Source organism: Corvus hawaiiensis, chromosome 1 (assembly GCF_020740725.1).
Source record: "Corvus hawaiiensis isolate bCorHaw1 chromosome 1, bCorHaw1.pri.cur, whole genome shotgun sequence".
NCBI classification, from domain to species: Eukaryota; Metazoa; Chordata; class Aves; order Passeriformes; family Corvidae; genus Corvus; species Corvus hawaiiensis.
Genome location: NC_063213.1, coordinates 15157476 through 15301654, shown reverse-complemented (window position 1 = coordinate 15301654; position 144179 = coordinate 15157476). Strand labels below are relative to the sequence as shown.

The 144179-nt window shown below is 40.5% G+C and overlaps 1 protein-coding gene and 3 long non-coding RNA genes across 19 annotated transcripts in view; 2 read left to right on the top strand and 2 right to left on the bottom strand.

Moving 5' to 3' along the window:
• LOC125335020 overlaps positions 1-587 on the bottom strand; it is a 3929-nt gene extending 3342 nt beyond the window's left edge. Inside the window, exons 1-2 of the long non-coding RNA XR_007207299.1 lie at positions 361-587; positions 1-248 (exon numbers count right to left, since the gene is read on the bottom strand). The exon at positions 1-248 is cut by the window's left edge and continues 3342 nt beyond it. This is a non-coding gene — a long non-coding RNA (uncharacterized LOC125335020). The remainder of the gene's footprint in view (positions 249-360) is intronic.
• Positions 588-34309: 33722 nt separating this feature from the next.
• Positions 34310-135095, top strand: SVIL (supervillin). 16 transcript variants are annotated; one of them, XM_048293912.1, is made up of 41 exons: positions 34310-34399; positions 70930-70996; positions 76071-76162; positions 80333-80390; positions 80514-80665; positions 81080-81749; positions 86812-86892; positions 88888-89775; positions 90108-90278; positions 90906-90940; positions 92005-92066; positions 92438-92577; positions 93336-93431; positions 94678-94930; positions 96418-96441; positions 97453-97924; positions 99493-99712; positions 104995-105124; positions 109137-109214; positions 109803-109871; positions 115525-115675; positions 118373-118456; positions 118539-118625; positions 119678-119855; positions 120075-120247; positions 121511-121666; positions 122429-122565; positions 123065-123212; positions 123337-123482; positions 124306-124481; positions 124581-124725; positions 125181-125457; positions 127110-127261; positions 128402-128507; positions 129326-129533; positions 130349-130482; positions 131149-131304; positions 131708-131851; positions 132579-132700; positions 133525-133680; positions 133808-135095. In XM_048293912.1, the coding sequence occupies exons 1-41, from the start codon at positions 34336-34338 to the stop codon at positions 133892-133894; spliced, it is 6945 nt and encodes a 2314-aa protein (XP_048149869.1). In that variant the 5' UTR covers positions 34310-34335; the 3' UTR covers positions 133895-135095. The 16 variants fall into 16 exon arrangements, with proteins under 16 accessions (XP_048149869.1, XP_048149859.1, XP_048149851.1 ...); XM_048293902.1 differs by having other exon boundaries at positions 86809-86892; XM_048293894.1 differs by having other exon boundaries at positions 86809-86892; positions 97453-98008.
• Positions 37004-49508, top strand: LOC125321340. Its single transcript, XR_007201518.1, has 3 exons — positions 37004-37608; positions 47436-47439; positions 49497-49508. It is a non-coding gene; the product is annotated as an uncharacterized LOC125321340 (long non-coding RNA).
• On the bottom strand, positions 56115-60197 carry LOC125321335. The gene is made up of 3 exons (XR_007201516.1): positions 60037-60197; positions 56359-56457; positions 56115-56199 (listed from the first exon to the last, which is right to left on the bottom strand). It is a non-coding gene; the product is annotated as an uncharacterized LOC125321335 (long non-coding RNA).
• Positions 135096-144179: the final 9084 nt, after the last annotated feature.

The window sequence follows — 144179 nt, the reverse complement described above, 5'->3', positions numbered from 1 at the left end:
TATTTCCTCCACCTTCCTAACGGTGTCTTGATTTTAAATAAGTACATCCGAGGGGGGGGAAAAATAATAGTTTCACCCTTTAAATAAAATGTTGTGATGACTTTCCAGCTTCTTCCTCATGTGGCCTCAGCAGTAGGGAAAGAGCAGGACATTCATCGAATTGCTCCTTTAGATAGCCTTCTCCCCAAGGTCTTCCAGGATCTGCTGCAGCCCAGCAGGAGCAAACTCTTCCATCAGGTTGAGACAGCCTGGAAAGGTTGTGCAAGTTAACAAAGAGAATAGTTGTGTGTCTCTAAGTGTACACTACAGAGAAACACAGTCCAGAAACGCTGCTAATGCAGGAGCTACCCATAAACGTACGCACGAGTGACGCTGCCGAGCCCTCCCAGCCCTTTGCTGCACTGGAGCTCCCTCGTTGGGCCTGGTCTGCTTTAAATAATTAAAGATTCTATTGGCCAGGCTCAGTGAAAGGGACCCAAACATTTCGTTCCCCGCCGCGCCCCGGCGGCTCCTTTAAAGCGCGGAGCGGCCCCCGCGGGAGCGCGTCGGGCCTCGTCCCGCCCGGCCCGGTCCGGTCCGGTCCGGTCCGGTCCGGTCCGGTCCGGTCCGGTCCGTGCCGCGGGAGCCGCGAGCGCCGCACGGCCCCGCCGCTCCCGCCCGCTCCTGGGGCCGCTGAGCCCGGCCCGGCCCGCCCCGCCCGGCCCCGCCCCGCCGACAGGAGGTGGCCGCCCCCCGCCCCCCGCGGCCGCGCCGCTCCCCCGCCCCGCTCCGCCCCGCCGACCGGCCGGAGGCGCGGACGGACGGAAGGACGGACGGACTGACGAGGCCGCCGGAGGCAGCGGCTGCCCCCGAGCCGCCGGGTGCGAGGTGAGTGGCGGCGGCCGCGCTCTCGCCCCGCTCCCCGCGGGAGGGGAACCGCGCGGGCGCTGCCCCCGGGCACGGCCGCTGCCGCCGTGGCGGAGGCGCCGCGGGCTCCCCGCGCACCCGGGCAGCGCCTTGGGTCGCGGAGGTGCCGCGCGAAACTTGCCCGCTGTTCCCGCCGGGGCCGCGCTGTCACTCCGGGTCGGGGCTCTCCCGGCGCGGCAGCCTGGGAGGATGCGGGGCTCGCCCCGCACTCCCCGCACGCCGCGGAGCACCTGCTCCGGGGCCGGGCTGCAGCCGGGGCCGCCGGCGGCGCGGGGCTCTGCGGGGACGGCTGGGCGCCCGCGGGAGCAGCGAGCGGGGGGCGCGGCGCAGGGTCCGCTCCCGGTGCCGCCCGCGGCGCAGGGGCCGCATCGCAGCGGGGCTGAGAAATGTTTGAAGGAGTTTTGTCTCTCCTTTCAGCTGGAAAAGGAAAGGCATCGGCGGCGGCGGCGGCAGCGTGCACGTGTGATGTAAAGAAAGAGGGACTTTATGATGCTGGCTGGTTGGAGCTCAGTAGGATACCGGGAAAGGCTGAGAGGATCAACAGGGCGCTTGTGGAGTGGTGCACAGAACCGCTTCGGCCCAGAGCCCCCTAGCTGGTTAGGAGACACTGAGTACTCACCTTGGCTTAAATGGGTCAGCAGTGGAGTTCCAGCTTGCCCCGACTCGTCCAAACTCCAGAAAGCAATACGACGTTTAGAAAGGGGGGAAACAATGAGGTATTGTGATTAATAGGAGAAAATTGAGTAGGGTATGCTGATAGTTATCAGCGCAGTGCTTGTAGGGTTTTTACATAGAGCATGGATACCCAGTGCTGTAGAGCTGACTACCTTTGCATCCATTCTACTAATAAGACTTCTTGAAGTCTGATGGATCATGATCATGGACTATGACTCTTTGTTAAGAGAGACTTAAGAGGTCTTTCAAAGACTGAGTGTACTCGAGTTTATTACTTGGCAGGGGGCAGCAGCATGAAGCCTGGGAATGAAAGTAGGAAGTGAATGTTACTCACTTAGTTTTGATATTGTGTCTTCGATGGTTATAAGTGTCATCATAGACTGATCCTAGCTCAGATAGCAATCTCATGTGCTGAAAGACATTACTCTTGTCCTGGTTGGTACCTGGTTCTTCTGGCTGTGCAAGCACTCCCCCTGGTATGGAATATGTTCTGAACAAGTCTCATTATTTTTGTAACAGGTAATTGTGTTTCTGGAAGAGTAAACCAAACTGTATCATACTGAAGAATGTTCTAAGCTTTAATTAATTAAGGCTTAATTAATTAAGATTAATACCTTAATCTCTTGCATTCAGAATTAAAGCAACAGCCACCAGAAAACTGATACCACTCTTGACTGATTCACGTGGCTAATGAGGTTTATGACAACAGACCTGTGTGCAGTGTTACTACACTGAGGTGTCATTACCTCAGACCTGAAAGTGCAGTTCGAGATGAGGATGTCCTGTCCACTGGCTCTCTCGGCTGCCCTGTGTAACCAGCAGTGGCAGAGGTCCAGCCTGAGTTTTCAGAGAAACAGTCCTGGTTTCTTTATGGTCTTTTTGGAGCCTTCATGAGATAGAAGTGCTTGTTCTGGAAACTAGGAAGGAATAGTGGTGATGTGCTCAGCTCCTGAAATACAGGCCTGACATCTGTTCCTGCCAAGAGATGTTCTTCCCTGGTAGGGCATTGAGAGGCTTGAGATGTCATCCTGTTTTCCTCTGCCCCCTGAGGCTGCAATAAAAGGGTGTTGGCCTGGTCCTTAAATGCATCTGGCCGTACATAATGGCATGGTGAGATGAACTAGAGTAGAGTGCTCTGTTTCAGTTCTGCTTTGTTTACCTGTCTGAAGGCTTTGTTAGATGTTACGGTATTTAGTGAGATGCAGTTAAAATTCTTATTTGCTATCCTGATAGGAAATATGCTTCAGCTTTCACTTGAAAGTAGTTGAGCATTAACTGTAATGCTTAAAGAGCTGTATCCTAGAATGGCTGTGCATGCATGGCCTGTAAGTTTATCTGGACATATCATTATAAACCTCCCTGATACAGGCAGGACCAAAGCGTCTGTCCTGTGTAGAAACTTCTGCAGTCACCAGAGGAAAGTCATGGGCTTTTTCACAGTAAAGCTCTGAACAAAATTCCTGTCTTCAGGTGAGTGTTAGCTCCTGCTAGGTGCAGCCTGCCTGTATTCCCCCAGGGAAATCATTTCACGCCCTTTGTTTCCCTAGAAAATTTATAGTTCCCAACTGCACTGCTCAGTTCTGAGTGGATGCAAACCATGCTGACTCATATGCTGAACTGCAGCCTTGCTCCACGTAAACACAAGCACACTTCTAAAATATTTAATTTGTAATGTCCTCTGTGGAGAGCTATCCCACAGCTCCTGGCATAATTCCCAGAAGCAGCAGATTCTGGGGTTCTGGGAGTTTCAAAGGCCATTGGTGCCCAGCGGGATAATCATCTGAACTAGTTCAGTGTAGTTTATCCTGGCACTGGGACAGTTCAAACTGAACAGGTATTTAATCTTGCTTAAAGCAAGTCTGCTTTGAACAATACATGGTATGTGTATGAACGATCTGGAGCCTGTCGGGACATGGCTGTCAGATCTACATGGAGGGAAATCTTTGTTATGGCAAGTACACTTTGGTGTAGATATACCTCATAACAATTTCTAAAACAACCTCTGTGGGCAGTTACAGTAAAATCAGGAATAAGCTATTAGAAGATTTGTTTTCTTAGTACTTCTGTGGCAAATAATGGTGGTAATTGTTTTGTGAAATACTCAAGTTTATATCCACAGGTAAAATGCACGTTAAAAAAACTTCTCAGAAATACAGAAACTCACTCCCATTCATGCACACACAAATCCTTATTCTTTTAATTGAATAGAAATTACAGTATGTGATTTGGCTACAAAGGAAGAGAGTGGAACCAAAGAATGATTTCTAAGTACGCTTATTTTGTCTGTACCTGCTAAGTACAGTATTGGAGTTTTAAGATAAATATCTTCTCATTTAAAGCAGTAATTAATTCAGTGGCGACTAGTTGATAAGAAACTAGAGTTCTTTGGTTCTTTTGTGGGTTTTAAAATATGGGCTTGTTTTTTGGTTATTTTTGTGAGCTTGGTTGAAAGAGTGATCCATTACGATAAGTACAGAGAATAATTTGGGAGAGGTTCAGTGCATCTCATGGATGGTCTAGATCATTCCCATATCATTTGCTTGGGTGGGTTGACTGTCAGTGCATTACCTGTAATTGTTAAGCATCATCTGTTTGCTGAGCTGTGCTAAGCTTCACTGAGGTAATAACTCATCCCACCATCCTGCAACGTTTTAAGCTTCCATTCTTAATTTTTTATTTTGAGAACAAGATTTTAGAGGCACTAGAGTAGTGGGATGTGCTCAAAACTGGATAAGTCTGGGTAGCAGAAGTGGTTCCAAACCCTGGAGAAAAAGCTCCTGGTGCAAATGGGGCTCTGGAGCTCACTGAGGTCCCTTGGGGATACAAACCATTGCTCCCACTGCCACAACATGGCAGCACTTGCGTCCGTGTAGTGTCAGTGCAGCAGGAAAAGCAAATCTCTGCTCTTACCTTTACAGATGGTAGGATTTGAAGGTAGTGTGCCTGTCACTTCTTCTACTGCAGGAAGGGTACTTGACATAGTATTGTTTTTGGTACAAGAAGCATCTTTTCTGTGAGTATGATTCAAGGCTCAACTTAATGTCCGTCTTTATTGGAATGGGGAATTTCCTTAGAAATGTGGCTTAATTCACAAATTAATTTCACTAGAAAGACTTCTTTATCTGAAGTCTGAAATTGAAGTGTACAGATGTGTCATTTTGTTGCTTAAGTGTGCTCAGAGACATGCTTGCCATTAGCAGAGTCCCCTTAGTTACAAGGTAGACTTATACCCCATATTTCAAGATCCTGCTTTCTATGATGGCTGTTAGTGGCATTTTTCTTTGAAAAGCAAAGGAAGTTAAAAATTGTGTCTGCATCTGTTATTGTTGCTATGACAGCTGTCTTTGTCCAGTTTTAACCATCCTATTCTGAGTAGCTCCTGACTGGGATTGTAACATTATTGGCTACAGGCAGAGGAAGCAGAAGTGGAGGTCTTTCAATGCTGTCGGCTTCACTCAGTCAAAAAATATTTCTTGTGAGTTACACTAGCTTTAATCAAGATACAATGAGTCGAAACATTCCATTACTAACTCTGTTTTGTTGCCTGGCATAATTAGGACTGGTATGGTTATGATATAAATTAATAGCCAGTTCCTTAGCACTAATTAATCGTGGTTTGTCTTGGGCAGGACAGATGCTACTGCTGATACTGTGCTTCTGAGACTTGAAAACTGGGAAGATCTCTTGAAATAAGGTGATGCAATTTTTGTACAAGGTCACGTACAAAGTTATGTTGTCTTCAGATGGCAATTGTGAAACAAGCGAGTGCTCCTTGCAACATGCTATCAGTTATTGCATAAGCAGGCACGAAATAAGGTCCACCCCTCTGTCTAGGTGATGTGCTAGTTGGATGTGCTGTCTTCAGCTGCCAACTTACTTTTACACTGATGTGCAACACCAGTGTAAAAAAGATGTAAAATAGTCCATGTTTATTCAAACCCTCCTTTCTAGCATACTGAATGTCTTCCTCTGAAGTGGATAGCTAACTTCTGTGTAGTCAGAGTCTATATTAAGAGTTTGTAAATGTCTGTCTTCCTAATGCTAGCTGGAAAATACTGTCACGAGAGAAGGTTTGTTGTGAGTTAGATGGCAACCTGTTAGTCTGAGTAACACATTGTTGGAAACTGTTGGTGGTAAAGTAGCAGCAGCTTGGAAAGCTCTGTGACCCTAATCCAGACTTGTTTCGGAGGGTTGCTTCTAAAACAGAATCTTGGACGGTTTAGTCCAGTTGGAGGGTCAGCTGTCTGTTTTGGAGATCAGACTGCTGCCTTTTAAGATGAAAGCCGTATTTCATGAATATGAGCTCCTTTTTATCTGCTTACTGTGCCTTGTGTGAGGGAAGGAGCAGCTGTAGTCCATTCACCAGACCTGCATTTGGCTGTTGCTGCCATTGTGTTGTGTGTAAACATGTACCATTATTTTGGATCATATAGCAGCCTGTTCAAAAGGGTCTCACATTCCCCAGCTGTTCTGCAACTTTTCCATCTCTGAGCTTGCCAGCTGCTTAATACAGGCAACTGTAGCTGCATTTGTTTCTCTGGTGTTAAGTATTAGTGGAGATAAAATTGACTTCTTGTTAAATGTTAGGTGCTGCAAGCCCCTCTCCTGCTTCAAATAGACTTAAAACAAAAGTAGACTATTCTTACTATATCGAAGTTGTTAGAAGTTTTCTTTGTCACTAGCTGAAGAGATTGCATAAAAATCGTTGTTTAGTAGATTTGAAACAAATATGAAATACAACTGTGTTTACATATATCTATATACACCCACAGATTGTAGCAGTAACTAATCTGAAAGAACTGGGTTACAAAAAGGTGTGCCTTAAAGCCATGTCAACAGCTCATTTGTTTAACCATTTCTCTGAACAATGTTCAGTTTAACAAGGCATCCTGTGCTCTCTTGTCAGCCACCCCTTTTGTTTGTTGAATCTGGGAACTTTTGTTTCAGTGGCAGCACTGCTCAGACTGGATGTCAAGGAAAGAACAGGGGCTCTTCAGTGTCTTGTATCCGCAGAGAGTGGTGAGTCCAGGTGAGGAACCACAGGCTGAGACCTGCCTTTTCCAGCCTGCTGTCCCTTCTGAGAAAGTGATAGGAAGTGTCTGGAAAATGTTTTGTGCGACTGAACTCTTACCTGCAGCTTTGAATCCATAGCTATCTGCCTGGAGATACAGAAGTTAAAAGAGTAAATTCAAGCACCTTTGGAAAAAGGAGGTAATTCTCTTAATGACTAAAGTTACTATTCTAACCATTTAACCTATTCTACAATGTCAGTTTGAAACTTTGGGTGAGGAGGAGTGTATCCTTGGTTGCTGCAAGAGATTGCTAAAGAGAGTGATAAAGCAAAGTTTTCAGAGGCTTGAGCTGGTGCCATTAATTAGTATTCCATACTCCCATACAAGGGGATAAATCAGGTATTTGCTTCAAATCATATTTAATGCACTTTGTATTTGAAGAATTTAAATTAGATTTTTTTATGGTTTTGCTATTCATTTCATGGTGAAGGAGACTGGAAGGGAATGACTTGTGCATTCTTGCTCCTGATAGCAGAAAAGGCTGCCTCTGCCCCAGGGTCCAAGTTACCCATTTTAACTGGCCTGGATACCCTATTATTCAGAGAGGAAATGTCCAGGTGACTGTAAATATATTTCTATTTTCCCCACCCTTTCACCAGGCCTGCTCTATCCTTGCTCATTGTGGCTTTCATGTTCATGTTAAACATCAACACTACCTAAAGTATGCTAGGATGACTCTGGCTTCATAATAGAGCCTTGACCTGTAAAAACAAAAGCAAAACTGTAAAAAAAGTCTCTTGATTTAAGGAAGCATGTTTCAGGATCTGTTTTTCATATCTCCAAATAGCTGAGAGTTTGAAGTTTTCCATTCTAATGCTGGTGTCTTAAAAGAAGTTGGAACACTGTCTTTGGATAGATGCTTGCACTTGTTTTCTGGAAAGTTAATTTTTCAAAGTCAGTGTTGGAGCACTAAATCATTATTTGTCTGAAATACATAGCAGAAATACAGGGTTATAGTGTGAAGTGATCATACTAGATACATAGTTCTGTTAGCTCAGCAGAGTCATAGATATTAGATTAAAATGTCTAGTTAACCCAGAAAATGTAGAAATGAATGTGTGTTCTGGATTTAATAACTACATGTATGAACAGTTCTTTAGAAAACAGGAAATAGGAGCTCTCTTTCAGAACAGCAGATTGACCACACTTCAAAAACAGAGGAAGACAACTGAGTGTGATACTGAGGGCATGGAGAGAGAGGTAGGGAATGGAGGAGAAACTTGTGTCACAGGGAAGGTTAGGGAGAGCATCTTAACTTTTTTTTTTTTTTTTTTAAGTGCTGCTGATTAATTCATAACCCCTTTGGAATGAGTTTAGGGAATGGACATAGAGGAGTTGGGAGAAGTGGATTTTGAGAAGTAAGAAAGTAAGGAAGTGTTGGTTTTTCCTCAGTTGAACAGAGGAGGAAGACAGTATCTGATTAATAAGCAGTGCTCAATTATTGAAGGCTTTAGGAGAAATAAATATTTCTTTCACATAGAAGGTGGTGGGAAGTGAAGTGAAAAGACTTTAAATGGCCTTAAATTGCTTAAACATGTTTAAAATAATAGAGGGGAAAAAAGAAGGGATTACCCTCTCACCCACCTCCAAAGACTGTTTTTAATGAAGGTGGTGGGAGTTTTGGGAAGGTGTAAAAATAGAGCATTTGAGAAAGCTTTTCGTCAGGTGTCTCTTTCTTTCTTTCTTTCTTTCTTTCTTTCTTTCTTTCTTTCTTTCTTTCTTTCTTTCTTTCGAAACATTCTGCCAGTGTTTTTAACTTGGCTTAAATTTGCTCCATCCTGTACAGGGGAAAATACTTATTTTAAAGTTTCTTCTAAACTTAAATTGGCTTCCCAGCCAATTTAAAGACATGTCTGTCTATGTAATACCTTCCAACTCCAGGACAGCTGAAAATTGTAAGGCTCAGTGGAGGAGGAGACCCTGTTGATTGCACAGGAGAGCAGCATTTCCAGCAGCAGAAAAATTGCTGTTCTGAAAATATAGCTTGAATTAATCCCTTCCCCCTTTGTTTCCTTTTGCTGTTGTTAATGATTCCCTTTGCTCAGCTAGTGGTAAGTGCTGTTGTGCCTGCCTTACTCCACTGATTCTTCCTCTGCTCTCTATGACTAAAAATTACAGTATGTATCAATTTAAAGACAGAAATAGAGCAGTGGCAGATAGAGCTTCTTCACTGAGCTGCAAGTTTATAAGAGTTATGATCTTTAACTTTGGCACTTAGTTATTTCTCTCCAGAGTGGTCATTGCAGCTCTTAGTGTAGGTTGTCCTACACACTGATGAGTGTGGGTGCCTGTTATCTCACAGGTTGTGTGGCTCAAGTCTCTGCCCTATGTTTAGTGTATCAGCCATGTGCACGGCTTCCCAGAGACCACTTAGACAAAATCGTCGCTATCACTGGAAAGATTCAAGGCTTTGAAAGAAGTTTGCTTAAGCAAAAGTTGCAACAATGAACAAACTTACAAAAAGAAAACAATGTATTTAGTGAGGTAATATGTGTCAGTAAGGATCTGGCTTAGTTAGGCTCTGTCATTAGGGTTGCCTGTTAGAGCTCCTTGTGTTCTGGATGCTTTGCCTTGTTTGTGTGCTGCAGCGAGGCTGTGCTCTCATCTGTAATCAGCATTTAGGTGTTAACTGCTGAAAAGTACCAGTACTGCTTCTTCTTCTCCCACCTTACTCCACAAAACTACTTAGCTGAGGTATTCCTGTTTAGATCACGCTGTTGGCTTTAGGCTTAAACTACTTTAGTCAGAGTATTCTGTCATTTGTGGTTTGAAGTATATGCTGTGACAAATATTACTTCAAAGGAGTTTGTACAAAACTTGACCCTTGCAAAGCTCAGAGAGTAAAGACTCTCCAGAACTCTGTAAACACCCTGACCGTGGGATTGCACCAAGCCTTTTCTGGATGCTCTCCCTTGTGCCTGTCCTCTTCCTTCCTGTTGCATTGCAGAGTGCCAATAGTTGACAGACAAAGGATTTGTTTTTCCTGAAATACACTTGTTTGTCTTGTCTCATAATATTTGTTGCATGCCTGACTTGACAACTTGCATGCAAATACCTATTTTTATACTGTTTTTGTGGGTTGGCAACAAAGTAATTGTGGCTTCCTACTGCAAGAAAAAGCCTGGTGTATGGAACTGAGTTGTTTATATGGATTCCTGGTATGGAATGGAAGTTTAATTCTTTTAGCTTGCAATTAAATTGCATAGAATAAAATGAACTTTGAATTTAAGTGGCACTGAACCCAGCTAAACAATTTTCTAGGGCTTACATTAATAAAAGCAAACTATAGCATAGCTAACTACTGCTAGGGATGCATTTCAGGCTCTTAAAACTTGTGGTTTAAGAGGGGAATGCTCAGCTTATGCTTCTGTAATAAACTTCATATCTGAAATGCACTGTGTGGTGTACCCTGCTGGGATAGTACAGCCACAGATAACTTGAAGGGATTTGTGTGAGCAGGGAGAAGGCAGATGAAGCATTCCAGGTGAGATATAAATTTCCATGGCCTGGTTTGGGAACCTAACCTGCCTTACAGTAAGAGATAGCTGCAAAAAAGAAGTTACCAGTGATTTTGTTTCATCTGACCTACTGTTAGGGGACCTAGTAGCCTTTTAAAAGAAATCTTTAAAGCAGTATTTGGTTGAACATGCTTTTTCTAGACTTCCAGGAGGTGCTTGCCAGCAAGGAGCTGCTGACATCAAAAGCAAAACCCCAAAAGGCCCATATATGTGTGTGAAGTAAGGAAGCTGGGAATGAGAGTGGTTTTGTGCTGCACTTCAGCTGAAAGATCTTTCCAAATGCAATGAAGAAAAGGAGCACCTTCATTACTGCCTTCAAAAATTATGATGACTTGAGAGATTCTTAGAGTAACATACAAATGAAGACAGTGTCCTTCCAACAAGACAAATGTTACTTCATTAAATGTTCCTTATGCAAAGACCTATATGAGAACTTAGAGTCATGCCAGTCACCTCTGAAACAAAGCAAGTAATCTTCGTGTTACAGAGGTTTGTTTCTTAAGGAAGCCCTGAAAATCTTTTTCCATGAGCACGTTGGTATGAATTGGCATTCTTCCTTGCACAGGAAACCACAAATTCTTATTGCGGAAAACTTCTAACTCTTGTAAAACAGTCATTAGTTTTGTGTATTAAATGTGCAGAATGTTCTAGTTTTTTTTCGTGTGGCCTCTGGAGAGCTGCTCTAAGAAATGCTTTTCTTTTGATAAACAGAAGATCACTTGCTCAAATGTTTCCAGTCACTTGTAGTCGCTGTGCATGCTGCTGGGGCTTGGATACTTCTCAAATGCCTACAAGCCTGAGACCATCTTTATTGCTCAATTATTTTTACCCCCTCAAGTCTGACAGTTGCAGCAACTGAACATGATCCCTGTGTTAAATACAGCAATGTGTTTGATGAGTTGCTTTGTTAGGGTTTCTGCAACCTTTGGTGCAGAAATTGCCTTTGGTGGTGGGGCAGCTCCGGGAGCAGTGTCACTCAGTGAACACACAAACACACGGACATGCTGTGCTTGTGTGAGCTCCTTGGAACACCTGTGTGCAATGTCAGTGTGACTTGTACACCTCTAGCATGTCATGTGTACTACAGGCTGGGAGCTTCAGGTTCAGGTGACTGGAAAAATTGCTTCTATGACTTCACTGAGCATCCCTCCTTTTCTTTACGCTAGTCTTTTTCAGTCTTTGCCTTTATGATATGGTCTTATCAACCTCTTTTTTTTTTCTTTTCTTTTTTAAAATCCCTGTTCTGGATTTGATATGCAAGATATGATCAAACTGCATGTGAAGTAAAACCCTTTCTTAACTAAGAACTGCATCTTTAGTGTTTGTTCCTTTCAAATACACTATCAAGAGTAGAACTCAAATTACACAGCACATTCTTTTTATTTTATTAATGACAGAAGAAAGGACAATGGGTGGGGATGTAGCAAATCACATAAGCTAGCAGTGATAAAAGTGTTTTTGTTTTGGGTTGGTTTTTTTTTTTGCAGTGCAGGCTACTTGTTTGAAACATTTGTCATATCTTCATCAATGTTTTGTAGTTTCTACTATTTTGGAGTGTTAGCTAGGTTCTCAAGTACTGGAACGTTACTGCTGCTATTTAAGGCAGGACATCTGTCATGGTGTGTCTAGAGTCTGATTTCCCCAAGCCTGAACAATTCTTGCCTTTATGCTCTACCTATGTAGCCATCGCTCTTTCTACAAGCTAAAAATAACAGAGAGGTTAAACAACTTGTTGAAAGTCTGTAATTTCTGAGAGCAGCAACTTGCCAGTAGCTATGTCTTGTGTCATCTGGACAATGCTTTGGCAGAGTTTTAAGAATTTGCTAAACTAGGCCAAATTAACTTTCCTTTCTGGTCAGGCATAACTTTCTGTGCTGGAAGGATGTGCACAAAATAAATGCATGCTTCTCATAAACAGTGTTAACACTGTCTCATGCTGCATACACCAAGGCTTCTGGGACCCAGCCCTAGCAGCATCCTCCTGGTGTCCCACCCTCGACTTCCTCCCTTGCTTCTGCAAGTCATGGTTTGCATATCTGCTTCCTTGGGATTTGGGACTTTTCCCTTGCAGTAGCCTCAGTATTAGCTGCCCTCTCAACTGTGGTTTATGTTCCAACGGCTGTTTAGTTTGCAGACTTTTACTGTAAATACTATTTACAATATTATTACAGTATTATCAAGTATTCTGTGCACAGGATATTGAAGCTGCTCTGTGGAGCCTCAGAACCCTTCTGCAGAAGGGGCAGACTCTTTTAACCTAAAGAAATTATTCCTCTTCTCCCACTGAAACCCTACTCTGAAAACTTTGTTCTAGAGACAGTTTTAATGAGCTTTGAAACCTGTATCACGGTTTGCAGAACAACCCTTAATGTCTGTGGCCTTGCAATAATGCCATTTTTGGGGATGAAATTTTATGACTCTAACAGCTCTTTACTCCTCCCATTTCCCTCTTTCCTTCCTGCTCCCAGCTGTATGCATGTACTGATTATTCTGGGGTGGCTCTAGTCCACTCCTTCAACTTTGTAAGCTGCTTTATCTCAGGTTCTGGTTGCTGGGTCAGCACATCAGTGTCTGCTGTTAGTGAACCAAGGAAGGTATCAGACCTCCAATGCATGTGGGAGCTGGCACAGAGGGGACAGTGTCAGACTGGACAGAAAGTATGTTCTCTGCACAGTTCACTTTGCCTAAGATGGATCCGTGGATGAACATGAGTTTTCTGATGGCACCTCTCAGTTCTGATTTGACAAATTAAAAGCTTTCAAATGGAACACTGAAATAGTGTTTATTTGAAGCTTAAAATGCTGGAATTGGATTTTTTTTTCCTTTGTGTTAGTAGCTCATGCCACACTATGTTTTTACATGTTGTTTGTGTAAAGGAAGCTTTAGACTTCCCAGGGAAGGTTGCAGCTGGGAGAGGCCTGAAATGATTGCAATTGCTTGGCTCTGTTGGATTGTAACTGTGTATGACTCTTACTAATCTAAAATTGCAGATGCTTTACTGTTCATCAGATTGTAAAAATGCTGTGAGACCGTCCAGCATCTTTTAAAGATTGCCTGAGTTACAGAATTCTGGGGTTAGAATAGTCATGGTGACAGCATGTCTCTTTGTACTGGTGGAGAAAATTAAAGAGAATCGGGAAGAAATGCTAAGGAGTAAGGAGATTTGAAATAACTATACATGGGTCAATGCAAACAACATAGGAAGTTCTGGGAAGCTTTGTTAAACCTGGGCTGGGTACTTAAAGGTTTACTAGAGAGTAATACATGCTATTGAACTTGATGGCTTTGGCTTGTGATCACCAGTGAAAGCCTGCTTTTTCACCTAGTTTTGCAACTGGGAATTTACTTTGGCACAAGGAAGATAAGTTTCTTATTTGAGTTAGCAGGATACAAGTGTCTGGTTGGAAACATTCCCAGCAATGATCTGATTCCTAGCCTTTTCTGTAACTGCTCAATAGTGCCACCAGTGCATATTCGGCCACAAAATAGTTATGACAACTTGCATAAACTCCAGGATTTTTTAATGTCTCAAAACCACTTTAATATAGGGTACAAGCTGGTCATTTATAAACACTGGCTTGAAACAAAGTAATTGGATTTAACAGAACAGCTTGGTGGATGGTCAGTTCCAAGTGCCCTGGCTTCCTAGGAAGTGCCAGCTGAATTTGTCAAAACTAATGCTTCTGCCTGCTGACTTTGTGGCATCCCAGGTGCAGCTTGGTAAACTGGCTGCTGGCCACTGGCCCTGCACACCTTCCTCACAGTACGGGAGTCTTGTGTCCGAAGACATCATCTCCCAGACCAAGATCTCCAGATTATTGCTGGGCTTCGTTTAGAAAGGACACCTGAGCTGGCTCCATTGCTTGCTGCAGGTGTTGAATTGCTCCAGTGTTTTAGAGGAGGCTGTGCTGTAGTATCAGTATATTCTCCAGGCTAATTCATATATCTTATCCTCTTTTACATCTTAACAAAACTTTTTCTCATTATAAATTATTGAAGTATTTGAGTTAAAGAAAAAAAGAAAAACCAAACAACAAACCACCAAAACAAAATTATTTGATTTCACACTTCATTCTGGCAGTAGATGCACATCCAGTGTGTGGAGAGACTCATGACTGTGTTAAGCTCCAGATGTGAGAGGGTGTACTGCATTAGAGGTAGATGAAATAAATTTCAGAGCCATCTGGCAATGAGCAGAGTGCAACTGCTTGATTGGCTTGAACTTTACTTGTGTAAATGAACCTCTTCACAGGTTTTGAAGAGGACACTCTTTTGAGGATTGTCCTTGAAAATATTCTCATTAGATTTTTTTTTTTTTAACATTATTGTCTGGTGATCTTATTATCCAAAATACTGCATAGTTCAGATCTGAGATTTAGATTCAAAGTTAATGTATCTCCATAGCAAAGTCCATGTTGTTCAGAGATTTTGCCATGTTAATTGTTAACAGAGGTGCTCTCACTGCTCAGCTGAGCTGCAGGGTTTGTTAGCTGACCACTGCTTGCAGCATTCTGTTGTTTAAGTGCTATTTTTTATGTCTCACAGCACCGGCATGTTTAACTTAATAGATGTGACATGAAGGAGCCTTATCCTGAAATGTGCTTCTGAAACTTAGCTGGGACTGTTCAAATTATGCTCAAAAATATTACTTTGTATTTTCTCCAGGGTTGTTTGCACCATCGATTACATTCATTCTATTTAAATTATATACTTTGATCTTTGAGCGCAAGATCTGATTTTATTTGGTTGTTCGTGGCAACCTGAGTATTTTGTTTAATATTTGGTTTTTGTTTTGGTTTGGTTTTTTTTAATCTTCTTAATAGCTTCTGTATTCAGTGCTGTTGTTTAGAAAAAGGACGTATTTATGTGTGCACCTGATTCACAAGATTCACTGTTATGTTTCAGAGTGTCTTCAGAGTCTTGCTTCATCTTGTCTACTGCCATTGCTTTGTTTCTTTCTTGTGTGGTACTCATTTCCAAGACCTTGGAACTACAGCTCTCACTCTCATGTATAGGCAAGTCTTCAGTCTTATTCTGTAATTGCTCACTGAAGCAATCTCAGTTGTTATCGAGGAAGCTTGAGATGCTTTGAGGTGCTGCAGATCAGAGGACCATTATAGTTCTGTAAGAGCTCCTCTGTTCTCCAGTGTGGTCACTAACAGAGCATTTTTGAAAATTCACATAGGTGAATGGAAGTGCAATGGGCTACATGAATCCAAAATGTCCCTCATTATGTTATTTTGTTTGAAAAATATGTATTTTTTTACCTTTTGGAATTCTTATATTTATTGAATTTATTTTTAATGAAATTAATTCCATTAATAAGGGAGTTGTTTTCACTCATGCTGTCACAAGATGCTGAATTTCAGGAGAGAAATCTAAACATGAGGGATGTCTTGAATCCATTGTAAAGAGATGATCTGAATGGGCCAGTGCACGACCTACTGGTTAAGGATCATGCATCATTAGTCATGTCTTTCTGCCTTGTCTGAGGAAACCAAATGTTTAATGTTCCTTCTATTTCTGAATCTGGCCTTTCTAGAGACTGTAGTTAGCAGTGGCTGTTGTCTTTGGTAGGAAATTCAACTGTTTCTATTTTGGATTTTATGGTCTTGTTTCTATCATTAGTTGATTCTTGGGTGTTTGGGAAGTTTCTTCGGTGTGTGTTCCTCCTTAACTTGCTCCAAAGACTTCATTGCTAGACACTGGCCACATCCAGTTGATCCAAATAGTCCCATCAGCTGAGATAACTTGTTTTCTATTGGAGTTGGATGATGTGCTTGTGCATAATGGGTGATGCATAATAACCTGACCAGGAGGATGCCTGTAGAAAAAAGATGAGGAAAACCTCTTATTATCTTTAGGGAAAGGGCTGATGGAAAGTAGGTATATTTTAAGGGACTACTCTTTTATTATGAGTCTGCACAGCTTAAATTCTCATTTAGCACTTCAACCTTTGCCTGACCTTCACCAAATCTTCTCCTTCAGCCATATATGCATTATCTGTCTTTTCTGGCCAAAAAAAGAGGCATGCACATTTTAATATGCCATTTTTTGGTTTGCGCAACACTCAATCATTTTGCCAGCGCGGGGAAGTAGTGTGAGTTTGGAAGGAGAGCATGAGTTATGTGAATGATAGTGTCTCAATAGAGAGATTTTGTCTCTGTAGGTAAAAGCCCAATGAGGGTAAAAAAACCCCAACAAAACTCTTGCAGACTAATTTGAAATACTTGATTTTCAAAATTTTACAACTATTACATGTAGAACTGTCTTTTGAAAGATTTTTTCCCCCCTCAATTCTTGAACTGCAGAAATGGACACCTGTCTCTGTTTGGACAAGTGCTGGCAAGTTCAAAGCTGTAAGTGGTTTTTGTGATGAACTAGAATTTCAGAGGTGACACTGCTGTTGACTCTGTCTCTGTCCTTGAATGCAGCAAGTCTCTTCCTCCATGGTCCCGTAGTAAACAGTTGTGATCCCTCCACTTCCTGGCATGTTAGAAGTTCAGCATCTGTAAAGCAGTGAATACTTTATGCTGCTAAATGGCTTTGGACTAACTTAATTTAAATGGAAACTGAGCAGTTCCTTACTTAAAAAGTGCCCCATCGTGTTTGTAAATGTTCTAGAGATTAATTGATGCATCTGACTTTCAGTATTTCTCATATATTTAAGGGAGACAGTAAAGTATCAAAATTGATGAAACCAAGTGAAAGCTGATTTGCTTTGGAGAAAGAGAACAGACTGGCTTGAAGGAATGGCTCTCTAGACCTTAGTGCTTGGTATGAGCACTGACACTTATGTACTGGGAATGCCATGGACTTAAATCACAATAAAGAGATAACATGGCAGAAAAGTGAGTCAGAAAAGTGAGGGAATCTAAGAAAATAAAATAAAATTCACATTGTAATAATGAATTCTTGAATGTATGGAGTTTTTTGAAGAGGTTGTTAAGAACTGTAATTTACATAATTGAATGTGTGTACTAAAGGAAAAAACTGCTATTGTTATGAAGTCAGAACATGCTAATGTCTCTGAGTCTGAAGAAATGTTTCAAAAATTCATTTTGAGAACTTGGAAGACAATCTAATAAGCCTGTGTGGAAATCTGCTCCATAGTACTGTTAGATTGGCAGGAGACATGGGTTTACATGCTAATAAAATATCTCTTTCATGAGTGTTGCTACTCAACAAGACTAAGAACATTATAATTTGGTTTTGCAGCTCTTTCAGAAGGTATCCTACATAATTGATGCCCCTGCCAAAGGAGCTAAGAGAGACATTGTAATGGAACCATCTCTGATGTCACACTTTAGTTGTTAAGGAGCTATTAAATAATGAAACCTTTAAATCTAAGATCTTATTTCATTTTGGCTAAAATTGGCATTTATTTCATTACAGTTGTGCTCCATTTCTAGGGGGTTTATGGGAAAATTTTGGAAGTTGTAATTGTTCTTGCTCAGAAAAACAGCTTTGTAGGCAATTGACTGCAAGTCTCATTAGACATCGGTGTTTCCCTGTGTTAGGGTATGATTTCATGATGGATGACTGTGACTTGAATTAATGGCAGCTGGTTTACAGATACAAAAGGAATCTTCTCTTAGCCAAGTGTATCTTGGTCAACTTTGCTGAAGTTATTTGAATGTACAGTCAAGTGTATACAGGGATCTGGGTAAAACTTGGACTCCCTGTCACTGGGATACCCACACTCATACTGTCTAGAACATGTGGCAGTTGCAGCACTTTTTTAAAATTGGATTTGTGGGATGAGGTAGTTCCTGCAGCTAGTGCTTTGCTTTTATTCTGGTTTAGCTAATTGATATGTGGAAGGAATTCAAGCTGCAGATTAAGGAGTGAGTGTGCCTGTGAGAGCTCAAGCAATGTGATTTGCCCTCTGAACTCATGACTGAAGCTCTAACTATAGTCTGTGTTTCTGGCCACTGTCTCTGTCCGGGGGGGTTCTGTCAGAAGAGGTTCCCACTGCTGTTACTTGCACACTTGCACACCATGTCGAGGTGACTCTCAGCAGGAGTGCACGCTGCAAATAGCATAGCCCCAATTTCTAAACAAAGCCTGGCTCAGCAAGTGCAGGTTAGAAGTCACTGAGATAACACAAACCCAGCACACTTGGGTCTGCCAGTTGGCTGATACATGAAGTGGGTGTTTTACAGCACATAACTCTCTATACAGCAGGGAAGATACTGAAGACAAGAGTTGATTCCCAGGTATGCTGTAAACCCTGAAGTTTTAATGTTTGTTTGTATTGTGCTGTGAGCATTGGTTTGGGATTTTTTTTCCTGCTCTTTTTTCACCTGTAAGTAAGGAAATTCATTTGAACTTAGATGAATTTCATCAATGATTCAAATAGTTACTTTTTGCATTAGCACAGCAGCTTACCTGGCTGAGAGGGAATTGCCTTTCTACACTGTGTTTAGCTTTTCATTGTCTTAATACCAGCCTTAAAAAACCACCTCACTCTGTCATTTAAAGTGAAACATGGTTGTCTAAAACTCAATTAAAAAAAAAGAAAATGTACCCACTGTGTATGTTTCAGAAAAGCATTTGCCAGCTGCTGGCTAACTGGCAAACTGACCATCTGCCCTAGACAGATAGGTTAGGAATTTCCATGGAGCCGGGGAAAAGTGAGAGGACACCCCCTGTGCAGGGCAGGATGTGCTGGTGTCTCTGCTCTGCAGTTTCTCAAGTGTGTGGAGCAGGGAGGGCTGTGCTTGTTGGAATGCCTTCCCAGCTGTGTGGTGGAGGAGAGGAGTGCTGGCTGAGCTTGCCAGCAGTGATAAGGCCTCCAGGTGGGAATCACAGTAAGCATGCTGTGAGAATCACAGCCCTGCTTTCCCAGGAGTTACATGAGGCAAAGTTGTTCTTCTGTCACTTGTTTTGCTGGAAGCTTCTTGCTGTTAACAACTAGATGTGCAAAGCAATCAAACTGTGGCTCTTCCAGCCTTCCTGGTGTTCTGACTTACAGTACTTGCTTCTGTTTTCAAAACTGAATTTGTCAGCACAGACAGACTACTTCACTCTGAAAATGTAAAGTCTTACCATAAGTGCTTCTTGTGTTGTAAAAAACAGGCATAACTTTACAAGATCTGTGTATCATGCTTGCTTTTTCTCCCCACTCTTTATTCACTACCCTGCCAACAGCATAGGTATATTCTGCATAGGTTGATGCAAAACTGGCAAATTGAATGGTAGTGTCATTGCTTCCAGTAAATTCAGACTATTGTATTCTACATACAGTATTCACAGCTGTATTACTGACTAACAAGACTGCTGTTGGCTACAATGAATTCACCACAAAATTGCTCTGATCTAAGGCTTAGGTTATAATTTGAGATGGTTGCCTTAAACCAAAAGAACCTAAGTCCATAAGTAAACTATTAATCCACGTAAACTTTTTAATGGCAGAGACAGTTAGAAGGGAACTATGCAAACCCCACAGCCAAGAGGATCTCTACCACAATTATGTAGTCTACTAAGTGAGTAAAATTCCAGAGCTTTGCTTGTGAATAAGACTGGATTATTTGTGATGTGATTTCATAAAACAAACAAGGAGACTAAGGGCTCCAGAGGCTACTTAAGGTTTTGCAGAGGGGTAAATGTTAATACTTAATTGTTTAAAGTACGTGTGAGGCAATACATGGCAAAGCTGTACAAAGTATGCATTAAGAAGTAAACTTATTGTTAGATATGTGCTGAATTTCTTTACCAATATAGCTGTGTTTCCAACAGGTCACTTTAGTAATCTATTCAAAATAGCCTTTAAATGTTCAGTCAGGTTTTTGCTACTTACTCTGCTAGATAATATATATTGCTAAATACTTCCTCTCTTCTGTATTCTAATTGTGGTAATAAAGAGAGCATTGCTGTGACATTTTTGCTTCTGCATTGGTACTATTAACACATCTCTGTTCTGATCCCATATATCTCATCTAATTCTCCTACCTAAGACACCTGTGCCAACAGAAGCACTAGGAAGAATACAACAGTTGCACTAGAAAAAAATGCTCCCCAGAACATGGGTATTGGAGGAGAGAGATGGCTGAGGTGTTCAGCCATGGAGTTGATGGACTTCATCCTAATGGCTTGTCCTGCCTGGTCTTTGAGACAACCAGTGCCAAACAGCAGTAGAGATACAGCCAGCACTCTGGAGATCATAGGCAGCTGTAGCTTCCTTTTGGGGTGCCTTAAGAATGGATTGTATCTCCTCCATTTTTTGAGAGAGGAGAAACGAGTTTCATCTTTTGGGGACACCTTATCTAGGGAACATGGGAACGTCCTCAAGACTGTCTTGCCTTTTTTTTTCTTTCTTTCTTTTTCTTTTTTTGTGCTAAGAATTTGTCTAATTGCAATAAAGCACTATGCATACTTCTGATACAGGAATTTGTACTTGTCCAGGTAAAGCTGTATAATGCTCCACACCCAGATACACAAGGAATCACAGAAAGAAACAGCAGCAAATGGTGATCTTGCGTGGGAAGGCCCCTTCTGTGCCTGTTCCCTTTTACCTCCCTTGTACTGGAGCTTCCTGCAAAACAGACCTGTCCTGTAGTCTCTGCATCAGCACAGATCCCTCTGTAAGCTTTATTTTACTTCACTAAGTCTCTGACTCAAAGTCCCTATAGAACTTAGAAATTTGAGTGATGGAAGCCAAAGATACCAAAATGGTTGTTTGTAGAAAAAAATCCCTTTCTTAGACAAATAATCTAAAAAATTGCTCCAGTGAGTTAATATGAATCTCAGTGGTTTTTAAACCTTTTATTATTTATGCTCACCACACCCCTGTGAAATTGAAGAGTTCCTTTTATCTTAAGTGATGGACTGGGAGCTGGGTTATGGGGGCTGGCTACCATGTTCTCACTCACATGTACCAGCATCCCCCTTTGCCCCACTCTGCTCTCCTGACCCCGCACTGAGTCATCTGTGTTTAATATGTATGAGAGCAAATGAATTTTTTTTATGGTTGCTGGTCTGAAATGAGTCAGTGCAGGGTCAAAAATGTTGTGGAGCAGGAAAGGGAGATGAGTGGGAATCTGGCAGCCAGCAGCTGGGGGAGATTGCCATGGAGCCACAGACCAACCCTGGTGACTTCACCAAGGTCACACAAGCATCTGTCAGCAAGAAACTGAAACCTCTCTTGTGTTATACAGGGTGCTGACCACAGGTCTGTCAAATGCAGGCCCTGGTAGGAAGTGGCTTTACATTTACTCTACTTGAATTTATTGTTTGTTTGCAAATACTGACGTATGAATTAATAGTTGCTTTCTAGTGTGCACTTTCTATTAATAGATGCTTTCTAGTGTGTTCCAAAATCCAAACATACTGAACTGGTCATAGCTGTAGATCTTCAGGTGTAAGCTGGGTGCATTCCATGAGGAATTCATAATTAACTTGGGCTAACTTTCCCTTAGAAATGTGATTTTTTTTATAGATAGTGATCCATCAACTACAGCACATTTCTGTTTAAGGACTGCTGCCCTTTAATAAAGATAGCTCAGGAATTAGTGCCTGAAACAAATCATTACATGGTATTATACTGCCAATTCGGTAAAAAAATCACTTGGTCACAATCTGCAGCTGATGCTTCATCAATGGCCTAATACAGAATTTAGAGTGGAGCATTTCACCAGTCCTGGGCACACAAATTGCTGGATGCACACAAATTTCTGGATGCACAGCATTTTGAGCTATGTACATTATGAAAGCAGTGCTGAAAGGAAGGGTATGAGGGCTTATGTCATGTATTCTGGCATCAATTTCTATCCTCTATTTTTCTGTTTGAATTCATTTGGGAAGAAAGAAACTAGGAAACTTTTTTGAGTGAAGATTTTGGAGCTCTGTGCTGGTTATGAAGCTGTCTTTTTAAAGTTTCTTTAGAAAACTTCTGTCTTTTTAAAGTTTCTTTAGAAAAAGCCAAAAAATATTCTGGATGTGATTGTAAGTAATATATGTGCATTTTCTTTAAACAATGCCCTTTAGTTAATTCAATTTGAAGGGCTTTCTCCTCGCTCTGACAAGTTTTGTCTTAATTTCTGTGTCTTGTTGGTTTCTTTGTTTGGTTGCTTTTTTTACTTTTATTTCTTGAAATCAAAGAAAGATTGTTGCAGGTGGGTTTTTTGGTTTTGGTTTGGTTTGGTTCTTTTTTTTTTAAAAGAAGGATAGTATTGGACAAACCTGTCTCCAGCAATCTAATATATTGTCTGATGTTCTTCTAGGAACAAATATATCATGTGGATTTTTATGTAGGAGGCTTTTTAGGCTTTTAAAGTTTGGGTGTTAGCCACAATGTTCATGTGACAGGACAAATGTGGAACATCTGTTTACTGGTGCACATCTCTGTTCTCAAAGTCATTCCCCTCACCACATGCATTTAATTAAATACAAGAATTTAGAGAAAAAAATAGTTGGAAGAACACATTCTGTCAAATACAATGGGAAGGATCTTTTGTGCAAGCTGTTGGAGCTCACTCACCCACTTCTCCAGTCATTTACTCAGAGGTTTGGTGTGCTCTGTGCCTCAACTGTTCCTCCCTTGGAGCTAGGAGAGTGGTATTGTGCTTTCCTAGTTGGTGGCAAACTGTTTTCTGGATAGAAATTAGAGTTTAGCATAAGGCCAAGCTCTAAAGGGATTTCTAATAAACTTAAGAGGATTTCTCAGTGTAGTTTCTTGTTTGACTGATGTTCGGGCTGCATGTGAGGTAAGTAGGTGTCTGAGTTGGCTTCCTTGTATTGGAAACAAAGTGTGGCCAAGTGTATTAAAGCAGGATTTCTCATATTAAAACGTGAATCTTATTCATAACTCTGCCTGAAATGATCTTACTTGGGGACTGATATCCTTGTAAATCCCGAGTGCTGCTGTTTGTCTCCATGCTATAGGTGCAGTAAGAGTTCTTGGCTGTAAAATAAGTGTGATAGAGAAAAGGAAACAAAAGCAATTCTTCTGGGTAAGATTTGACTTGAAGCATTCTGGGCCAGAACCTAGAAGTCCTTGTTCTTCTAGAGTGACTACCAAATTGCATGAAAGGTGCTGTACTTCATTACAACCTGTACACTTGGTGCTTTCACCTTGGTCTGACAGAAAGGCTGCCAGTTTTAGATTGCAGGATACAGAATATTCAAAAATCAGAGTCAGGACAAAGGTCACAACTTATGTTGAGGGGGAACTCAAGTGTTGGTCTGGTAAAAAGCTCACTGCTGTGCAGAAGGCAAGGGGCAGATATTAATAGCTGCCTTCCTAGTGACTTGCATGTATTCAGAAGTGGTCTGAAACTCTGTAGGTTTAAACACATCATTAAGTAGTGGGTTTTTAAAGTAATTTAAAGCTCTCTTTCACATATTGTCATTACAGATAAGGGTTTATTGAGTTCTGGTACTCACAGCTAGAAACCAGTATTAAAAATTTGGTCCTCACTTTCTAGTTTATCTTCACAGACTCACATCTGGGACTGCAAATGTAAAGGACTTCCTTTAGGTGGTCTGAACTCAGTTTCCAACATCTACCTCTGAGATGACTTCCGTACACGTCCTTCATACATTATGATGGCTGTTTTCATGGTGTGCTTAACTCTTTTTGAATTTATTATTTTTGAGGCTTTTAAAATCTTCTTCAAAAGGTAGTTTATAAGAGCTCCTACTCTAGAGTGCATGTAAAAGCTCTTGTTCCAACATAACCACATATGGCAGACTTGGGAAAGCTTGCTCACACTGAAAATATCATTTCACTTGGAAACAGCTTCTGAATGATTCCTTGCTTTTAAAGGAGGTGTGAGAAATGGTCTGAAGTAAAGGGAGCGTCTCTGGGGTTTGTTGTCCAGAGGCAGGTGCATAGGGAGTGGACAGAAGTGGCATACATGCCTAAATAATTTGGGCATCCATTTCAATTGTTCTGTTCTCTTAGAATTTGCTGTGCTGTAATTAAGTAATTCTTGTCATAAAACTCTAGTTAGCTCATAACAAAATGCAGATTATTTAATCTTAAAAGTTGTGGGGAAACCATTTTTGTTTGAAACAGTTTTTGAAAGTAACTTAATTTTTTTGTTTGTGTTTTTTTGTTTAGTGTTGATTGGCTGTGTTTTTACCTTCTTCAAAAGCTGCTGATTCAAACCACTCTCTCACCCCAGTCTGCCTGGGCTCAGAGGCCACCCCCATGTACCTCTGTGAGTGCTGTATCTTCAGGGAGTGATTTCTGTATTGCATTTCCAGCAAATTTCATGCTTCAGTGCTGGCTACAGGAAGTACATCTGAGTCACTGGCCCTGTCCACAGGCACTTTGAAAGTCTTATGCAGAATCTGGGGTGATCTAATTGTGATCTGCCTGATACAGGACTTGCCCAAGCTGAGTGTTTCTACTTTAAATGTTTTTTAATTTAGCTTTGTAAAACTGTAGTTAGGAAACAAATCTGTACACTCAGAATGCGTAGGTGTTAAATCCAGCTGGTTTCAAAGAAGTTAAATGCAGCTTTGATGTAAATTACTTTATGTAAACACAGCAGTAACTTCACATCCGTAGAACAATTTAAGTTCTGTAGGTTCTTTAACCCATGCTCCAGTTTTGTTAAACAATTGAGAGTAATCTTGGGAGGCCCTCCTGATTTAGTCTGTTTTATTGCATGAAAACATTCTTCAGAGTTCTGGGGAAAAAAAAAGATAACTTTCCTAAGTCTTCGAAGAGACTTCTGATGTTTTGAGTCTTTCTTACACTAGAGGTCAGTGTATGATGGGAACTTCTGTGCTGTGGTATAGAGTTTCTTGCAGAATCCTATTTCATCAACTTTGAAACCAGATTCTAAGAGAAACTGTAGCCTGTTAATATGGAAAAAACTTAACATTAAAGTGTCTTGTGACTTTCTTGGCTAAAGGACTTTTTTGAGCTTCCTACTTTTAATTCTCCTTGCCTAACGAATATTAGACAAGTATCAGTAGGAGTACTTTGATGTGGTAGGTGTGAATGTGCACAGTCAGTTGCTCCAGCATGCACCTCAAACATTCATCTCTCATTGCAATACCATGACTTTTTGGTTCAGATATATTTCTATATGGCAGTGTATTTACAGGAATCATCCTTAGCTTGTGCACTGTGCCTATTAAGGGCATGGTGGGAGAATTGCACACGCATCTATTATTTTTAGAGTAGGTGTCAGCTTCCTGAGCACTGAGCTGGTAACTTCCAGGTGGGCGGCTTCACTTTTGGGTGTTGAGGGAAGCACAGTCAATTATGATTCTGTCATGATACTTGTAGAGACTCTTTCCTCAGTGGGTCTTCTTCAGTTCTCAAGATACATCATGTCTTTAAACATCTGGAATGTGCAAAAGCAGTTTTTTTCTGCAGATATTGTTGGGCAGGGGCACTAGAGCAGATGGTCACACTACAGCAGTGTTATGGGAGGTGAACTGGGAGGGAAATGCACTGAAGGAGGGAGAGTCCTGCTGACTGGGGCAGATCACATCGCAAATGACAATTTAAGTAAGATGGCAGAAATACCCCAGTAGAGTGAATCTGAGCTCTTGAATATTTTCTGTGAGAACTGACTACAAACAAAAGTGCCTGTATCCTGTTACTCAGGATAACACACTTTAACCTGTAGAGTTTTCTGAAATGCCTCAGAAAAATGGAAGAACATGGCATGTTAAGAGTTTACAGGCTTGCACCAATGTAGAGGGTAAGTGCAGGCATAGAGTGGAGTTTTGCTGTTCTTAAGTGATATTCTGAGTGTTCAAGAGACCTGGACTGATGAACATCTTTGTGGCCTTTCTTTTTGGTGAGGTGGAAGTGGGAGGGGACATAGTAAAAGGAAAACCAGCAGTCTGAAAATCTCCCTTGCACTTGGCTGCTGCCCAGTATGTTGTGTAACATGCCTCTGGAGCATTAAGAAGTATAACACCTCAGCTGAGATAGTGTGAAGGAGCTGCTAGACTCTGGTTTAATTGAACTCTCTGTGAGGATTCCTGGCTTCATAGGAAAGATAATGCACTCTTCTACCTCTTACCCAGGTTCTTCCAGGCTGCATTTTTTTTTCTGTAAGAAATGAAAACGTACCAAGGCTTCGCAGAATGGGGCTTTATCAAAACATCTCTGTGGTGTTAGGCTTCATTTGGTTGGGCAAGAGCCTGAGAAGGTGATGGCTTTGCAAAACTGATGTGATGTAAGTCATTAGGCAACAAATAAAATACCCTAAAATTTCTTTTCTTTTCCTGTCCTTTTCTGATTGGAGAGACACAACCTTAAGTTGAACCTTCCGTTTCAGTGAAACTCTTCAAAATCTGTTCTGTATGTAAGAGATCAGGAACTAGGAGGCTTACCTTGAAGAAAAGAAGGTGGTGTAGGTGTCCTGTAGCCAGCCTAGCCAACAACCTGATGGATCACTGCAGATTCTTGCAGAGCAGAAGTGCACATAGTGACAGTCTTTCTTGGTTCAGCTGTCAAGTGTTAAATCAGCCCAAATGTTGATTTCCCCTGCACCTAGAAGAATATTTGTCTACAAGAAGTGTGATTATTCTCCTGAATTAAAAATGATGGATCTTTGTGGCTAAACAGAGATGATTACCCACTAGCCCTTCTTTCTAGTTCATAATACCAAGTATCCAAAGGATATTTTCAGGTCTGTCTTTTCTTCATGGTGTACTGACTAATTCCGGGATCTGTCTGTTGTGTAATAAAACAGAGTCCATCAGAAAGGAAAAAATTAGTATTTGGAGTGTCTTTTCCTGCTTTTGTTCTGAACTCTCAAAATGCAGGGGTTATCAGACATACAGTTCAAGTGGCTTGCCAGGCATTTCTCAGATGAACTGCAGAGAGAGCGCAAAAAGTTGCAACCAAGGTCAGTCTTGAAAAGATTAGTATTCAATTTCCAGCCCTCACATTTTGATTTCAATCTCAAATGTTTCCTGGTAGGTGCTCTGTATTTGTTAGGTCTTATGTTTGTCTTGTCATGTGTTCTTGCCAAAACTTCTCATAAGACTCCTGACACTATGAAAGATCTGTAGAATATAGTGACACAGGCATATATATATATAAAATACTCCAAACCACTCTGTCAAGATATTTCAACTCACACCAGTTATTCAAGGTTCCTTTAAAAGGGTAGGCTTGACAGGCTTCAAATTGGCAGTCCTTCAAAACTGCAGCACCCCTCTCTTCCCTCTCTTGTTCCAATACACAAGTGTACCATTTGCCAAAAAAAGGAGGAGCTTGCCAAAAAAAGGAGGAAGTAAGAAAATGTACTAGTGAGACAGTGGCAGTGTGCACCAGGTTTAATGTGATCTGTGCATTATAAATGTCCCCTCTTCCCACCTCAGAGTTGCTTCCAGGAAATCTGTGAAGTAGTTGACCAAAATGATAGCTGGATTTCATATCCTTTCTTTTCTGGTTTTTTTTTTTTTAAATACTGATACATAAAGAGGAAGAAAGTAGGAACAGCAGAAGTAATCAGGCAGCCCTATGGTTAAGTAGCAATAAGGAATTTGGAACCAAGAATTATGTCATGGTGGAAAAACTAGTTTATCTTTCTTCCAGCTATCCATTGTTGACCATCATTTTTCTTCACCTTTCCTACCAGACTGAAAGTGCCCACTCATTTACCCTTCTAAAGTGCAGGAGTGCTCATTTGAGGGGAATGGAAGTTGGAAATGCGAAAACAATAGCACATGATTTACCATATTCTTGGAACTTCAGGCCAGTTTTCTGCCTGAAATACAGAGATAAATGTGGGTAGATCTTAAAAACTGTCTTAGATCCATTGTTGTGAACAGCTACATAACGTTAGGGACAAGACTGATTTGCTGCCTTACCTGTCCCCATGCATTCTAAGGTATTCTGTGTTTGGGGGTCTGCTTGTCTTCTAAAATCAGAATTTTTCCCAACTCAGGCAAAAGTTCTGTCTTATCTGTCTTTATAATGAATCATTTTTGGTTTGACCTCTTCTCTAGATGCTGTTATTAGAGCCTGACATGTTCAGCAGCTGCAGGAAGCAGAGCAGTGACCTGACTGCTCTTTAAAGTTATTGCTCTAGTCACATTTGATATAATGACTTCATTTTGTACCTCCTAATAGATTTTAAAAAATGAGTTGAATAAAGTAGTTGTGAAAGTGAAAGCAGTATATTTGGCACCTAAACATATGCAGGTGAGCGTAGCCTGAGCTGAGCAAGAGTAAAAATGTTATTTCACTTACCAGCTGTAAGAGGAGGGAGACAGTAATCTGTGCAATAGCACAGACTGCTTCAAGTCTGCATTGGAGAACTCTTCACTGCTCTCTGGAAAGAAACAGCTGCATATGGTACAGAATAGAGTAAGAAGCCCAGAGCACTTGGTTATTTGAAGTTTTTATGAGTTCAGGCGATTGGCATCTTTAAGGACAATATGGTGCTGGGATAATTCAGCTAGTTTGAAACAATCTGACTTGGATACTTAATCAACATGAGTTTCCATGAGGGCTGAATCACCCTGCAAATAATGTTACAGGCACAGCCAGAGATGTTTTGTATTTGCCAAAGAAGAAAGTAAAACCAGTTGTGGTTCAAGGTGTGGGGATCAGAAATCAGGCCATATGGCAGTGTTGTTTGCAGAACAGCTTGATAGGTCAAGTGCTTTACACTAGGAGAAGTCTTGGGTCTGTCTACTGATTGCTGTGGTTCTAGACAGAGAATTCGGTTTTTTGATTGCATCCACTGTTGTTTAAAATTAAAGATTTTGAGGGTAATAGTATTTTGGTAGGTGCTGCTAGTTTTGTTATTATCTCCAGTGCAGCTTGACCTTATTGAAAGACTGAATATAATACAGACTTCCTGTGGGATGGCTAGGGGAAAAGTTCAGAGTTTCTAGAGAAACTAGTAGCTCAATAATGTCTGCTTTTAAAGGGTCAGACTCTAGTAACTGTTGAGGGTCAAGTTCCTCAGGATTCCTAGGAAGCCTGCAAGACCTCTCTTTCTCTGTGAATGTGGCTGCAGTGCATCCATAGCTGGGCTTTGAAGAGTGCTGTTGCTTGTGGTGATGATCTTGTCTGTATGAATGGGCAAGGTAGCAATGTGCTCTAAGCTGCTTCAGGCCTTGCAGTCAATCAGTTCATCCTCTTTGTGCATCTGCCCTGCTCATTGTGAAATGGTTGTCGTAGCCTGGGATGCACTGTGGTTCTTACCCATATTTTGTTGTGTCTGTTTCTTGGAGGAGGAGGACTGCCTTTGGATTGTGAGCCACCTGGACAAGGTGATGCAGCTGTACCTGGAGGGTCAGGCCTGGATGACTGGGATTTAAGGTAAGGCTTTGCTGAAAAACAGATGCAGATCTGAACCAAGAACTATGGGTTGTTGTTTTTCTTCCCTTTTTTTTTTCTGGAGGTGTTTGTATCAAACACTTAAAAGAGAATATGTGTGTGCCTCCTAGTGCATATTTAATTTAATAAAATGCAGTGATATAATAGTTAAGATTCCAGAGTAGCTGTTAGGACCTTCAGAAAAGCTCATTGGTGTTTAAATAACTAGGAGATGCTAATGCTGCCTTGGGAAGAAATGTTATTCAATAAGAAATTGACAATAAGAGTTCCTGAAACTTCAACTCCGTATTCACTGAGAGGCAGCAGGCAGCTAAGATGGACCTCCTGCTCCAGCCCTTCTATTTTTCCTTATTCCAAATATTGTATAACAGAGTAGCTTCAAGTGTTCTAGACTATGTACTATTCCTTCAAATGTAATATTTTAATTAATTCTAGAGCTGTACATTCTTTCATGTTGCCTACTCTTCATGTTGCAGACTTTTGATTAAATATTTGCAGTTTAGCTTTGATTCAGGGGTTTTTTCAGTTCTTAGCTATGGAAAAGCATTTCACTATGTGAACACAAACCAATAAGAAAAGGGACCTTTTTGTGCATGTAAGTGCATAGCGGGTTCTGTTGGTCCCACAAAGGCAGAGCTTGCAAAATTTCTGTAATGCATGGGATTAATCTTGCTCTTGGGGAATTGCGTAATTTTTGTTACTGAAGAGATGTGATTTCTTGGATGTGATCAGGAATGTCTCAGTGGTTTTGAATCAGCAAAATTAGTATATAAATGATCTATCTTTTAACCTTCCTAAAAGAGAATTGTGTCTAATTCTGGTCATACTGCCAGGCAAGAGCTGTCATCCTATTAGTCCTCTTGATACATGCCACTCTTTTCTCTCAGTTGTTGCTCCAGAATTATGTGAGAGCTGTTTTCCTTACAACTTGTCATAGCTTCTGAAGTCTGGGAGAACATTGTGTAAAGAGTGGAAGTCTGAATGAAATCATCTTCTGCTGGTTTTAACATCTTACTTAAAAAGAAGGAAAGGAAGGACTGGGACCAGTGCTTACTCTTATATGTGCTAAAAAGCTTGAAAAGTTGGAAGGACTTGCAGTAGAAAAGCAAAACCTAACCTTGATTCCTGAAGACTTGAGCTTGGAGCATGATCATGGGAAACAAACTGAATCCTGACAATTCAGGATTAAAGCATATAAATAAAGTCTCCTCCAAAAATGTTAGCGCAAGCACGTCACATCACAGCTATTAGCTGCATACTTTCTATGCAGTGAATAATTTAATGAAGGTGAGCAGAAGTAGCATGTTCTTGCAGGGCTAATGCAGGTTCTGAAAATTATGTGAAAAGTCATGGGAATTTAGTTTTTAAGGGTAATGTGGACTTAACTTCTTTCAACAAAGACTCAAGTCAGGCCTTCAGAGAATTTCTTGCTGAACTTGTTTATTAGCATATACCATCATAAAATGGTTGTAACCTTCAGAAGATGATACCATTAGACCATGTGAATGAGTATTCTGTTCTATTTTTAAAAAAACAAAACAAAAAAACCCCCAGGTTTATTTTAGTAGAGAATTTACAGAAATAGAGTTTGTTAACAGTATGCAATTTACACACTTGATGTGACATAGCTGGACATTGTCAGATAAATAAGCCACGGGCTATTTGGATATAGTCCTCAGATGAAAATGTTCAAGTTTTTCCACAGCATCTTGCAATACTGTGCATTATTTACGGTACTTGTTGCTGCCTTATAATATATATTCATTGAACAATTACATGGATTTCAGATTATCAGACTGAAAAATGATGGAAAAAATTGGGGATCTCTGGAGGTCATAACCCAGCTTTCTACTTCATTGCTGGAGTTGCATCTGAGTAAGACTGGCCAGTTGACTTTAGAGGCTGGGAAATGTTCACAATCAGATGAGTCACTTATACCCTCTTTTCATATCATTACAATAGAAGCAGTTTATGGACAGGTTTTTGGTTTTTTAATTTATAGTGTGTTAACTTTGCTAGCAGCATACCATTTATCATGTGCTACCTGTATTGCATAGCTTCCACAAAGTCAACAAAGCCAAGGTTTCATGTGCAAATTCATGTGCTGTCTTGCTGGACACTTTAGCACCCTTGCTTATATGTGAACACACCGTGTTCCCTCTAATACTGGTGTATTTTTAATTACATAAATTTCAGCCAACTCTTGCTGGCTAATGTAGCTTGAAAAACAGTGAACTCTGTTTGATTTCTGCCACTTAGAATAGAATCGGAACACTGGGGATGCCCAGCTTTTATAAATCCTATGCCTGTGCAGCAGTCCCCTTCAGGTTAATGTTCTTGATAGCCTAACTGAAAACTTCATCCTCTCCCTTTTGAGGATAAAGGCAAATAGTTCTATTTCCTATTTATTTTCTCAGATACCAGTAAGATTGTTCCTCTCTACTATGGTTTCAATTCAGCTGCTTTTCCAAATACTTTGTAAGCTGAATTATTAATGGTTGCACCATTTGCTGACCAGGCAGTTGGGTTGTTTTGGGTTTTTTTTGGCTGTTTTGAGAACAGTTTGCTTGAACTTCTGCATTTTACTGTTCCAGGACAGTGGTACTGGACTTCCTGCAAAAGCCAAGCTTACAGGAAATGTCATTGTGTCAAAAGTGGTTTGCTCTTACACAGCATATGATAATGCTTTTCTTAAAATGTGTTTGTTTGGCATAGGACCTGTTGTGCCTGGTATTCTCTGGCAGTGTTACTCGCACTCAGTTTGCCTGAGGATGGGAGTGTTAATGTTGGATTAGCCTGGTGTCTTGTGCAGAGAGTCGAGGTCTTCAGTTTTACTTAAAGGTCTTCCAGCTCTTGCCCTTCTACCTTGTTGGTAAGGACTAGTGTTATGCTATTTTCTCCATACAGCTCCTCTCAGTCTTTGGGAGTGAATTACTTGAAGGCATCCTCAAAACTGATTTTTGTTGTCATGAATTTTATTTAGACCATGGAAATTTTTAATGAAGATGTCAGGTGAAAAAGGGTGGAATAGGAAGAGTGCAAAAGCATCTTCCTTACTGCTGCATTTTTCTTCAGATTAATAATTATTCTTAAGAAAGAAGCTATGCCTGATACCAATCCCAAAAGTTAACATGTATTCTCTGCACATGGCCTGGGCTGTTGCCAGATCTCCTTAGCTATTTATTATGGTCAAAACAGTGTCCTGACTATTTGAGAATTGTAAACTTTGGATGAAGCCAGTAATCCATTCAGTTCTGACACTGTACTTCTTTCTGTAGTATGGCTTTTGAGGAGCAGCCTGTCCACCTGGGTCATTTCTCCCTAATTTCCATGCACTGAAAGATTTCAGTTTTGTTTCTAGGATCTGAATTACTCATGCCTCTTCCCAAAGCTTTTTTTGCAGTGCCCTACTGAAAACATCAGAAATTTTCAACCTTAGAAATGTGTTTCCCCCCAAACTATAGTGACTCAAGTGTGTTGCTGTAAAGCCACACTGCAAAGCGAGAGAGGGTCAAGAAATCTGAGAAGAATGATTCAGTTGCACTGCTTTTGCTAATTTCTTTGAATTGTGGATTCTGACTTCATTAGTGGCTTCTACAAACCTTGGTGTTTGTGACTTGCAAGTGATACCTTTTCTAAAAACAGAAGGAGGGAGGAGAGGGAGTACTCTGTTTATTTCAACAACCACAAGCAACACTTCTAAAATACACTTGTGGTTGTATCGCAGAGTTATGAATCTTAGGTTATCTGGTGGTGAGTAATGTGGTGAGACAGTAGCCTAATATGTCCACGCTTTATTTAGAAAAGGTAGTTCTTATCAGAGGCAAGGAACACCGGTGTTTCATTCTCTGTGCTTGCCGAATCCCTAAGTACAGATATCAACTCTGTTGACAGTTCATGGTGTCATGATACAGCAGCTCCCTTTCGGGGTCTGACTGCAAGTTCTAAAGGATTTTGCAATATAGAAAGAAACAAATTCCTTTCCCCCTCCAGCTGCTCACCCAAATGTACTTTTTAGGCTGTCTGGTGGTTTGATCCAAGTTAACAATGGGTTGTGATATCTCTTGACCAGATCGATTTTTTTTATTTTTTTTTTAACACTATTATCTCACTGGAGAGGAGGCTCACAAATAGATTGTAACAGCTTTCCAAATTCTTCAGGCAGAGCCTAGACTATACCAATTATTACACCTAGGGAGTCCTGGAGGTTAAGAAAATATTACATCTTTTTCCTCGCTGCAGAGTTAAACCTGTAGAGTCTGGGTGTGTGTCTTCAGTAAGACAATAACCTTTCACTGTTCTGCCTACTTAAAAATAAAATGGAAGAGCAAATCCTCCCTGGCAGACCAGGAGATGCTCAGTTTTGGATTATATACAGTTTGCATTGAAGATAAGCTGGGCTGGGGGGCATGGGCTTTGACACAAAACATGTGGCTTTATTCCCATGGACAGACAATGAAGCTGAACTGGGGATTACTGAAGACTGTGGGACTGTCCTGCCTGACTTGCCACCTTCTCCTTGATTCAGAGCACAGGGAATTGTTCATTCCTGTTGCAATAACTGTAATTTGTGTCTGATAGTGAAAGAATGAAGAATTTCTTCTCCCAGAAAGTCAGAAAATGTTTGTGTTGGGTTTGGGGGTTTTTTTTAATGTTCTTTGTGTTTGGGGGTTTTTTTAAAGATAAATAAAAAATCCTCTGTGAGTCATTTTAGGCTCTCACAAAAACTCGAATGTGCTAAATGAGTAGGTTCCCCTAGCTGAGCCAATAGGGATGGCCAGGCACAGGCAACACTTTTATCCCACAAAAGGGAGGAGGGGTGAATGAGCCAGAAGATATAAGCTGAAACAAAGCCATGCTGTCCTTCTGAGTCATTCGCAATCACTGGATGGGTAAGGCTTCCTGCTTCCTGGGACACAGAAGTGGGGTCATGATTCTAACAATGGATGCTGGTAAGTCGCTTTTTATTAAATTGTCTGGGGTTTTTTTCTGGGAAGTCTCTCCTTCCCCTCTCCTCCCTAGCTGAAAGGAAGATATCTGTAAACTGGGAAGCTGAATTGTTAAATAAGAGAATGCTTAATCCAGACTTTGCATGCTGTGTGCACTTCACTGTGTGTTACCCTGGTGTTATTTCTTGACTATTACTCATTGAAGCACATATCCTCTCCTGCAAAACAAGACCTTGGTATCAAAAGAGTGTCTCTTAATTTGTGCTTCTGTCTTCACTGGGACAGAACCTGTGGCTTGAGAAGTACATGATGTCTCACTCTTTTTGATGATAGAGCTGATAGTGTCTGGAAGACACCTTCTTGATCTTAGGCTTGTTGTAAAGGGATAGTGGTTAACTAATGTGTTGTCTGTGGCTTTCTCTACTCTGTGTTTACAGAAATTTTGTATTGGGGAGGCAGAGGAAGAAAGTGCTGCATTTCTGTGGTATGCAGCTCTGCTTTATGTGCTTATAGTCACAGAAGCCGGTGTTCCATGAAAAAGCACATGCAGGATTTTTTTTTTTTTTTTTTTTTTAGGTACAAACTTGAAATCTTCAACATTTCAACAGTTTCTCGCGTGATATGGAAAATGAATGTAGAGTGGTTTCTATAAAAGAAACAAGCAATCCCTGTCTTGATTCTAGAGAGGGGGTGTGTTTCCATGTCATAACTTGCATCCTTCAAATTCCACAGTAATAAAAGACCTTGGATTTTAATGGTTATGGATAGGCCATAAAGCACCAGTGGTTGTGCTGTGGCAGAATGCTCTCGGCTGCTCTTTTTGTATACCAGCTGCAAGCATGCCTGCTGCATTTTTAAGAGCTCTGTTGAACTTCTGTCAGCAGTTGGTCCAGCTACTTTTTTTTCACCACAATGCAAAAGCATAATATGACATGTTCTACAAGCTCTATTCAAAGTGATAAACTTTCTCAGGCAGATCTTGCTGGTCTGTTTTATCTGCTTGTCACATGCTGAGTTTACTCCATGCTAATGAAAAGCTCACTGTCCCCCATGTATCTGAATTGATTCAGTTGGGCATTTGTTAGGTCCTAAAGAGAAAACTGTCTGTACCTTCTTATAGCTCTTTGAGTTTACTGAGACTTCCAGAAGGTGATCCACCTGGGTTCTTCCTGCACAATTTAGTGGAGACAGCAAACAAGTTCATTTCACCCACCCACACTAAATTGAGGTTGTTTTGTTATTGTCTTTGTAGGCAGCTAATGACTCTTTTTGTGTTCAAGGTATGTTACATGCTTTGCAAATCAGTTAAAACCTAGGCTCTTTAACTGAGATGATAAAATTTAACACAAGTGCGAAGATGAGTAAGATGGTGTGTGGCTAACAAAGTAGAAAATGATGATTTTTATATTTTGGCCCTTCCATTAGAGTAGCTTCTAGAGGCCCTTAAAGCAGTTTGCATCCAGGAATTGGCAATCCTCTTCTACCCTTGCTTGAATAAGAAGAATTGATGCCTAGATGTAGATGTCCTGCCCAGTATTTTAGGAGGATGCCCTGGGAATGTTCAGAATTTACGTGCTTGTAGGGGACAGAGATACAGACTTTGCCCACAAGACACTTCTTCCCCTTTGAAGTACCAGAGTTCATGTATTGCACTGGAGTAATTGATGTTTTGGGATGTGATGTTTTGGAAAGACTGGTGGGATGTTAATAACATATGGTTGAAAAAATACCTTTTATTTGCATATACTTACATACTTGCCTTGTGCACTGTTTCTTTGCACTGTGAGGTGAACCATGAAGACAATGCTACTCACCTGTGTTTCATTGGATCCAAACCTGATTTTGGTTTTTTCAGAACAGTGTCACTGCACTGGTTTCTCAGTAATTACTATGCTCTTGTAGTCCTAGTGGTAATTTTCAGTTATACCAACTTCTATGGTTAGTAAACATGTATTTTGAAAGCTTTTAATTCTGCAAGAATTCTTAAATTACAGTTCTCAACTTCTTTGTGGGAAAATGGTTCTAACTACCTGAAAGGAAACATTGTAATTCAGGGATTTATAACAGGGTATTCTAGTACATCTCAAGTGTATTTAGGTTACAGAAGAAATATGCAAGCAATTCAGTGCCTTATGCCTTAATCTGGGACATGGATAGTGCTCCATGGAGTTTATCTGCTTAGTTTCACCCACCTTTTAAAGCTGTGCTGGCTGCTCTTGGAACTGTTCGCTTATTTCACATTATGTGTTTGTATTGTAAGTCATGACTGATAACTTCCTTTTTTATGGGCATCAATTGCTTAAGCTGTTTTTTAAGAGAATAAAACTTGTCTTCCTTAAGGTAATTGTAAGAATACTTGTGCATTTGCTTCAAAATTTATTTAATGGGTTTGATTCTGCTGTGTTTGCCTTAGCAGCTTCGAATTTCTGGCAGGAGGACGACTAAAAATGTTTTGGATGGGGGGGAATAAAAGGGAGAGCTGCAAGACAGAGTTGACTGTATAATTGGATTTGAAGCAGCTACAGGCTGGGACTGTTGCAACAGCTGATTTGATCCTTCTGAGTTTCAAGAGCTATTTATGGTAGATTAGCTGTATCAAAGCTCTACTGTTCCAACCATAAAAGGCTGGTCCTATGTGAAGTTGCCACACTGCATTTGGCTTAGTCCTCTGAGGTTGGAGAGCCTATAGCTTTTTATGTGGATAAATCCAGTGATGGATGGAAATACTAAAGGCAGATCAAGGAATAACACTGTTGAGGACTTCAGATGGCAGCGAACTCTTAAAAGGAGATTTTCACTAATAAATTTTTTGCTCTGATGTTTGGAATCAGCACTTGGATATAGCTCCTGCATATTTACTGCATTTGGTGAACGCATGCTTTTAGGAAAGCGCTGTTCTAAATTTATCTGACTTATCTGAATCATCTTGACTGCACATGTACTTGCCAGCCATGCATGTTGGTATTTGGTAACTTTTGTGAAGTCACTTTTCTGTTTTCTGAGCGGGTGAGTGTTAGGTCCTTGGGAAAAGAATCTTAGCTGACGCGAGAAACTTCTTTAAAACAAGAATTATGAAGTACTTGGCCAAAGAGAGCTTCAGGCATTATCAGTAACTATTTTGAGAAGACTTTGACCCCTTTTGCTGCATCTGTACCTTCTTTCTGTCCTCTTTGTGTAAAGGCAGACAAGTGGATTTTTTACAGGATTCTGAAGTAAGTAGCACCTCACTCGGGGAGCTTGCACGCAGTTGCTCGAGCCAGTTGTTTGAGAATATTCACAGCATTGTCAGGTTGAAATGCAAGTGGGTTTATTCCAGCCTGTGCATGCCAGTCCTTCAGCCTTCCTTAAGGCATTTTGTGTTTTTATTCTCGTGGTTTTGCTTAGAAGATGAGTTCACTCTGCTATGAATGGAAAGTCCTGTCGCTGGTTGGTTTGTGCGATGTGTTTCTCTTTTCTTTTTCAGTTTTATTATGTTAACCTTAGCCACAGTACTACAAACGGCTGTAAGAACACTTCTATAATAACAAAACTTTTCAGTGGTAATTTTCTCTCATGTTTAAAAAGTTCTATAAATACATGTGAATACCAGGCTCTATTTTGAGACTTGGAGCATTCTGAAGAAAACTTCCTCCAACTTTCCATTCTCTTAGTTTTAAACGCTACCAGGACACTGCAGATAGAAGTTACTGGCACTGTTATACCTTCCTGTCCTGCAGCTCCTTGAGCCATTTGTTTGAGAAAATTTGCAGCATTGTCAGGTTGAAATGCGAGTGGATTTATTCCAGCCTGTTAAAGGGGGGGCGGAACATGAGGGACCGGGGGATTGGAAGGGGAGTTTCCTTGCTCCAAGGATATTTCAGGTACTGTATTTTAATCACCAGAAACACAGGAATAGTGTCCTTGACAAAAAACTTTCTGCTTCTCAATTTCCCTTTCAGGAACCAGCAATTTAAGGCCACCTTCCATTTTATTTGGATTATAAAACTGTATTTCTCTGTCAAATGGATCTCGAATTTTTATTCTGAATTATATAAACCTTTGTTTTAGCCCTGGGAATACCAGAAGACAGAACATGTCTGGAGCATTACGATTTTAAAACCACTTTGAGTTTAGGGATAGGAATATTGTATTGGAATAAAATCCCCTATATAGTGAATCTTTCTCACACAGACTTCATTAGATATATATTTAAATAATCACGTCTATCTACATATTTTATAGGAGATTGAATCCTTCTACCTGCAGAAGCAGTGAGGGTTAGGAAGAAACTGCCTGACCAATATACTCCTTCAGACAGCTTCTTAATTTTTGTATTGTTTAAAAGATGTGTGCTTCAGTCTGATACTGACTTCGAAATGTTTTTACATTGCTTACAATAAAATCAGTATTTTTAATAAGCATCCTTTTTTATATGATCTGATATTTTAAAAACCAAGTTGCTATAAATTGCTCCACCATTTTAACGTGCCAGCTGTGTTCCTGTAAAGCTGTTAGAAGGTGTCAATGCCTTAAAGCCTTAAAACAGACCACAGAGACATCAGATATGGAACTTGGAAACCCCAGAGTGTGCAGAAGCTCTTAACTTGAATTTCAGTCTCAAGTGCACTAATGGTGCAATGCAGGAAACTTTGATTAATGAAAAGTAACAATATCAGCTCCTCTTTGTGCAGCAGAGGTTTACACTTGTTAGAACAGGTAAATTTTCTCCCCCTCTCTATTTAAAAGTTAATTCTGCCTCTCCCATGTTGTTTTGTCTTGATAGTGTTGCTAAATGACAATTTTGGCAAAAATTTCCAGTAGGAAGGAGGATTTCAGATTTCTCTGAGCTTTATTCATCAGGAGTGTAGCTTTGCACTTGGCACTTCTTTGCTAAACTTTTTGTATTTGCTAGCTTTTATGGGACAAAGGTAGTGGGGATATGAAGCAGTTTTAATCTGTCTTTAAACTATGCCATGTTTACTTTTTATACAGAGTAGAAAGATCACACTATAAATATGCACAGAACTCCCCAAAACTATATAGTACAGGAAAAGTAAAATGGTAGTGCACATTTCTCCTTCACAGTGAGCCCAGGTAGACACGGAGATGGTGGAGTTGAGCCATTTGTGACCAAGACATTTAGATAGGTCAGAGGAGTCTTTTACCAGTTTTCTGTTTGGAAAGTATCTGTCTTACACATCATAACACAGCATGAGCTGAAGTTTCTCTTGTCTCTATGTTGATGAAGTGGTTTGAAAGCTGTATATAGTTTAGTACATTTGTTTATGCAAAAGGTGATTAAGAATGTGTGGAATTCGTGGTTTGTGGTTTTGGGGTTTTTTAAATGTACCATTGTCATTTTACTTTCTTAGAACATGTTCACAAGATCAGCTCTTGTCCAAGAAACCTTTAATATAATGAACAGAGGAGAAAATTGCACAAGCTTATTTAGTTTAAATTGCCATTGTCTGAGTTCATGTTTGTTCCCCAATGTGTTGGCTGTTGTGGATGGAAATTCCACTGTAATTTTCAGAAAGCACAAGCTGTGGAATAGTTTGCAGTAACAGGCTGGCTGAGATTATTCACTTTGCAGAGGTCTTGCAGTCTGCAGTGTTTTTCTTGATGAATGCAAAAGCTTCTGTCTTCTGTTTCTCCATGGAGAAGTCTCCATTTGACTCCTGGAGGGGAACAGTGAGCCTGCAAAGGATTTAGCGTGCACAATGATCTCACCTTATTAATTCCCTGGTTTTTCTATATTCCCAACCAGACACTTTAGAGTTAATAGACACATTGGAAGGTTGTGATTTTTAATGAGCAAAACATGTCCTACTTGGAGTCTGCCTTAAGCAGATAAGAATGCATTGGGTAATTGGTGATAAAAATGCTTCTGATGTCACTGATTCACATGGTGGTGTGTTGAAGGGAGTCTTTCAGCAGAGAGAGTGCAGCAATTATGCATTAACTCTTTGCTGATTTCTTTGGATTTAGTTGATGGAATGGTCTCTCTTTGCTCTAATGATGCCAGTTTTCGGAGTTTTAAAAAAAAAAATCTGTAAAGTCAATTTTCAAAGACCCAGATTAAAATCAGTTGGCTTTCCAGGCATATCTCTCTTCATGTATACAAAGAAAATCATCACGAGGAACCTGGATATCAAGCATCCTGTGTAATAATATTTAAGGCCAGATATATTTCTAAAGCAACTTGAGCCTCCATCAGACCATTATGAAGGAAGTGTGCAATTTCCTGAAAGAACTGAGCTGTTTGACACCAAAAAATGCCATGCTGTTACCAGTGTCTGTTACAAAGGGTCTGCATTGAGGTGTTAGTCCAGAGACTGTGTGCCAAAGTAGTGTGAGAAGTAAATAATGTTCCTGTGGAGTTAATGACTGCCAAATGTGCTCCTTGTGTCTTATACCTGTAAAAGTCTTGGCAGTCAACAAAGATGTGCAGGATTTCATTCTTGCTCTGTTATCTCAGCCTTAGATTTAGACAAAATTACTGTCTATTCCCTAAAATATAACAAAGGTAGCACTGTCTCCTATCAGCTCTCTGTGGAAGGAGGAAGGAGTGTGGATTAATGTTTCAAAACAGTTGCACCGAACGATCTAGAGAATATGCAAGTCATATGTGCTTCACATGTGACTATTTCAATCTTGCCCAGTTAAGCCTCAGAGACAGCTAGAATAACTCTGTAACTCTTAGAAAATAATTGCCCCAACTGTTTATATTAGAGTGAAAAATGGACAGTATTTCAATGTCATTTTCCATTAAGTGGCAACTGGCCCTGAAAGCAAGGTGAAATCCTACTGAAAGCAGCATTTCAGGCAGCTGTTGGCATTCCAGCAGTGTCTAGGGTTTGGTAAGGCTGCCCCTGTAGCCACGAGTTAGGTCTGGGAGTTGAGACCTGGGTTCACTTGGCTTTGGTGTCAGTCACTGTAATACCTGCCTGTCTTCAGTTCCAATTAAAAAAAAAAAAAAGCCAGATGTTTTAACACAGGCAGCTGGAGCTGAACAACCAACACAGTTGTTGCTCCAGCAGCACGGGATTTCACTTTTTTACCTCATCTTTGTGAAGAGAAGTAGCTATTTTTTGCAGTGAGTAAAGCTAACCTTGAATTATATATTTCTTATTGTAGTCAAACATCCAGAGCATATAATTCATTTGAAAAGCAGACTCAAGGCTTTAGTGCTGGTATTTCTAAGCAACTTGAAGCTGAGGCAAATAAAGCTTACTGCATGCCCTAGAGTTAGTTTTTACTAACCTGTTTCAAACAAAAAACATATGCTAACTCCCTGAGTTGCACTCAGCAAAAGCTGTGTGAACTGTACACAGTTGTACACTTTGAAAACACAGCTCAGCCTCCATCCTTTCATTCTGACTGGATAGTAAGGGTTGGTTTGGCAAGTAAGGAAACTTTGCATTTATAGATGGAGGTTGAGTTTTAGAATGGGGAACTTCATTTCATACCTCTAAATTAACTCGTGTCTTTAAAGGCTGCATTACAGATTTAAATACCAAATTATCAGGTTGAAGTTTCCCATCTTTTTTTACTTCCATTCCTGAAACTATACTTTTAAAAATAGCACAGAATATGTTTTGGTTATAGAGCTCTGTATACTAAAATACTCTGTTCATCAGTACACAGATATGTAAAGGTATGCTACAAATGTAATTGTGACAGATGTACTTTCAGCATTGTCAAAATGCATTGGCAGTTTATATGTGGAATTATTGGAAACTGTAGCTCTGCAAAAAATCAACATTGCACTTTCAGTCAACCAACTACTGAGAATGAACAAAACCATTGGAAGCTTTCTTGTGGTCAATTCTGTTTACATAGCAATCATAGCAATCATAGAATTGTGTTTCAACTGACTAGAGTGGTTTTGTACCCAAAACATTAGTCAATCAGAACACTTGTGGAAGAAACATCTGTTTGCAAAAATTGTATTTGATGTGTGGACAACTTTGATTTTTTTTTTTTTCCCCCTTGTTGACATTTCTAGAAAGGATAAGGGTCTTTTGGCTTATTCAGAGCAATAAGGACTAACTGAACTAACCATGTGTGCTGACAAAGGTAAATTTTATGAAATACCATGTAAATCTACCCTTGATATCTCCCAGGGATTTTGGAGGAGTGGGGGACCAGGCAGATAGATACGTGTGTGTACACGTGTCTGTAAAGGGCAAGCACACTTACACAAACGTGTTGCTGCCTTGAGCAGCTGCAAGTCGTGCAGTGAAGGGCCAGGCAGGCTCAGGACTGGAGTGCAGGAATCTGTACCAAGCCTTCATGAGGGCTCCTGATTGCTGTGTGTATCTGAGGAGTGACCTGTCCAGATGGAGATCTTGCAGAGGTAGGAATGGCATGGTTAAGTTGTAGAAAACCTGGCTAGGTTAAGTTCTTTGAAAAAGTAGCAAAGAATTGGTTGTCTTGAAGTACATCAGAGCTCAAAAGGACAGATTTGATGATTGATGATTGCATGCTCATTTACAGCACAGTGTGCCAGATAAGAGATAGGTATTCAGATCAGAGGAACTCTGAAAGGAGCTGAAAGGGTTGTGAATTTAAAAAAAAAGCTCCTTTATATGCAAAAGTTTGGCATTTCTCTTCCTATCAGAGGCTGAAACCTTTGCTGTTCAGTTATTAGATGAAGTCACAACCCTTTATGTGTAAGAGCTATGTTTAGGTGGGCAAAGAAAAATGATCCATCCTGGCACTTACTCAGAGTGAGTCATAGAGGCTTAGATTTTCTGGTGTTAATCGTGTTTCTGGCCATCTGGACTGTGTATCTGCTGGCCATAAGAATTTGTAGGGGTTAAGTCAAAGGCGAAAACATCGTATTGACACTTCTGTCCAACATTTTGTTCTCTGAGAAAGTAATGTATTCCAGACATATTAGTTAGGATTTCTAGCAATTATTAATTGCAGAAAAAACCCATAAAATCGTTGATGAGCCTCTGTGTTCTTCATAGCTGCCCTTCTTTAAACAAGAGAGGCCAAGAGCAGCCTTGTTATTCATTTGCTTGTAGACTGGTGCTTAGGGCTGTCTTGGAGTGGATTCAGGCTTTGGGCGGGTAAGTTTCAAAATAAGATCTCATTTTTTTGTTAATGCATAGAGAATTGGATACTGTCTGGTGAGGCTAGTCCCATCCTTTCTGACTATTGTCAGGAATGATGGTTGCTGTCCTCCTATGTTAGACACTCCAGCACACCTACTGGATCGTGTTCCTGCAGATGTTTAAGTCCAGGGTTACCAGTCTTGTTCTTCTGACTACTTTAGGCAGCTGATGGTTTGGATTGGCAGATAGGAATAGTGGAAATGGCAGCCTTGCTTGTAAAATACCAGTTTAGGAATCCTTCCCACTTGCCTTTCCATTCCCAGTTTGCTCCAGAATCACTCTCTCCAGTAGCATCAGTTGGCTACATGGCCACACAGATCAGGGAACTGCTCTGTCAGAAGTTTTTTCCACTTCCTCTCAAGCCCTGTGGGTTGCCCAGACCTGCTCACCATGGCTATGTCAGCATGGGTGCTGAATTAGCAGCAGAGGAAGAGTCAGGGTTTGAAAAGAGGTGTTCAGTGTGGGAGTGAGAGTGTAGGACAAGTGAGTAGGGAGCACTGTGTTTGCTCAGGTTAGATGGCAAGAGAAGACACAAAAACTGGCAGGCCTGTGAGCTCTGTGAAGTTCCTCAGTGCTTTGCTTTCACCTCATCAGCTGGGATGTCAACATTTAAATGTTTGTGACTCAAGGTCTATCATACTCGTGATAGCCTCAGTTTGCTTGATTTAGAGACTTAAGCAAATGATGGTAAGATAGGTAGGAAAATGTGCTGTGCTAGTGTTGGGCTAATATTCTTATGCAAAAGAGAATTCCTTTTTTTTTTAAAGACACTCTATTGATTCTTGGACCACGTCTACTGCTGTGTCTTCTAGTTCAGAGTTAAAACTGCCCATGATCTACTTGCCTCTGTGTCACAGGGTCTCAAGTCTGAACAGTTGTCTTCTTTAAGTTAGTTAGTTCTGCACCTTTCTTTTGATATGTAAGTAAACTCTTGTCTTGAATGACCAAAGCTCATATACTGCCTGTACTGGGTTGTTTAGACTTGGGTAAAAACAGGTATAAGTAAAATTTGGGTATCATTTTGAAGGGCAGCTATGAAAGAATTATATTTGATATCACAGGAACTTTACAGCTTGAAGCCAGCACAGAAGTAGCACATTTCTAGTGAATATTAAATGGACTAATATTTCTGATTTAAACCTAGAGGCCAGTAATTGAGTAGAATTTTGTGAGTGACTTCCAGTGCCTGTGAGAGACTGAATGCAGACCATGAAATGTCATGACAGCACAACTCCATGGAAGTTAATTGTCAGGGAAGAAGTGACTCCACACATAATCCTCTCAGCAAATGCTTCAGATAAATCAAGAACTACTAGGCTAGCTTTCTTGTACTTCCTGGTGTCACGAGCAGCCTTCCACAGCAGCCACTTGCTCTTGTGCAAGACTTTGGAGAGACAGAGAGGAGAGAAGCACGAGTTGAGAGAGATCAAGGATTAGGGACCAGGCTTTGAGATGGAAGGGTAGAGATATCTTCAAGGGAAGCACTTTAAGAATCATAGAATAAGATGAGTTGGAAGGGACCTGCTAGGATCATAGAGCCCAACTTCTGGCCCTGCACAGCACCATCCCCAGGAGTCAGAAGAGGAGCTCTCTCATGTTTTTGTTTCTACTGTCTTGATTGGATAAATGAGCTAGTTTAAACAGGATCTTCAGACACCTCTGCTGGAGCAGACAGGGTTGATATGCTGGGATAATAGTCTAAGATTTAATCTAAGTATTGCATCATGGGATTACACCCTAGGAGGAATAAATTAGTCGTTCTCAACATGACTTCACTTACGTGACCTGTACCCTGACAATGCCTCCTGCGCTACCTGGGGGTATTTTACACCTTATTCATATCTTTGACTCAGTCTGTGAAACAACAACCTGCTGCTCAACTTCAGAGTCTAATGAACGGTCTGAGTTGAAATGGGCTTCAGGCTGATTAACACTTCTGAATTGCTTCTCTCTTGTGATGTGTAACAATTAGTTGAATTACCATGAAGTCTTCAGGTGTCTGTGTTGCTTCCACAAGCATAGATTTTTGTGTTAAGCACTTTCACTGTTAGCAGGGGAGCAAAGCACAAGTGTGGCCCTTGCACATTCCTAAACTGGTGGGCGAATCCTAACCATGAAAGCCGATGGAGCTGAGATGTGCCCTTCTGCCCGCAAAAGGATGCCTTACTGCATCTCCTGCTGGGCAGACATGTGTGGATCTTCCTCCACAGAGGAGTAATTTTGTCAGTTCACTGGAGGTTAAGTGTATTCAGTAGAGTTCAGTAAAAAATAATGTAGTTGGTGGTACTGTTCCCATGGCCATCAAGCTGTACTCCCTGTGGGTGGTCCAGCAAGGCAGACAGGCTCAAAATGTTTGGAAATATTTACATAATTCAGGACCCTGAAGCTGGCCAACACGGCTATATATCCTACAAGAGTATTGGGTGCCAAAAAAAATTGGGCATTCAGCTTTATCCAGCCTATCATATTTTTCTTTGTAGCTAAGTCTTTCTTAAAACCACCTGCCAAGTGTTGTAGCTGTTTAGCTTTAAGGGTTGACAGCTACCCAAACCTGGTTTTGTTGCAGGCTAGAGATTTAACTGGCAAGCCACTAAAAATAAGTAAGTAAAGGGGGTTGATGGTGGTGGTAGAGTTTTGCAGGCCAGACTCAGTTTGGATTCTTTTCACCTACTTTTGGAGCTCTTAGCAAAGCAACAATCAAGCTTTTGGCTCAGAGGTTCTTGAAGTAAATTATTTTAAACTTCTGTAGCTTTCTAAAATAATCATAATAATTAAAAAAAAACCAAAAAACATTCTGCTTCCAAAGGAGATCCCATACAAGTGAAATGTTCCCCTTCCCCCTCTACCACAAAGGATCTCTCCCGGTTAGGACAAACAGGGAGCTTGTGACTTTGACAATAGGTCTTTGTGCTCTGAAAATACAGCATAAATTATTCCCTCCCCAAAGAAGGCTAGGAAGCTAACAAACAAGTCCAAATAAGCTGTTTTCTCTACAGAAGCAAAGCAGAAATAGTGTAATTTAGCCGCAGTGATGTGTGTTTGCTGTACCCTGACCAGTGTCCAGGACTGCCTGTAATGCAGAGCTTTCCCCCAGTAAGAATTTACAATAGTCTTCCCAAACACCAGTGACTGTGACCTGGGAGCCAGAGGAAGCATCAGGTGAAAAATTGCAAGTGATGATGTTCTATAAAGCCATTTTATTTATGGCACTTCGGACTCTCTGGATTGGCCCATAGGCCATCGTATCGGTCACAGTTTTAGCCTTTCCCTTTTTAAAGTAGGATCATGATTACATCCTTCAGGACTTCTGACCTATTTTCTTTACTGTTTCAGTTGCTGATCTCTAATTTCTCCTCCCTTTCCCTTCAAGGATTATGTCTTTTTTATTACTTGTTATTTTTCATTTACATTTGTCTTTTTTTTCCTGCTGAGTAGTCTACAAGTTCACTATGGAGATGCCTTTAAATATTGCATTTGCCAAATGGTACTGTTGGAAATTACTCTTCCAAATAGAGAGCTTTTCATTGTTCTGTAAATATTTGGAGCAGAAACAGAAACCAGAAGCCTGGAATGCTCATTTATGACAGATCAAACCTCTTACCTTGTTTGTTCTGAAGCAGTGGTGCTGAGGGGAAAATCACATAATTGCATAAATTGTTGTAAGGCTTGACAATAACTCCAGAAAGTCCTAATTAAATTTATTTTGCCAGGAAGTGACAAAAGTAGTTCTGAGCTTTGCTGAGCTGCCTCTTTGCTGACAAAGGAGAAACATAGCTAAGGAATACATAGAAGAAATGACACTATTTGGCTTTCTTTTGCATCATTATTAGGAGGAAGCTTCTGGCTTAATACACACCTGATTTAATGCATTAAATGTAGCCTTGAACTTCACATTCCTTACACGCTGTGCTCCAAATATTTGTTGCCATAGTCAGATTTGTAAGAGCTTTTGATCTACCTGCACTATGAACTTTTATTGAGCTCTCCTTTTAAAACTGGAGATGCTTCACATCTGGGGATGGTTGGGTCATGTGTCTGTAACATACAGTAATGTCCAAGCCAGTGGCCTAAAACTTCAGCACTGTCACAATTTGGAAAACACAGAAAGCTGTCAAACAAATTATCCATTTGGATACAGGAGAACTGTTTATGCCTCTTGGTAATGGACCAAAGTGTCACAAACTCTCTTTAGCTGTTGCAGTGTGCCAGCTCCATCTGACTTGTAGCACTTGCTGAAACAAGCTGACTGTGGGGAATAATTGCCTGTACACATCTGATAAACTCTGTGGTTTGGGTGACTGTTCTCTTGCATAGGAGCAGCCTTTGAAGGGCTGGTTGTCGTGTGCTTGGCTTGTAATTGCAGTGGCATGTAGGAGAGAAACAGGAGGAGATAAGGGAGAAACAGTTTTTATAGCCTAGAACCAATGAGGCCTGCAGAGAAGCACCACGTCCACCGAAGGGATTAATAGGCACCCTTAGCAGCAGCACTCGGTGTCTGCTGTGCCACTTCATCTCTATGAAACGACCCAGATGGCTGGACCAACTGCAGGCTTGGTGCACTTTCTGACTTGTAATAAATATGCTAAGGAAGAAGCAGACATAATAGAACCTCTTTGAGCACTGACATGCCATTGGGTTTTCATAAATCCCTGGAAGTGTAATGCTGGCAAATGAATATTCATAAACCAGGCTATTAAAATTTTAAGAGAACCTTGAGGGGATGATGATGTCAGGTTCTAGAGTTAATTACAGAGGTGGTAAAATTCTTGGCTGACTAGGCTGAACATACTCTCACAATAGTTTTAACACAATACAACAATTGGAAGGAGCCACAGTGTTGGATGTAGGTTCTCAATCTCTTAATATATTCCCAGAACTCAAAGTCTAGCAGTGCAGGGAAGAGGAAGTATTTACATCCAGCTACTGTGGAAATAAGTCAGCTTCTAGTAGTTGAGTTGCTGTTCATGTCTTTTGAGCTTATTTTTGTCACTGAATTGATTACAGTTTCTGGCTCAGAAACTTGTTCACTTGTCATAAAGTGGCTGGGCTGCCCTGCTGTGGTGGCTCTCTTGAAAATTGCCAATTGTTATATAGAATCTGTATTGTTCACTAGCCTTATTACAGGGAATACTGGTGCTTCACTAACTTTACTTACTCAAGGTACCAATCAGTTGCTATTGCATTTTTTGACAGTATTGATTAAACTTAGGAGAAATGCCAGTGCCAATCCCCCATATCTATTAGCTCACTTGGTTAGAGCATGGTGCTAATAACCATGGTTGTGGGTTCATACCCCGTATGGACCATTCACTTTAGAGTTGGACTCAATGGTCCTTGTGGGTCCCTTCCAACTCAGAATATTCTGTGATTCTTCCTATGGCACTGTAGTAGTGCAATGGACAAAACTACTGAACATGATTATAGCTACCCTGGAATCAGGTGGTTAAAGTTCTAAATTGTAGGGTCTTACTGAAATTAATGTTACTGCTCCACTTCTAATACTATTTCCTTTCTTAAATAGAAAGGGTGAAAAGGAAGAACACATTACTGTGTTTCTCGACTCAAAATTTGTACCACAGGACCCTTTTAGTAGCGCAATCTGTAGAAGGAAGAAAAAGAAAATAATTTTTGGAAATTTTTTTTAGGTGGTGTATAAAATTAAAATCTAAACCAAACTAGTTAATTTGGTTTGGTCAAGAAACAGCTGAAAAAAACCACTGTAAACATAGATGAAACAGTTCTTAAATCCCAGCAAAAGGCCTGAAAACAACTGTGAATCTCAAAACATGTTAAATAGATTCTTAAGGTTTAGGATGATTTAGAAAATCATTCCAACTTGCTTTGAAATTGAAATATTTCTTCTTAAGAGGCAACTCTTCAGCAGTCAGTAAATCTAATAGAGATGCTTTGTGACCATGAATATGCAAAAAGTCTTAAATTTTGAAATACACTTTATCAGAAATAATACTTACAAGAGCTCTCATCAGTTCTGAGAGTGCAAAAGGAAATTGGTAATGTTTAGTGAGATGCAATTTTGAGAGAAGGAAAATCCTATATTAACCTCAGCTTTCAGCAGCCCTTGTTCTAGGGTGACTAAAGAGGCAGTGTCTGCTTTTGGGTGTAAAACACAGGCTGCCTTTTTGACAGAGACCTTCAGAGTCATCTGAAAGGAAAGCATATTTATCACTTGCCTAATCCTGCAGTTTGCATGATTAAGTAAGTGTGAGTTCTTCCACACCGCTCAGTCTTGAGCCCTTTTCCTACAAGAGGGACTTGTGCCACAGAAACTTTTTCCTGCCCACCTTCTTCCTGCTTACTAAAGATGCTTTAACAATGTGGTCTCTATAAATGAGATGAGGTGGAAAAATAAAAATATACATCTGCAAGATGTATGTCATGATGGAAAACAAAGTTCAAGACTGTTGTGGACAAGAGGCTTTTGAATGTCACATGCAGGTAGCCAAAGTTGTGCTGATTGCATCCGTGCAGGAGACAGCAAAAGTTACTTGCCACAGAGGAAGAACTGAACAGATGCCAAACCTTCATCACAAGTCTGTCCATTGGAAAGAAAAACCTTGTTAGTTGGAAATCTAGGCTTTTCCTTAGCAAAATAATATAAGTATTTCCCCTTCTTTCTCATATCGAGGATGGATACAAGTGGTTCCTATCATAGAAGCCAGGTGTTTCTGTGAACACTGTGGTGTTCTTCCAGCCCTTCTAGAAGGGTTGGAAGTGAGAGACGGGCCAAGTGGTGGTGGTCCACCCAGCACCAGTGCTAGGATCAGCAGTGAAGTGGATATTTTTTCCTCAGTTCAACAGCACTGAGCCAACACTTCAGGAGTGTAGAGAATACAGCAAGCTAAAGATTGTGCAGAATGTGAACTTTAACTTCTGGAACAAAAAGGGTTTTTTCTGAAGAGGATGAAAGTACCTTTAAATAGATACCTCCTCTTTCTGTTTTGCTTTCATGCCTTTTTCTGTGGTTCCTATATCTGACCTTGGCAATACCGGAGAGGAAGAAGGTAGGGAAGAAAACCTGAATGGAGCTTAATGGAGTCTCTTTTTCCAAAAAAAAAAAAAAAAGAAAAAAAAAAAAGAAAAATTTATGAAGATGTGTCAGCTTTTCTAGCTGAGAGTGTTTCTTGGTGTGAGAGAAGCAGGGTGGAGAAAGAAAATGCAAGCAGATCCTGATCTTTTGCTTGAGGTCAGGTTATTGCTTCAAATTCTTAGGGTCTGCTCTTCTCACTTGGTCTCCTCTGCTGCTAATGTTCCCGAGGCCCCTGGGAGATAGGAGTATCAAGAATATGACTGGCCTCAAGTTTTACTTCCATTTATTTTTGTCAAAGTGGTCAGCAGCTGTGTAAAAATAGTCTCTTCTCCCTGTCTATGGGAAGAAGGGGGATGTGATCTCAAGGAGCCATCTTGCAGGTATTGCCAGGAACAGCCGAGCACAAATGCCAGCATGGGAGCTGCCCCGAATTCTTGTGTTTTGGTACATTGATGGTGTGCAGTTTGAATTTTACATGGAGCCATTTCTCAGCACTTCAGCGAGCTCCTGTCCCCCTCCCATTCATGGCCAGTGCTGCCTGTGCCTTGCACATGACTCTCCCCTCTGATCTGGAGCTGGTTCTTGTGCTGCAGAGCAGGTACCCGGCACTCCTGAAGACAGCACTGTGCTACAGGGAATATGTGTCCCAAGGAGTGTAGCTGTGTGAGCCTCAAGCTTTGCAGGATTTATATGGAGCTCTGGTCCTCGTCTCTTTCTGTTAATGATTAATAAGCAATTACAGAGGGGGTTTTTGTTTGCTTGCTTTGTCAAACCGTAAACTCCACGCTTGTTTTTTTTGGTCAAGGAGCATATGGCTGTATTGATTGTGCAGAGCTGCCACTCATTTTGCCAAGTTGTTGTTAGCTTGCATGTGGCCAGGCAGCATCTATGAAAAAGCCCTGCCCTGCCTGCTCTCGCATTGTTTCCAAATAAAGGCATGTCTGAAACAGGAGTTAAGCCTCCAACTGCCGGGCCTTAAAGAAAGGACCTTTTACCCATGGATTGAAATGAGGTGATTTATCTGCAACAAACTGCTCCTTCCCCATCCCCTTCTCTTTCTCAAATTAGGTGAAAAAGTTGCTTTAAAATTTAAATCACACAAACTGCATGTTTTACACTCACGGTCTCTGGCAGGCAGTTTGGGAGCCTAACCATCAGGCCTTGAGTCACCCCAAACTTATTAAAATGTCCAGTCTATATATTTTATTATACATTTAGAGCAGGTTAAACAGAAAATATTCCTGTTCCTGGCAACCATTTAAGAGTGATCCTTTCCTTGCATATAAGCCCTCACCTGTGTGATGAGTGGGGAAGGTGAATTATTGCTACCTGTAAGGCAAGGTAGTAGTTTGGGTGACTTTGGTTTTTTATTCTTTCTTAAGCCAGCAGTACTCTTTATCATAGTTTAATACAAGTTTGAAGTGGCATAATAGTGTTTAGCTATGTATGATCTAAGCTAACAGGAGGTTGTTAGGAAGAGGTAATTTATTAGACCAGCTGGTATGGGGGGAAAAAATGAGCCAAGCTTGCAGGCACACCAGCACTTCATCAGGTCTGAAATAGAAGCAGCAGATTTCAAGGTTAAACAGAAGTTATGAAAAACTTCTCTGTTTAATCAGACCTGCATTGAACTGCCAAAGATGAGCTTGCTGGTATGATATTCCTTCAGTGGAGGGGGGAGAGTGAGATGATTGTTACACTGTAGAAAGAGATAAGGACTTTGCAACCTGTTAAACAGGGGGAGGCTATAAAAGCTGTACCTGATGAGCTCATGACCATTCTCAGTATCTTGGGGATAGGAAATTTTAGTTCTTTGTCCTGTCTTTGTAAGGTTTTGGTTTTGTAGGATATTTGAGAAACATGATTGCCACATCAGTCATTTGTAGACAAATAGTTGGTTTTATCTAAAGGAACTTACCAGACAAATTCAGTTTCAGACATTCTTTGTGTCAACTGGTTGCCATCCTTAGCCTACACTGCTACCTTAAGAAGTTACTTAACACCCAATTCATATTTGTAAAGATAATGGCAGAAAGAAAAAAACCAAACCACTAAACCTCTATTGTTTATTGGGTTTTTTCTAAGCACAAAGTATTTACTTCTAAAATCTGATCAAATCTGTTCTAACATGAAGCCCTGAATGCTAGTGGGCTTTTTAAAAATCTATTCTTTTCCTCAAGCAGAAGCCAAATTCAGAGTTGAAATGTTTTAAAAAAAAAAAAGGTTTCAAGGCTTTGTACAATAACAGATGCTTTACTTGTGCTGCTATCAGAGTTGGCAATGTGCTGTTTCTAAGATTTGAGTTAGGTTGTGTTATCAATGTGGTTTCAGTACAGATCTGATGATGCACTCACTGTCAATATGTATTGGACTGTACACTGTGGAGAGCAGAGGAGAACTATCTGGTAGTCTTTAGAAAAAGCTTTTCAATGTTTTTCTGTAGTGCTGTATCCTAAATTGATAAATATTGTAGTTAAATCAATGTCAGATTAAATGTGTTAAAGTAGAAGTCACAATCTTTTCGCTTGCTCATCTGACTTCTTAGTTATGTTTGATGGGCTCTCTGTACAAATGCCCTCTAAATTAACCTCTGTGTGTATTTTAAAGTTATAGTATCTGCCTTTATCATGCAAGACTGACTTTCAGTATCACTTATAATGGTCAAAACAATTGATGCTGTTGGAGTGGTGTCAGGAGTCCCAGGAAGCTGCCGGTTCATTTTTCTGAGTCCCACTGCTGTATGTTAGAAGGGCAGAGCTGTTTACTCAGCTGTGTCCTGTTAGTGTGGCAGGGGCTGGATAGGTAACCCTGGAATTTAACCTAAGCCCTGGGTAGGTGGAGGAGGTCAGAAAAGCTTCATTTAATTCAGATAAATTACTTGCCAGGAAGGGGTGTAGCTGTGCTAGCATTTGTCTTTCTCTGCCAGAAGACAGCTTCCTCCAACCTGCTGAACCAACAATTTGAAAAATGTTGTCAGATATTGGGAGCAGTTACACAGCAAGTGGGATATACTGAGGGAGAGATTGCAGCATCTTCTATGATCCTTGATGTTGTAGGGTATGGCATGAAGTATGTTAAAATATCCCTTTCATGGGGTGATTGTGTCACATGGAACTAAGGTTTTTGTGGTTTGCTCTCAAATTTGTCAAGAATTTACCTGTAATTAGTTGTGAATGCCCTCCCCCACTACCACTGTAGCAGTATTACCACTTTAGTAACCTGTCTAATGAGTCTCAAAAATATCCTGAAAACCTAAGATGGACACCAGATCACCCTAAGACTGGTCTTGAGGGATTGGTGGTATTGAGTATGGCCTCTCTGTAGCAAGTTCACAGGGAAGGTAATATCAGAGGCTAAAACTAATATATTGTTTTAATACTTGACCAAAAAGGAGTAGCAGTATTAGACTGATATGTGGTGTGGAACAAGTTACCCAAAAACTGTAATCTACTAGAGCTTAATGGAGTGTGATGGCTCAGTTCTAACAGATATGGGTTTTGTAGATTGTAAGTAGCTTTTATTTATGGCAGAGGTAGCCAGCATGCTCCATAAAGTTGAAATGAGTATTTCTAGGACTCCATTCTGATTAATTAATAATAACAGTGCTTGGAAAGAGAGAGAAATAGCTGGCATAACACTTGATGGGATTAAAAATGGGAAGGGGAAAAAAGTTAATTGAAGCAATTTCAGTAGATGGAAATGGGTTAACTATATATTCTTCTAATACAATTGGACCCCAAATCTGTTTGAGATCTTCTTTCCAACCCCTATCTCTTCGTAAGTGTAAGTGAAGGAAGCAAAAGGCCTGTTACAGTCTCCAAATTTAAAAACTGAAAAATTCTGTATGAAGCCCACACTTGTTTATTTTTGACACAATAGAGAATATTAAAGAGGAAGAAAGAGCCAGTGAACAGAAGCATTTAAGCCCTGTAGATAAGGAAATAGAAATAAAATGTCAGTTTTATTTTTGTGTAGTGAGGGATAAATTTGTTACAGTATTTAACAATCTTTGCTATTGGGTGTTCCTGTTAAGGTATTTTCCACAAAGTAGTGATCGTGGAACACCCTCAGAGGTTTGCTTCACCCATTCGAAAAAGAAATACAACTAACAGTATGACTTGCACAGAAAAAAACTTTTGAAACAAAACACGAGAGCGGTCCACACTAAATGTAGGTTTCTGGCATTCCTGGAGCTGATTCACCTTGGCATCCCTCAGTTTACTCCTTTTACTCCTCCCTGCCTTTCTGTTTTTGGAAGTAATTTTTCAAGCTTACCAGCTTGCCTGACTTCTGCTTTTCTTTGCATCCTGATTGCAAGACAAAATGTTGGATAGGTGAGTTGTGTGTTTATTCTGACATAAAATTTTCTTATAGTCAATAGATGAAAAAAAAATCTAAAAAAACCCCATCCCAACCAACCAACTTTTTTTTTCCCTGTAAAATCCAGTTTCTATGCAGGTGTGTTTTACACACCCACAGACCCCTGAAATACTAGAAACTGGATGCTCTCACACTGTTCCTCATAATTACTTGCAAGAAATAATGATAATATTTAGCCAAAAAAAGCTCTCAAAAAAGGAAGAATTTACATATGCCAAATTATTTAATAGGATACTTTCACACATATGCACACATTCCCTTGAGGCAAGAAAGTGAGAATTTGACTATAAAAATGAAATTACGCTTTCCAAGTGAAATCCCTATATCGTGTCATCACTAGAGCTAGTTTTGTTCAGCCTTCATTAAATAGCATTCTAGTGCTCCAGATCTCCTTGGATAGGATTTTGTTCTTTTCCTGCATACTGTGATCTAATGCAACTCCTGGACTCACTCCAGTCTATGCTGACTTTACATCTAGACTTTGGGTATAAGCTGCTGATTATGGCTTCAAACTTCTCAGGAAACAAAAATAAAAGAGCTCAAGAAAATATTGCAGCTTTTCACAGTGATCTCATGCATGGCCACATGCTGTCAGGAATTTAAAGTTTCTTGTGCTGGGTTTTAATGCAGGCATACTTTCCATGGCAGTCTGAAATACTGCTGCAGTTTGACTTACAGCCACTGGCAAACAGTATATTTACAAGATAGTCTGAATGTCCTAAAATGTAGCCTTCACTGAGCCTTTTTTTGTTGTTGTTTTTTTACTTGACTATTTATGAACTTGATTTTTTTAAGTCAAAGCAATCTATGTGTATGCTCAACTGCAATACAAATCATTAAATTATTTAGAGAAGCTGCTGGATTATTTAACTCTTCCACTGCTGTATTTTATTCATCTTTTCCATTAGCACTTAAAAATCAGGTCAGGTATAGAAAGCCAGTGAGAAAAACAAGCATCTTGCTTGGACTTCAAAATCCTTTGTGTGGAATGCAGATTTAGAACTTAGTAGTAAATATGCCAGTAGTGCTGGTGGGCTGAAATGGAGTTCCCAAATGGCTCCCAGAGGCTCCCTGCTGGAGGAAGAACTGTCTTCATGCCATAAGAATACTTTTCTGTAGACTCCGTGGGCAGGACCCTGTGCTAACAGTAAACTTGGTGCATGGATTTCATATGGGTCTGCCCAGTACATGCTCTGTCAAGGTGCTGAAGCTCATGAACAGCTGCCTTTCATGGCTTGAATCACAAACTCTGGGTCCAGCCTTTATGGTGCCTGTGAGGATGATGGGGGATTTAACAGTGAAGCTTCTTAGGGTCCCCATACCCCAAAATTCCCCAAAGCTTGCAACATCTCATTTCTCCTGAGAACTGCAAGGTCCTGGGTTTGGAGACCAGTGTGGGTGGCACAGAGCAGTCTTACTGCAGAACTTACCCCATTTCCCTGCTGGGTTTTGCAGCCCCTCCTGAGCTCTGTGCTGCTGTGGCCGCTGAACATCAGCTGAGCATCAGGCTGTCTTCACACGTCAGGGCCCTAGGGATTGATCATTCTATAGCATCACCTGGCACAGGGCTGTGTCCCACAGTGCTTGGAAGCATTGTGCCGTGTGTGGGTGTGTGTGTGTGTGATTTTGATGATTATGCACTGTTCCTCAGCAGTGGTTTTGCCTCACTTTTAGACAAATACCTTGCAAGGCAAGGTATTTTTTCTTTGCCTTGCAAGAATCTAGTCCAACCCCCTTTCTGTAACTGGCTGCTGGTGTATTACTTTAACAACCAATGGCCATCAAGACTTTGAGGGAGTCCATTCTTTCCAGCTCTTAATTTGTTCAAGCTGCCTGTCTTTTCTCTCTTTTAAGGGCTGTCTCTTTCCATTACACATGCTTAGTGCCTCTCTTCAAACAGCGCAGCATTCCTTTGATGCTATTCATGGGACAAACAAGTGGACTGATGACGGAATTTACCTGCAAGAGTATCAGCATGCTTACACTATGACCTTCTGGTTGTTGGCCTGCTCTGTAGTGTGCTGCTGAAGTTAAGCTTTGTGCACTGCAGTTGGTTCAACTAGTTTCACATGATCAGTTCTCTCCTAATAAAGTGTGCTATGTTGGACAGACCTTTACTGAAATCTCCTGGAGAAGGAAAACAAAACCCTTCTCAAAAAAGTGGCCAGGTTTCTGCAGGGGATGAAATGAAGTGCATTAAGAGAGCCAGTGAGGAGACTGGGTCTCTAATGGGAGAATATGCAGTGGGAGCTGGAGAAGAGCCAGGGGAGAAGTGGAAGTACATTTGGAAACACTGAAGAATAGAAATGCAGTGGGATTACCCATAGGATGGGATACAGAAGGAAGGGGGAATCACAGAATAACGAGGTTGGAAGAGACCTCTGAGATCGAGTCTAACCCATGTCCTAACACCTTAACCTAGACTATGGCACCAAGTGCCATGTCCAGTCTTTTTTTAAACACATCCAGAGATGGAAGTATGCAAAAAGCAGCAGAAGTAAAATCAGAAGTGAGGGATTGGCAAGGATGAGAGCTGGGAGGCTAAAAGGAGTCTGGGAACGGTGGTTGTAGTCTTGGGAAGATGAACTTTGGGGCAAATGCAGCTGAACTCCTCCCATGTGTCAGTAAAAGCTGTGGTGTGGCTGAGCCCTTCTTGCCAGCCATCACATGGGCATCAATATTGCACCAGCCTTGGAGGCTGTTCCCTGTATGCTCATGAAATGGCTCTGGGAACCTGGACTATAACAAACCTCTTGGCTCCCCAAGCAACTGCCCCTGTTCTTTAATTTGTAGGCTGTTTTCTGTGCTCACTTCATTTCATTTTGACAAAGTCACGATGTTTTACTTTTGAGTTTGAACTGACCATCTGTATACCGGGGAAGAACACCTCCCTGTTACCTCACTGAAACCCCATCTGTCTTCTCAGTGAATGTGTGCCTGCAGCACATAACTGGTGATTACATGGTGCATGTGTTTCCTCTCGTGTGACCGAGAGCTGGGGTGGCAGCTGATTCTTGTAAGGTCACTGGAGGAGGTGGCCTCTTTGGGGGACTGAGTGTGGAAAATATTCTTCAGCCTTGATTTAAGCAGAGGTCTTACGTGAGCCATTATTCTGTTCTTTCAGCATCACCTTTGATATGCATAGATTTTGCTGAAATTGCTTTTCTAGCCTGTTCTTGAAGAATTCAGTGAGAACTTTATAGCTCTGCACCAGTCAGGTTTAGCTGAGTACAGTGACTGTTTTGTCCTGCGCAGTGAAAAAGCCAGGCTTCTTCGTGAGGGTGAGTCACGTGTCAGAAGTCACAGACTTCGTGAGGTCACCTTCCCTACCACTTAGGTATCCTTTTGCATTTAAAATATCCAGAATCAGATTTTGAAAAATTTTAATTCTACTTTTCCCCCCCATCTTTAGCACAGGGGAGGAGATACTGCTGTATTTCCAAATTTCTTTCCTGAAGCCTGTCTTGGAATTTATAATGTCCGTGAGCAAAGATGGAACATAGCAGTGTTAAAATGGAGAAAAGTCAGCTGTAACATTATCTCCCATTTAAAATTAAAACTGTGAAAGCATAAAAGCATTCAAAAGCCTTTGCTCATGTGCAGTTACACAAACGGTCCTAAATTAACTGCACAAATAATAACAGGTCAAATAAGCCATAACCTGTGAGGGTGTCAGTGTTCTCTTCTGGATGTGCCTAATTATTGAGATTCTCCTTTTAACCTAGAGGAGAAGTAGTGTTCCCCGGTACTTTGGATTTGTCAGTGTGTATTCAGAGAGACTTGAAACGAATGGGTGAACCCATTTGCTCTAGCAAGTAGTGCAAGTCCAATCGCTTTTCTCTCATCCCAGCCTGGAAGTCTATGAAGTGTCTGTGAAATGTGACTGACTTTCATAGTTCAGGGCTATCTTGACTTCTTCCTAAAACTCTTAACAGGTCTAATGCACGCACAGCACTTCTTCTCATTCTTGCGTATTGTTTAGTTTCCTCCAGCATTCATTATTGATATTCATAAGAGCATGCCGTGCTGCTGATCTAAGCAAATTGGACACAAAGTGAACTGGCTTATTTTAGGACTTACCTTTGTGTAATCATGTCTGACTGGCCCTTTTTTGAATGTGTGTGCCCCATTTCTTTGTATAAGTGAAGTGTATTTTGGGTGAGAATAGACTTTGAGCAGAAAGTCAGCAATTCTGAGCCAAGATCTGTGTGTGCACCTGGGCACAGCTTCAGCCCAGAATTATAATGGCTAAGCTTACAGACTGTCAGCTGTTTTTCTAAAATGCACTATTTTAAGAGAGAATGGGCTATATATTTTATCCGTTTTAATTATAATAGTGTGAACCTCAGGTTCTTAGCAGGAACAGGACATAACTGTGTAGCTTGATTACTTCAGTGGGGTGATAATCATAGTTTAGTTTTATTCCATGTGCTCAAGAGAATCATGTGATAATACATCATTATTTCTGGAAGTATTAGGTAGGTATTCAAACCTTACAAGATGGTTTTGATGAAGGATGGAAATGCACTGTCTGTACAGACCTGAAGGAAAAAGCCACTGTGAGTGGCCCCTCGCAGGGGTCTTGTGGCAGTGCTGTGGTAGGAGGTGACCTATGCTGCTGTCTGCCAGCTCTAACCGCAGAGAGGTCTCGTGGCTTTCCTCACAGACTGTGCTGAGAAAGAGGATAGGACAGTATCCAAATCTAGCATCTTGAAGTTGCTTTAGGAGACGTATAAAGGAGAAAATAGACTGACTCACAAGGGAAGCAGCAGCAGCAGCAGAATTTTTTTATTTGGCCAGATAGCTATTTTTGTGGAGGGTAAGTCATTACTTTTGAAGCCATCTGTCTGAACTGCAGTGAATCTCACCATAACTGATCGAGAGTAATAAATAATTAAATAGTAGTGCTCAAATGAGTATCTCTACCCTGCTTTCATCTAGTTCCCTTGGTTCTGGCGTTTGACAAGTACCTGTCTGCTGCCTTGGAGCTGTGAAGGTGGCTGTTCGTACCTGCGCCGCTGCCCTACTTTCGCGCAATTCATGCAGTGAGAAACCTGATTATTTTTTCAGTCTGATGGTCCTACAGTGTGCTGTTGTGGAAACTGTACCTGAACTCCCTGCAGTTTCATGCTGCCTGTGGTGAAACCGAAGCGTGTCCCCCTCAGCTGTGAGCGGTGGCTGGGCTCAGCCTCCCGAGCAGCGCTGATGCGCCGTGGCTCTGCGAGCGCAGGGGTGGCAGAGCGGTGCCCCGGAGCGGAGGAGGGCTGGAGGCTCCAGCTGCCTCCGGCTCGCAAGGTAAACACGGGGTGACCTATAAGCCAGCCAGTCAACTCGCGCCTGGCCTTATTAGGCAAGCTGCGGAGCCGTGTCTGGGGACGGAACATGCTGGATGAGACGCGCAGCCCAGAAGGGATCCAGCGCAGACCCCGGGAGATACGACCCAGTACTGCGGCGCTGACAGCGAGCTGCTGCTGCCTGAGCCCGGCTGTCAGAGACGCTGCACTCTGCCTGGCAAATATCAAGAATTATGCTAGAGGTGGCTTTAAAAAGTGAAATCCTTTAGTGTAAATGTTAGTAGCTCTGGTTCTCTTCCTGGCGTGTTTTAAATGTGCTCGGTTATAACCTTAGGACTCCAGTTCACACTGTCAAGTCCATGCACTGAAACACTTTGTGGGGGCCTTTGCTGGGAAGTGCGTTTGCGTTCCTTGCGCTGCTGGCTTTCAGAGGAATACCTGGACTAAGAGGAACTAATTTATTTATTAATTATGACTTTGGAACTTGTTTCTCCTCTCTTATTATGCAGTTTTATGCCCTTTATTGGAAAACTGATTTTTACTGGCTAAAGCAATTATCTTGCTCCCAGAAGGGGAATATTGGCACCCACTGTCTGTGGGCAGACCAGGACTAAGCTAGGTTGCTTCATACCCATCTCATTAAAACTGACTTTTGCATGGAAGAAGCCTTAAAAAAAGTACTTACGTTTTCCCTTTAGTATAATCTCCATAGATTTAGACAAACAGATGCTGTGTAAACTTTCCCAGACAGCTCTGGGGAGGCTCTTCAGATCTGTGTGATTAACTCCCTGGTACCCCCCTGCTCACCAAGAATGTTGGTGATTTTTGCAGGGGCCTAGGGAGTGAATGAGAGCAATAAGGAGAAAAATGCCATAGCTGCCATGAATTTAAATCCGCTCTCTAGAGAACAGACTCCAGAACTGCAGCTTCACTGGGTTAGATTTTCTTTCCTCATTAATTTTTGCTTAGCCATGCTGGTTGCAAATTGAGCCTGGTACATGTGCCTTTTTCATAGTGCAGTGACAGTACTTGTAGTCAAGCTCTCCTACCTTGACCGTCAGCTTTTGAATAAAGCATACATTTTTTCTTTATTTCCTTCAATAAATATTTAATTTTCTGAGGAAGCATTGCAACATGCTATAAACAGGATGGGAGCTGGGGTCGTGGGTTTCTTGTCTGCAATGTTGCTGTCTGCCTGAGGCTTGTAAGTTAGTTATATTTCAAAAAGTTGTATTTCAAGGTAAGAATGCAGGGATAGGATGTGGCCTGTGAAATATCACATCACAGTGGTAAACAAAATTGCTGTTTTCCTTAGATGACTATCACGAAGAGCCAAAGAACTTTGTTATAAATTCTTCCTTGGGGTATGCGTGCCTCTCTCTGCTCCCTTTTTGGGCTTTTACACGCATGCAGCGGTAGCAGTGCAGAGGTGGTCAAGAGCAACCAGGAGAAAACTCCATAGTGTGGCAGGGCTTTTTGTGTCACCTAACTGCATGGGGCCACTTGCTGCTCCAGGCAAGAAGACGGCCTCGGGCTGGTTGCAGACACTAGAAGTGTCAGAAGATGGGGAACCCATCCTAGAAACCCTGGCTGCTTGTTTGAAAGACAGGAGTTTTACAGTCTCCCAGCAGCAGTGTAAGCCCATGGTCACCCCAGCAGCAAAGCTCTCATTCACTGCAATAGCAAAGGAGAAGCTGTTGCTTCATGACTCCAGTGAAGGATATCCACAGAGCTGTGACTAACCCTGTGCCTTCACAGTCTGAGCTGCAGCTACTTCACAGAGAGCTGTGGTGTGAAGCACTCTCCAGTGTTGTTTTGCTGGGTAAAACGCCACGTCTCCTCAAAGTCCTTGAGCTGTTTAATGATTTAGATTGTCTGTATTGCTGGGAGGTGCGTTCTCTTCCAGCCATTTGCTCAGTCCAGAAATGGCCGTGTTCACGCGTGACGTGTTCTGTTACTGCTTCAGGCCCAGAGACAAATAGGTGTGACTGAATTCAGATAATGTGCCCCACTGATAGATCTGATTGCCACATGTGGAAAGGGCATGTGGCCTTTGGAATTCCTTGAAGGAGCCCCTCTAGACTGATCCTAAAGAGGAAAACCTTGGACATTTTTAATTATGCTGCAGTCTTGCCATGCAGTTTTGCGAACAGTGATATGAGAGGTAGGGATGTCACGGAATGTTAGATTCATGTTCCTTATTCTGAAAATATGTTGCAAAACTGAAACGTACCAAAATTTCCTTTTAGGAGTAATTAATTGCTGAAATTAATGAGTTGAGTGAAATCTGAAATAGTAATCTGGAGATTTGAAGGGGAATTTTAGTGTGTGTACAAAAATACCTGTTGTTCTCCCTTCTCCTAGAGCACATGACTGAACAGACCATCCATATTCTTTCAACACATTTTGTACTATAAACCTCAGTCCCCTTTATATTTTTTTTATTATTAATCAGCTTTTTTCATCTTTTTGCATATGACCTGTTTTAAAGGACACTACACAAACAACACAGTGCTGAAATTATCTGAAGACTTGTCCAAAACACAATCACTGGCCAAACATAAATCTTTTTGCCAGGATGGTTATTTGGAAAGGATTATGTTTGCTTTCTGCTGGAGTGATGACACTATGTCAGGAAACTACCCTATTTTTAAAGTTCATACAAATGGCCTTCATTTAAGAAATGAGAAATTACCACTTGCCCACATACATGGGGTTTGGTTGGAGAAGACAGCCCTGACTGGCATTGCCAACCCAGAATACGTACTGTGATTGCAAGCTGGGCTGCTGGGACATGACTCGAGCTGTTAAGTGATTGTACTACTGAAGTAATCTTCTGGGAGATTTTCGACTTGCCCTTCAGCTTTGGGCTGACTTACTTCTTGAACAACTTGGCAGAAATTGCTGGAGAGTGGGAGGAAGGGGAAATAAGAAAAGGGAGTGCCTTGCCAGTTTCCTTTGGAAAGATATGCCTGCATGCCAAAAACTGACTGGGTGGCATGGGATAGGTGAGAAGCCTGCAGCCTGGAAGGGGAGGTCAGATGGACTGATGGAAAAGAGTAGTCTGCTTTAGCCCAGTCCTCTGACCTTCATTCCTACAATCATCCACAGCATCTCAGATCTTGGCATAGCTCGTTTTGACTAGCTATTCCAAGGTGTTCACGTTGCCCAGAAGAGCAGTTGAATAAAATTTGTGAGCTCCTTTAGATCTCTACTCATGAAGAGTGGATGAAAATATGATTTCATCATTACATTTATACAGATCATCTCAGTTTTCTGTGTTGCTCAGATTCCTGTTTACCTAACTAGCACATTTGCAGAAAGTTTCATGCAGTCACTGTGGGATTTCTTTCCTCTGCATCGTTGGTTTCTTTAAAATTTTATTTTATTTTTAGGTTTTCTTCAAACAGTTGTCATGGGCTTCTTTGATTTTTGCTTTTATGATATCTGCAAGTCACAACAAAGTATCGACTTCTCTTTATCACTTCTAAACACTTCTAAATATAAATTCATAAGTGATCAAAATTAAAGAGGAAAAAAGGCCTGATCTTGGTGGGACCTGGTTCATAACTCCTCAGTGTTTTGGGGCTGGCAGCCCTGTAAATTGGGAACCGTCTTGCAAGTCATTTAAACTCCAGCTTTGATTAGAGCTATTAGTTTTGCCAGACAAAAGGAAGATATTTTCCTTCTCTTCCTGTGGGAAGCTTCAGAACAACATTTAACTGCCAGCTGGTCTTTCATGAGCAGTCTCAGATTTGAAATGTATACATGCTTAACCTCGAGCTCTAAGCGCAGATGACTGCAAACTTAGCTTCCCTCTGGGCTGCCCCCCTTTCTGATGGCTGAACTGTTGTTCTCTCTTTGTTTGCTTATGTTGGAGGCTGCTAATGCTCAAGAATTAATGATGGCAGAGGGGGAGACAAGAACATTACTACCGATTTGTAACACAGCCTTTATAGCCAAACGTAGTTTGGCTGAGTGTTCTTGTAGGTTCTGGAGACTGGATCATTTTTGAAGGACAAACTGCTCTTCCTCCTTTCCTCATCAAATATTTGGAGATTATTTTCTTTTCCTCTGGGAAGGATTTGCTCTTAAACCTGCTGTTTTCAAACAAGCAGCAAAATGCTAAATCCGAGACTTCTTTTCTTTATACCGTTGCTTAACTCTGCTGACTTACTGGTTTTGCACCCTTAATTTTTTTCTCCACTTCCAAAGTTGGTTAAGGGCCAGCACAGAGACTTCTCTTGTGATAGGTGATCCGTTTTTGATGAAAAGGAGAGACAGAAGCGGTCAGTTACCAACAGTTAAATATTCTCAACAAGCTGTGTGAAGTGCATAGCATTGCTGTAGCACCCTAAGGCTCCAGCATCTCAGAGCTTGAAGAGTTTTAATATTGGAAGCAGTGTTGGCACATACCCCTTATCTTGAATCAATGCTGAATGTACTCTGGGGTTGCAGATTCTGCACAGCAGCACAGTTTCAGTATTAACAGCAGTGACATTAATGTTAAATCATAGGTACTGTGCACAGAGCAATGGCTGGTGATCACCTTCCAACCTAACATGAAGAGATCTTTAAATCAAGCTCTAGGTATTTTTGTGAAGAACTTGATAGAGATGGTTTTTTTATTGAATATTTTACTTTCCACTATAATAACTCTCTTTGGTCCCATGAGGTAGCCCCTGGATTCTTGACCTGCCAGCTGTATATAGGAGGAAAAGGAGTCCTATTTGCACCAAAGCCTATCACAGATATTTCTTCCCAGGTGGTAGCCAGACCAGTTGGAGAGACTGGCTTCTTACTGTGTACTGTAGGTAGAATCTGAACAGCATAAGCAAAAACCCATTTAAAAATTACACAGTTGTGAAAGGCACTCCAGAGTTTTCCTGTCTTTCTGCAGCTCCATGTGCTTTCCCTTCTGCACCTCATTCACCAGGAGGATGCTGAGGACAAAATGTCGGGGATGATGTATTGCAGAGGAGGGAGGGAGCCTGACCCCTCCCTCCACAAATACAAATGTACCCCTCCTGTCTGTTGTAGGGGACATTGCCTGGCAGAGGGGTGACATTTGAGCTGAGCTCACGTCTTTTGTTAGCCAGAAAGCTTGATCCCTTTCCTGATCATAAGTTCCTGTGCCTTTTTCTTTGTTCTGGCACCTCCTGAAAAGCATACCCAGCAAAACCAAAAGGGAATATTTACTGCCATTTTAGTCATCAGGCTGGGTCAGTAGGGGAGCAGGACATAGCAGAGGTCCTGCAGCAGAAGGAATGATGGGTAGGACTGTCTTTCTTGGCAGACTTGAGCTATTGCATCAGCTCAGCTGTCAAGTCTAACTTCTGCTTCAACCTTGCTAAAGATTGTAGGCACAAAATGAGTCAAATGAGTGATGTTTACCTGCTCTTTATGAGAAACTTCCCTTACTGTGTACCAGATGAGTTACAGGTGCTTAAAAACGCTACAGGTAATAACACCTCTATTCATAAGATCAGGTAAACAGTCTTCACACAAGCAGGGTTGAGAAAGAAATAGGGTTTTTTTCAGAGCAGGGTGTCCAGAATTTCCCCATTAGCTGTACTAGCAGCTGCTTTGTTAGTTCTGCCCCATCTCATTTTTGTGTTTTAAGCACACCTGCACTTATGCCTAGGACATAAAGCCCCAGATTTTCAGGTTAATTGCAGATTTGGACTAGTGTCAACAGATTACATTTTTTGTATATATTAAGCTCAAGTAAATGGAGGCCTTCACATCTGGCCAAGAGTGCACAGCAGTGTTGGTTTGTGTTCTCTTGGTAGGGCTGGGAGTAGTTAGAATTAAACATGAGACGTAGCAAAGTTACAGGCAAAGAAAAAAATGTGGTGTGTACCATCAAATATTTCTGAACAGAGAATGTTACTGGATGAGTCAGAGGCTTCAAGGCCATGTTCCCTGTGTTGGGTGACTCTTGTTCCAGGGAGCTCTGGACTGTTGAAAGATCAGCTAAGAAAAGGTGCTTTGGTTAGAGTGACTGCAACATTATTCATGTTTTTTAAAATAAATAGATTAAAACAAATAGCAGGTGCATTAGACCAGATGGAATGCATGTTCTTCTATCCATTGCAATAACTTGTTAGTATGAAAAACAGTGTTTTGATGACCTAGATAGGCTAAATACTTCATGATGGGCCAACAGCCATTAATAGGTTGTTGATAGAGTATATTTTTCACTTGTGGTTATGCAGTCTCTTTCACAGCATCATTGCTCATACCTTGTCTGTACGTTGAGGTTCCTAGCATAGATCAGGGTTCTGTTGTACCAGGTATCACAAAACCAGGTAAGAATAGTCAAGAACTTCAGTCTTGTGTTTCTAGTCTACCTTTTCATGGTCCTGACAGCCCCAGTCCTGTGGTGAGCTTTCTACTCATAGAATCATAAAATGGTTTGGAATGGAAGGGACCTTAAGGATCATCTCATTCCAACCCCCATGCCAGGACACCAACCAGACCAGGTTGCTCAAAGCCCCATACAGCCTGGCCTTCAACACTTCCAGGGATGGGACATACTCAGCTTCACTGGAGAACCTGTTCCAGGGCCTCGCCACCCTCACAGTAAAGAAATTCTTCCTAATATGTACACCTACCCCTCCTCAGCCTAAAGCCATTACCCCTTGTCCTATCTACAGGTCCTTGTAAAGTGCCTTTCCTGCTCTCTTGTAGCCCCCTTTAGGTACTGGAAAGTGCTCTAAGATCTTCCTGTAGCCTTCTCTTCTCCAGGCTGAACCACCCCACTCTCTCAGCCTGTAATACTGATAGTAGCTGAAATCTTTTGGAAGGGAAGAAGTCTGTTGGAGGGAGGCTGATAGACTTCCCTATTTGTTTGGATGGGGTTAAGTGCATGGACCTGTTTCAGTCACATATTTAGTGCTTCTTTGTGTCTGTATTTGACCATCAGGTAGTTCAGTGTGGACGACTGAGCCAGGGTTATTGCACCATTGCAAACAAATATTTCCAGACTTTCAAAATTAACTAAAAGGGTTCCAACTCTTCAATCCAAAATCCATCAAATCTGTTTAATGGAAAAAAAAAAAAAAAAAAGGTAGCTAGACAGTACTTTCGTGCAATTTTTCACCTTCTGTCTCGAATTAAAATATTTGGAGCTGTGGTGTCTGTTCTTAAATCCCTACCCCCACCAGTAATTTTGCTCATATGTTATCCATAAATCTTGTCTGTTTTAAATGTTCCAACTAATAGTTAGGCAAAACATTTAAGCATAATGCTATGATTATCAGAGTCCATTTTTTGGCAGCCTGGGTGCTGTTTTTCTTAAGTAAGCACTGCAGTTTATCCTGATTAGAGATATGAAGGAATTATTCCTCTTCTCAACATTTTTTCTTGTTGCTGTTGTTGGGGTATTTTTGTTTGGTTGGTTTCTTAATATGAGGATTTAGGGGTTTTGCATTCATTTTGCAGGAATATAATGTGTGATTTGGCTGTATCTTTGAAGTGGTAATATTATAAATCTCCCAATCACCATTGCCCAATCTGTTTTAGCATTCATGTGCCTAATTTCTATTTGTAATCTGATTACTGGCTTGAGCTGCTCCGGCTTGCAGCCTATTGCTATGCATTTACTGTACTCCCTGGGACGCGATAGCCTGACAGCTCCAGTCCTGTGCTATGAAAAATCTCTCCACGATATTGCTAAGACAGGCCTAAGGGCTGTGGCTGGTTGAGAATTAGCTGCTATTGTAGTTTCTCTTTGCCGAATCCTTTGTTTGTGCAACCATGTTCAGAAATCCTTGGATCTCCAGCTATGTGGGAAATGTTAAATACTCTGAGGAGCAAGGTAAGAGTTCCAAGTAGATAAAAGAAAATGCAGTTTGTGTGTGTTTAATCTCTCGTATATATGTGTGCATGTGTAAATATTGTTTGACTGGCTCTCCTGCAGCTGCATTAGGTACTTTAGCAATCAGTATGCATTTAGTCACCTAGGCTATTTTGTTATTTCCTAAAGGACACTTTTGAAAGATCCGATTAGATGGATCTTTTAATTAGCTTAGCATGCCACCGACTTAGGGCCTTTAAATACACTAAGTAACACTGGAAGGTTGCATCTACTTTTTCTTTTTAGAGTCTTCATTTTAAATTTCCTATATATTAAATTATGAATAGTGGTTTTATCCAGTAGTTTGCACCTAAGAGGGAAGGGAACTCGACTGAACAAATGGTTAAACTTGTGAACAAGTCTGATTTATACTTCAGTAAATATACTCTTAATTTTAAATAAAAATATTTAAAACTGCTTTAATGTGATTATGAGAGTGTTTAGAATCCTTCAGTAAAAACCAGAGCAAAATGCTGTTGTAAATATTTTCCTTCTGTCTATCAAGTACTGTGAGGGTGGTTTTTTAATCTTTAAATTAACCATTGAATAAGACTCTGCTAAACTGATGTTTCTTCTGTGGGCATATTTATTGTCTTTTGATGCAGAGTTGTTTTACTTTTCCTCCTGTGTTTGTATTTAAGACTTCCATATTGTGGTACGTAAGTTTTATTGGACTTTAATCCCCCCACATGGTGTTTAATTTGAACAGGAGGAAATACATAAAATATCAAAACTGTGTAATGGAATTTAATTGTCTGCTAAGTTTTTCTGTGTTTGGGGTGTAGGGGAAGATTGGAACTCACCCCTGTGAAACACAGCAAAGTTTTAAGATGATTTTGAGGCATTATAGATGTGGTATGTATGAATGTTACTGAATGTGTTTCAGGGGTAGCAGGAGCCAAACCGGCTGATGTGCCCCTCTCAGCAGCCCTTCTCCCTCCCTGCTCCCCGGGAAGCATGCAGGCTCCTTTCTTCTGTTCTCATATTCCCTCCCCACTTTTGGCTGGGGTAGGCAAAATTTCTCTGTGGTCTGCTTGTGGTTTTCATGGTGGACAGCTGTTCCAGTGCCAAAAATTCTAGGATGGGTTGTATCCTGTTAGAACAGCTATAAATTTAAGATATGCCTGGTTCTGATTAGCTAAGCTGATACTGAGCTGGGCTGTGGAAGTTAGTGCATAGTCCTCTCAAAGTAATGTAAATCTGGCCTTTTTAGAGGATCCGTATGGCTCAGAGTATTCTTTTTAATGTTGCAATGTAAAATATAATGATTTATATACCATTCACACTGTTTTTCTTATAATATTCTGTTTTGGTCTAACAAGATGTTTCTGTGTAATCTGTGTGCTTTATTCTCCATTTACTGGAAAGAGAAAATTAATGTTAACAAAACCAGGAAAAAGTTGCCTATTAAAAGTTGAAGAATGCTATTAGCAAAGCTGCTTGAAATCTGCACTGACTTGTAGCAGATGCCTAAAAAATGCCTTTTTGCACATTTTAAGCTTCTTTATCAAGTCATTAAAATCATCTTTCTGTTACTTTTTTTAAACCTTTTTTCAATCTTTATACCTGTAGATGTAGCAGAAGGAAATGGAAGAGGATAAAAAGTTTTGAAAGGCATAGATAAAATGTACATTCTCTAAATTAAGACCCATATTGTCAGCTATAATAAGCTTAATTAAACCCTGTCTGCAAAAACAAGAGACATTCTACCCAGACCGAAAATCTTGTGCATAAACAAAAAAAAATTTTTTGCAGTTAGATCTTCTTTGAAATAGTTAAATCTTAGCTCTGAGGTAGAGTAAAAGGAGTGTAGCTGCATTTGAATTGTTCTAAGTCTGCATCTGTCTTTGAAAAAGAAAATGATTGCTGTATCAGTGGCCAACTGTTTATTAATTTAGGGTCTTGGGTAGCAGATTTAATACAGATGGAGACGGAAGGCAATTTTTCATTGGGAGTAAGTTGTCAGTAGCTCCATGTGTTTTGCACAGCAGTCCCAGACCAGGACCTGCTCCCTGGCTGCTCTAAGGTCTCTTGATTGCATCCTCAGTGAATGGAAGAGGGTACTTGGAGCACTGGTCCCCCTTGCCACTGGTCATCATTTAGACCTTCTGGTGACGCAGTTGATGCAGAAATGAAAAACTTTTATCTGGGAGAGGGTGGGGTTGCTTGTTATGGTTCACACAATTTTGGGGACCTAGAGGCTTTGTAATACATACTTTTTGAGCATAAGGCTGCATCTGACACAATTTTGCTCTCAGTGTAAACATGTGTTCCTCTGTGAAATGCATGTTGTAAGGCAATGCAGAAAAGAAAGGGAGCTTCCAAACAGTAGACAATCTTCAGAAATATTTCTGTCATGGATAGTGTAATACTGTTGCAAGAGATCCTCAGCGGGACATCTCTTGGCTTCTGCAGTGAATATGCAGTTTTCGTAGTATTGCCAGGCTGCAGCCAAAAGGGCTCTTGTTGCTCGCAGCATTTCTCGTTTGCAGAGTGCTTCATAAACATGTCCACTGCCCATTTTGTAATCTGGGAAACACTGAGTTTAAATGATCACCCCAGGCTGCAGTGCTACACCACAAATATTAGGAGTAGAACATGGCAGTTGCATTAAGTGTTAATGCTTTTGATATGCCTGCTGTCTGTACTCATTTTTGCAAGGCTTTGGTTTTATCATCATCTTGGACATGCCAGCTGGTGCTCCTTTGATTAGAGAGAAGGCCTCTGCACAGTCTTTTGCAGGGGAAAAAGGCTATGGTTGGAAACTATAACCTAGTTTACCAAAAGTTCCCCGTTTATTACAGCATCTTCACAATGGTGTGGTTTTTTTTTTTCCTCTTTCACAGATTTTGCCAAAGGAAACTCCATCAGATTTAAGCCTTCACGACTGCTCCTAAGGAAGAGAACGTTAAGGTAAGGTCCACTTTTTCTTGCCCAGTGAAGATGACTGGTTGCAGTAAGTTTCTGTCATTGCTTGAATCTACAGTTATTCTTTTGTCAGGAAAAATGATTATTGGCCCTCTCACAGGACCAAGCTTTTGCTTAGAGCAGATGTTCTGAACAAGCATTGAAAACACCAACTGCCTCCTAAATAATGTTAAAATTTATAGCTGACATTGCTAAAGGGAAAGTCCTACTCTGCACTGAGCCTTCTGTCATTGCAATGCCCATTTTTCCTTGCATGGCATGGACAGAGTACAGACATGAAGTGTGAACCTGTCTGTAAAAGCAGGTGGCTGAAGTGGGTGAATTAATTATACATCCTTGCATGGAGCAATTGGGGGAAGAGAGAAGAAGGGGGACACTGCAGATGAATGGACAAGTGGTGTTGCATCCAGTCAGGGCTGTGCTGCCTCCTTGTCTGCACTCTTAGGGCACAGTTCCACAAGGCTGAGTAAGGGGATACAACTAAACAGTTAAGCAAGATGGCTGGTCACATTCCCTCTCTCTTCCCATCCTTGCTCCAGCTGCTTTGGGTGCCCATGTTTGTGCTTGCTGGACTCATTCACAATGGCACAGAGAGGAGGTCAGGAGTTGGGAACCCACTCTTACCCCAGCAAGCAGCTGTTTCATAGGCTCAGCTGTGCAGGAATCCCCCTGCCAGAGGTGCCAGAGGGGCACAGGCTCATGTTTGCAAGCTTCTTTTCAGTGCACACACCTAGAGCACACCTGGTTCCCTGCCATGTTGTTTCTTAGGTCCTGCAGAGAGATGGAGGGATTAGGTTTACAAGACACACTGTGCTGTGAAAGCACGTAGGGGAAAGTAGCAATGGGAGTAGTAGAGAAGGACACTACTGTAGAATGGACCTTTTCCGTAAGAGTCCAGGGAAGGAAGTTCTCCTGGAGGTAGAGAAAGAGAAGAAAAGTGAACACCAAGCACCTAGCTAGCAGGTATACCAGTGGATTTTGTATTTCAATCATAAAATCTCAGTATATGCCATACCTTTAAATGGGATGGCAGGTCAGTATTACCAGTGGCATTTGGATCAAACTTTTGGTTGCTTTTGGGCATGTAACTAGGTTAGTGGGACAGCTATTTAGAAACCATATGCTGCTGCTGCAGCAGCAGATGAAGTTTTCAGCCTGGAATCCCTGATGTACAGCATGCAGCTCACACTTTGGAAGTTGCCAGAACTGTACAACTACTGAGACTGTCAAGTACTCTACTAATGCTACATTATACATTGTTTTTAAACAAAAACTATTGAGACTGTGAAGTATTGTTGACTGTGTTTTAACAGGAATCATCTGAATTCCTGAACACTGGAGAGTATAATGAGTTTGTTGGAAACCTGAGGCCAAGCCGTACACAAACCCAGTGTGAAACAAACTGGTGGAACCTCATGCTGTTGATTGCATTTCATGAACCATGATCTCAGGCTATATTTGAGGCAAGGAAAGGACAAGAAGTTGCTCTTTCAGTATCCAGATTTAACAGGGACTTCAAGAAAGAATTCTTCTAATTTATTTATTTATTTATTAATTTAGAGAAACCCATGTACTCCCTAATTATTTCAATAATAAATGTGCATAGCTTAGCTCTTAAGTGCAGTTAATTCATAGTGCTGCTGCTCAGAATATGCACCTAAATTTGTAGCATGACTAGATGTAGTTGTGGGTTCTGGATGAGTTTCTAGAAGAGGGTTTTGGATGAGTTTGAAGGTATGATATATTTGGCAATCCAGGTCTGACTGTCTGGCTCTGCTTAAGCAACTGAACTGATGCTGTGACTGCTCCTCCAGTAGAGAAACTAATAAGGCAGGGAGACATCTGGAAAGATCCCTTTGAGGAAAAAGGGAGGTCTTGTTAACGAATTAAATATGAGTTTGTCTTTTAAAACACTTAAAAGTGGTGATGAGTAGCCTTCTGTAAATTTTTTTTCTTTTTTCTTTTTTTCTTTTTTTCTTTTTTTTTTTTTGCTATTTGGAATTGCCTTAGCATCCTTCCAACTCAATTTAGATTCCTAATGAGTGTTCTTATTGAACACTGTGACATGTCCTAAATATGCCTAGTTTCATTTTTAGAACTAATTTGATTTATGTGTCTATAAATACTCAATTGTTTGGCTTGATTCTGTCATGTTCAGAACAGTGCTGTCACTGAATCCTCTGTGCATGGGAAAGCAATGTAATTATACATTGGATTAAAACATTTGTTTTTTCTCATGTGAAAATATTTAAAACAAGCAATTCCACCTGCATCTTAGCAAGAAAGAGCGAAAAAATGTGTCTGAAGAGATAAAACTCCTAAATTGTGGATAAAATAGTATATGAAAATTGTTAATCTTTAAAAAATAAACAATAAAGGTTGACAGTCTGTCCAGAGGAAAACTATGAAGGGACTTTCACAAAGCAGATAACCTGTGATGCTGTGTAGTGCAGCGAGGGTTAAGCTTAGGAAGTTTGTGGTTATTTAAGGAATTTTAATGAAATCTGCCAGTGAGCAAAGGTTGCAAGCCACCCTCTGTACAAAGGAGGAGGGAGCTCACATACAGGAAGAACTGGATGACCTTGAGGAGTAATAGAAAAAGGATGTAATGTAATAATACTAAGTGCACAGTTGTGCCTTGGGGGCTGATAAATTTTTCTGTCACTTGCAACTGATGAAAGCAAAGCCTTTGCATATTAGTTTCTCATGCAGGATTGAGCAGCCAGTATAGTATATATGTAAAAAGGCAAATGTGTTGTAGATCCCAGCTTTCAGCCAGCTAGTAATATAATAATGCTTTCTCTATTAAAAAATCCTATTTTCATAAGATATTGGTAAGATCCAAGTCTGCAATAAAAGACTACCTGATTCTGGTCACTGTATACAAAAAAAGATTACTTAAGACTGGAATAAGTAGAGAACATTTTAACACATAATCCCTGAGACTGAGAGCCTGTCTTGAGGAAGCTGAGTACATGTAGATAACCTCTGTTAAGAAAAATAAGTAAAGTAACTGACAACACTGGCAAGAGAACAAATGGATAGAAACCCAGTGACAGACATTTAAACAGGGTTTAAGGGATCTCTGCCTCCAAAGTCCCTAGAACTCCCTTGAGGGAGGAGCAGGAGTGAATTGTTTACAAGCAATCCAATAGTATGGTTGCTTTTAGAACCAGCAGGCTAGTGCCACTCCTGATTCCATGATTTTACGCTTGGAAATTCATATAGGAATTAGGCATAGTGGTGGGTGTTCATGCACAGGTAATTTAAACAAGTATTTTGCTGTTTGAGTGAATGCTTTTCTGTACAAAGTCCCTTGTTTAGGGAAACTTAAGGTGCTGCACTGTCACAGGCACTATGAAACCCAGTGGAGATACTGCTAAATAAAGCCCAGGTATTCAAAAGTCATGAGCTGGATCCTTCAGCTTTTGTCTTAATTAAGTTGATTTGGCAGAATAAATTTGGGATTGGTTTATAGCCTTAGGCCAGTATTATTTGCATTTTTCAAACTCATCCTCATCTAAAAGGAATGGAATCTGCTTTCAAATGGGAACTGGGTATCTCTCCATCCAGGGTTCTCCAGAAGCTGTGTCTGTAAGAAAATACCATATTGTGAGACTAGTAAGAATTACAAGTGTTGGCAGTGTGGGGTTAGGCATAGAAAAACATCCAGTTAGCTGTCTGAGTCTCTGCCCAGTCTCAGATGGCACATGGATCCATTTGCTTGTAGCTACTGTATGCTATTTTTTCATTGTGTTTTGATTTTTGTTTGGTTCAATTACAGTGTGTTTGCCCTGTAAGGATACACAGTTCTCTCTAATGGACAGCTTATTGCAGCTCTTCATCTTCTATTTGCTATTTTCTGTGGTGGCTAACACTGCTTTTTCTTGGCAGTACCTGGAATGATTTCTCTAAGTGCAGTTGTTGGAGACAATTTGCAGCAGGTGGCATGGTGCCTGGTTGTGACACAGCCCAGTTTCTTCATTGTCATTTCAAGGATTTTATTCTCCCCTCAATATCTTAAAAAGGAATGTTATTCATAAATGATAAACAAGGAAATACTTAAGAAAAATATTATTAGTTAATATATGTTAAAACTCTTTTCAATGAGAATTGTTCTTTGGAAATAGTGAGTACAGAATTCATACCCTTGAAAAAAAGAAAGCCATTTAAAATCTGTCCTAAGGAAGGATTTTCCAACAGTAAGACTGTGCCCTTTTTCTTCTCAGAATGACATTAAATCATATAGCACATCACTTCTGTGACAAAATGAAGAACCTGGGACCACTGTGAGGATTTGTATCTGTTACACCTGTCTACACAGTTTACTAAAGGTTTTAAGACCATTTAAAGTTTTCCTTTGCCCAGCTGGGATAGTCACAATGGCAGAATACAGTAATTTGTTCTCTATTTTTAGTGATTGAAGAAAAGAAATCTTGCTTACGAGGAGGAACACTTCCTCCAAAAAAGTCTCTGTAGACAGTTAGTATCTACTTTAGACCACTATGACACCTACATTTTACAGTTAAAATTTGTATATTTAATGAAGATATTTAAAGAAATATTTTGTTTCATCTAAATGGGCAGTTTTCCTGTTTTGAAAAGACATAGTATAAAATTAAATGATCTGATACTCCTATTAGCATATTATAAACCATGTAAGATCCAGAGAACAGTGCAATAACAACTGGGTAGTCATGCAGAAGACTTCTAGGTGGAGTGTACATGCAGTACTACATTTGATGGCATGTTTTAGTATTTATGAAGAACCATTCAATATAGATTATTTTAAATGTAATTGCTCAGTAGAGCATTTTGAAGGCAGTCTCCAGTCAGTAATTTAATGCAAAAATGTATCAGAGTCAGTTCCAAGCAGGTTTCAAATTATGTTAGGTTTGGATTTCTGAGTTTCTTTGGATTATTTCTTAGCTCATTCTTATGGAAAATATTTTCTTTGGTATCTCTGTTAGACTGTCTTGCAGTAAATGGATTGTGTCTTGGGTTTATTTGATTTGTAGCAGAGACATCCACAGTTCTGTAAACCAGATGTTGTTTTCAGTTTTCAGAAGGAGTTCTCATTTGAAGATAAAGAAGAACTTGCAAACAGCACAAAGGATATTGATGCTAATCTCTTAGCAGTACTTCCGAAAGGTAGGTAAGGGAGACATATTATAAACACAAGTGATAATTTAACAGCATGTGAAGTTTAGTCTGTGCAAGTACAAGGCACAGTTAAAATCACTTAGGTGCAGATGTTTTGTAAATGAGTTTTCCCTGTGAAGTATGCATGAAGGATGAAACAGGATGAACCACTATGCTCTTTTACGAGACCTTGCTACCTCCCTGCTTCATAAAGTTCACCTTTGTTTACCTGGTTTCAGTAGGTTAGTAGTTGAAATTCAAAACTTCAGTTAGATTGTACAGTTAGATTAATCCCGAGTTCAGAAGTATTAACTTGATTTGTTAAGAGTCACAGCTCTTTCCAGGCCCCTTGGTGGTTGGTAGAGTCACTGTGCTTGCATGACCAACTGACTGCACTTGAATTTTTGTCTTGCATGCTAAAGGGCCTGCAGTACATATAGAGTTTAGTTTGGGGGGGGGGGGGTTAGGGTTTTTTTTCCAAAATTCTATTATAGTCTGAATAATTTCTGAAGAAAGCAGCAGTTGCATCTTTATCGTTTGACACAGTTGAGGTGGAGGCAAGAATTAATTGGCTTGAATTATTCAGAAAAAAATCACAACATGCTTGACCCATAAAGGGTCATTTGACTGAAAAACTATGTGCAACTAGCACAAAGATGTTCCCTTCATTCAAGGATGTTGTGGACCTGAGAACTTTGATTAAAATTGTGTGTGTTCTGGTGATATTTACTCTTTTCAGACAAGCTACAAGGCTAAATGCACTAATTCCAACATAAAGGAACTGACTTGCTCTTTTAATGTCATTCATTGCAGAGTTCCTTTAGAAAGGAGCACTTCTTCCAGCATAATATTTAAGTGCTATTTAAGTGACATGCTTGCTTTTAAATGTAATCATTACAGATGTTCAGAAAGAAACATTGTTGGCAATGGTAGACTTTTCCATTGTGTTAATTTTCCTCAAAATGAAAATATATGTACCTGTGTTGCAATGATTATTTACCATCTCTGAGAAATTAATCCTCTGGCAGGTAACCTTTTGATCCTGTCTATCCAGGCTTCACAAATGTACGTGCTCCCCCTCTATTATGAACTTTTGGAAGGCTTAAATGAGTTTTTACAGCTTCTGTATTGTAAAAAGAAAACTGCTGTCACATGGCTGCAACTTCATTCACATGTCCCCTCTGCAGCTGTCAAAGAGGGCTTTCAGCATAAACATGCTTATATTCTGTAGCATGTTTCTGAAAGATTTCTATGAATATATATTTCTATAAGAAATCTTTCACCTTAATTTAAGAAGTTTTAAAATATAAGGTGCGCTCCAAATGTACTTTTTGTTTTTCATTCTGGGACAACACAGGGAACAATACTGTTTTTCCCAAATGGTATTCTAAAGTAAATTTTGTTTCAAAAGTCTACAGTTATCAAAATTAAGATGCCTCTTGACAATTTACCTTAGAGGGTATCCTGCCATAGCATCCTGCTCAACATCCTAAAATAAAGCCTCAAGTTCAGAGCTGTTTCTGAACTGTGGCTGTTCTTCCTCTTGCCCTTAACTCACCAATGGTGCTTACAAAGTATGTTGGCATCAAGTAATCTAGATAAGGAGCTTTTACTGTGAAATTAATTATTTTAAGCTTCTTAGTGTTTTCTTGTGTGCTGAATCAGATTTTTGTGTTACCTTTTAGGTAGAAGTGTTGCTATTCTTTAGCGCTCCCATCGTGTTGTTTGTGATGGTCACGTGGGAAAACATCCCATGAACTGATGGAAATTGGCACCAATATATTCAAATTGCAAACTAAAAAGGACAAACCTGGTCACCTAAGTTTGCAAGGGCCAACCAGTGTCCTTGGGAGTGAAGTGTTTCCAACTGGCTTTCATGTTATGAAGTAAAATATTTTATTTGTCAAAAAGAAACCACTAGAGTAGAAGATTTTCTGCATTTTATCTTCTTTTGGGTTTGCTTTTTTTGTGCTTCTTTTCCCCACCTCATCAAAAGAAGAATATTTCTGGAACTGCTTTCACAAAAAAACTCTGCAGATGTTGGCCAACCTAGCTGAAATTACTTCTGTAATCTCAATCTTGGAAAAAGTGTAAGGCAGCATAGAGTAGTCCCATGCTATTTTTGTCCCATGTTGTTTGGGAAGGTGTTGGGAGACATTTTTCATGAGACCAGTGCTCTTTTTAAGACTGCAAAGTGGTAGTAGAATCTCTGGAACTTCAGCTAGCATGTAGCAAGAGAGTGTTGAGCTAATACTTTGGGAGTTCTTTGGGTGTTCCACATTTCTTGTATGTGGACAACTAATAGTCAAGTTTCCTTTTCTGGGGGTGAGGGGAAAGAAGACTTTTGCTAATAAATGAAGCTGTAAAAGAGCTGTTCTCTGATGATGGTTTTGGTGACTGCATAAATTGGTGACTAGGGGAAAAAAAGGATCAGGACTTGGATGGAATGTGGTTTTACTAACTCTGAGCTCTGGAGGCCTTTGACTTGTCTGAAGACAGACAATTATGGGTTTTCTTTTGACAATGTTATGTATACATAGCCAACAGATAGAACAGAAAAACTATAATAGTTAGTGGAACATAATTAAACAGAAGTAGATTTGGGGAGGTGAGAGCAAAATGTTTCTGAGAAATCATTTCCTTTGGTGTGGATCTGAAATGTAGGCTGGTTTCAAATGGGTAAGTTCTCTGTTCCACTGCTACCACAGCTTGAGTAGACAGGGCAACTGTGGAAAAGTCTGTGAAAACACAGCATAAGGGCTCATCTTTGCTTTGGTGTTGGTTCAGGATCAGAATGTGTTCATTCTTGCTGATCCCACACATTTTATCTGTAGTCCTACTTTTAGGCTTTTCAGCATGTAATGTTGATATGACATTCAATGTCAATAGTATCTATGAGGTATGAGCACTGGTAATGAGTACAGCAAACTTCCTGGATGAGTCAGCTGAGCTGGAACCCTGACCAAGCCATGCATGTTAAGTTCTTCCAGTAGACGGAAGGGAGAAAAGGTGCATCTGACCTTTAAAAGGGTGGTGTTTCAATATTGTTTATCTTCTAAGTATCTAGATCAATGAAGTCTGGTGGCAAGAAAAAATGCTGATAGGTTTAGCTCTGCAGTGGAACAGTGTCTACTAGACACTCCTCAATCATCCGGTGTTTCTGATGGCAATCTCTGGCCAATTTAGCAGGTGTGGCCTTTGGCTTGCTTTAACTTTTGGTCCCTGGGTCAACAGGGTTAGAAGCCCAGAGGTGTGTTGGTCAGAATAGGTGCACACAGCTTTCAGCACCACATGATTGCAAAGGCACAGAGGGGTGTGTGGATGTGCATGTCTGTGTGCTAGGCACACCCCCACCCCAGTCCACTGCTTCCCTTGACAGCCTGGATGGTTTCTCCTTGTGGTGGTAAGAAGTCACACCGCGCTTGTTTGCGTAGCACTCACTGCTCCAGTGTGGTTTGCGCATGCACATATGTGTGTATATATAGGGATTACATCATCTGTCGTGCCTCCTCCTGGTTCACTACTATTTTGTGGACTGTGGCAGCTGTCTGCTAGCACTTAACACCAGCAAAGAGTTCAGGGGAAGAGAAGGAAAGTATGTCCAATTAAAACTAGAAGGGAAAGTTAGCAAAATAGAAAGTGATTAACCATGCAGGATATCATGAAGGTGCACAGTAATTTTCACTTCAGCATTAGTCACTGGGATTCTTGGGATTTGATCAATATAAGGGTGTGGAGGAAACTAAGGAATAGGGGACGCTGCTTCTCTTTAAACATAGTCTCTGACCTTTGAGCAGACAGGGTAAGCGGAATTTCCTTACTACCTGGTTTTGAAATGGGTTACTGGAGCATGTAAGCTTGACCTCAGCTAATCAAAATACAACTTGTCCAGTATATACTAGATCTTGAAAACCACTAGGATGGCATAGCAGATTTGGAATTAGCCTGGAAGTACATGGAGGGGAGGACTACTTGGTGGTCACACCTATGTGCCTAATGCACTTTTGACAGCCCAACCTTAATAAACTGGGAAAACAAGAGGAAAATTCTCATTTCCTGACAAAAGCTATTTCAAACTTCTGAGCTTTAGTTGACTGTTCCTTCTTATTCTCTAAATCATTTTAGCAAGTTTTTGAAACTTATTATCCTATAAACTACATAATCTTTTTGTTTTCTCAGTTTCAGAATTAAGAAAACTCTTTGAACCAAACAACCGAGATTTTTTGGAAATGAAAAGGTAAAAGAAAAAAGTCTTTGGCCTGTAAAACAAAACACGCAGCTTGTTTTGTTACCTCCTCTTAGAAACTCTCCCCTTGAATCTTCATGATGCCTGTTTTCATATTTTTCACATATTTTTCAGAAAAGAAAGAATAGCTAGGCGCTTAGAGGGAATTGAAAATGATACACAACCTATGCTTCTACAAAACTGCCCAGGATCAGTCACACACCGTTTACTAGAGGAAGATACACCAAGATATATGCGTGCAACTGACCCATACAGCCCCCACTTAGGTAAGTAGCACATGTCACTCAGTCTTGCACTGATGAATTACTTCATGTTTGCTTCACTACCAGTTATGCAGTACCTAGAGAAGACTTCTACAGAAGAGCTGTGTCAGGTTGTTTGTTCTTTTTTAATTTGCCTTTTAAGTCTCCAGTTGCCTTATACGAGAAAGTTGATTATTCTTACTGCTTTAAAATAACTATTTGATTTGAGAAGTATTACTTATTAAAGAATTATTACTAATACATTTTTCTTAATTGTTTGTATGTGCTTTTGGAGACCAAAGTGCAAAAATATAATGTGTCTATGCAGTCACTTTGATTTGTAAGAAAATGGGAAGCTTGTAGTTCATTCAGTTTGAGTGGTGGGTGGGGTACTTGGAGTTTTGGGAAGGACTTGCTTATATATTGTACTTTTGACAGGAAGATCAAATGAAGAGGAGGAAACTTCAGATTCTTCTGTAGAGAAACAACCCAGATCATCCAGATACCGAGCAGAAATCACAGGAGGTAATACAGAGCCCTTGTACAGTACAGCAAACATGGATGTCCAGGAACTAGAATCAAAAGCAGAGAGAATAGCTAGGTACAAGGCAGAGAGGCGGCGCCAGCTGGCAGAAAAGTATGGATTATCTCTTGATTCTGATTTGGATTCTGACTACTCATCCAGATATACACGGGCAAGGAAAGATCCCGACAGCGTGGAAAGAAAGGGAGTGAAAAGTGAAAGGCAAGATGATGAAAACAAAGACTATGGCACTCTCTATTTGTCCAGGACTGAGACGAAGGCATCAAAGAGTGTGATTTCTGATTCCAAAGAGTACTCCAGCCACGAAGATAAAGGTGACCTCTTAAATGAAAAGAGTGTTAGAAAAGCAGATGATGACAGTGCCATTAGACAGGCTTCTGACCCTTCAGCAACCTTGGATAGTTCTGTCTCCCTTTCACTTTCTGGACGAGAATCTTCCTGCTATAACGAAGTGCCAATATCACCAAAGCAAACCCCCCGAGAGTCCCTCCCTTCACCAAAGCGGGCAGCCTCACCGACCCACTTGCAGAATGACCAGCCCTTGCACAGTAACAGCAGACAAAGGTAAGCATGATTTTTAATTTTTGTTTTGCTGTATATTCCTTTATCTTAATCAGCTTCTGCATCAGTGTCTACAGTATTAATGAGAATGTATTTATTACCCTTGAAGAATGTATTTAGTTGCTTTGGATGTCTCAAGCTGGGTTAGTTGGGTTTATTGTATTACAGTGTGTTTCTGATAAAGGAAGTGGATATATATTTCTTTAATTAGCTATTTCCTTGGTTTCGCTTTATATTTATAGAATTTTTACTAAAATTAGGCCCTTTGCAGGGAGGACACAAACTAGAAATTGAAGGAGTTATGGTTCTAAATCTCCTTGAGTTTTTTAATAACCTGTTAGAGCGAGTCTTTAACCTTTTTTCTTCTATATCTTGTAATTGTTTGCTGGGAGCTTCCAAGTAGAGGCAAGCTGTTTCTCAATGAAGATTTGAATATCTTCATGATTGCTTCTGCCAAAATTTAATTTTTCAGGCTTAAAAGCTGAAGAGTGCCTTGGGTCAGTTGAAATAATAGTTGATTTGTTTTCCTGATGCAAAAGTGTAAGAAACGCTTTTGAACTGTGCTAGTCAATCTTTCAGATAATGCCAGGCATATATGTGCATGAAGGGGCAGAGGAGAGAGTTAGAATTCTATGCTAAATTGTGTCAGATTTGACAAATTTACTACAGTAATAGGGTAAACAGATTCTTCCAAAAGGGAAAAACAATTAGTTTTCACTAATTTTCCATTATAATTTCACAGTGTGGTATAGAAACACTGTCAAGTTCTTACAGTGACTGAAAACAATGCATGACTAAGATTTTTTTTTTAAGTATGATTTTCTCTAAGTGTGAGTCTTTAATTTCTTGGTAGGTGGATAGATAGAAAATAATAACTGTAAAAATGTAAGTTTAAATGTTGCAACTAAAAATTATGTAAATGAGAACTTAATTTTAAACATATCTGCATAATGCTGAGCAGTGTTGACTGCTCTTAAGAAACTGAGGTAACTGGTATAAACTCAACCATTTACTCTTTCAACAGAGCACAAGAGCTCTCAATTCCCAGGTGTAAGAAATCAGGAAAAGCAGGAAAGACACCAGCATGGATTATTAAAGAAGCAAATGCACAGTCAGTGAGCAGAGACAGTTGTTTTGGGAAGAATATAGGGACACTGCCCAGTTGTGTAGAGATGGGGTTAGGAAGGCCAAGGTGAAGATGGAGCTGAACTTGGCAACGGATGCAAAGCATAGCAAGGACTTCTGCAGGTATATTAGCTGGAAATGGAAGGTCAGAGCAAAACTGGTAACAATGGACGAGGAGAAGGCCCAACTACTTTTTTGCCTCAGTCTTGAGTGGCAACCTCTCTTTCCACACCTCATGAGTGAGTGGACAGCAGGATTGTGACTGGGGAAGCAAAGTCCCTCCCACTATAAGAAAAGATCATATTTGTGATTATCTGAGGAAACTGAATAAAATTAAGTCTGTAGGACCCAGTTAGATTTATCCCAGAGTCCCAAGGGAATTGGCTGGTATATCTCCATGATATCTGAGCAGTCAGGTGAAGTCCCAAGTGACTGGAAAAAGGGAAACATTGCGCCCATCTTTAAAAAGGGGAGAAAGGAGGATACTGGAAACTACTGCTCGGTCAGCCTCACCTCTGTACCTGGGAAGATCATGGAACAGATCCTCTCAGAAGCTATGCTAAGGTACATGGAGGACAGGGAGGTGATTCGAGGCAGCCAGCATGGCTTCACCAAGGCAAGTCCTGCCTGACCAACCTAGTGGCCTTCTGTGGTGGAGTGACTACATCACTGGACAAGGGAAGGGCTATGGATGTCTCTGTCCGTGCTCCTGCAAGGCCTTTGAGACAGTCCCCCACAACATCCTTCTCTGTAAATGGAAGAGATATGGACAGACTGTTCAGTAGATGAGGAATTGGTTGGACAGTTGCATCCAGGGAGCAGTGGTCAACAGCTCAGAGTCCTGATGGACAAGTGGTGTCCCTTAAGGGTCTGAATGGGGACCAGGGTTGTTTAATGTCTTCGTCAATGACACAAGGGGGTTGAGTGCACCCTTAACAACTTTGCAGATGACACCAAGCTGAGTGGTGCAGTAGACACTCCTGAAGGATGGGATATCATCCAGAGGGACGTGGACAAGCTCAAGAAGTGGGCTCATGGGAGTCTCATGAGGGGTTTGGTAAGGCCAAGTGCCAAGTCCTGCACCTGGGCTGGGGCAAGCCCCAGTACCAGTACAGGGTGGGGGTTGAAGGGATTGAGAGCAGCTCTGCCAAGAACTTTGGGGAACTGGTGGATGAGAGGCTGGACATGAGCTGGCAGTGTGCACTTGCAGCCCAGAAAGCCAAATGTGTCCTGGGCCACATCAAAAGGACCGTGTCAGCAGGTCAAGAGTGGTGATTCTGCTCTCTCTGCTACTCTGCTCTCATGACATCCCACCTGGAATACTGCATCTGTAGCTCTGTAATCCTCAGCACAGGAAAGATACAGAGTGTTGGAGCAAGTCTAAAGGAGAGCCACAAAAATAATCAGAAGCATGGAGCACCTCTCCTGTGCAGAAAGGCTGAGAGAGCTGGGGTTGTTCAGCTTGGAAAAGAGAAGGCTCCAGGGAGACCTGATTTCAGCCTTTCAGTGCTGCAGAAGATGATTATAAGACTGGGACAGACTTTTTAATAGGGACATTTCTCCTTTCCAATAGGACAAGGAGGAATGGTTTTAAACTAAAAGAGGGTAGATTGATACTAGATATAAAGAAGAAATTTTTTACAAGAAGGATGGTAAAGCACTGGCATAGGTTGTCTAGAGAGGAGGTGCATGCCCCATGCCTGGACGCATTCAGGGTGATGTTGGATGGGACTCTGAGCAACCTGATGTGGGTGAAGATGTCTCTGCTCATTGCAGGGGGATTGGACTAAATGACCTTTAAAGGTCCCATCCAACTCAAACTATTCTGTGATTCTATGAATAAACAATAATATAATACAAATTGCTGACTGCGTTATCTCTAATTTCATATTCTTTCTGGATGAGGCTTGGGTCAATATTTGCATAAAACAAATTTCCCATAATTGCTGTCTCTCTATCTTTTGAAGGAAACCATCTGCACCCACCAAGATGTGGTGTAGTACTTAAAGCAGCTAAGAGCTTAAATTTAGGGTTTGGTCTCTTGTTTGGATACACGTGTGGGCAGTAAGTGGTACTTTAAAGGCCAAGTTCCCAAGAGTCCATTCTTTAACAGCCCTGACACCTTCAGTGACAGTGTGTGCTCAGTGGTATGATATTCAGAGATGTAAGAATAACCTCTCTGAAACTCTTGTCCCTGATCTTGAGTGGTAAAGAAGTTACTGTGTCCATGCAGTCCGTTTAAAGTTAGTGTGGTGGTCTCCTGTAAGGCTATTTGCACAAGAGAAATAAAGGCTAACTTTTTCAGGTGACTGCTGTTCTGAAGTCAGTTCCACATTCTATACAGGCTACAAAATTGGTTTTGTTAAATTTAAAGTTCCTGAGTTTAAATTGGAAAATAAATGCATCTTGCTTTGGAATATATGTGAAAGCTTTTGTGCCTTCAATATTAAGAAGATTTAATAATTAATCCAGTTACCTATCACTGAGAAGGTATCATTTGACATTGCCTGCATTTGGCTCCTGAAATGGCTGATTAAATTCAAAACATGGCTTGCATTCTTCTGATTGCACTCTTCAAAGGATGAATGATCAAGTACAAATAATTGCTGCTTGGGCCATGCCCACTATAAAAATGTGCCAAAGTACACATTAAGAGAGAAGGAAGTTCCCATGCTTCAAAGCAATTCCAGCTAGCAACTTCTAGTCAGCTTCTTTGAAAGGGCTTTACCTTCTGTTTGGTCAGTTCCATTAGGGATTCAAAAACGTTTGGAAAAAGAGAAGGCGTTTCAACCGTTGGTGTTGGTCGTTGTTCTAACATAGATGTGGATTCAATGACAATGGTAGGTGAGTTCTCAAATTCAAACTTATTTCCATCAAATACACTGTTATCTTCAGAACAGTTGATTTTACCTTTTCCAACTATTTTTCTTAAAAGACTAGCTAAGAAAAATTGAAATATATGACCTGGAGCTTGATTTGGGATTTTTATCCCAAATGGCTCTTCGGCAATGGAAAGAGCTCTTTCAGATGTAGCTATAAGAATGGAAAGCATCCTGGATGCTCGTCACCTCCAGGGAGTGAGTTTGTAAATAATGTGGCAGGACAGCTTGTGCTTGCAAGGTTAAAAGTATTTGATGTGTTCTGCCGTTGCTGGGGAATTGTAGGTGAAGGTGAACATTAGGAAAGTATTTGAGAAACTGGATGTGGGATGTCTGCAAACACCCTTTCCTGCAGTGCTGCAGGACTTTTAAAAGTTCTTCTTTCTTTTTATGCTTTCAACTCCAAAATGTAAACAGAGTAAAGTCAGGCAAGACTAAATTAGGGGTCACTTTGTTTCGTAAGTTTTTCCTTTGCCAAGTCACCCAGTGACACAGTGTGTTTAACTTGTGCTAACCAGGTGGGCATTTCTGAAGCTTTGCAATAAGGGGTTACAAGAGGAGAGAGGGGTTCTAGATGCTTCTGAGAATTTCTGAGGAAATATGATGTAGCCATGTGAATTTTTCACTTCATTAAATTCCTATTACTGCTTTGTTTTGGTCGCAGCAGTCTTTACCATTTCAAATCACAAGTTAAAGGAATGGCTTTAACAACTTTTTCAGATGTCCTTACACAAACTGACCTGCAATGGCAAATGCAAAAATTAGGTTGTGTAGTTGCTTTCACTTCTCAATTTTTGGACAATGTGCACTTGGTAAAGTTACCTCTGTAGATTCTTTAACATTTAGAATACTTTGTATATGTTTGTGGGATTATATAATAGTTTCTGTCACAGTTTATCACCTTTGCATTCAATTAGTGTGCATTGCTTTGGTTTTCTAGAACAGTCCTCTGCAATTGAGTGATCAGAAATAAAAAGCAGTGGGGAGGGGAGATCGGGAGAAATAATGGGAGCATGTGCTGAGATCTCAGAAATTACCTGAAGTTCTGTTTTCTGTAGTAGTGCAGGGAAAGCAAAACCTGAATGGTTTCTTCAGAAAGATTCGGAAGGGGACACACCTTCACTTATCAGCTGGCCCTCCAGGTATCATAAAACATAGCTGTGTGGCTAACAATCAGACTACAAACCTCCCCTTTCTTTCCCTTTACTCTCTTCATTTAACACTTGCCCTTAATTTTCCTTTAACAGCAGCAAGTAAGAAAGTGGGGGTTTTTTGTGGATAAACAGCTGTTGAAACTTTTCTGAAGCATCTGCTTTTATTCTAACCAACAACCAATTGGTGTTTTGATGAAGAAGTACAAAGGCCCCAAGCTTCTTCCACAGCTACTATCATTCTGGCTTCCACAAGATTTCATAACTTCTTACTTTATCTCATTTTGTACTCTGCAAACCAGCATATTTTTAGGCTGTACACCATTCCATCTTAGCATTCCCTACAATTAACTCCTTGAATTCCAACAGAGATGGTACAAAAGAAGTAAAAAAATAATTACATGGAAAAGTAAAACAAAATCTTGATCAGAGCGACAGGCAGCTGCTTTCTCCTGGTTTGGTAACATGTACAGTGAACCCACCATGAAAAGCTTTTCAAGAAGACTTTTTTTCATGTTCCTGATTAAAGTAATTCTTATAACCCACTACTAACATCAGTGTGGATGTTCTGGAGAGTGCTTGGTACATGTAGTTCAAATGCTTCTTCAGACTTAACATACTTAATGTGCTTAAGCAACTTTAAGAAGTTTCCCTGATAAGTGCCTAAATCTTCAAGAAGCACTGAAATATTAGAAAGATTGGTGTTTCAAATAACTTCCGATATTCTGAATTTTTCTCTCAGATAATTTGCCCTTTTTTTCCTAAATCTTAGGTTTGGTTTTTTTTTCTTAATTATGTAAACTCCAAAACATCTGTTGGTAGCAAGCCTGGAATTGCACATACTTTGAGCTGATTGCTTACTTTCAAACAGAGAGCTAGTCTCCTAGCTTGAGTCTCTCTCTTTTCTCAGAATTAAAATAATTTTTTTATACCCATTTGGGAGGGGAGGAAGTACAGGGCTTTCATTTTTAATACTGTGTGCATTATCTCCAGACGCTTGCCCTGTAAGCTGTCTGAGCCTCGGCGAGGCTTTGAAAGTGCTTTACCTGCAGTGATAGCCCCAGAGCAAAGGCTGCCCCTGGCTGCACGTGCTTGCCTCCCACTGTGCTGCCGTGTATTCAGTTTAGAGAGGTTAAATACGAACCTTTTTTTGCGTGGATGTTGCACGTGTCCAGAGGTGTTTCTAGAAAACACACTGAAGTAAGGTAACTTTTGGGAACAGTCCTGCAAGTTTTGCATGTTAGAATGTAACGAAACATTTTAAAACAGAACACCTGTTTTGGTTTTTAAATGCCTTTTTCCCTGCAAGGTCTCTGAAGAGCCAACAGCCATGCCAAAGTTTTGCTTTCGGTTTTAGCATTTGCCCTTTCAACATTTTTTCTCACTTACTGAAACAGGTTACACTACATGTGACATTTCAGATGTCTTAAATGATACACAAAAACACAAGTAAACCAGTCTCTGGCAAAACATCTGACAGGCTAGATGGAGATAACATGTTTTTTCATTCCTTTCTCCAATGCAACAACATCTTGGTATGACGTAAGCTTCCCAGTGTTTAGACATCTTCAAATATCTGACTGCATACACAGCTGCCAGTAGAATTTGCAATTTCAGGCTGAACCCAACACTCTGATAATATAAAAAGCAGTTTTGATCATCTTGTTTGTTTGAGATTATGGGTATGTGCTGTTTGGCAAATGCAGTTGCAATCTCAGGAGAACATGCTATATGTTCTCAGAGCTTGCACAGTTACCTTCTCAGGAGTCATGCATGTCCAAGGCCTGTGAATCACTTGACTGTTTTTGAGCAGTGTTACTGCTAAGACTCAGGGGGAGGAAGGGGTTGCATCCTAAGATTGCTTTCTTTGATGCATTGTTTTTTATTTTACTACAGTGTTGCTTTCTGTACCCACAGTAGGTGTCTGTGTTCCTTTCCAGATTGGGTATTGCTGTTCACAGCTTTAATCCTTTTTCTTTCTTAAAGAGTAAAAGTTAGAGAGAAATTGGTGAAAGAGGAAAGTGCTCGTGGAAGCCCTGAACTTGCCACAGACACAGTATCTCAGAGAAAATCCCATCCAGTGCCAGCCCACTACATACCTCTTCAGACAGAAACGTCTGCCTTTGATAGGGTCATAAATCAGCCTGTCAGTTCCGTCCGCCAACCAATCCATGGCTATATTCAGCCTGCTGGCATTGCTCACACAGCTCAGCTGATGGCAGCAGAAGAACCAGCAAACGCCTCTGCTGGCAGCCTCCTCCCACCAGACAGTGTAAGCCTCATAACAAAATCCTCAGCAGCCTCTGCATCAGAGAGTGAAAAGAAAGAAGCACCTGGTTATGGAGCAAAACCTGATGAAGAAGATTCCTTGGAGGGTGAACAGGCTTCCAAAGGCAGAAGACCAATTCTGCCATCTGAGATTCGCAAGCAAGGGAAGAACCATGAAGGCCTCTTTGGAGGAGGAGAATTGGAGACCTCTGTGGGGAGTTCCTCCTTTGCAAGCAAGCCAAAAGTTAACTCAGAAGTTCAGAGAGAGCTGGAATGCAATAAGAGGCAGGCCCCCGAGCAGCAGTTTAAGACCCCTGAGAACATAGAAAGGAGTGAAGCTGTTATGTACATACAGAGCGGATCTGTATTGCAGCCTGACAAGGCAAAGGCTCCTGTTTGGAAAGTGTCAACAACAAAGCATAAGGTCCTGACTCGCTCCATGTCTGACTATACTGTGACTTCTAAGCTAGAAGCTTTTAAAAGTAAGGAGAGCATGGAAGCAAATCCACCAAACGGTGAGATTGGCATGGTTGACACAAAAGTCTCTGTTGCCCAGCTCCGTAATGTCTTTCTGGAGACTGCTAATGCCAACAAGAAAACAGAACTGTAGGTGACATTTCACTCGTATTTTCGTGTGAAACTTGCACGTCCTTGGCAAAATTACACCCACTCAACAGCAGTTGTTGTTCGGCACTTAAAGCACACAGCTTAGCTCTCACCAGTGTGTACTGGAGGCTGAGATGGTTTGAATCCCGCTTTTGTGCTTCTGCTTGCTAGTGCAGGTTGTGATGTGGGGTAGCTGGAATGTGTTCGTCTGCGCATGGTACCGGAGGAGCATGCAGAGTGATCTCTGGGGAGTTGTTGAGATGCTTACATCTATGCTTTACTTCTCTCTCCTATTTTCTTTCCTATGCGCTCTCTATCGTGCGATTTGAAAGTGAATCTCGGTTTGAGATGTCAACAGCAGGTAGTACTGTGTCTGCCAATGGGGACCGTGAAAGAGGGCCACGAAAGGCGAGGCGCTATTTTACTCCTGGTGAAAATAGAAAGACTTCTGAGAGATTTAAAACTCAACCTATAACATCAGCAGAACGAAAGGAGACAGATAGGTAGGCATGTATGTAGCTCTGTGTAGCATTCTGGTGCAGGTAGATTATTAACAAGCTTGTGAAAAGATTTGTTCATGTATTAGCATAAACATTTTGCAAGGTTATTGTTTCTCTTTAAAAACAATCAAGTATTTATTATAGTTTCTTATAAAATGAAACCCAAAACACCCCTCAACAAAACAAATCTGTTGCAAATTCCTCCCATTTGAAATAGTGAACAATGAATCATGCTAAAGTACTGTAGCTGTCTGGTTCTAATGTTAAATGCTTTTGGTTTTATATAAAGGGTCTCCTTTCCATCTAATTTGCTTTATCATTTACTCTCTTTGTAAACCACCAAAGCTACCTATTTTATGTTAAAAGAGCTGGTAGCAAATCTTAAACTTTTATTTTCTGCAAGATGAACTAGAAAGAATTTTCCTTTACTGTATTTAAGTTTGGCTGCAATTGCTTGCCTTTATGCTTTATTAAAGGATGTTCCTAAGTGGACACTGCTGAAACCTGAAAAACAGATAAATTCTCCCACTCTTAAGACTTTGAGGTCCTGCTACTTCAGATTGAATTTGAATTTCATTTTTGATGTCTTCTTTCCAGCTAACTTTTTTCTGTTTGATAATTTTTCACTAGGTCAATTTTGTGTGCAGAAATACCAACTGCTGACGGTATGTTACTGTTTTCTAAGGAAGAAATGGGATCTAATATGTTTTATTTTGTTTCAACTGAAAAACTGTTTGGTGATGCAAACAAAATCCACTTGAAAGTATCTTTACCTATGATACAGTTGAAGTACCCCTTTTCCTTGGGCCACATCTACTACAGACTTGATTTCAAACTCATTTAAGTCCAAAAGTCTGTCTGTGGATACCAAACTTCAAATGGGAGTCAAGCGGAGAATGGCTTGAAACTTTTCAATATAGTTGGGGTTGGGTTTTTTCCTAATTTAGACAATAAATAAGCTAGCTGTTGGGAAAAAAATTAATCATTGATCAGTTTTAATCACTGGTCTAGGACTTATAATTTAAAAAAAGCCTTTAGTATAATGTGAAACTGATGTTGCTAACTTGTTTTTGGCTAAGGAAGTTGCAAAATTCAGGTTATTAAATTACAGGATTCAGTCTGCCATCTTGCTTCTCTTTCCCTCATGTCACCCTTGGCAAGCCTGGCACAAATTAAGTAGGTAATCTCATGAGTAGCTATATTTAGATTTAATGCCTTATGCTATTTGAAAGCTGATATTCCTTGCAGCTCTGGGATGCTGGCTCTTGGATCTGGAGGATGCTGATTTCAGCTCCTGAGGATACCAATTTAGCCTCTGAGAAGTGGGGACAAAAGGTGGTAATCAGAATGGTCAGCTAGTAGAAAATAGATGTTCAATACTGTTCATTGACCCTTAAGACAGTCTTTATTTTCTTAGTTCCTGTGTTTTCATAGACTGATGCAATAAGTTTGATTATTCATAAAAGGTTGTTTTGATAGCTTGAAAGGACTTGAACTGTCCTGAAGACAAGTCTTTTGTTTGCAAATCATGTCAAGAATTTTCATTTGATGCAATACATGTAAAAACAAGTCAAGTTTACACAACTGGGTTCACAGTAAGTTTTTTGTTAAATGTGAGGAACAGCCAGCTTATTTGCTGATTTGTAATCATTCATTTTAAAAAAAACATTACTCTTAATATGAGCTTGATTCATTATGTTCAGCCTCCTTTTTTTCCCCCTTCGTGTAGATGAAGAAAAATTGGATGATCGAGCCAAACTAAGCGTAGCTGCAAAGAGACTGCTTTTTAGAGTGAGTATTACATTTTCTAAATAGAAAGCTGAATTAAACATTTCATATACAAGATGCTGAAGGAACCCAAATTGCATTAGAATGAACTATAATGCAGTTAACCAAGTCCAAGCTACATAAATTTTGTTTTTTGTTTCATTCCCTACCTACACAGTAGACCTGTTGCTCTAAAGCCTTCTTTAAGAATGTCATTTAGAGAGAAGTGTGTAGTTAGTTTTAACTCTGTGGTGCATACTGTGAAATTGCATCTGCTTCTAATTCAGAGGTGGGCATTTGGGAACTTCACTGCTCTACATTCAGGAAAGCTAAGAAGAAAGTATTGCTTCAGAACTTTTCTTCCGTAGTTTTAATTATGACATATGTCCTCTTAGGAAATGGAAAAATCATTGGAAATGAAAAATATTCCCAAATCACCTTCAAGAAGTTTGGCAGTGGAGAGAAGGCTGCGGCGTTTGCAGGACAGATCTCACACACAGCCCATTACCAGTGAGGAGGTGGTCATCGCAGCGACGTAAGTCTTGTGCATGTGTTGGCTCTAACTCTGGCTGCTGCTTTCAAATCTGGGAATAAGCTCCATATCTGTGGTGCTTATAACTTTGTAGCAAGGAAAACATTTATTGCTAAAGGCCTTGAGAGCCACAGGGAAAGCTATATTGGAATTAATTTCTAAACGTAGAGGGACTAGTAAAGCCTAACTTGTATGAACTGTAATTTGGCAGGAAGTTTAGGAACCTGTGGATTAGGTAAATGAGATTAATCATAGCATTGTTTCATAACTCAAATGAAAAGGATAGTTTGTGCTGAGGGAAATCTGCATGATTTCTTACAGAGTGTGTATGTATTGGGGAAAACCTTTTATGGTCTGAAATCTCAAAGGTGCTCTTTGGAAATGCTTTTCTTGCACTCTGCTCATATAACATGACATTTTCCTGAAAAAGGGAAAATAATTTTGGGGGGAAATTAAACAAAGGTGAATGAATGTTCACCTAATGGTCAGCTGAAAGGTAGCTTACTTTATGGGTTATGAATAACTTCAAGAGACAGCCTGTTTGGTCCTCTAGGATTTTAGTTCTTTCAAAGTATTTGGAATTATTTTGCAAATGTTACAGCAGATAACTCAGTTAATTGAAAATCATTGCTGTTTGGTTTTTTTTTTCTGTTTTGGTTTGGTTTGGTCTTTTCTGTAGTTAACACTTAATGTATTGCTTTTCTTAATGCTTTTTTCTTCTCTCTCCCTGTGAATTTTCCCTCCTTGGCAATTCTTTAAAGTGAAACTACCCCTGCTTCACGTTCTGTGAATACCCACACAGTAGTGACAAGAGTACCTAGTCCCACTGTAGTTAAGAGCACTGTACAACCTACCAGGTACTGGGGGGGTAAACATGCATGTTACATGGAGCACAAGATTCCTCAATAGCAGATGCATCTTTAAAGCCTTGAATGCCTTTTCAATGTGTCAAGTCAATACTTGTTTCAAGAATATTTAAAACATTCGTCAACTTCATTTATGTTTGCATGATAAAGCAATGCAGCTTTTTTTTTTTGTCAGGACCCTTCTAACCACACTTACCTATTGTAGAAGCATATTCTTCTTGTGAAAGAAATTAATTTGCATGTGAGCAAACCTAGCAGAACCCTCTTTGCTCTTGTAATTTTTTTTGTATGGTAGTATCATCCTAAGATGAAAATAGCGCAGCTGAGTGCTTGATTTCACAAGGAGTACATGTCCTTTGTCTGTCTCTACATATATATTTTTTTAGCTTGCAAAATTAAAGGAAATATAAGAAATTGCACCACCTATAGGAAAGTTGCAGAATACTGTTTGCTCGTTCTGAATGAAAGAATTTTAGCGGAGACCATGACAGAAAAAAGAATAATTAGAGAATACTACTAATTCCGTAAATGTGGAAGAAGTTGAACAATAAAATCTTTTATTGTAAAGGTGAATAAAATACATTATTGTAGAGACAAATGCAGTTACAGCTTTTATGAATTAATATGTCTGCCTTCAGCATTGGTCAAACAATCTTCAAAATCAATGGACTGTGTTTCAAAACTATTTTTTGTTGTTGATTTATCCCAGATAATTCAAAACAAAAGACAGTCTGAATTCTGTTCCACTTCAGATTATAAGAGGCATTGCAATTTATTCTAACTTAAAAGCAGCACTAACTTGGAGTTTAAGTCTGTCTTTTAAATGTCTTTATCATATGTGGTCCACAAATTGCTTTCAAAAAAATTGAGCTTTATATAAATTGTACTGTAGGACCTGTGTGTGTTCTACAGCAGGCATCCCAAATGTCTCTCCATAGCTCTGTACTCTGTATAAAGAGATTGTCTGTAAAATCTCTCTTCAATCTTGAATTCCCTTTTAAAAAAACATTGTGTCCTAATCAAATGAATTCATGAATGAAAATGTAACTTTTTTTTAAATCTTCAGCTGTCGAATTAGAATTCATCATGCCAATGTTGAACCACTGCATACCCACTCAGGCTGCTATATTACATTGGCTATTGTGCTTCACGTGCAGATCTTCTGCTTCTATCAGGTTGAGATTTTAAAGCTGCACAATGGCTTCTTCAAAACTAATTTCCAGTTCTGCTTCTTCAGCTTGCAGGCATCAGCACACCAAAAAATTTTAGCTAAAGAGGAGATAAGAGCAGCCAAAGAGGCGATGGGGCAAGATCAGTCTGAGGAACCAGATTCTTCCACCTTAAGCTTGGCAGAAAAGATGGCTTTGTTTAACAAACTGTCTCAGCCAGTGTCCAGGGCCATCTCCACAAGGAATCGGGGAGATATGAGGCACAGGAGAATGAATGCTCGTTACCAGACCCAGCCAGTCACTCTTGGAGAGGTTGAGCAGGTAAGTGCCATCATAACTGTTCTGCATTTCTTTTTATTGGAGAAAACAGCTTCAGTGTAAGATACCATAAAGGCTGGCCTTTCCTTTGCTCTGAGCTACACACAGAGGAGAAAGTTTGTGAGGAAGCAGCCTTCTGACATTGAGGAACAACATTCCCTAAAGCGTTCAAATTTTTTGGTATGGTTTTCTTCTTTTTTTAAGTAATTCATGAGTATATCGACTTCCTGCCTGGTGCAAGTTGTACCTTTCACAGTGTCTGTCATTTCCACTAGAGTATTACAGGTCTTCTAAAAGTAAATTCCTGATCAAAGAGGTAAAAACTGACATGCATCATTTTGCTTTAGGTGTATTTTCAGCAAATTTTGAAGCTTTGTCATGTGCAATTTTCAGGCTCTTTCCTGAAAGCACAATATATTTCCGTTATTAGTTAGGACATATTCTGTCATTTTCCTCTGGGAGGAGGCATTGATTTTTATCTGTATTTTTTTTCCCTAAAAGCAGAAATACTTTTGAAATTCAGGAAGTCAAAGAGAAATTATTTAATGTGTGCAGTGAAATTTGGCTTCCTGTTCTGGAATACTTCATCTAATTGGAACTGCAAAGGAATGCCTTTTTAGTGAAGCCTGAGCATGAGGTGGCCCCAAAGTGGTCTTTTAGAGCTGTTCAGAATAGCAGAAGCAGCAGTCCCTTCGCATTACAGCTTTAAAAGAAATCACTTTAACAGTGAAGCACAACTCCTATGCATGTCATATTTCTAGGGGTTTGGATAAATTTGAGTGTTAGAAAGTTCCTACCCTTTTCTTTCTATGTACTTCTTTCATGATTATACATTGTACGTATTTTATAGTAACAGAACAGTGAGAAAGCAGGGTTTCTCTAAACATATTGGTGCAAAGCTCTACAGATTATAATTGTACTTTATGCCTACTTCACTTACACACGAAGTAATAATAAATGCTTGACAGATTTATTTAAGCAAGATTTCCAGACCTTACATAGTCCTTTTTTCCATTCACTTTCCATGTGCCAATCACTGTCACAGCCTGGCCTCTTTAATGATTGTGTCACTAACTTGTTTGGGGGCCGGGAAGGTTATGAACAGAAAAGGGCTGAAGCAGATGGGGAAGAAGTGACAATCGCATTACTTTGTGAGACTTCGAGAGCAAACACGCTTTTCAAGCAAGGAAAATCAGAGGAAGCATGTTGTGTCATCTCTTTCTGAACCTAGCAAATGAAATCAGAGTTGACTCTGAAACAAGCTCAATGGGAGTGTATCTTCAAAAAGACTTTCCATAGTGAACTGTTCATTTGGAGTATTGGGGGCTTTTGAGATGCAGGTATGGTTTTTCTGGGAAGAACCAAAAGAGAGCTATCAAAATAGATAACTAGAGGTTATATTCCCAAAATGCACATTTGAAAATGTAAATATCTTGTCATTAAAACGGAATTCACTTTTCTAATCTCCTCTAAATTTCTAATTCTGATAGATGCAATGGAAAAAAAATAAACTGGTAACTATTTTCTTAATCTTGCTTTAGAATCTTTGGGCTAACATAGTCTTTGCTCTGCTTTCCAGTTTGTTTAATGAATGACTGTGTTGTCAAAGTTTTATGGAACCTGCATGCGCATTTTAAGTTCTGAGCTGATTTCCTCCTACTGGTGTGATCTTGTCTATTCTTTTGCACACTGTTCACTAGCTCTGCAGTTTAAGAAAACATCAAAAAAAAACCCTCTCCAGATGTGTATGAGGCATATTTGTCACTCTCTTTCATAGCCTTTGTCTCCTTTGGAGAAGGAAAGCTCTGCATTTCAGAAAAAAAAAAGCATCTTAACTGTATCTAGGAAAATTTTACAAAATTATTATTTTAGAAGAGTAGAAAAGATAATTGTTCCACCGTGGGGACTGGCAAAACAAATTTGGAAATATTTTTAATATGCTTCTTAGGCTCAAATACTTTGCTCATGACAGGCAATGTTTATATTTGAAAAAGTCCTGCGTGAAGGTGATTTGTGTGGCAGGAGCATCAGGAATGTCTGCCCTGGGTTAGGACAGCACGGAACAGTCTCTCCCTGGCGCTGAGCGGGCACCAGGGCTGGGAGCTGCAGAGCTGTGCCAAAGCTGATGTGTCCTGCTGAGATGCAGAGTTGATGAGCCTGGTGGGCACATCGCATGTCATCCAGCTTCTGGAAGCTGAACTAATGCCTTCCCCCAACGCTGCAGGTCCTGAGCCCTGACACAGCGTGTTGCATGTTCCCCACACACCCCTTGTTACTAAAGATGTTGCTGTTCACGTGCAGTTGTTTTTACCTTTGGTGGAATAACCCATCTGCAGACAAATTACAGGGGCATTGCTGTTTTCCTTATCTGTTTCTAGTCTATAGTGATAGAGTACAATATTTACATGAAAACATACCTTTGAAGGACTGATGGGATTTGACTGGTTTTTGGAATTGGTAATTTCAGAGCTTGTAAGTCCTATTTGGGTTTTTTGGGTTTGTTTTTTCATTTTTTTTCTTCATAGGTACAAAATGAAAGTGGAAAGATCGCTCCCCTGTCAACTGCAGTTGCAACATCGATTTCAGCGATGGCCTCTGCCCTTGCTCCGCTGTACGGGGACCTGCCCGGGAAGCCAGGGACTGATGGAAGTGTGAGTGCTGCCACGAGGTTCCACCCTGCAGCAGAAAACTTGGACTCATCAGGAAAACGCACTCAGAAATCAGAACAGTGGCATCCCTCAGTGGAAGGACTAGAAAGCAGAAGAGCATCAAAGAAACATGAAGAAGAAAGAAGGAGGTTTCTAGCGCATGAAGCTAATGAAATTAAAAAGTACAGCTCCTTTGAGGAAGAAACCACACATCCTGTTCCTGAAAAAACAGGAGGCCACCATAAAGAGACAGCATACAGCTTCCTGAGGAAGGGCAGCTTGGAGCTGTTTAGTTCACAAGCACTTTTTCAGCCTCTTGAACAGAAGGAAATTGATACTGGCATGCAAGGTAAATGGGAAGTCAAAAAAGGCCAGTCCTTTGAAGAAAAGATGGATTCGAAAAGTGTTATGAAAAGCAAGACTTGGCAAAGAGGTGTGGTAATTACTTGCTGTTGGTGTGGTCTCCTTCAGCAAATGGTGCTTCAAGCTTTATCAAGGATGGTTATGTTTTCTTTTTCTAACACTGCTTAGAAGTAGAGAAGTATCTGGGAAGTATTAAGTTTTACAAATATATTGTATTTTTTATTCTTTCAATTTTTTCAGTCTTTAAAGATGGCTCAGTTTTATTCAGATTTATTTCCTTTGAAAGAAGTGGTATTATATGCTGAAGCTAAGATTTATTCTCTCCTTTTTTTGCCCTTGCCCCTGCTCTCCAAAATTCTGAACAAACTAAACTTGCTGCTCTGGGTCAGTTATCTGCCCTTAATTTTTGCCTTGTTGTGCATACATAGTTCTGAATTACCTACGTATGTGCATACATAACTAGTAGTGGATAATTTTCAGATAATTAATTTTGCAAAACTAATATTATTTTCTCCTTAATGTGGTGATAAAATAAAAACCAATAAATTCTCAGAGCAATTACATTTTTATATGCACAGCATAATTTAAACTTAATAAATAAACTTGCCCATCTTTAAATAAAGTACTTTGGAAATAAACAGTGAATTTGGTCATTGCAAAAGTCCTTCTATTCTATTGAATTAGAAGTCCCCCCAAGACAGATGTTATATTACTTTTCTGTTTTATTTTGATGGGTAACAGGATCACAGTACCCTGTAGCAATAAAAGCATTTTTGTGTTCATTCTGTGAAGTTAATTTATTCTGAATTTAATGGTCTTCACACAGGCATAGAGAGGAAGGTACAGTTCTGCCTGTATTCCTCTAGAGCAGTATCCATTCTATCTAATTGGGCTTTGATGACTGCAGAGGAGATGGAGACTGGGATGTAATAGGAGCAGTCATGTATCAGAGGGGTGTTGTGTTTATAAAACTTGAAAAATAAAAATGAAGATCGCTTATATTTCTTTAAGGATATCTGTAATGGTGCATTTATCTTTCATAAAGGCAGTTTTTCCTGTGGTTTAATTGCTGCTTGAAAAAACAAACCCAAAAGCCCCCAACACACCCCTAGAAAATAATACCTCTATTAAGCTATTAAATGTCTTCCTAGGATGCTACTCAAGCATTAAACTGCTTTACCAAATAGTAAATTTCTTGTTTAAATTTTGTCTGCTTCTCTTCCCCTGCTCTTTGTTCCCTGTCACTTTCATCTGTCCGTTTTCCTGTTGCTGTGATGATGGGAGCAGCAGTTTGTGCCTCATCCATGTGAAGTTCAGAATTGTGTATTGAACATGATATTCTGTGGCTTCATGTGAACATCAGTCAAATGGCTAGTCCCAGCAGCAAGTAATACTGCACAACTAATCTTTGTACTCTAGCTCAGCCTGAAGTTTTTCCCTGTTAGAATAGTATATGATGTGAACGTTTAAAACACAGATTTGCTTCTTCAGTGTTAGCAATGTAAAGTGTCTTTGAGAATAGAACTAATTCAGCACTTCTCTTTTGAATGGCAGACCATGCTGAGCCTTCTTCTGAACTCACCAGCACATCAGCCATGAGGACAGTTTCACAAACTGCAGCTGCAGCATCCTGTAGACTGCAGGAGCTCTCTGAACAATTGGAAGGCAAATTTTATAAGAATTCCTGTGAGATGTTTTCCATGGGAGAGAGCAAAGCACAAACAGCTGAGGATGTCCTTGATAATTCCAGCAAAACTATGTCAATTAAGGAAAGGTACTTAAATTTCTCCTTTTTTTTTAGTGATCCCTATAAATACAGTTATTATATTGATGATGGTATAAAAAGAAGCTTTAAAACTGTTTCTGAAAAAGCTAAGTAGTGATTATTAGGCTTTATTGTTACTAACAGTAGAAACATGCAGCTAATCTGCCTGACATGCTTATAAAGCAGATGATGGTGAATGAGAATTACCATTCAAGAGAACATAATAACCTGATTTTGAAAGAGCCACCTGAATAATCAATGAGTATTTCAGAAAATTAAAGTTGTAAAAAATACATGTTCTAATTACCTTTATACTCATATACTCAATATACTTCTCCAGATTCTGCTTTCAGTTACAACAGGTATAATGGGATTCTGGTTTATTTTAGTAACCATTTTTTGTTGGTCTACAGGAGTTCCTTAAATAAGCTGAGTAGAGGAAGTCACAAATAGGGATGATCTTGCCCCCCCTACTTCATGGTTGCCACTTCTCAGAACTTACTGTAGGGATTTTAAAAGGATAGTAAGTTGAACAGGTTTATTGGAGTACTAGAAATACTTTTTCCAACCCAAGATCATTCTGATCTGAAACAAAACGTTTAGTCCTGCACTTGTGCAGAGAGTATGAGTTCAGGGTTGAAGTGCCAATAGCTGCTGTAGTACTTGTAAAAGTTTTTCTAATTTAGTTACAACCTTAGGAGTATAAACTCAGTCCCAAACTGGTAGCAGTCCAGTGAGTAGAATTACGATTATTTGGCCTATTTTTACTTCAGTTTTTCTGCAGTGAAAGCAAAATCAATAAATGAAAATAGCTGCCTGATTAAACTTTCACTGTGTAAAAGTATTCCCTCACTTTCTGAGGGGAGTGTGATATTAGGCATTCTGAACCTTTTTTTTTCTTTTAAACATGATTCCAAAGTTTGCTTCTTAAATGCGTGTGTTTCTAGGAGGCACGTGAGTTATTCTTATCAATAGAGCATTCCCACTCCCTGTCATCCCCCTTACACAAGGTGGTGCAGGGGCAGCTGCAGTAGCTGTGCAGTCTTAGTGCCCTTCTGAAGGATGTACTTACCTTTTTCAGTTTCCTGTTGTTTTGTTTAAAGCAACTTTCATCCCTTCCCCATCCCCCTCCTGTAAATGTAAATTGTCTTGGCAGATAAGGTTTAAGACCAGTAACTTCTGGTTTATAGGCGATAAATGATCTACCATCCCTGATCCTGGTGGGGAGAAAGAGGTAGGAGGGAAGGGAAGATCCAAGTTTTAGCAGCTGTTTCAGTCCTAACTTTAATGCCTCAGCTGAGTTGGTCTGATGAGGAACTGAAGCCTGTCAGTCACACAAATCAGGAATCACTTTTGTTAGGACTCCAAGACTGTCTACTCAGTCCCAGAGCTGACAAAAGAAAATAACTGCTGTCTTGTCAGGAATTTGTACACCCTGATTCCACAAACATCTGTAAATGACTGAGCTGCTATCAAAATGTTTTAGCCTTCCAAAATACCAGAGTAGTCTACTTCTTGTCCCAGAATTAAAAGACTGCAACCAGTAAGTTTCTTTTGCTTGGCTGTAGTCAGTGCCAAGTATTCATAAACATCAAAGAACATTTCTGCTAAAGATTAACTATTACACTTTGATTTTTTTTTTCCCTTTTACATTCACTAACTTCATCTTCCCATCCAGTGGATTTTTCTGGCTGTGTCAGACATTCTTTCACCTTATGGAAGAACAACTTTTCCACACATGCAATTTGTATTTGGGCAGGATGCATGAATTCTGGTCTGGATGAAAGTGATTTTCCACAAAGACTTGCTTTACTGAACTAATATTATCCTTGTAGAGTGAGTGTGTGGCTGGTATTTTCAGAATTACCTATATTATATAGAAGAATGAAAATCATGATTTTTTAAGGAGGAAAGACACCTATACTTTCTTCTCCTCTCCTTGTGCATTTATGGAGACCAAAGGCCATCCTGTCCACTCTGCTGTAGAAGTCAGGTGCATGCCATGATCACCATTTAAAAAAGCTACAGATGATTAATTTCTGGTGAATGTCTTACCATCATTCTCGCCTTCTCAGGAAAAATCTAGCCTAAACTTAGTTTTCAACCTTTTTTGATGTATGAATTCCTGAGCAATACTTTCTTATGCAGTCTGGTCCCCACTGTATTGAAGCTATGCACTCTTTTAACAGTCAGCTTCCTTTCTGTAGTTCTGTATTTCATATTGCCCTCCAGGATTTGTGATTTATCTAAAACAGAACTGGTCAAGTGCAGCCAATGGAGTACACATGAAAACCAAGCCTGTGTCCAATTTATTCTATCTCAAGGAGAAGACCAGCAGCTAAGATACTAAAATCCTGCCACAGAAGAAAGATGTGCCATTTTGGACATTTTTTGCCAGGATTTTTACCAAGGCCTTTCATGCAACTCTCTTTGTTTAAGCAAAACCATTGTTCAGATCTTGTTTCTGTTCCCCTTTAGTATTCACTACCCAGCATTTAGCCTTCAGCTCTGAAAGCTTTTGCCTTGAGGCCACCCTGACACCTCTGGGGTGAGGCTCATTCTATCTTGATGTCACTGATCTCAGTAGCAAGTGAAAGAAGGATGCAGAGCAAGCTGTCAAAGATGGGCAAACATACTAAAAGCTTTTTTCTTTCAAGAAAAGAGTAAAACTTATTTTCTTCAGATTGGAAAAGGAACTTTTAGAGGCAAAAGCAGTATGACTAAACTGTAAAAGTGATTACTGAATGAATATTCATTATTTATAAAAGCCGAAAACTAGAGGTATGCAATGAAACTAGTAAGCAGCAGACCTTAAACAAATCTAAGGGTTAGACCTAATATTTGCCTTATTTTCTAAGACTTTCCAATGAATCAACTGCTGTCTACTGCTGAGCTGGTGGGCTTGCTTTTAGGAACCAGTTCAGTAGTTCTTGCATCTTTATTCATACAAAAGGGTGTCCTCCATAAAATTGTTGCTGAGTCAGGGAAGTCTGACTTTATTGCCACTTCCATTGTCGGAAAGAAATGCGTGGCTTTAGGTTTTACCCAGCAGTGAAGTTTTTATTGGCATAAAGAGCATACATATTTCTTTAAAGTGGTGATTTCATTGCTCAAAACAGACAAATGTGTGTTCTCACTTGTAGGAGTGAGTTGTTCCATTGCACATACCAGTGAAGATCGGAGGGCTGGTATGAATCCATCCTTATGGCAGAGAAGAAAACAAAGTCTCCAAAGACACAGAAGTATTCTCAGAGTTACAGATTTTTCTCTCCGTGATCAAGCAGGCTGTTTGGGTCAAAGGTCTAGGGCAAATACCCTGCAGTAATGTTAGCTTAAAAAAAACCCCAACTTTTTTCCCCTGCCTGCTATGCTGAGCAGCTGTAGACAATTTTAAAAACAAACCCAACTTAGACCAAAGCTGACCAATATGCCTTCCAGCTTCAATTATCACAGATCATTTCTAAGCAAAACTGACTTGAGAGAACATAGCTACTGAAGATAATTCATTGCATGGTGGCAATTCAGTCCCATCTTGGTCTCCTCCACAGTTTCACACATGCATGGATGCACTCCAGAAGATTAGTTCTGGGCAGTGAAATCTTGTGTCCTTTCTGGAAACAATGACCATGACCTCAGCTCCTTATTGTGAGTCCTTCTCACCCCTACTCATCCCGTGCTGTGAGGTATGAAGCAACCAGGCAATGTGAAGCCTGCCAGCACTGCCTGCCTGGGCAGGAAGAGAGGAAATAACTGCTTTCTTGAATACTAACATTCTTACTGCCATTGTATTCTGTAGATTTACTGTTTTCTGCATTCTTAGTTTTTCTCAAATGACTGCCTTAGGCCCAATTGATCATCCCCAAATAGGTCAGTAGCATGGTTGCACCCCCTTGATTTTTGCAAGAAGCAGCTGCCTGAAACTTGGCTTCTGGCTAGACCTCTTTGGTTCTACCCTTTCCTTCTCCTCAGAGTTTTCAGACAAGACTTGCTGTGAGGGTGACAGTAATCACATGTCTGAAAAATAATTTCCGTATCTTGTGGTCAGAGTAGGTTTAACTACTGAACCTGTTCAAATATTAATAGGGTTAAGGGTTTTGTATAATTCTTACTGAAATGCTGTAGATTTGAGAAAGGTATGTAGTAAGACTTAATTCAACTAAAATAAAAATTATTTAGTAGATCAATGCAACTGCTTGCACAGGTGCTGCAGATACACATTTTATGGATTACTAAGAGTGATTTTTGAAGGGCAGAAAACTCATACAAATATTCATTTCTGAAGAAGGTGAACTGAAGATCATCATGCCTGTATAGACCTCCTGATCCTGACTGACTTTCCCTATCCCCAAAACTAGTCACCTCAGGGTTTGTATGGACAATTCTAGCAAAGTGAATCTACATGTTTTCCCCACTGAAGCCAGTCAGTGTCCCTTTGTGCTATAGTCAGAATTTTGCTCAAGATTAGGAAACAGCGCTTTGAAAAGATCTCACTTACTGAAATGAATGGTAATCCACACTTTACATATAAGACCTCCTTTAAACAAGTTGAGTCTTGCTGATAAATTTCACAACTGTAGGGTAGTTAGCACCAAGTTATTAGTGCATTGGTGCTGCTGATTTGTGTCACAGCAATGCCTGGGCTAAGTGATCCCAGGGAGTCTGATAAGTAACCTCAGCCCCTGGAGTTGTAGTGAAAGCAGTAACTGCAGAGTTGTCCTTTGATGTGCCTGATGAGACATAATTGGTGTGTGCCTGCTGAACAGACCTCTTTCTTCTTGGGCTTTAAAGAAAATAATTTTTAAATTATTTTTTAATTAGTACAATGAAGACCAAAGGTAGGATACATATTCTTAACTTCGGATATCTACAGGATAAGTATCCATAGCCAAGGTAGTCACTTGCTGTGCCTTAGCAACAGAATGGAGGGGAAAAAAGCAGTTATTAATCTAACCTTTTTATACATCTACTTTAGGATAATCTGCGTTGTACCTTGGTCTCCCTTGACTGTATTGGCAATTTCCACTGATTATACAAATTAGCTGGAGTGTCTGTTTCAGGTCTAGATGTCTGTGTTTTGACAGATGATTCCCATTCAACATGTGCAGTTAAGGATTGATGTTCGTTTGTGAGCCTTGTGTATGTGTATGAAATGTAAATAACTGTAGTTAATGCTAGAAAACCTAATTTCAAATTATCTTGAATGCAGCATTAGTGAAACAATAGGGTTATCTTTTGAGGATAATGGGAAGTACAGTGTTTAAAGCTACCTAATGGCATGCTTTTCCTTGTAGGTTGGCATTGCTAAAGAAGAGTGGTGAAGAAGATTGGAAGAGCAGGCTCAGCAAAAAGCAGGAGTATGCAAAAGTGCCTGTCGCTGATCGTAGTGCACAGATGCAGGAAGTTGAGCAGCTGTTGAAGAAGGTATCTCTGTCCCTGTTTGGAAAAAACACCTTGCTTGGAATACTTTTGCTTTTTGAAGATGCATCCAACTGGACAGGCTTGCCTAATATTAGCTGCTAGCTCTTGCTACTCCTCTTGTTGTCAGGCTTGTTTAAAAAACAATTCTCCCAATGTAAGAGATTATTTAATGAGAATGTCTTCACTGTCTTGGGATGTGTATTACCCGTTGCAGTGTCTTCACATCAGGAGATCATGAACTAGTGAGTGGGTCTGTAAGGCTTCTGCAGCATTTGCAGGTATTATTTAAGCCCTTCCTCCCCCCCCCCCCCCCCATCCTCTTTCCATGCCCTCACACTGAAATTGCCTTAAGACTTAGTCCAGATGTTTTCTTAGGTATGGGTGAGTTTGTAAAAATGTCACATTCCTAACACTGTGTTATTTCTGTGCATATATATATATATATATATGGGTTTTGACCAGTAATTTTGGATCCTAGAGCCACTGAGCTAATGCAGGTACTAGAGCATTCATGAGCCATTTGGCTTTTGGTTGTCTTGCATGATCTTTGCTGTTCGTGAATAGCCAAAACTGTCAGGACCAAGATTTTATCTGTGTTATAACAGATAGTGAATAGAGAGGGAGATGGGTAGAAAGGTGTAGAGGAAAGAGAGATCCACATTGTTAGTACACTCTGGTTATGTCTATACATGAGTATGTTATGTTGTCCAGCAGGAGTGGATCTGTAAATCGGAATAATTACTGCTGAGGACCTGCTGTCTGTGCCATACTTGCTTGTTTTGGTTCAGTGAAATTTTGTTTCAGGCTAAATTTGGCTTGGTCCTGTGGCCTGACTGCCTTTAGCAGCAGTGGTGTTATATGAAAATCTTGGAGTGCACTTCAGGGCTTCAGTTTCATCCAAAAGTCTGTGCATTCTGCCTTGTGAGCCAAAGTGCAGAAAGTGAGGATGACTGGGAGATTTGCTTCAAAATGGACTGACTGCTGGCTCAAAGTACAGGACCAATGTAGACTTGTTTCCCTTCTCAGTCAGATAAAATAGGATGTCTCAAAAGCCTTTAATTTCTGAAGGAGTACTTCACAGAGGACAAGTGAAAATGAAATTTGTGTTCCAAAATTTACTAGTGGGGAGGGTAATCTTTGGATCCAATTATTTAGTTGTAAAAATGCTGCTTCCATTAAGTAGTATAGGCAAACAGTAACAAAAAGTCTCCTTTTCCATTAGTGTATAACAAGTAAGGACACAGTCTGTCATTATTGAGGATAAATCTGTGCCTGAACATGTGAGTCATCAATCGTCATATTAACTGGACAGAAAAGAATAAAGATGATTTTTGCAGTTCGGTTTATGGAGTTTGTTCTGGTTTTGCCCTGTGGACTTGTTCAAAAATCCAGCTGCTAGTTTGAAAGATGTCCTAAAGCAAAAATAGTTTCAGGGAGGAAAACAAAATTGTGGTCACATTTTTAACAGGCTAGTCTCCAAAATGACAACTGTTGAGATCAGATAACAAATGTACTCCAGCTAAAGACAATGGGGTTGAGAAAAAGCTTTAAACAGCTGCCAAGACTTAGGCAGAGACAAACCCTTTGTTCTCTCTTCTCACCCCTCAGCACCCATATCCTCCCTGCTGCGTTACCATGTGCAGCAACTTCTCTCAGCATAGCAGAGTCAGGCTTTTGAGGGATACACGCTTTGAAGTGACAGTGCTAGCAGTGGGAGTTTCTGTGGCACTGGGTCACCCACTTTGATAGTTCATATTAGCTCTTGGCTATTTAGAGCCTAAATCAAAGGATTTCTATGTCTGCCCATGGATGAAAACGTGGGTGTATAAGATACACAATTTCATGACCTATATTGATATTTGGGATGCTGATTCATTATGTGATACATGAGAAATAATGTAAACCTTTACTAAAGTGACCACACTACTTACAAGATGCCATGTCAGCTGCCCTTAAATCTAGTAATGCTGGTTTTGATAATTAATCGGTGTGATGGCTGTTATCCTTTGAGGACCATGAAGCACTGTGCTACTGAAGTCTGTTTGTAGAACTTTGAGATTAAGTGTACTTGAGAATCTTAAGTATTTTCTGTTGCTGGATTGCAATAAAAATGCAGGAATTGTATTGATTACTGAATTTTGAGCTAGTTAGACAATTTTCACACATGGCAGTCATGTATCACCAGCAAGGGTGTGTAAACTACTGTCATGCCCTGCTGGTTCAAAATAATGCCTGATGGTTTTAGTTGCAGTATGGTGCTCCTATTAATGTAGTCAGACACCTTTTCAGGGTCTGTGTCTCTCTCTCTTAAAAGGTTATCTAACTTGTTCTGGAGATTCGATTATTGAAGCATAGCTGTATAAATGAAAAGTTATTGGAGTACATTTAGATTTCATGGAAACAACAAAAGTGGAAAGATTCATAGTCTTAAAAATATAGTTACATTAAATAGTGCTCTTTGATCACTTCTAGTCAAAATGCTTCTGTGTGGTGTCTGCATGGTGAGATACTTATCCAAATGTGTTACAGTCATTTGTATGTAGACTAAACTGTAGAAAAACACCATAAAATTCATGGAAAAGCTGACAGAGCAATGTCAAATAGGGGGGAAAAAAAAGAGACTAAGGAATTAACTCAAGGAGATACAGATGAGGGGGGAAGTTGAGATTTACTTGGAGGTCCAGCATCTGTTTTGATGATTGCTGCACAATCATCAAAATTTTTTTGGAAGCTGTGAGACTTCTTGAATTATTTATATATATGGTAAAACATACTTGGACAATTCAAAGAATAGCTCTAACATCAGGGGAACAACTGTACACTGATGAATGTCTTACTGGAAAAAAAAAACCCTTTTATTTGGAAAAAATCTTTTGGATTTAGTATCTTTGTTTTCATTGTTTAAGCTGGGTGGAACACTTCCAGTTTGTTGGATTTCTTCATGAGTAGAATAATTAATTAACTCAAGATCTTTCCATAATATCAAAATAGGAAGATTTACTGGAATAAAAATTTCTATTTTATAGTGAACCATTTTTAACAGAGTCCCTGATTAATGTGATTACCAGCTGCATTGCAGTTGCATTAAGGCAGTGACTGACATTTGAAACACTTAATTCTTACATTAAGTTTAAATTGGAGCTCAGCACTGGTGTTAAAGGCTAGGGCTGAACAGTCATTTCAAAATTACTCAGAGACGAAGTGTGTAAAAATCTGAGAGAGGGTAAGTCCTTGTAAAGTGACTTTTTGGCAAAATATTAGTCTTTTGCTGTGGAAATAGTTTTATCCATTTCATATATGGCATCCACCAAGTGCTTGTATCACATTTTCATCAAAGCTGAAACTAATTCTTAGGCTTCATTTTGAGCCACTCTAATAAGCTGCATTTATCCATCCTCTGTGCCATGTTCCACACTTGCTTTAACCTACAGAAAGGGAGAAGAATTAAAGATGATAAAGCCATGTCTAAATAGCTTTGGGTAAGCCCAGCTCTGGGGCAGGGTTTATTTGTAAGCTGTGTTTAGAATGGTGAACTCACCTTCACTGAGTATTTTGGGCTTAGCACATCGCTCCAGATGGCTTTTGAGTCTCCCAGTTTCAGCAAGCATTCTTTCCTTTAATCCAGAAAATAGATGATTTGCTGTTTAGTAAAAATTAAACTTGCAGCAGAATTATTCACATTGTGGTTGACATGGTTCATCAGTTTAATGGGGCATGAAAACAGAGACATACAAAAATTATCAGCATATGAAAAGTGTATCTTCCAGCTGTGCTGTTGTGTTCTGTGTTGGATTGTAGTGATATTGTTACTAACTTGGATAATTCTTGCATGGAATGGCTTTGGTAAACATGCTGTTATATTATGACAACATTTTTGATCTCTGCTTTCCAGTAGGGAAAACATTTCTAGAAGATTAAAAGATTTAGTAAGAGAGAAGTTATTTCTCCCCCATTTCCATTTCTGGTAGTCCAGTTCTTTTCTAATTCCTTTGCTTTGCTTCTGTCCTTGTCATAGGAACCTGTATATGCTTCTACTTACTCTCCTGTTATACCTGCTCTCCATAAATTTCATCCTTTTCTACCTATTAAACAGGTGAGCAAAAGTCTGCACAATTTAAATGCTCAACAATTTCAAGTAAGCACAATTTAACAGTGTTCTTTAATTTAGGAAATTAATAATCCTCTTAACTGATTAACCAACTTAGTAAATGTGGCTTTGAAGAAACAATGCTATGCCACTATGCTGTGTACTCTTCTTCAATATACATTCTGCTACTGTTTCTCTTATTTTCTAAAAATTCTATACCTGTGTTGGAGTGTACAGGTGAGAAAGTAAATGAAGGAAACATTATTGCATTCATTATAATACTGAAAATTCATTAAAATACTGAAAACTTGTAAGTTGCTTAAAGGGTGTATAAAAGGAGTAGTATGTAGCTACACAGCATTTATTTTAGAATAAAATGCTGTGTACCCTGACTTCCCTGTAAGTAATGTGCATATACAATGCAAGACATAACATCATCTAATTTATTGACTGTAAAAAACCTGCTTTTGTTCAGAGATGACTTTCGTATAGCACTTTTCCCTAGTCCCTGTGTAAAGGATTTTTGCCTTGGCACATCCTGCTTCTATTCTCTGACTGCCCATCTTCCTGCTTCTCTCTCTTTCTTCCTTTAAGGTCTGTAGTACTAGTTTGAAAGAATCAAGTTCTCTGATTTCTGATGACCGTCATCCTTGGAGATGGAAGGTGAAATGCTGTATAAACTTCCTATTTAATTTTTGGAGGGAGGAGTGAGACAGAAAATTACACTCAGATCGATGATGCACATTCCCAAAGCAACTTGTGGCAGTGGAATTAACTTTGTGTTTGCTTGGGAGTAGAGTTCTGCTGCTGTTCCAGTAAATGTTAGAGAAGTTTCATGTGAAGTGTTCCTCAACATCATGTCTGTAGCTCTGCAATTCCATCATAGACAATTTGAAGAACTTACTTATGAGGAATTAACAGATAATGATAAACTTTCTACAGCCAGAGCAACATAACAAAGTTGTCTTTGAGCAGTAGAATAATAGACCTTAATGTGAGCAAACTATACCTGGTTCACATGGTCAGAGGTAAAAAATGCAAAGGCAGAACTGGGGAAAGAAACAAGCTGCAGAAAACCACGAGGGAACAAGGAGAGCTCAGTGGAAGGCCTCAACAGATATATGCAAACCTAATTGTACTGTATTACACCTCCTTGTCCTTTGCCTCTGAGCTCACACCTGTGGTTGTAGTGTTACAAGGAATCCATTGGGTTCTTCATTCCCACAGTCTGTGTTGCATGCAGGGAGCTCTCTGACCAGCATGGGTAATGGCAGTGAATTCAAGGAGCAGGTACTCGCTGCTGGGTTGAGGATGATGAATATGGAAGAGTCTACTGGATATATTATAAACATTTAGGCAACTGATATTTACCATTTTCATGTTCACTTTCATAGCTGTTTTTGGGGATGATCTTTTACTATGAGTTTTTTTAATTAAACATTAAATGTTGGACTGATAACTGAAATGTGTTAGTGTTACCTCTTCTCTATAATTCTGGATTTAATAAAGCTTATTTACTTCAAATCACCTATTAGTTTTGTTGTGACAGAGTTCACCAGCTTTATGTATCTAGAAGATAAACATATAGTCTATCTTAATAATAACCCTCCAGTAATGACAGGAGGGACAGGAATAATGACAGCTTTAATGAGCTGTTCATTCCATCTGTCTTAAAAGGAAAACAGAAATCAAAGTATTCATCTTTCCATTGACTGTGGTGAGCTACATCCTGCTCTCTTAGCAAGCTGCTTCCTTCTAGCACAGTGTCAAGGTACATGCAGACTTGTTAGGGGTTTTTTTCTGGGACAGTTAATCACTTTGTTATTGCACCAAATATGAGTTGAGTGTGTTCTGTTTTGCTCAAACCACTTTTGAACAGAAAGGCATATGTTTGCATTGGAGTTTTCTCTCCACGTTCTCTTATAACAAGGCCCATATAAAGTTGCAGAGGAAACAATGCAGAGACTTTTTACCATACTTGAACAACTGTTGGATTCTCCTTATGCTTTTTTTTTGTTTTAGGAGCTTAAACTAGAAAAGTTACTTGTATTTAAAAAAACCAAATAGATTCTTTTTGAATCCTTCTTTTATGTCATTTATAGCATTGGTTTTAAATAGAACCCTCTTTTGAAAAGTACATTATTTTTTGGTGTTCATTCTTGGTTCGGACTCCCCCAGGTAGGGGCAGTCTTGATCTTCTATATAGAAAACCATGAATTATCTTGTTTCTTATAGTTAAAAAAAAAAACAACCAAACAAAAACAAACCCCACCACACAAAAAGAAACAGCACACCAGCATGCTAACAGAGCACTCTTTCTCAGTTCTTGTGACCTAAAGGGGACACTGCTTGGACTGGAAAATTGTAGGGTACAAGATGGAGCATTGCCTATATGTGGCCTCTTCCTTAGAATGAGCAGGGGAGTGCCTGGCATAACCTCAAGAAATGTGTTGCAGTGCTAGAAAAGATCAATATCATCATCCAGCCTAGCCAAGCAGTGGGAGGAAAGTAATCCCTGTTTCTGACTGTTCTTGTACTGAGTCTATAAATCCTTCTCAGACTAAAAATGGCTTCTTTTAGAAAAACACACAGTCTTAATTCTAAACTGTCAGCATACAGAAAACTCTCAGCAATATTAAGTAATTTTTCACTTGTAAATATTCTTGCTGTGTAAAGTGTAACTCTTAACCCTTTCTCCAGTGAAAATACATACTGACCTGATTTAATCTGAGGTAGATTTTTTAAAAAAAATATTTCAGCCCTTTCCTGAAACCTTTCAAAATTGTCAGCATCCTGGGTAGAAGCATGGAGTCTGGAAATGGACAGGCTATTCCTGTGCAGACTATCTGTTCAGAACAACTTTCCATGGCAGTTTTTGTCTCCTTTTTTTGTCTTCCTAATTGGCTGGGGTTTTTTGTTTCCCTTTTCAAATAACATTTCTCTTAAAATCATGGTTTACCAGACTTTTCTGATATCCCTTTTTTTCCCCCAACCATCTATGTGATTATCTCTTCTATATTTTCACCATTCTTCTGTATGTTGGTGTCATCATGAGGGACTTCTCAGGGGATGAGACTACATCCTTTGTTTTCCACGTTAATGAAAACATTTTGATCAAATTTGGGATGAGTCACATTATTGCATGGTTCTTTTCTGTTCAGAAATAATTTTTCAGTCAGTTAACCAGTTTACAGCCTGTAAGCTGGACTGATATTTTTATATTGCTCAAAAAAAACTGCCTCAGAATGTCATCAGTGATTAACTCAAATATATTAAAGAAATCAGAGGTAACTGTATTAATATATTTAATCATACTTGAGCTCATCAAACTTACCATTTTGATTAAACCTGTTTTCCATAATGCCATGTGGAATGGCATTAATTACGTGCCTGTGATTTGATTCTTCATTGATTGTCTTTGCAGCAGCCTTTCCATGGGTGTCTGGAACAACCCACAGCTTGTGTGACTTGTTCCTACATGCTTTAGCTTTACTTCTAAATATTGTCCACATCTGAGCTTTTATCCTCAACATTTTCCCATTTTCAAAGGCTTTTATAAAATTCACGCTTGTGTTTTGGGGAATCTTTTCCAGATATTTTGTCTGAGATATCAATGAACACATCCATGTATTGTCCACAATAATTTAGAATATTTCATTGAAAGTAACCACCTTTTTGATGAAAAAAAATGCATTGGAACTGTTTCACTCCTAAGTTCTTATGTATTATTTTTATTTATTCTTGACCTACTAATTCTTGGTTTGACTATTTAACAGTTGCAAATTTGAGATTGTTCTTTCATATCATAATTTGGCTTTTTTTAATTTAAAAATAAAATTTGCACTTAGAAGCTTCTTGAGCTTTAACTTTCTTGACGTATTTTCTCCCAGCTAGAATGTGCTTTGACCAGTTAATTCCTCCACAAATGCTATATGTGGCAATTCTGAAAGCTTTCTAAACTGTTCCCAACTGGCAGGTGGATTTTTTCTGAAATTTCTTTTGACAGTTGCATTGGCTCATGTTAGCTTTCTAGCTATAGAAAATTACTCTTTAGTTAATCATGGTATATACTTCTGGTTTTCATCAGGACCATTAAGGGAAATGAAATTGGTTGGGAATTTCTTGGTGTCTATTTAGTTTATAATTTTTTATTTCATTTGTTCATTAATAGATTAAGGTAGGAGTCTTCATGCATTAGGAAGATATTTACTATGGAATTGCTCCAAAGTCACATATGCATCCAGTCTGATTTATTTTTTTTTTTTGTCAGGAACTCCAAAAATATTTTGCCCAATGGAACAGATTGAAATCTTCCATTCAAAAAAAAAAAAAAAAAGTTTCTTTCTCCTGTCAGACAGCTGTTTTCTTTTATCCTTTGGCACAACTCCAGAATTACTGACAGTCTTTTTTGCAACTCATGTGTGTAGTGATTAACACACATACTTTCCATGTCTGCATCTTCAGAATTTTCAGTAGTTCTATAGACCCTGAAGCTTCAGGTATTCGCTGGAGACAAAATCCAAAATTAAGATCCCTGTAAGTTTAAAAACACAAAACCAAATCCATATGATTTTACTTCATTCTACCTCTCCCTCATTTCCCTCATATTGTAATGGAAGTCAGCATCCTTACTAAGTTAAAAGTACTTGTTTTGTGTATGAAATTTTACTTGTGGCTTCATTAGGTATTTATTAATTTCCTGCCCAGGTCTTGTTGTGATTTTTTCTGCCAACTTTTCATCCCAGTGGTGGCTGTGCTGACACTGGAATGGGTAGAGACTGGAAGAAATGAAAGAGACTTCTTCAGTGTTTCTCTTTAAAGCATTCAGAGGCTTTGACAGATGAGGAAATGATACTGAATACACTTGCATGTTGTTATTTCTGTTGAACATTTTGGAGTTCTAGGGAAAAATCAGAGTTTTTAATCTTGATCATCATGGCTTGCAGTCTTATTGTCTGGCTGCCCAGCTCTCTTTCCTGATAAATTGAGAGGAAGTGTTACTGCAGAAGGCTGCAGAAATATATGGAACAAGAGGGAAGGAGTGGAGGGCTCTCATAGCCCTAGTCCTTGTACAAACCATTTCTTGGCTTGTCTTCACTCTTCTGGCTGATGTCTACTGATCCTGGTAAATGCTGAAAGCTACAAAGTCTCTGTATTAGTGTGTCCCCTGCAGTCACAATAGTTTTATATAAAATGACTTATTTATGTAATCTGATTGATTTTTAAGAAAACAAAAAATATCTTCCTTGTATCTTGAAAGGAGAAAAATGTTAATGTTCACGAGCTTTTGTATACTTTTGCATTTCCTGTCTGGTTCCATGAGCTAGATCTGTATTAGAGCTTGAGATTTTCTTTTTTTTTTTTTTTTTTCAATTCTAGCAGCTAGGTTGTGAAGAAAAATGATGAATAGCATGCAACTTGGAAGTAATTCTACAGTTAACAGTCCCATGCACTAAAAATACTTCTATGTTTTATTTCTGTGCAGTATAATCCCTGAAATGTTGATACTTTTCAAAGATAAGTATATTAAAGTAATAGTCCTTTGGCCTGACCTAGCTACAGCAGAGTATGTAAATTCAGTTTCTTTCCTACTTAATGTACCATCATCAATCCTCCTGTGTGAGAAGGGCACTAAGATAGTGCACCTTCTGCTTCTAATCACTCCAGCTGTTGGCTGCCAACCTCTAAAGCAAGAAAGGAAAGCTAAGGGTGACCTAGGGAAAAAAAAAAAAAGAGGGGGTAGTAGAGATGATCACAGTCATTGGAAAAATATTTAGTGGAGCAAGCTGACTTAAGAACTAAAGTCAGCAGCCTCTGGAGAGGCTGCTTATCGTGCCTGGAGAACTGAGTTACTGTAAAAGACTGATTAGGAATCATCCACTGAAGTTACACCACTTCATTGTTATTTTCTGTGCCACCTGCAGATTTGCACACTTAAAAACATCTGCTCATAGTCAGTAGTGATCTCACTTGTGTAGCAAGTCATGCTTCAAAAGAACAAGGTCTGGAAAATGATTTCATACACAGAGTGAATGGTTTGCTTTGCATAGAGGAGTGCCATCTGCCCTGGCTGGTAGTCTCAAGAAAAGGTCAAAGAGCACAGAGCAAAACCTTGCACTCACAGTGTAATGGGGCAGCAAGACAATGAAGCATCTCAGGGTCACTAAGCTGTGTCTGACTTCACTTCAGTAACTTGGTCTCCTGCTCCCTTCCCTCTGCATCTGGCAGTTGAAATGTTCAGCCAATCTTTAGCTATGTCCTTTTTTTAAGCAGGTTTTTTTTTTTAAACAACTCTTTCTCTATTTCCTCCAAAAAGCAAAGAATGGCAGATAACCACGAGAGCCAAATGACCATTGAAGAGAGGAAACACCTGATTACAGCTCGAGAAGAAGCCTGGAAGTCCAAGGGTAAAGGAGCAGCCAATGACTCCACACAGTTCACTGTAGCTGGCCGAATGGTAAAAAAAGGTCAGTGATGAAATCATCCCAATATAAGTAAGACACCTCTTATCTGTCTAGTCAAAATAAAGTCCCACTAAAGCTATGCAGAAACAGCATCCGTATTTAGCAAGAGGAGGACTGTTTATCTTCGACGGAATATCATGTCATGAGTTGTTCACTTCAGTTTCTTTTGGGCGTGGCATTGATCCATTTTGTTCTGCACTGTGGCGCTGCCATCCACTTATTATTGGGTTCTGTCTGACTGGTGGAAATCTATCACTTGAACATGTGTTTGGGATATATGTTTTGGTTTTCCCTCTAATACAACTCACAGGGCATAGCTGGATTATTCTTTCTTATTTATCCTTCCTTTGAAAACCCAGCTGCACTGTCTAGAGGATAGTTGTGAAATCTAGTTGTTTCTGTTGCTGGCTTTTCCTCCACTCCTAGGATCACTGGGAATATTTAGCAAACAAGTATTGTTTTTATGGATGCTGTCTTGGACAACAGCTTGAAAGTGTTATGTTTGGCTGAAGGTTCCCTGGTTCTGCATAAAACCACAGAGTAGAAATGACGAGGGAGCAATGTTGACTTTTCTGGGATCTCTTGAATTCAGTCACTGTTTCCAGATCTAGTCATTTTTCTAAAGTGGACAGGAGTCTCTGAAGGCTTTACATGGTAGAAATGCAGCTGTTCACACAGCATGCCTGGGAAGATGATAGCTTTGGGAAGAAGGCACCTAAACTGATCTTTTGTGCTTAATGAATACTAGACTTAGGGCTGTTACAAGAACTTGGTTATTAAACACAACAACAATGAACCTTGAGTTAAATGACAGCCATTTAAAAAAAAGTCATTATAGGGAGAGGGCAATATTGCAACAGGAGTAACTGCTTGCAATCCAAGCCACAATCTGTTGGCAAACAGCTGAACAGTATTAGGAATTACATCTATTAGTAACATATTTTAGCTGCTGCTTACATTTTACATTATTCTGCTGCTAGAAATGTCAGTGGTCACTATTTAAAGAGTAAACTATTTTGGAGGATCACCAAGAAAAACTGTTTAGTTATCCACAGACTTGCTTTTTGAGATTGTTTTTTTGTTTTGTTTTGTTGGTATTTTTTTATAAATAGATTGGTCTTTGAGAAGGAAAGGAAGGTGGTAGCATTTGCTCTTCTTAATTAAAAAAATTATATTGAAAGGATCTCTTTAGGTGCTATGATCATGCTTTTGAAGAAGCAAGGTAATGCAATGACAGTGAAATCAATAAAAGTAATCTAAGTGGGATTTTAGTTAGATGTGTACTGGTTTTATATCCTGAAAGAATAAATTACCATTATGAGTTTTTGATTTAAGAGATTGTGAGAAAGCAATGCAAAATAAAATCCTTGTTATGTGCATGTGCACAGATGCTGTATTTTAATTGCTTGTTATGGCTGAAAATTATTCAGTCCTAATTGGAAGGTGATCCTTTTCTAAGCAGTTCTCAGTGTGGTCTTGTGGATTATGTCCTGGTAGAGCTGCTTAAGAGCTGTGTCCTCTTGAGTATGTCTTGAGGAAGGCTTTACCCATTGGCTTGAAACCTGCTGGAATTTCGAGTCTCTTATCTAACAGGGGAAAAAAATTGGTTGTGGAAAAGATACCTAGTTATATTGCAAATCTATCTTGGTGTTTGACAATTATGACAATTATGTTGCTAGGACTTGCAGTAAAGATAGTGGAAACATGGTTAGTATATGTTCTCCCAGCACAATATTGCTTTAACCTGATCAAAATAACTAAGGGCTTAAACTTACATGGCTCAGTAATTAGTAAACTGGCTAAGTGAAAATAGATAATAGAGAAGAATGTCTGTTTCCCCATTTACTGAAAGTCTAGGCTGCAAAAGTTAATGGGTACAATTCTTTGCCTCAGTTTGCCTTTCTCCCTAAAACCCATGACTCCTACGGAGTGCATTTCTCTTACTAGAGGAGTGTAGATTCATATGAAAAGAACGAAACAAAAATCATCTTTATTTTATCCACTGGGTCCAGAATGAATTCCTTTATGATAGTTACTGAAAAGGATGGAGGAGAGTACAACAAAAGGCAGGAGTAGTGCTTGATACGGTGGGGATTCTAACTTCCATTTCTACTTCAGTTTCTATGTGTTCTTAAAAACCCAGCAGGGCCCAGGAATTACTGTGAAATCCAGGGACAGCATTCACAAGTCAGACGCATCCTGCTTATGTGTATTAATAGAGATGTGCTTAAATTTTAAAAAGGGAGTAAGAGGGTAGTGGAGGTGAAGGTGCCTATCAAGATCTTGGTGGCTTCCCTGCTAACCATATCTTTCTGTTCAGAACACTTCCATATTTTTAAAATGTAGCGTGTGGTACAGCTGGAGCCCAAAATATAGACCAAGTGAACTGCTGCTACCTTGAGAAGGAGCACAATTACTGTATTCCAGAGAAAGCCTATATCTTGTGTTAGCTTGCTTAGAGACAATTGGAAATGAAGCTTTGTCTTGTGAATGGGGTGGTTTCTGAGGCTGCTGTTGATTAAAGGAGCAGGCAGGGCCCTCTGCCATCGCTGCTGCTGGGGAGGCTGGGGAAGTGTGCCGGCCTGTAGGAAGTAGCCAAGCTCATCTGCTTTCCCCAGATAGCTTCCCTGACATGACATCACTGTTGGAAACACAGGCTGACTCTTGGCTGCATTTCCTGTGTTCTGTGTCCCTGTGCAGGCCTGGCTGCTCCAAGTGCACTAACACCAGTAGCATCCCCTTTCCGGCAGAAGTCAACCACTCCAGTTACAAAGCCCTTGGAAGGTAAGGAATAAAAATGGCTGAAATATGTTCAGGCTTATTTACTTCCTGTCAATAAACAGGTTTTACTTTCTGGTTTGCTTAGAAATTGAAGCCAGGCCTGATATGCAGCTGGAATCAGATATGAAGCTTGACAAGCTGGAGTCGTTCTTGGGAAGGCTGAATAACAAAGGTTGGTAGAGTTACCAAGGGTGGCAGCGTATCCACTCTCTGACTTCAGTAAATCAATTGAAGTGCCCCTTAAAAAATAACTGGTAGCAGAAACAAATACTTCTTTGCTCAGACTTCACTTACTGATAATTTTATTTTTGTGATTCAGTCTTTGCTAAATTTTAAGAAGAAAAGCCTTTTGCTATTGTATTACAAATGTACAATAGAATAAATCAGAGATGCCAAAATAACTTTATTTCTCTAAAAACAATGTAGACATCATTCTGTAGGACAGAATTTCCTAAAATCACACAGCCAGTCTGAACCATATTGCCATATACAGTAAAACAGCTTTAAATGTAGTTTAGTCCTTTTAAAATCAAAATAGGATAGTAGGCTGCTCCCAAGCACAATTCATTCACTTTCCTGATTTTTTGAAAACTGACTCTCTGTAGGAGCTCATAAGCTTCCTTGTACAGTCTGTTGGCTGTTTAGGAAGCTCTCTAGAGTTCTCTGGGGTTTCCATCTCATATGTCTGCCCTCCATTTATAAGACAAAAATCTTTATGTAATTTGTAGTGTAACAGATACCATAAACCAATGTATTCACATTTCAGCATAGGAGGCACTAGCATAGGATAATGACTGTGCCACACTCACTAGTCTGAAATAGTGACTTCTCCCCTTGTGATTCTAGATCTTTTCAAAGGAAGGAATTCCATAGGTGGAGGCAAGATGGAATATACAAGACCCTAAAATGCTTACCTCATCATACTAGAGCAACTCATTTATAGTGTCTAAGTTTTCATTTAGCCATATTTCCCTACCATTTTGCGTAATTATTATTGCATATGAGTAGCAGTTACACTGTTTTAATATTCTTTATCTATTAATATTCTTTATTCTACCATCAATTAAAAAAATCAACACAAAAAAAGCCCCAACAAAAACCTAAACACTACCACCACCCCCCAAAAAATTACCCAGACAATTACCAAACAAGTCATGTTTACCTTTTCTAGAGTTAGAAACTCCAGTATGATTATTTACTGGGAGAGGTGTTCTTTTCCTGCAGTTGCTGGGATGCAAGAGACAGTGCTGACAGTTACAGGAAGATCTGTGAAAGAGGTGATGAAGCTGGATGATGATGAAACATTTTCCAAATTTTATCGCCATGTGGATTTCCCTTCCTCCTCAGTGCCTTTGGATCTTGATGAGGACTTTGATGCCATCTTTGATCCTTATGCACCAAAGTAAGAATTACTTTTTCCCCATTGTTTTGAATGCAGACACAAGGGCAATGTTCAAAATGTTCAGCTCTAAATCATCTCTTAGGTATCTTAGTACTAGGCACATCCATTTCTTCTGAAATCATGCTTCTGCCTGAACTGAGGAACTGATCCTGTTTTCTTGTCTTTAGATGATTCTGACTAGAAAAATTAACTGATGATTATAAACTGCTTGTTTTTCAGGTTGACATCTTCTGTAGCAGAGCACAAACGTGCAGTTAGGCCTACACGCAGAGTCCAGTCCTCAAGAAACCCCTTGAAAATGCTGGCAGCAAGACAAGATATTCTTCATGAATATACTGAACAAAGACTGAATGTTGCCTTCATGGAGTCAAAGCGAATGAAAGTAGAAAAAAGTAAGCTAGCAGGATGATTTGTACATGACACCATTATGCCTTCTTAATTAAAAACAAAACAAAAAATCCCAATGCAAAAACCGGAACTGAAGGAACCGAACATATTCTCTGAGTGGCAATAAATTGATTGAGGTATAAGGTGGAATGTAGACTGTCTAGGAGGCCTGGAGAGAAGGGCATGTGTGACTTCCTCAGGGAAAGTACCTATAGCCACCTCCTGTATATAGGTTTAATTATTTATTTTTAGCACAGTCACCTTGGAGAGAGAGAGAGAGAGAGAGAGAGAGAGACACGATGCCTGCAGGGTGTGCAGGGTGAGGACAGGAGATCAAGGAAAGCAGATCCAACTTTGTCATGCTGGGGTAAGAACTGGCAAGAATAGATGCACTTTTGTTAAGGTACACTGGCCTCAATTTTGGGTACTAATTTTCTCTCAGAAACTGGGATTAGCCTTCTTGCCTCCTAACAATTAATTTCCATAAAGTATCAGTGCTTTGTGGCAGGGCTTATACAAGGTGTTTTACTTGCGAAGTTGCTTTCTCCTGACAATCAGACAGGCAGCAAAGACATCATTGTAAAATGTATTTAAAGATTTGTCAAGCTACTCTTACATTATGGAGTACAAGTTTTCCTTATTACATTTGAGTAAAGAAAGATCATCTTTAACTATTGAATGCATTGATGAAAATATTAATTATATATGTAATACTTAATTGCCATCTCATGAGAAGGATTTCCCTGAGTTATAAATTCATAAAGTGTGTTGTCTTTGGTCGAGCAATTTGTAGCCAAGAATTTGGGCTGTAAGTTTACAGTAAAACATGACTAAGACTCTGAAGTGTAAATGGGTGTTGCATCACACTGTCTCAGCCAAATTTTAAGGGAATTACAGTTAATTAACCTTGTCTCTGTGCTGTCTTTTATTATTAATGACTTATAAGGCAGTGAAGATCTATACAGTACTTCACCAAACATTGGGTAGGATGCTTCCTAGCAAAGTTGGTATTTCTGTCAAATAGCATAATTCTGACACTGACAGTTTACTCTTGGATGATATCTAGAAATTTAGGTAATCCTAAATCCACAAATCTTTTGGGCTAGTGATTAATGAGTTCAACCTGGCTTTGCTGTTGCTATGGAGAAGAAGAAAAACTGAAAATAATGGGCAGCAATTATTTTCTTAATGCAACAACCAATTTTTAAATATAATTTTGTAATTTTTGTGTCTGTCTGTCTTTCCTCCAACTTCTTTTTATGTACAAGTGTCTACAAATTCAAATTTCTCAGAAGTAGCGCTTGCTGGCCTGGCAAGCAAAGAGAACTTCAGCAACATTAGCCTGAGGAGTGTTAATCTAACAGAGCAAAACTCTAACAACAGTGCTGTGCCATACAAGAAGCTAATGCTCCTGCAAATTAAAGGTATGCTGGAACTGCTTTTACTTTCCCTAAATAATAGGCTGAATGTAACATATGGGAGATGCTACCACATTTAGATGCTTAGCTTGTTCTAGATCTTCAGGTCAAGATTTATGTCCAAAACCTGAAAAAATAAGTGATAATTGTGTAACAAGTTAAACCTTACAAATAGGTTTGCATTGAGGCACTGTTGTGTGTTTCCCAAGGAGAAAACAGAATATTTCAGAAATTCTGGCTATCTCCTGTGGAAATTTTTTAACTGTCCCATTCTTCCAGTGCTCAGCATGACTTGGAAGTGATGTGACAGTGTTCTTACTCCACTTCCCCTTACAGTGCATAATAACATATCTGATTCTGCAAATAGCTAGGTTTTGGAAACAAAATTCTTAAAATTCCTGAATTCTTAAAACTTTTTATTGCCTACAGAAATTGTGCCATAACTTCACTTAAGCAAATGTAAAAGGTTCTGGAGTTTCGCTGCTGTCTGCCATTTACTTAATTCATTTATTTCCAGAAGGACACAGAGTTGTTAAAGCAAGAACAGGAAATAATAGAAATATTAGTTGATAGGAGACAACATTTATTTTGTTTCCTGTTAGTAAACTCTTTTTCCACAGTAGTAGTTTTTAATTATTCTTAAAATGTCTGTTTCCACATATTTTGCTAAGTGTGTTGGGATTGTTTGTATTTCATTCAAAACAAATCAGGTGGTGGCACTTGATAGTGGTAGTTGAAGGAATACAATTAGCTTTCTTTTCTCTGTAGGAAGAAGACATGTTCAAACAAGATTAGTTGAACCAAGAGCCTCATCACTGAACAGTGGAGACTGTTTCCTGTTGTTAACTCCACATTTATGTTTCTTGTGGGTAGGAGAGTTTGCAAATGTCATAGAAAAAGCAAAGGTCAGTACTATTTTATTATTTATTTTTAGAACCATTGCAGTGTATGTCTCTGATGAAATTGAGCCTTGGTGCCAATTCTCCCAAAAACTGGCATGTAACTTACAGTCCGTGACAGGGAGAGATGCAGGATTCCTGAAAATCGGTTTTAGGTCATGCACTGAATGAAAGCTGACGTAGGAGTGGGTAGTTTGTGAAGCTGCAAGAGAAAAAAGGATATCCTCAGGATACAGATTGAACTAAAAAAAAATAGTCTGAATTGCAGGATGTCCTTTTTATTCCCATGCCCACTGAGATCAGTCTTGCTTTAAGGCAAATGAAAGAATGAATGCATTTCTGTAACTTTTTTTTCTAGTGTCTGTTTATTTAGTGCAATAAATAATAACCATTTCTTCTGCTATTTGCTGTATTATATCTCATTTGCCTTCTCCCTGAGTAAGAATATTGCACAAGTATTCCAAAGACTTAAGCAATCCTGTTCAGATAACTGTTAATCTCTTAGGCTTCAGAACTTGCAACTTTAATTCAGACAAAGAGGGAACTTGGCTGTAGAGCTTCTTATATACAGACTATAGAAGAAGGAATAAATACCCATACCCACGCAGCCAAAGACTTCTGGAAACTCCTTGGTGGACAGACAAATTACCAGTGTAAGCATTGTTATAGTTACAATATCTGATGCTCTATCACAATAAGATAGTAGAGTCAGTTCTCTTTAGTAAAGATAGTTGGATGTTAATTTCTTTTGGGTTTTTTGACGATCTTTTCCTTAAGCCGCTGGAAGTCCTGAAGAAGATGAAATGTATGAAGCCGCAATAATAGAAACAAATTGCATTTACCGCCTCGTAGAAGATAAACTCATTCCTGAGGATGACTACTGGGGAAAGGTGCCAAAATGTACCCTGCTGCAACCAAAAGAGGTATTGTGCCACTTACTGCTCCTGTGGTAAGTGCAGGAACATGCAACTGATTATAACTTTCGGTAATTGCAAATGCTTGTGGAGAGGATCACTGAAAACTGGATCCTCTGTGTTTCTGAAAGGCTTCTGAGCGCTTTGCTGTCTAGAGTGTGCTGCAGGTCTCAAGAAATTAGTTCACGTTATCTTTAAAGTAAAATACCATTTTAGGAAGTATAAACCTTTGTGTCTACAGTGGCTTATTCCAGAATCATGAAATGCAAAACAAGTAGCCCTTTGGAAAAACAAAACAAAATAAAACCTGCTTTTATTTCTATGCCTAGCAGACTCTTCCTCTTCAAACAACCATTTCACCCATCTAAGTCGGAATGAGAGCAGGTTTCTAAAATGAAGACACGATGCATTTTCTTGAAAGTATTGAAGTCACTCCCTTTTTGCCTATGTTGTGCGTTCTGTCAGCCTTCCATGGCTGCAGGACAAGGCATAGGTTTAAATGTCAGAGAAAGCTGCTGAAACTGGACAGCAATCAGTCATGCAACAGAACCAGGTTTTTAGCAGTAAGAACTCTCTGATCTGCTAGTGACTTTAGCCACCTAAAGATACACCTCACAGCATTCCCCTTACTTGCTTCCAGTCATCCTCAGAAACTGGACATCGCAATGCAGACCGGTGCCCTGTCCTTACTTGCATTTAGTGCTACTTGTTAGTGTCACTGAGGAAACTCATATTTGGAGGAACTTCTGTTCAGCACAAGGAAACTGGAAGATCAGGGTATCACCTAACCTAATAGTAGGTTGATTTTTTTGTTGTTTGGGTTTGGTTTTAGGTGCTGGTATTTGATTTTGGCAGTGAAGTATATGTGTGGCATGGAAAGGAAGTTACTTTAGCACAAAGAAAAGTGGCGTTCCAGCTGGCAAAACACTTGTGGAATGGCACCTTTGACTATTCCAATTGTGATATAAATCCTCTGGACCCAGGAGAATGCAATCCCCTCATACCCAGGTATTGTAACTCGAATTTAGTCTCATTGCAGATACTTAGTTTTCTTGCCCTCTTTTCACAGTGTTTAATTTGATCTGTATCTTTTGTTCCCTTGCACAGAAAGGGACAAGGACGCCCAGACTGGGCTGTATTTGGCAGACTCACAGAACATAATGAGACAATACTGTTCAAAGAAAAATTTCTTGATTGGACAGAACTGAAGAAACTCAATGAGAAGAATTCTAGTGAATCCCTTCACCAGAAGGTGCATATAATAAGCATGCTAGGTATTTCAAACTAGATGACCTAGTTGGGATTGCAGCCAGGGAAATTTGTGTTCAAAGATCCAGAGCACTTTCTTTATTTTGTGGGCTTTGACCTAGGGGCCAGAACATCACTTCCTACAGCAAACCCACAGAGTTGTTTTGTATTATTATTTATATATTACATTATAATTATAAATATATTTGTGTGTATTACTTTTATATGTTATATATAAACATATTAATATATTATGTATTATTATTATTATTGTTATTATTTATATATGAGCCAGGCAGCTCAGTGACAACTGCTGAGGTGGCTTTGACAAGGCATTGAACGATGACAAGATATTAAAGTACTGAAGTGTGCAGGAGTCAAAATGTTTGACTGGAACTGTGGGGCCAGGAGAAAAAAAAGCTATGCTCAAAGAAATCTCTTCTCTGTGTTTTCTGACAGGAAGAATCCAGATCTGACTCTAAACCATATGATGTCATGCTAATGGTAGCTGTGCCTCAAACAACTGTGGGCACAGTCTTGGATGGAATGAATATTGGCCGGGGCTATGGACTTGTAGAAGGAGAAGATGGGAGGCAGTTTGAAATTATCACTGCCTCTGTGGATGTCTGGCACATCCTGGAATTTGATTATAGTAGACTGCCTAAGCAAAGCATAGGGCAGTTCCATGAGGGAGACACTTATGTGGTGAAGTGGAAGTACATGGTGAGCACTACAGGTTAGTGAACAATTCCATTTCATCCTCCTGAAACATGCAGAAGTGCAGCTAAAACTCCTGCTATTAGTGGTGAGATCCAGACCTAGATTTCTATGGATATGAGACAGTTTGAAAGGTTAGGGATGCTAATTTAGCCTCCCTAGGTCATTAAAAAATAAAGCTTTTTATTTTGTTTAAAAGAAAGCAGTAGGAAATAAAAAAGTTAGTTATTTTTGATACACCAAATGTAACTGTACACCAACTGCTTTTACCCAACATTGGTGGTGTACATGTTCACAGGACAGCTCGTTAAGCCAAATTATGCCCACAGCTTAACACCAAAATAACTAGGCAGCTGGACTAATGGCTGAGGTCTGAATGTCTTGCAAGAGAGGTAGGCTTAGCAACAAGAAAAACCTGGGTAATGGAGATCAGTAACAATGACAGGAAAAGCCCTTGCCAGCTCATTGCCCTTGCTGTCCCTTCTGCTGCTGCTGGAAACTCTTTGATCTGGATTTCAGGCTCAGCAGTGTTCCAACACAGAGCCTGAGAACAGCAGGTAAAGGCTGATAACCAGTCAGCTCTGTAAACCCATTGGAACTCTCCCTTCTGGCACTAAACTAAGAATAGGTGGCTTTTGTGGTAAGTTAAAAACAAATAGTCTAAAACTGATTGTTCCAAATAGCAGTATATTAAAATCAGTTGAAAGCAGTGTAACAGTTATACAGCTTCAGGCTTTTAGCCAAAAAAATGTAGGTAGGTCTTAGTCAGGATCCTTGAGATCAGATACTGGCAAATCCAAGAAAAATATAAAAGCTTGTAAGTCTTGGGAGAAGTGGGTAACACTAGTACTGAACTGTAAACAGACTTATAATCCAAATGGATGAAAACATATTCCATCACTCCAAAAGAGAATAAATTTTTATGTAGGAGGCAGTACTTTTATGGACTAAATGTACAGATTCCCATAAATTTTAGAAGTGGGTAGTGGTCTGATTATTCTCGACTTGAAAAAGCAGGATGCTTTCTCCTAAGTGTTTCAGTTGGATGCTGCTCAGCGCTGCTGGAATCAAGGCAGATGTTTTAATATTTTTTTTAAAAATCTGTTTTCAAACTCTTGGGGTTTTTTTAAATCTTTGATTTAATTAAACCTGTTTATTCCCTATCCACTGGAAAGAGTGAAATATTCTGTAAGTGGTTGTGTTGTTGAATTTCACTTGCTGTAAACATTATTTGCTTATCATAACTAAATACTGATTGTTAAGGAAAAAAAAAAAAAAAGCAGCTGCTCTCCTGCTGCCAAAGAACAGTGTGTAATGTGGAAAATGAGCCATAATGCACTCTTCTGGTAACATAACTGGACATGCCATTTCACATGCATATTGGCTCAAGTGCTGTCAATTATTTTTCTCCAGATAGTACCAGGTCTTTCTACATCTCTTTTTCCAGCCAACACAGGCATCTCTGCCTGTGGGCTTACATCCACCTGAGGAGACAATGCCAGCTCTGCACAGGGACACGCTGACTTGGAGACCTAATGTTCCTCCAATTGCACATTTTTTTCTTTCCTGTTCTGGATGGGATAGTGCTGAACTGGCAGATGGGATTAAACCATGTGCTGTTTAAACCTATAGCCAGAGTACTTTCTTCAGCATGTGCTCTCTGTTTTGCAGTTGGAAGCAGACAAAAAGGAGAGCAACAAGTACGGGCTGTTGGAAAAGAGAAATGTGTGTATTTCTTTTGGCAAGGAAGGCACTCCACAGTGAGTGAGAAAGGAACATCAGCACTCATGACAGTGGAACTTGATGAAGAGAGAGGAGCACAGGTGAGCTTCCTAGGTGGCAGACCCGGTAAGATTCGCCTGTCTGGGTAGCTGCTAACGGTAAACAGGAATGATCTTTTTCGCCTCCTCCCTTTCTGTGTTCTTGCCATTACAAATAGTCAGACCTCAAAATTACTTTTGACATTATTCCAACTGCCAGAGATCCTGCTTCTAAGGATATTTCTGGAAAAGGGTGGAGGAGAAGGTGGTCTCTCCCATCCCTGCAGGAATAAGTGAAGCACAGTTAGAGAGATTCATGCCTTCCTTTCATGTTCAGATAGCAGGACTGTCTTCCTAGCGCTGAGGAGAAGCACTTTCTGTAGGCCAAGGCAAAAAAATACATTTGAAATTTTCAATTTGCTTACTCTCTAATTACATATTATTGCATTGTTTGCAGAGATTCTAGCCAATGCAGATGCAGCTAGCTTGAAGCTGAGGACAGGCTAGTTTGCTTTGTTTTTAGGCATACTTGGGCTTTGCTGTGGCTTCACTGTTACCAGCATACAAGGTGGGAGGTTTAAAGTTAGTTTCTGTACCTTGATCATGTTTTTAGTTTTTTAACAGCAGCATAGAAATGACAAAAAAGACAGGAGTTCATAGAGGAGAAATATAAGGGCCCTTGATCAAGAGTGTGAGAGTCTCTGCAACGTAGCTGATTTAGGAACTGGCCATACCAGTTTCATTCTCCAAATGCAATGTTTACTGAGCAAAGAACATGCATGTTATCATAGAAACCAGTTTTACAGCAAATTTTGAACCTACTTCAGTTCCTATGTTATCTCCATATTGGTTTCAGTGAACATAGGTCAAGGTGGACAGGTTCTGTAAAAATTCATAAAATTCAAAAAATGGTTAGTTTAAACCAATTTAAATTAAAGTTCATTCGGTATTCCATTATCCTCTGAAACTCAATTGTTAGATTCCAGCTGGAGGTTTCTTTTAATATCCAGGTCGCATATGGAACCCATTGCATGCTGATATATGGTAATTTAAACAATAGTCAGCAGTTGTAAAGTAGAAGGAAAGCCATCTTTGTGGGTGGCCATAACTATATAATTTTTAGTAATCCATAGAGACCAGTTTTCCTGAGTCTGTATACTTGCCTTATTTTTTTTAATGAAGAGTGGTGCTTTCCATTTCCAGGTACAAGTGCTTCAAGGGAAAGAACCACCATGCTTCTTGCAGTGTTTCCAAGGAGGGATGATTGTGCATGCTGGAAGAAGGGAAGAGGAAGAAGAAAATGCACAAAGTAAATTATTGTTAGTTAAGAGTTTCTGCCCCCAAATCCTTCTTTAGCTGTTGTGGAGGGCTTTGTATTCAGTCTCAACTACCATAGTCTGTAGAAAGGAAAAATTAATGCCATGAAACTCTTGAGACAGCTTTGCAATGCTTTGTTTCAAGGCAGTCTTTTTCTTCTTTGAGTTTAAAATGGATTTTGTCATGCTAGAGCATGCTGACTTGATTGTATTGATGCACACATAAATTGTTTTAGTTTGGTTTTACTTAAGCCAAGTGCTGCTTTAAAGTATGTTCTTTCCTACACAGTCTGGGGAAGAAAAGTGTTTTTATGAGCAGTTCTTCTGCTCCAAAGAAAGCTCTAAGCTTTTATTACCCAATCACTGCTTTTTGTGACATATTCCTTGAATGCGGTAGTTGAGGTAGGAGAATTTCAATGGAAGTGTAGCTTGGAGATGTTCCAGTTTTCACTTGACTGTGACCTTATGTTCCTAAGGTGCAGAGGGGAAGAGGAGTTGAATAGGAGGAATACTGTGTTTGTTTCCCTTCTTCATGATATGAAAGAGCAGAACTTGACTTTTCTGCTGTTAAACTCTTCAGCTCTCAATACTTGTACTCCTGTAGCAAGGTTTCAGAAGGCATCTTTTCTGCACAGGGTTTCTCAAGTAGTGTTAGCCAGACCTGGTGCTTAGCTAGTTTATTCTGTGGCAACGTAGGCATGCAGTAGGTGAAATTCATCCAGTATGAGAACAGCTGTTCCAGAGCAGAGGTTTTGAATTTTCAGTCCTGTGTGATTTTATAATAGTGCTGCACTGTTCCTGTCTGCTCCAGGTGATTGGAGGCTTTATTGCGTGCGAGGAGAAGTTCCCAGTGAAGGAAACTTACTTGAAGTAGCGTGTCACTGCAGCAGCCTGCGTTCTAGGACATCCATGATTGTCCTCAATATCAACAAAGCTCTTATCTACCTGTGGCATGGCTGCAAAGCACAGTCTCACACCAAGGATGTAGGAAGAACGGCAGCCAATAAAATAAAAGAACAGTGAGTGTCTGACCTATATTTTGGACATGTTTATATAGACTACCAATTTACTTAAAATAGTCTGACTCAAAGAAAATTTGAAATAAACAAAGCTGTCCTCTCAGTACAAATGCAGCATGTGCATGCTTGGTGAGGAGGAGGAGTGAAGGTTGGTTGGTTTGGGAGAGTGGAGAAAACTCACATTCTGTAATTGCTTTCACTGGAGATCAAATGCATTTATTAATAGACTCACAGAATGGTTTGAATTGGAAGGGACCTTAAAGTTCATCTAACTCCAACCCTCCTGCCATGGGCAGAGATACCTTCCACTAGACCAGGTTGCTCAAAGCCCCATCCAACCTGGCCTTGAACACTTCCAGGGATGGGGCATCCACATTCTTCCTACTGGACTAATTACAGTTTAAAAAAAAGCCGTTTTCCATTTGGAATGAGATGCTAAACATCTGAATAGCAAATTAAATTGCATTTGATAGGAGGATTAGAATCCAGCCTTGTGAATAAGGAAGAGGAAATTAATTTGGGAAAGCATGCAAGGAGGACAGCAGCAGTTACAAAAGCAGGCAGTGAGAATCTACTGAGAACTCATGCGAGTATCTTCTTCACTCTGGGAATGGGATCCAAATGCTATGAGAATAGCTGTTGAAATTCCCTGTCTTGTTTTTTGATAATTTTTCAAAGTGCCTGTGTTGACATGAGGTATGCAACAAGCCTGTAGGGTTCTTTTGGGTTCCACTAATGCAAGTGGCCAGCAGGTTTGTGTTAGCTGTGTTTGGGGCAGGAACGCTGAGTTCACTCTCTCTCTTTGTGTTTTGTAGGTGTCCGCTGGAGGCAGGGCTGCACAGCAGCAGCAAGGTGACAATTCATGAATGTGATGAAGGGTCAGAGCCCTTGGGATTCTGGGACGCATTAGGGAGGCGAGATCGGAAGGCGTATGATTGCATGTTGCAAGGTAGACCTGCCTTCCTGGATTTGGCACTCACATTTTACTTTCCTGGTCTACGGTGTTGTCAGATTTAATATGAAGTTTTTGAGGAACTTCTCAGTAGTTGAGTTGATCCCTTTAGAGAAATGCTTCCAAAAATCTTACTGAATTAAGTAATACTTAAAAATAGAAGGAAAGTGCTGGAAAACCAAGTGTTTCATTTTGTTCTCCCCTGCTTCTGCTGCCCCTCTGTATTCAGGCAGCACAGAGCAATAGTTAACACCGTTACCAATATATTTAGATTCCCCTCTGAAGGGATTTAGGAGGCAGTTCTGCACACATTTTTGTCCAGCCTTTGCTTTGAAACTGCCAACAAAGGTAGCAGGGGAATTGATTTACCAAGTGGAAAATCTGTCAGTTAACTCTGAGATGGGCTTGCTTCACTTAATCTGCAAAACAGCCGGTTATGAAATGGCTGATGGTAACTAACCAGGATAAGATTCAGACTGATGGCAGCCAGCCGCTCAGCTCAACTTCTTTACAGCTGTTGCTAGTCCCTCAAGACATCTGGTTGTCTCTCCTGATTTTTCAAACTCAGAAAATTTACAGCTACTTTAAAAGTTTATTTGTTAGTTTTTACAATTAACTCTGACATTTGCTATTGTGACTCTTCTTAATTTTTGTTCTTTAAAGATCCTGGAAAGTTTAATTTCACGCCCCGCCTGTTCAGCCTCAGTAGTTCATCAGGAGAATTCTCAGCCACCGAGTATGTTTACCCTTCAAGAGACCCTGCTGTCATCAATTCCATGCCATTCTTGCAAGAGGATCTTTATACTGCCCCACAGCCAGGTATGTGCTTTAAAATACTTAAGTGACAAGAAAACAGATGACTGTATCCTGCATCAGGCAGTGTTCCAGTAATTGTAAGCACTTTTAACTTGATTTATCACAGGAGAATGTGTGCATGTGATGCTTATACAGTATTAAGCAATAACAGTAATTTTTCCATGATAAAGATGCTGAGAAATAATCAAGTATATATGTATTCCAGAGGCTTGCTGTAAAAATACATTGTTTATATCTGAGAATCAAACTCCAGCTGAAGTTTAGCTGGATGATTAACAAAAGGGATTGGTAAACTGTTAAATGATCCTACTGTGATGCTGACAAGCATATAAGAATGGGGTTTTTTAGGGGATTGCAAGAACTAGTAAGTGGCTGATGATGGATTTGTTATTTTCTGACTGTGCAGCACTCTTCCTTGTTGACAATCACCATGAAGTGTACCTGTGGCAAGGCTGGTGGCCTGTGGAAAACAAAATCACTGGATCAGCTCGAATCAGGTGGGCTACAGACAGGAAATGCGCCATGGAGACGGTGCTCCGGTACTGCAAAGGTAACAGAGTGCTGTGCCTGACTGCTCTGGGTGTGTCATACCTGTCCATGCCTTGCTCTCCTCAGCTGAAAGGTGCTCCCCCAATATATTGTAATATATTGTTTATTGTAATCAATAAACATCAGTTTATTTGAAGATACATTCTCCACTCTTTTTTTAGCAAACCATTTATCTAGTAACAGCATTGTTCCCAAATTGCCAAGATACTCTGCTGACTCAACTCTCAGTGGAAAGGCTTTATTTATTGTGTTACACCTCAGAATAACAAGTTAACAATTTAACCATTCTCATTTAAGCCTCCAAGCTGAAGCTTAGTTGATTGCTGGCAGGATACTTCTGCTGAGCATACCAGAAGGTTTCATTTACCTGAATTTGGCTAATTTCAGACCATCACACTCTGCTTACTCTATTCTGTTTTTGTAAGATAAGAAAGGCATTCGGTTAGAAGTAGCTGTTGGGGATTTTCAGCATATATGTTTTAATCTTTGCAGTCAGCTATGGTAAAAGGCAGGTGTAAGAATACTGAAAAACATGTTAAAAGGTCCCATACTAATTTTAAAAAAAATCCTGGAAAATTTATTCTTTCTGCCTTAAACTGTTTCAGCTTTTCAGGAAAAAATTAAATACTCTTAGAAGGTAGCTTTGGATAGTGGGTGAGATTGCAAAATATTGTACTGTTTTTAATTTCTGTCTTTTTTTTTTTTTTTTGTATTTTGACTGTTTTTAGGAAAAAATGTAAAGAAGCCCCCAAAATCCTATCTAATTCATGCCGGCCTAGAGCCTCTGACGTTCACTAATATGTTCCCAAGTTGGGAGCACAGGGAAGACATTGCAGAGATCACAGAAATGGTAAATCTTTTCATTGCATAGACTGTCTCCTATTGCTAGTAACTGTGTCTTGTGTTGTCAGTAACACTGGTTATTTGTGCTCTCAGGCCCTAAAATGCAGAGGATAAACTTAGAAACCACAGTTTAGGAGTCTGCAAAGGAAAAAAAAACCACCACCACCACCACAGCTAAATTCTGACTGGGAATGTGTATATCAGAGGCATTCCTGCTCCTTTTTTCATGTAACTTCTCATAGTTTGTTTTTTGTTGTTAAAAACAGGAGGAGAGTGTTATCTGAATCATCTCTTAGATGTGCTAGAGTTTGAGCTTAACAGAATAGCTGTTTCAGTCATGCAGCAATGTGCAGTTCTGGTCTGGTCTCCAAATTCGAAGTGCAGGAGAGCAAAACACCTCTGAAAGGATCAGCTGGCTCCAAGGGCTTTGTTACTGACTTTCTCAGCTGGGATGTGCAGAGTTCACAGTCAAATTACATGTGGCTGCTTTAAAAGCTTTCAGTCAAGGGGTGTCTCAACACAAATGACATCTCCTCTTTTGTAAGTCCTCTGCAGCCATCCTTAGTAGAAAATGCTCGTTTCATGACTAAACACAGATTTCAGCCTTACACTGAGATTCTGGGAATACAGGAAGTCCTTCTGCGAAGTGCAGACCTGTTTTTAGCTGTGAAATTGTTGTAGGGGAGGGCTGTTGGCCTGTGTGCACACCTGGACATATAGCTTTGTGCTCAGGCCGGGCAGGTTATCCTGTGCCATCTGCAGATGGCCATGGGCACAGTTGATGGTTTCAGCATTGTGATCCTGTTCCCTGTTTTCCTTTTCTCCTTCCAGGATGCCGAAGTTTCTAATCAGATAATACTTGTAGAGGATGTGCTGGCCAAGCTGTGTAAAACAGTGTATCCATTAGCAGATCTCTTAGCTAGGCCTCTGCCTGAGGGAGTTGATCCACTGAAGCTTGAAATTTACCTTTCAGATCAGGACTTTGAGGTAAGGAGAGAAGAGGTGCACTGTTACTCTGTGCATCTGTGTCTAACCATGCGGGAAAGTCATTTGCTGATCGTGCTACTTAATCAGTTATTTTTGCTAATAGCACATCCTCTCATTTTAAACGCAGGTTGCATTAGAGATGACAAGAGAGGAGTACAATGCACTGCCATCTTGGAAGCAGGTTAACCTGAAGAAGGCAAAAGGACTTTTCTAAGCTGTGTTTAGGGGAGTGAGCACTAAAGGGATGTCCACTCTCACTTTCTATGTCCTTTAGAAGAATCGTACCCTACATTTACAGAACAGATAAAAATAATCTGAAGTTATTAGTGACTACCTATCTGGAGGTGTGTAATACTATAAAAGGCCAAGAGAACTCTTTGAAAATGGAATTCAGTTTTGACTCTTAAAGGCAGTGTGTTTAAGCTCCATTCTCCTATGCACTTAAACAGTAGTTTCTTGAGCTACTGCTGCAGGTGTCCTTTGGCTATATACAATACTTGCCATTTTTGTTTTTAAAGAAGTTCTCTTTGTAAAGTGTTATTTTGTTAGTTTGTGGGTTACAAAGAATTTATATTTATATAAACACATAGAACAAGTATGTATTTAACAATGCAATATATATTCACTTTCAAGACTTTCATGTCAAAACTACAGAAAAGTAGCTGGATGGCAGTTGCTTGTACTGAATTAGCTATACCACCAATATGTATCTCCTTCGCATTCTGAAGTTTCTCTTTGCAATAGTTAATGAATTGTTCTCAGTGCTGCTTCAGGTGCTAAACCGAACAAAGCGTTTGTATTTATAGCATGGATTTCTTGAGAAACTATGCGAATCAACCTTTATACTTTATTATCCAAAAATGTATAGTGCCTTGGTTTTTTGTGTACAGTTTATATACAAAAAAAAAAAAAAGATTGGTCTGCATTTTGAAGATGGCTTAGAACGGTCTCCTATGTTACTTTTATAATAGTAGAAATAAAAACATCTCAGTTCCTAATACTTGTTGTAAACATTAAACATGTCTTTTGTGATATAAGAACCGAAAGTAAAAGCCTCTGAATAAACTTGTAGCAATGCTCTGACTTGTCATTAATTTGTACTGTAATCTGTACTAGGTCATTGGAACCTTCCATAACATGGTATTTTCTCAAAATATTTTAACCTTAGCTATCTGTGGGTATTGTACAGAGTTATAATTTGAGAAGCAGATAATGTAGAAAATAATCAATGTATGAGATAAAATTAAGTTGGGCAACACTTTAATGCTGAATGTTGGAACTGTCACACAACTCCTGTATCCTTTGGGTTTCCCTGTTTTATATATGAAACCAAAATTATTATGCTGGTTTTCAAAATTTGAAAAAGTCTTTTCAACCTTTGTGCAATTGGGAGTAAAATTTGAACTGAAAATAAACATTGTGTCCATTTTTTCAATAAGCACTGAAGTCAAAATTGTTTTTACTCAGTTAATTAGGACATTGAATAGAATCATCAAGTAAGTATTTGCTATTGTTTGAAATGTTTTTCAGGCATTTGGCATTTCTGTAATAAGTTGTATGGTTCTCCTCTGGTAGCCTAGTGGGTTTCACACTTTCATTCCTGGCTGCATAGCTTTCCTTCTGCCCTGCAGCCATTCAGAGCTGCTCCTGGCTTGGGGTGGTGCCTGTCGCTGCTCTTGTCATTCTCCTAGGCCAAGCGACTTGAAGTGGGATTTTTGAATGTGTGAGGTGTGTATTTCTGCAAGATCTGCAGTAAGTATTGCTCCACAGTTAAAGTGAATCTTGTTTTGACAGATGGGTTGGTAAGTTGTAATCAAGCCTTTAAGTAAATGAATTAAAAATGTAGAAATACGCAAGGTGAGTTTTGAGCACAGGAGTATTTCCTTTCATGTACTGGTTTCTGTTAAGAACTGAAACGAAAAAACCCAAGAAAATGTTAGGAACACTATTCAGAGCCAGAATGCTTCTTACATAAACTCCAGCAAAAAGCTGTTTAGATGCCAGTTCCTCAGAGGTCCTCAGCTGCCTTCTGCATGGGATACACTGTTAGTTTGAAAATGGGGGGCTTTATAGTGACAAGTTTATTCTTCAAGCACTGAGAGGTTTCCAAAGTCACTGCTGTATTCATCTAAGTATTTTTGCACCCATATATTTTCCTCTTTCACCCTCTCTGGTGATAAAATCAAGCAGGAATTAGGTTTTGATTATTCATGTTCAGTCTGTACCATGAGGGTAGCAGGTTCTTCTGTTTTGATTTTTCTCTCCAGCAGAGAGCTGATTTGCATTGCATGATTGACCTTGTTTTTCCCTCTGGCAGGGTGGTATCATTTTCTTTTGTTTCTTGAAAACATTGTCAGTCCTTCAAGTGTTGCTGAAGGGCAACATTCACCCACCTCTAAAGCCTTTAGAATCTCAGCTGAAAGACAAGGAGAGCTGGCGAAGGGGCTGCAGCCAGTGAAACAATTTGCTTTTGTCAGATCTCAGAGTTCCTGTAAATTTTACACAATTTCTTATCTAATGGCCCAGTTCCATGAGCCAGGACACAGAACCCAATTTTCTACTTGGGTGCTTTGCTCATAACATTGCCTAGGAAAGCTTTAAGGTTTTGCAGAAAATATTTTATTATCCATTATATACTTGTTACTTATCAAAATGCTTTCCTGAAATGTGAAGCTGACAACAGAAAGCAAGTCAGTGTAAGGCCTTAGATAGACCTGTAGATTATGCTTTAATGTTCTGCTACCTTCCCTCTCCACTATAGGGATGCCATTTATGATTGGAAATCACAAAGGGCCATTAAAATATTCTTGAACTGGTTTTAGAGCCCCGCACAGGAAATAGAGCTGAAGCATGTCTTGTCTGGATAGGGGGAGAGGGTTAGTTTGGTTGCTTGCCTGGGTTACCTGTTCTCTGCTTGTTTCAAATAGACACCCAAGAACTCCATGTCTAGGCAAAGTTTCTGGTGTAGGGAGTCTGCACATGAAAAAGGTAGTACCTTGAACATGGCATTCTGTGTTTTGTGTCAGTCCAATAGCTTTCAGGCATTGAGCCATGTTATCTCCTATGCTTTTAAACTGCCCCATCCTGACTCTTTAAAAAGTTACTGCAGCCACAGTCTAAGGGCAGCCCCATGATACCTCCACATGCAGTCCTGATCCACTGACAGTTGCCCTCTTGGCAACAGAATGCCACTTCTATAAAGCTTTGTAAATCACTCCTGTTCAGTGTAGCCTCTTGGACTAGCAGAGAATGTATTTTCACAGCAAGGACCAGACTCTGGGCAAAATTCTTCTATTCTGTTGCTAAAATATATGGTATTTATGTAAAAAACCCATTCATTTTCTGCTCTTTCATTACAGTAAGGAACTGGGGTATGTGAAGAAAGGTCTCCTTTATTCAAACAGAAGATAGTCAGTTGTAGAGATTCATGGTACTGATTGTGCACCTGAGGTCCTTGGCTCTGCTACATGTCTGCATACACACACACACACAGAGTCCAGGCCCTGTGCTGGCAAACCCTTGCAGCTGTGCATTTCTACACTTCTGGCTCTACCAAGCCAGCTGAGCTGGAAGGGGCCTTGAGGGGCACCACACAGCTGCAAATATTACCTAAACCACCCCAAACTTCTGCTCTCTCCTCTGCAGGGACCTGCCCGTGGAATTACCAAGTTACTGAACCAGAGAAAAGTCCTAGAGTGCATGCACTGCTGAAAGAGCAAGGGAAGTCAGGCAAAAGCAATCTGTAGTGACCCCATTTGCTATTTTACTAACTGACACCTGTTCAGCTTCAATTTTACACTCCCCTATCTCCCTCTGCAGCCTGTGTGTTCCAGGCTGTGCTAACCAGCACATTCATTTTCCAGTGGCAATTGCTGAGCCACTTGTAGCAGAACACTGATATTTAATTCCTTTAACTTAGAAATGTACTGTATAAACTGTTAACTGTTTGCACGTGTGACTATTAATTGTCTTTATGCAGCCAGTAAACATATCATAACCTCAATACAATCACTACTCTTGCTTATGGCAACTGCCTGTGAGGAAAGGCACCTGCTTCCTACTCCCAAAATTGGATGCTGTATATAATAATGTTGTTGAAGTGGTAACACTTCATTATTAGTGCCCCTGCTCACTCTATATTTTATAAGGTGGTCATGACTTATAGACAGAAAAGTAATTGATTTGGCTTGGTTTATCTACAGGGGCCCAGGCAATATTTTATCGTTTCACTTCTAAAGCTGTTTTTGAACTTAAGTCATTTCCAAGTAAAATCTCTGCTAGTTCTAATGCTTTCCTTTTTCCAACTCTGACTGCTACCCTCATTTCACTGAAGTTTTACAATTTAAATATGTGGGGTTTTTTTTAAACAATTCTAACTTTTATATTTGAGGAATATGATTGCTGGTACCTTGCTGCACGGTTGTAGGGGGTGTATTTCCCCCTACACCCCACCCTACCACCACCACCCGAGTTCTTTCCAAGTGATTTATTAGTAATCTGGGAAATATGATTCTCTATTTCAGAAATTATTTTCAAAATTTGGCTGCAAACCAGAAGCAGAACCACACTGCACTGCACCAGTGCAATAAATACTAAGGAAGGTTGAACATTTCACAAAAGGAAAACTACCAGAAATAGTTTGAGGTTTTGACTTTATCCAGAAGCCTCTGGTTTACTTTACTACTAAAATTTCCAGCAAAACAGACCTAATCTTTGCAATGCTTTTTGTTTTAGATAGAGCCATGCATTCCGCCAAAACATGGCTGCTGGATGAGCAAGACAGTCTCTGCAGTAACAGATGCAGGACTGAAGGCTGTTAGTGACATGAAGCATAGAAGGTCCAAATAAAATTACACAGGGCAGCAACAGGAATGAATTTTGAAAATCCTAAGTCTGAGCAACAGAGGGACAAGTTGGAGCCCTTCACAAATGACCTCTGAAGATGAGATCCTCTGGAACCACCACTGGTATTGGTATCAATTTGAACAGATGCCTCTGTAGAAGATCTACAGTTTGTCTTTAAAATACAAACAACGACTCCATAAGGTGAGGTTTATGAAGAGCCCAGATCGGTTGGACAAATAAGACACCACCTGCCCCAAGGTGCCTTTCCTGTTGATGTTCATACACCGTAAGACCAAGTGCTAAAAGAATATGTGGTTTTGTATTTTGAGGATCTTACCACATCTGCCTCATTTCTGATGACACAGAAGAGGCAGTGGTCTGTGAGAGCCTGGTAGCAGCAGATTTGCTTCTATGTTCTGTCTCTAGAATGAGATGGTCCTTATCAAACACAACCAAGTGTGGAAGTAGAACTTCCGGAAGCACACATGCATGCGGCTTCCCTGCTCTGTCACGGGAGGCATCACTTATGGGTTGGTTCTTTGTAAAGCCCTCCCCGTTTTTAGCCAAACTCTTCCAGAAGAGTTAGAAATCCTTTAAAGCAGCATTTTCCAAAGAAGGGACTGAGCCGTGTGTGGGAAAGCAGCCAGAGCCCAGGAAAGGCTGGTAGAGGATGTATGCTAATGAAGAAACTGTTCTGGTAGATGGGATAATGATTGAGCCTTCTTAGGAGGGAAGAGAAATGAGGAAAAAACATTGGAAAAGTGCCAGAACAGAGTGATTAAAAGTCCTTTCATTTTATATTATGAAGTGGCTGAAGGCTGCCAGCCTTGTTTGAATTTAATGGGAGCGTCTCCTTGTCCCATGTTCATGTTGCATCACATGAGTCACGGCCGTCGGATCTTGCGAGGGCAGATGCCTGGGCATATGAGCGGCTGCCGCGCTACACACAGCGCGCACGCTGTGCCCCCTGCGCCCCACAGGTAACGCGGGCAGACAGGCAGGGCGCTGTGCGGCTGCCCCGTTCCCACCTGTGCTCGCTCCGGGCTGCCTGGTGCCTGCGTGCCGTGGGAGCATCATCCCCGTCGAGGCTCACCCCCTCCTCTGGCCGAACCTGAGCTGGACGCAGGTTGTTGTTTTGCCGCGGGACACTTCACCGGGTGTCCCCCATCTGGCCAGGCGTTTACAAGCGCCGGTGCAGGGCTGGGGCAGGGACATGCAGCCGCCCGCCCCTCGGGCTGTGCGCTGCCCGCCGTCCTTTCCCCTCATGACGCCCCACGGGCCCCGGAAGCAGCTTCTGGGCCGGCGTTAACCCCCGCGGGCCGCCTCAGCCCGGCCCCGGCTCGCTCGCTCTCCCGCTTTTCTCCCTTCCCTCCCGGGCGCCGCCGCCATGTGGCCCCGCGGCCGGCAGGGGGCGCCGCGCCGCCGCCCGCGGGCCCGGGCTGCCGTTGCTGTGCGCGGCGGGCCCCGGCACAGCGGCCATCGCCACACGGCGCCGGCGAGCTTGGTGTGACCAGCCCCGGCACACCGGCCATCGCCACACGGCGCCGGCGAGCTTGGTGTGACCAGCCCCGGCACACCGGCCATCGCCACACGGCGCCGGCGAGCTTGGTGTGACCATCCCCAGTCACAGCTCTGCCCTGCGGCGCAAACAGGGCCTGCCGGCTGCCACTGCCTTCCCAAGGGGGCCTTCTGCCGTCCCAGCTCACGGCTGCGCGCACTGCGCTCCGTGCCTGGCTCGGCCCCAGGCCGGCGGGGTGGCAGAGCAGTCCCACAGCCCGACCCCGGCCGCCGTGTGACCCAGGCACTGCACTACCAAAGGGCATTGCCCCGGTGCACGAACTCCTCACCAAATGCCTTTAGCAGCCGCATTTGTCCCCCTGACATCCCACCGGGTGTCAGACCTGCGTGACCCAACCTTCTCCCCAGGCAGGCGTATCCCAGCCTGGGGAGGAGAGCTGTGGTTGGCATGAACCACGTTCCTCCATCCCGAAGCACATGAAAAGGGCAAAACTGTACTTTGGACCTGAGAACTGTAGTGGCCCCTTGGGGACCACGGCACAAGGCACAAAGGAGAAGGAAGAGGACTGAGTCCAGGCTGTCGCCAGCATTTCAGCAGGGGCAGTTTCGGGGCTGAGCATTTTCCCTGACAGCTGATTATCTGGTAGCTGGTCTAAGCAAGCCAGTGCTGACGTCCTGTTTCATGTCGCAGCTCCGGGAATGACTTTCTGGCACACCCAGGGTTTTGTGGCATTCCTTGCTCTGGAGTAAGTGTGCAGAGCATAGCTACTCTTTCCCTCTCCTTTAGGACCCAGTAGTTTGGACCAACCAGGCTGCGGCTGTGCACAGAGGCACATCCCGAATTCCAGGTGCTAGGGAATTTGTGATGGCTATGTGTCAGTAAGAAAGATCCACATTGCCCACCTCCAGCTCCACCAACCACAAACCCACACACACTTCTAGTGGTTCTTCCCTACTCCAGCAAAATAGTTGGCACATTTACTAGAGGAGCAGCAGCTTGCAGCTGGCACAGATCAGCCATGATTCGCTGGCCTCCATGGCTTCACTTTGAACTCGCTCACTTGTTGTTGCCTCTTCCTTCCCCCCTTTCCCCACAGAGCCGCACAAAGAGAGCTGGCAGGGCCACCCACCACCCCATCGGGCACTGCTCACCTTGCCAAGCAGGGCCCCCTCCGTGCCCCCTTCCTGCTGTCTCCCCCTGCTGCTTCGCCCCCATCACCATTGTACTCACTTGCCCTTAAAATTGGCAGGAGACATCAGCTATGCTCAGATGATGAAAAGAGGGAGAAGCACCTGCTCATGTTTGGGGCTTGGGTTTAGAGCTGTGCTTGTGCTGAATACATACACCCTTATTTGGGTACTCAGATGCAGAAGAGTTGGAGGGGGGCTTTTATTCAGCTGCTGAAATATTCAGCCAGATCATAGTGCAGCAGTTTGCAGAGAAACCACCTCTCTCATCCTCACACCACCACCCCCCCCCCCAAAAAACCCTATTATTTTAAGCACTTTATGTGCTGAATACTCAAGTGGTTTTTTACCTTACAATGGGAACACTGTTAGGATGGGCTGAATGGACTAACCAGCCTTCTTGCCTCACTACACAGTGACAGTGAGTGTTAGTTATCTGCATATATCAGGTCTCTTGAAAGCATTTTGGGACCACACAATTTCAACCTGTGAGACACATTTGGATACCTAGGAGGAGTCAGGCAGTCTCTAATATCAAGCGAGAAGAAAAAGACATTTTTCCAAAGCATGGGAACTAATAGAGTGAGGGTGATATACTTGTGACAGATGGTTGTCAGCAGTTTCCTTGCTCACTTCCAAAGCACAGATCCGAATGAGTGACCAAAATGAGCTTGGACTTTCTTCCTTCTCACTTCTATGACTTTTTCATGGGGAGGGAGGTGGGTCTAGCACATTTGGCCTGAAGCAAGGTAGTGGTTATGAGCCCTGCACACCCCAAGCCAGGCAGCAGCCCAGGGCTGCCCATGTACAGAGAGCTGGTAACAACATGAGGTGCAGCCTGGTGTCACACAGACATAGCAGTGGGTCTGATGGCAGGACTGATGCAGTGCTTGGCATTGCACCTCAGCTAATAAGCTTTGGGTTTGTTAGCTTGGGCACAGCACTGCACTGACATCAGGGGACCTGCACTGGTTCCCAGCCCACCAGCTGGGATGCCTCTGGGCTATTTTTCCTGATTCTGGTGCTGGGTAAGCACAGACAGTTTGAGGGCCAAGAAACTTACGCCATTCAAAGTCCCCCTTCCTTACTTTTTGTTACACTTATTAAGGCTGAAGCCCCAGTAGTTCCTCAGCTTTTGCCCCTGCCTCCAACTCAAGAGGAGATGGCCAGGAATGGGCAAGCTAAGGGAGGGCACGGGAGCAGCTATAAATAGCTTTGTCACTCGGCCCATTGCAGTGCCCTGCTTGCTCACTCTTCCTTTTATCCATTTTCAGCCATCAGACTTGCAGAGGGTCTTGAACTTGAACCCACCTCATGGCTCCACACAGCAGCTAAGGGAAGGTTTGGGAAATCAGTCACCTCTACTCAGATCTATAGTCAGCAGAACTCTATTTGTTTCAGCTGCTGAATTCCAGGATTGGAGTCACCTCATCCAAAAGGCAGCAGGCATATCGTCAGGTGAATTGGATCCAAAAGGTTTTTCCCTTACACCACTAACTGTAAAGGAGCCCTTGGCTCCACTAGAGAGTGAGGAGAGAGGAATCCCACCACTGGAATCCAGAGGTGTTTAAGTTTTCCCAGTAACCCAGGGCTCTGCATTGGATGTCTGCCCTAAGCCCTTGCCATTGCAGCAGGACTCCTCATATTCCTGCCTAGAGCTGTGCAGGATATCCTCCTCCCCTCCCAAGGCACAGGGGTCTCCACTAATGTCCTCTGCACAAGAAACACCAGACGTGGCTGTGATTAGGCTGGTGGAGACAGCACTATCTTGCCTTTGTCCCATAACACCGTTACTGCAGCTAAGGAGAGATTTGGGGGTGATGTCTGACCTGAAAAGCTTCCGAGTTGTTACCTTCTAGGTCATCTTCTGACCATCTGATGTCAGTCTGCTGGAGCAGGGGGAGAGTGGAGGGAACCAGGCTCATGCAGGGGAAGTTGAGCAGGTGACTCCTGTGTCACCAGGCTCTTCAGTGCCGGGTATTAAGGGTCTGTATTAAGGGTATTAAGCCGCTCCATGGAGCTGACTCTGCCTGCCCAGTATCAGGTACTCTGGGTACCTGGAACACTTCATGGATTGAGTCTGACTTGGTATATATTAGTTTGCAGATTCATGTGTGATCTAGTGAAATGTAAGCAGTTTCCTGCTAAAGAGCCTGTTTTTCTAAAAGCTGAGGTGGTGAAGTTGGGAACACTCACTTTGTGTGAGCAGACATGATGCCCCAGTCACTGAGTGGGAAAAAGCCCCAAGGAATTTGAGCAGTGCAATGATAAAAGACCATGAACAGCTGCTGAAAGTGTTCATGAACCAGGAGTAACTTTACATAAAGAACTAAAACAGAAATAAAGCCTGGTTTGATTAAATGGTTGGATTCAGGAAAGCAGGTCACCTCCTGGAAAGCAGCTTATGTAGGTGTGAGATGATTCAGGCTGTTTCTGAAGAGGGAAAATATGCAACAGCTTGCTGGCTAAAGCACAGGCCACCTCACTCCCAAGTGAGGCCACAGACTTCCAGTGACCCTTGTCATCGCTCCTTCAGTCCCTGTGCTCTCACGGCATACTAATGTTCCTCTGCCTGGTCTCTGCCTCCAAAACTAAAATACACACACACACACATGCACACACTTATGCAAACAATTCCCAAATTGCTAAGACTCATTCACCTACACAAAAGCAATTTCAAAGGTGAAATTCAAAGGTGGTGATCCTTTCCACTCTTGGTCAGATCATGCCCAAAACTTCATTCCTTAGGTAGCACAGTAGCCAAAATCCCTGATTGAAACTATAAGCACTTGGCTTCTGAAAATCAGGACACATCCATTTTTGTGTCTAACCTCAAATAATTGCTTGGAAATAATACCTGATGATCTTCCCTGGGGACCTAAGGGCACCTTGCAAGTCACTGTAGGAGATGGAAACCTTCAAGGTCCTGTGACCACATGGGTCAGCTG

Coding starts and splice junctions, on each gene's coding strand:
- SVIL (XM_048293894.1), top strand. CDS start 34,336: ATGGGTAAGGCTTCCTGCTTCCTGGGACACAGAAGTGGGGTCATGATT. Junction 105,125..109,136: donor TTGAGCAGCTGTTGAAGAAG/GTATCTCTGTCC, acceptor TCCTTGTCATAG/GAACCTGTATATGCTTCTAC. Junction 123,213..123,336: donor TGGACAGACAAATTACCAGT/GTAAGCATTGTT, acceptor CTTTTCCTTAAG/CCGCTGGAAGTCCTGAAGAA.